Genomic DNA, 144,179 nt, shown 5'->3' on the forward strand with positions numbered 1-144,179 from the left:
TCAGCATTTACCAGACAAGTAGTTAAAAACACATATAAATTATATAGTTACATAGTCGGTGAGGTTGAAAAAAGACACAAGTCCAACCTATGAATTGTTTACTTGCTGAATGTATTTGTAATTCTATACAGCTAGTTTTGTTTCCCATGCTCCCAGATGACAGCCCTGTTAGAGCTTAACACTAAGGCCCCTTTCACACGGACGGACCGTCTATCCGTTTTTCTTCCATCCGTCGACGGACGACAATGCATTCCTATGGGCAAACGGATGGCCATGCGTTACCATCAGTTAACCTCCGCTTCCGTTTTTATCCGTTTTTTTTAACGTACAAAGCTACGTCCAGATCCGTCAAAACGGATATTAACTGACGTTAACTGACAATGTCCGTCAACGTCCGATCAGTTAAGATCCGTCTTGAAGAAATAATTCTATATATATATATATATATATATATATATATATATATATATATATATATATATATATATATATATATATATATATATATATATATATATATATATATATATATATATATATATATATAGGTACTGCCATGAAACTTCTCCTGATGGAGATAGAAAGTAGTCGGCAAATTGTTCACGCATGGCAATGTAGGATGGGTGGAGCAATGCTTTCTGGGTAATTTCCTTAAATGCAAAGAAACTGCTGTAAATAGATGAAAACGGATACGAAAACGGATGAAAAAACGGATGTAAACGTGTACATTAACGGATGAAAACGGAGATTAACGGAACGGATGAAGACGGATGAAGTAACGGATAAGAACTGATACGTTTTTAACGTGGCTAAACTGACGATGCCCGTGTGAAAGGGGCCTAAAGCACCAGCACAGTGTGGTCAAAAACACAACCAGAGGCTGCTGACTGAACAGTGAAGGAGCAGCCGTAAACTGATGAGGTTATCCCTCTGCTCTTTCAGAACATTAGGAATCAGGCTCTGGTGCCTGTGTAGCTTATGCTGGAGTCTCTCATTGCCCTGCTGCCAGAGGATAACAAAAAGCCGATGCCGAGACAAAATTTAACCGGTTCCCGACCGGCGCACGCCGATGTATGTCGGCAGAATGGCACGGTCGGGCAAATGGGCGTACCTGTACGTCCATTTGAATTGCCCGCCATGCCATTGCGTGCGCGCCGCCCGGGAGCTCTGTGAGTCGGGTCGCGGGTCCCGCAGACTCGATCGCCGCGGGGATACCCGCGATCGCCTCACGGAGAGGACGAACGGGGAGATGCCGTTGTAAACAGCATCTCTCCGTTCTGCCTAGTGACAAGTGTCACTCGATCTCTGCTCCCTGTCATCGGAGCAGAGATCAGTGTCGTCACACATACAGCCCATCCCCCTACAGTTAGTAATCACTCCCTAGGACACACTTAACCCCTCCCCGCCCCCTAGTGGTTAACCCCTTCACTGCCAGTGCCATTTACACAGTAATCAGTGCATTTTTAATTGCACTGATCGCTGTATAAATGACAATGGTCCCAAAAACGTGTCAAAAATGTCCGACATGTCCGCCATAACATCGCAGTCACAATAAAAATCGCTGATCGCCGCCATTACTAGTAAAAATGCCATAAAAAACTATCCCCTATTTAGTAAACGCTGTAACGTTTGCGCAAACCAATTATTAAACGCTTATTGCAATTTTTTTTTACCAAAAATATGTAGAAGAATACGATCGGCCTAAACTGAGGAAAAAAAATGTTTTTTTATATATTTTTGAGGAATATTTATTATAGCAAAATGTAAAAAATAATGCGTTTTTTCAAAATTGGCGCTCTTATTTTGTTTATAGCGCAAAAAATAAAAAAAAAAAAAAAATCGCAGAGGTGATTAAATACCATCAAAAGAAAGCTCTATTTGTGGGAAAAAAAGGACGTCAATTTTGTTTGGGAGCCACGTCGCAGGACCGCGCAATTGTCAGTTAAAGCGACGCAGTGCCGAATCGCAAAAAAATGCTCTGGTCAGGAAGGGGGTAAAATCTTCCAGGGCTGAAGTGGTTAAATACAGTTGTATGTTCATTGAAAAAGTATTACCTGGTTATTTTATTTTCTGCCTGGTAGTTCAACACTGTAGAGGTTGCCACTAATTCAGCAGATGGTGGACTGCATGTCGCCATGGACACGAGAGGAATGTATTCAAGAAACTAAGGTGCCCATTTTTTTTTTTTTGGATGCCGCTATCCACTCTGATCAGCATTGCTTTGTTTACTGCAGGCTGTGTCTACATTTTAGAAGTCATTCATAAAATGCAGGCCATGGTGTGACGGCTAGGGGGGTCTACAGAGTGTGCTCAGCTGAACACAACCTCCTTTTCGTGTCATCGAAAGCGTTCTGTAAATGTGCGTGTGCCTATAAATCGGGGGTAGTAGAGGAGTACAGAAGCTTTGCCATGTGCAATACCTGAAGAGCGGAGTGTATGGTAGACATATTCTACTGGACATATTGACCTAATAGAGACGTGCAGAGGGCGAGGGCAGTGTATGCAGCAAATGTGTGCAGACAGTATGATAGATCAGTGTGTCCTGGAGAGGAGTGTGCATAGTATGATGGATCAGTGTGTTCAGTAGAGGAGTGTTTGACAGACCAGTTTGTCCAGGAGAGGAGCGTAGTGTGTGCAAGAGCAGTTTAGAGGGAATAACAGGCAGTACGCAGCAGAAGAGTGTAGAAGGTATCAAAAGACGAGGGCATGCATGAAAGTAATACAGAAGGTACAATGGGGGCAGTATGTTCAAGAGAGATGTGCAGAGGATAGGAAGGGGCAGTATGTCCATCAGAGGAGTGCAGAGTGTATGGCAGGGGCATTACCTAGTATGAGGTGGCCAGGTTATGCAGAGAGGAGTGTGGACAGCATACACAGTGTGTTGGCAAAGTGTGGCAAGACAGGTTGGCATACTATACATTTTTATTGTATTTTATTGTGGTGACAGGTTCTCTTTAGGAGACATCAGATCTTTTTGAACCCAGATGCCACCTCTGTGTGGATCAGTTATAGATCAGGGACAAAAAGCCACAGATTTGCAATTGGGTGCCACTTGTACCTTACCAAGTTTATTGACGTGGAAGTGAATAACAAATACTGTGGGTTCTTTGCGTGCAGAGGAGATGGAGCAGGAACGTACTGATCTTCTCCCACACAGGTACCGACAACTTAGCTAATGACAGAGGCCTGCCCTGTATGGACTTCCTAGCACTTACTATGCATTGTACAGCCACTCTTCAGGTGCAGAGATGTTATTTTGCAAGCAATTCTGCTGTTTGCAAGCGGTTTTGTCACTGCTCCAGAAACAAGAATACCTCTGTGTTCACATTTTACATGTCTCATGCATGTACTGGGATGAGGGGGATTTGGGGTAGTGGATTATGTGAGAGGGAGTGTGTGTGGCCAAACTAGAGGTAGGTGCGGTGGCAGGGGACAGTGGTAGGAGGCATTTGTGGAATGCATGTGCAGCAGAGGGGTGAGCGCTAGTGAAGCGTAATGTTTTGCCAGCATAACTGTAGAATACAGGGGAAGAGGTGGGGTGTGCGTGATGACCTGAGAGTCAGAGGCAGATGGGGAGAACTAGCTACTGAAGGCAGAATCCTCTCAATAGCATAATAAAACTAATTTAGGCTTTATCCTAAATTGGAAAATTAAATTGTACTGTGAAAATGAAAAAATGTTATATTAAATCCAAAACAATGTGATATTTTGCAGTTTGCCAATCATTAGATATGGCAGCTGTATTAGAATATCATGCACACCTGTAAGCTAAAAACAAAAACCTAGTGTGCATGGACACATAGGCTAACATGTAAGATCGTTTACAGGCAGAGGGAAAAGACACCACTCTGGATTAATGAGAACAGGGTGCAGATTTGGACAGCAACGTTTTCAGTCTGGGAGAGGGGAAGTGTTATTAGTACTAGCAAATTTACTTACAGTATCAATTGAAGCTGAACTAACTCTTCATAATCAGTTACAGCAGGTTTTTTTTTCCCATTTTGGGATAAAGGTTTCATATACATAAAAGCTGATCATTTTAGGCACACCCAGCAGTGGTAAATGGTCTCATCTACGCAACTAAGATTTTTTTGTTGAAAAATAGACTTACTGGCTGGATCACCAGATGTATATAAATAAAAGCCTAAAAAGAAAAAAAAAATACAGCCATCACATTTAAAAACTGGTAAGCTGCAATATAATAAATGTTAAAGCAGAACTAAACCCAACAATTTAACAGTTAAAAAACAAAAAAATATATTCTCAAAAATGCCAGGAATGCTAACGGTCACATTTGCTTGCTCTCCCAACCAAATTGAGGGTTTAGTTGCGCTTTAACTCCTTTTATTCAAGTCTATGGTAATGCACTATAAACTCACTGGCATGTGTTTTCAGGGAGTTAGGCCTTGTGCACAGCAGCCAAGAGGAAAAAAAAAAAAAAAACCTAGGCATATGGGGTGTTTTTTTTTTTTTTTTTTTAACGCTCGTCACTCATGTCAAAAGCGCATAGGGCATTTGGGGAGCATTTTAAACTCGCCTTTAATGCACGTTAAACACAACGCAAAGTCCATGAAATCGCATTCATTCTAGCACACTGGGCATTTACCCGGAGGGGTCTTTAGGGTCTGGGAACCATAGGAATGTACTACATGCCTGGAGCTGTATAGCACGCAGCAGCCAAATACACTTGTGCCACTCAGTGCCAAGAAGATTCCCCCCAAGCAGGGTCCTAAGCAACATTACAGGCCGTTCCCACAGGTGTGGTCCAGGCACAGTTAGGGTACACCAAACTGGATGCACTGCTTCTATCGTCATCATAGAAGACAGAAAAGTTGAAAAAATAAATAAAGACAACTTTTCCATATGGGAGAAGAGGTCCACCACCCAAAGACACTAGGGAAAAAAAAAAATCAAGAACTCTCAGAGTAGGGTGGCATTATAGACACCAGATTGTAGCAGCCTATAACACAGGGTCTAAAAAAAAAAAAAAAATCCACCCTGTACTGTAAGATTACAATATTGGATTTTTTCTCACTCACCTAAAATCATTTTTCTCTGGAGTTTAGTCAAGCGACACAGGAGGCCTTAAACCTTTCGGTTATAGTACAACCTACAGGAGGATTGGACACTGGCAAAAGCTGTATCAAGAGCATATTCAGATGCATGCACCCATGTCCTTCAATGGACTACAAGACCAGGTTTTACAGCAAGTACACAAAACCTCTTTTCTTTCTGGTCCACTGACACATCTAAAAGCAGCACAAGTGTGGGTCAGGAAACGCAGCAAACAACTGCCAACAGTCTCAACAAACAAAAAAACTGGGAATGCAGCAGTTCCGGCCTTACAGATAGCATTACAAGCAGCTGAAACATCCACCTGGTAAAGCATGGAAAAATGTGTAAACTGAAGGCCAGGTGTCATCTTTGCAAACAGAAGCCTGATGCGAAGCCCCAAAAAAGCACTCCTAGTGCTGGGGGAGTGAGCCTTGACTGGAGGAGGGAAATCATTAAGTATTGGTGATACAAATACATTCCAGAACCACGTCCAGACAGTGAAGTGAAAGCTCCTTTCTGTGAACTGGAGCTGGGAACAAAGAGTGAAAGGCGATGTCCTGACTAAGATGAAATGCAGAGACCACTGAACCTGTGGAGACTACATATATCTACCTTTTCTTTTGCTCGTCTGTAACCATGATAATGCATGTGTAATGTCTTCGATATTGTTTGATACCACTCATGTAACCTCCTTCCCCATTTAATAAAAAATACTTTTCAAAGAAATGCAGAGACCATCTTGGGAAGGTATAGGCCTCAAAACCACCTTGACCCTACATAGGATAAGGCTGTCAGCTCTGATACCTGTATAGTCAAAGTGATAACCACAAGAAAACCACCTTGTGAGTCACAGCAGAGAGAGGAATGTGGCTGATGGGTTCAACTGGGGACTTCTGAAACACTTAAACAAAAATCAAAGCCCATACTGTTAGGGGGGATGTGACCAAATGGGAGACACCTTGCACAAGGGTCTTGATCAAGGAGGGGGCAGCCAATGGTCTCATGGCAAGAATAGGTCCAGCACAGTGGTGTAGTGGGTAGCACTTTACCTAGCAGCAAAAAGGGTTGCTGGTTCGAATCCCAACCACGACACCATCTGCCTGGAGTTTGCATGTTCTCCCTGTGCCTGCGTGGGTTTCCTCTGGGTACTCCGGTTTCCCCCCCACACTCCAAAAGACATGCTGGTAGGTAAATCGGATACTGTCTAAATTGGCCCTAGTATGTATGAATGTGAGTTGGGAACCTTAGGTTGTAAGCTCCTTGAGGGTAGGGACTGATGTGAAATGTACAATGTATATGTAAAGAGCTGCGTAAATTGACAGCGCTATACAAGTACCTGAAATAAATAAAAAGAACAGTGGTCCAGCCCTTGATGGTACTTGACCCAACTGCAGGAAAGGAAGGATCTTGTCCAATGGAGAAATTACTTTAAAATAAGACAAAGCAAGTACGCCTTTCCATGTTTACATGATGGACCTTGTGGGAAGTCGATTTTCTTACCTTAAAGATTGAAGGGAAAACAGATGCCCCTGGGCTTCAGAACCCGGGCTTCAACAGCCATGCAACCAATAAGCAGGGTGGTAAATGGACCCTGGGATAGAATATTCAGGCAGTTTGGAACAGCCCATAATGCATTTAAGAATTCTTACCAGGTCAGTGTATCATGCTCTCCTGGGCCAATCTGGCATTGCAGAACTGGATCCTATGATACAGCAATCAAAGACATTTCAGGGGAGGCATAGATCAGGATTTTTTGATTCCTCTACTGTAGTAGTCCATCCACTGCTTCTGCTAGCAAATCCCTGGACCTAGATACAAACCTATCCATTTTGTTGTTGAAATCTGGAATCCAAGGGGTCACATCCAGCATTCCTCATCTGTGACAAAGGTCCTGGAACACTACTGGCTGCATGCCAATTATCTGTTCTGGTTCCTCTCTTGCCACTTCCACCATCGTTTTGTCTGACTGAATCTGGAGCAACTGACTCAACAGGCAGATTCAACAGTGCTGAGACAGTCAAATCCTGTCCAAAGCTCCAGGATTTTTATCAGCACATAAGACACAAAAGATGAGACATGCTGGCAGTGGTGGTGGGTAGCCTACAGTTTGTCAGCCAGTGTTTAATACTTCTGTAGGCTGCAGTAGACCCAAAAGGTTTAATATTCTGTATCCCTCAGACGATGAGAAAGAAACAATGTGCTGGTTTTTTACATAGTTGGGAAGAAGATGCATGTGCCAACCTCCCTGGAAGTTGGTGTTTGGGCATGCAACATTATTAATACACAATACGAAAATACACCCGTTTCAATATTAACTCCTTACCATGTAATAATTTCTTACATCAAAGAAATGAAGTGGTCTTCCTGATTGCAAGTTATACAAGTTAGAGAACTCACACTGGAGAAATTAAGTCTGTAAACTGCAGATACCAAGTTGGCTCTACAGCTATCAAAGTAATGGGCTTAGAAAATGAAGCATCTTTGTTATTTGATAACTAGAGTATATAAAAGCCATTTAATATGTGGAATGGTAATTTCAGAAGTTCTTTGTGACCTTTTCTGCTGTGCCTAAAATGAGATTATATGCTCCACCTTCTGGAGGAGGGAGGAAGAGAAAGAAGAGGAAGAAGAGAGAAAATTCTTCATAAAAAGCAGCATAAAATATTTTCTGTATATACACACACACACACACACACACACACACACACACACACACTAAATATGATAAATTTTGTGCAATGCTCTGCAAAACCCAGTTTCTTTCATCAACTGTTACAAAGCCACTTGAACCCCCCCCTCCCCCCCAAAAAATAAAAAAATAATTAACTCTCAACTTAACATGTGCTACATGAGAAGATAGTTAGCACCAGACTCTTGGAAATTAGTCTCTAACATACAATCTCCAAGGAGAAATATGGTTCCAAACTCCAAGGGAACACTATGGAAAATAGGTAGGAAACTGCTAGTCATCTGTGTGATGGTGTCAAAATGGATATCTTAAGTACCTGGTACTGAGAACAAATAGACTGCCAAAAAAAAAAAATGAACAAGAAGAGTATCAGGACCTGCCACACAAATTGCTCTGCATAGCTCTTATTATATTAGGTTTGCTTGTAGCAAATTTGTAGCCCAAAATTAGCATCTGAACAGAAAGTTCTGACAAACTGGGCTAAAACACCATGCTATATACGCAAATAGAGAAACATTAAGACTAGGTAAAGACAGAAAAAAAAAAAAAAAAAAAGAAACACACACATAAATACCAATACTGTCAAATGGAACCGTAGCACTATACAGAGTAGTCTTTAAGGATTATGAGACATGAAACTGGAACCACAGATAGTCAAGTGCTGTGTGTCACTCAAGTCACAAGTATGGCACATTCTACACACACTTAATTCATCTCACTGAAGAAGACACATCCTCCAAGTATGGTGCAGTCACTGCTTACACTAGGAGCAGTATCATACATGTTTAATTTAGAGATTAAAAACTTCAAAGCATTAAAAAATAAAAATGATAAAAAGGAGTTACCGCACCTCTATATTTTAAAAAGAGGAAACCCAAACCCTTCACAGAAAAAAAAAAAAAAAAAAAAAAAACTCACACCCACTCAGTCTTTTCCATATTAGATGTCACTTTGGTTACCAGCTGCTCCCACTTGGTAAGGAGGAAGATAAATCCAGACTCGACCCCCAAAAGCCTTAAAAAGTCTGTTTTTCTTTTTTCTTCCCTTAGGAACCCCTGTGCTCTGTTCCTTTCGGCTCTGAATGCAGTGGTGACAAAAAGCAGCAGGCGAGAGGGCGGCAGGAGGTGCAGGTGCACGGCAACTGCTCCTCCACCCAATTTCAGCTGTTCAGGAATTGTTGGCAGAGTTATTTTCTTCGGTAGGGGAGGTGGACGATGAGGAAGAAGCAGAAGATGCAGAGAAATTCAGGTCTGAAAGTCCTGGGGGGTTGGTTGCAGTGTTCTGCCCACTCAGACTTTTCCTGCATACAGGACATGTATCATGCTGTAAAAAAAAAAAAAAAGGAAATTTCAGAACATAAGATTCTCTCAGCACATAGGCAAATTGCATGCAAAATTCTCTAGACGGAGGGTCATCACATTATAAGGGGAATAAAGGGACCACCAGGACTCCTAAGATTTTGTAGTATGGAATTTCCCATTTGAAATGGTCAGTTTTATAATTGGTCACAGTAAGTCAAAAATTAACTGTCTTTACAAGCTGTTAAAAGAAAAAAACAAAGCCAATGCAGTTTTTCTGCAGTAAAATTCCTTAACCACTTGCCTACCAGGCCAATGCTGACATTTCTCTCCTACATGTAAAAATCATCTTTTTAGCAGAGACCCTAGAAAATACAATGGCGGTCATTGCAACTTTTTATCTCACATGATATTTGTGCAGCAATTTTTCAAACGCTTTTTTTTTTTTTTTTTTTATAAAAAGGGTTCATGCATTAAAAAACAAACTTTTTTTGCATAATAGGTTCCCCACATGTCACGCTTCAAAATTGCAAACGCGGGGGCGTGGCCTGACCTGGCATGGAGAAAGACGTGTGATTCCGGAGCTCTGTCTGCCACGGGAGTAATCTTCAAAATTACAGAGGTATTTTCTCGGCACCTCACCCCTTAACTATGGGAACGGCTTCCCGAAACTCATCTGCCTCCCGCTCTCGCTCTCCCAGAGATTTAACGGGTTCACAAGCCCAGAACATACCGGAGATGTTCAGGGCCGGCAGAAGCAACATGGCGCCTTCCCGCCGCGGGCTCCCTCACTCTCCTCAGCTATCGACACCACCATCTGACCACAACACCTCACCACAACAGCCCCCACATCCCCATGGCGGGGAAGCAGGAATAGAGCTCCTACCCCCGCCGCCAATTAACCTGCAGGACCTTAGATCAGTTGCAGATGACATTAAGGAGACCCTGTATGCAGCCATTTCAGAACTCAGGCTGGACATGAGGGAGCTCAATGACAGGGTACATGCCGTTGAATGCTCCACAGAACGACAAGAAGAATCTCTTCATACGATCACTACCCGCATTGATTCGCACACCTTACAAATGCGTGACATGCAGCGACATCTGGAAGACCTCGACAATCGAGGTAGAAGGCATAACTTACGAATCAGAGGTCTTCCAGAGTCCTTTGAAGGAGAACAGGTCCCGCACTCTGTAGTGGCCATCTTCAACAATATACTACAACGTCCCCCTCACACTCCCATCGAAATGGAGAGACTACACAGAGCTCTGCGGCCAAAAGGCAGGGAGAACGAGACCCCAAGAGATGTCATCTGCTGCATTGTAGATTACAAATTAAAAGAAGACATAATCAAACGAGCCAGGGGTATGCAGCAGATTCTACACGAGGGCCACCCTATCCAAATCTATCAAGATCTCTCGGGTATTACACTACAGCACAGGCGCGATCTCAAACCCTTGCTAGATGCCCTTAGAGACAAAAATATTGTATACAAATGGAAGTTTCCATTCTGCCTCACAGCCTCCTCAAATGGCCGCACGGCTGCTCTTAAAGTCCCTGAAGATTTGCCACACTTCTGCTCCACACTCGGCCTGCCCCTGATATCAGTACCTCTCTGGTATGCAGCTTTTCGCCCCAGGCCTTTCCACCGAGACGGGCGTAGGGATGAACCTATGGAAACACAAAGCCCTGGACATCGCAGGCACCGTTCGCCTTCCATCTTGAGGAACCACGCCACACACCGCCCAGGATCACAAGAGGCTAACCCTGCTGTCTCACCGCGAGAACGGAGAGCTCGTAGAGGCCGTTAATGGCGAGATATGGCGACCCTACCTCCAGTCTCCGATTGCCCAGTTTGACCCTCAGCGGGTCGTTTACCCTTCCTTTTTTACATCAGTTATATACTAGGAACTTCTTTTTGTTTTTATTATTTTTATTTTTTATGCTGGGGGACTCTCACTGACAACAACTCAGCACCAACAGCAACACAGTTGCTCCTCCCGCCCGACATCTTGAGTGCTGCTTAGGCAGCACATATCAGCCGGCGACTTATCCCCTCGTCAACTCCTGCACATCTACTTCGGGATTTGTTTCACTTTGCTTCAGTAGCTGGCGCCACAAATACACGGATGGACTAAATGGATCCGAATGACGCAGAACTACACTCCCCATGATGCTCAGCGGATGTAAACCCCGCCTGAATATGACGTGCAGTCCCGCCCATACGAACGGCATACTTGCACGCTACATGACACTCCCAGGAATCCTCTCCGTACAGTCCTGCTGATCACTACAGCGCTTCAATGGGACTCAGCTTACCCTGCTTTTACATAGATACCTCCTCTTCAAACACAGCGAATCTTCACCAACATTGCCAATGGCACATCCAGCGAAGGCTCCTATAGCAACCACCGTGTTATGTGCAGGAACTGCTGTTGCCATTGGTCTAAACATTCTACTCTTCTCACATTGCAGGACTGTTCCGGTAACATGTCACTAACTTCCCTTTTTTTTTTTTTTTTTTTTTTTTTATTTCTCTCCTTTTCCTGTCTTGTTATGTAATCCTCCTTCTTGACCAGGCAGTTTATCTTGGTTAATGCCTGTACTGTTAATGTTTCACACGCATTTTCTGTTTATTTGTGATGGTTCACAGGGCCACGTAGATTTCCCGGAGTAGTCCTGGAGATTGGGGACTCCCCGGGAATCACATGTTATTAGATACGTTTACTCCACACACGATCGCTATTTTTGATGTTTGTGGCGACGTGTGTGGAAGATGTGGCGCATGTTCGCTGCCTTAACACACAACGTCATTTTGGACATTGGGCATTGCAGACCTAAGGAAGGTGGCATGGATTAGGGAATACCCCCTATTTCAGGCCACAACGAGGGAGGGCCCCATGATCCAACATACACTGTTGGGCTGACCTGAAACTGAAGGCCCTATTACTGATACAGCTGTTTGAACTATATACACATCCACATACGACACCAGAAGCTTACCTTGCCCCTCCCATAAAAACTCGTTGACAGCTTTATACCTCCTCCACTGCTACTTTCCATCCCGTGGCGACGGACCACACCCTATCACCTGTACCTTAGTCCTATACTATCTCCCTTTCTCCACCGCCTGGTTTTAGGTCAACCCCCACACAGGCACGTTCCGGGGTTCAGTAATCCTTATAGGACGCTGTGACTCGAGCGCGCTCTGTACCACACCGACCTCCCTCAATAGAGGCTCGTAGGAGTTTAACTCCACGCCTCTTCGGTTCCCCCCTGATTACATAAGCACCCCGCTAGTACACACACCCATTTAAAACAGAACACACCACTTACCTCTTATCCTCTATCCTATCCTCTACTCCTCCCTATGGCGGCTACTTCAGCCCCTCCCCCACACAACGAACTGCACCACTCTCAGCCACATACCCTCAAATTACTCTCTATTAACATTAGAGGTTTAAACACGCCTGAAAAAAGATCCCACCTCCTCCACTCACTTAAACAAGCTAAAATTCATATTGCTTTAATACAAGAAACGCACTTTCGAACAGACTCAACCCCCAAACTACACAATAGCCACTTCCCAATGACATTTCATGCCACCAATTCTGAGGCAAAATCGAAAGGGGTTTCCATCCTTTTCGCAAAACATTGCCCCTTCCAGGTGACGGACGTCCAAAGGGATCCGCTCGGCAGGTTTCTTTTCATAAAAGGGAACATCCACCAGAAAACCTTCACAATTGCCAATATATATGCACCCAATTCTGGCCAAGTCACTTTCTTTCATAGCACACTGCAACTACTTTCCAGCTTTTACTCGGGAACCCTCATAGTCGGAGGGGACTTAAATGTTCCTCTCACCCCATCCGTTGACACATCCAATGGGACATCCTCACTCACATACAGAGCCCTTCGATCCATCAAACAACAACTGAGCAACCTCCTGCTCCATGACACCTGGCGTACTCTACATCCTAAAGAAAAAGATTTCACTTTTTTTTCTCCCCCACACAACAAGTACTCTCGAATAGACCATTTCTTCCTATCCCAAAAAGACCTGACATTTCTTACCAAGGCGACCATTGAACCGTCTCTACTATCAGACCACAGTCCTATTACCATGACTTTACAATTCTCTACACTTCGTCCACGGACACGTATTTGGCGACTAGATAGCTCCTTACTGACTGACGAGGCCGACGTCCGTAGACTGTCTACATACCTTTCTGACTTCTTCTCCACAAATACCTCGACTGATGTCACTCCAGCAATCACATGGGCGGCCCATAAATGCGTCATCCGCGGGGAATTGATGTCCATAGCGGCTCAACGCAATAAACTCAGGTTTACACGAATTAATGATCTTACTACACGCATACGCAGACTTGAACAAACACATAAGGCTTCCCTAGCAGCTGCTACGCTAACTGAACTTATTCAGGCAAGAGAAGAGCTGTTAGAAACACTGAACGTGACACTGAAACGCAAATTTGCCCTTACGCAAAAGCTCTATTATGAATTCGGCAACAAGGCTGGGAAGTTCCTGGCTAGAGCTCTTCAAACGAGAAAAGCCTCAAACACTATACACAAAATTATCAGTCCTGCTGGGGAAGCTTTAGTGACTAATGAAGATATAGCAGAACAATTCACTCAATACTTCTCTAAATTGTACAACCTTCCTCCATCCACCTCCACCACGGATGCCCCGATGGACCGCCCATCAGCCATCAAAGAATTTCTAGCACAATATGGCCCAACCCCCTTATCTCCTGAAGACGCCCAATCCCTAGACCTTCCCCTCTCTGTGACCGAATTGCAAGCGGCACTAAAACAGATGAAGAAGAGCAAAAGCCCTGGGCCAGATGGTCTTTCAGCCTGTTACTACACATCCTTTGGGAACATACTCCTCCCACATCTAACCAAAGCCCTTAACAATCTTACCCCTGACTCTATAGCCAACAAAGACCTACTCGAAGCCCACATTACTCTCCTTCCCAAACCGGGTAAAGACCCCACCCTAGTAACCAATTATCGTCCCATCTCCCTTCTAAATGTAGACCTGAAACTGTATGCCAAAGCTTTGGCTAACCGCATTTTACCCTTCATCCCGAACCTGATCTCACTAGACCAAGTGGGTTTTGTCCCCGGCCGCGAGGCACGGGACAACACCACCAAAGCACTGAACATCCATCACTGGCTTCGCAGAACGTCCACGCCTGGCTTTTTTCTTTCATTGGATGCAGAGAAGGCGTTCGACAGAGTCGCATGGGACTATATGGAGGCCTCTTTGAGACGTATAGGTCTCCCGCCCCTCATGCTGCAAATGGTCCTGGCCCTGTATTCATTCCCGAAGGCCAGGATCAGGGTTAACGGGGAGCTGTCGGGCGCCTTCTCTGTATCCAATGGTACCAGACAGGACTGCCCCCTTTCGCCATTAATATTCATACTAACAATGGAACCTATGCTCCGCAGACTGAAGGACAATCCTGCCATTAAAGGGGTGGGCGTTCTGCATAATCAGTATAAATTAGCAGCCTATGCTGACGACATTTTACTTTTCTTGACAGACCCCATTACGACCATACCAAACTTATTAGCTGACTTTACACTCTTCAAAAACCTATCTAACCTTCAAATCAACTTTGAAAAGTCGAAGGCCCTTAATATCACCCTGCCAATCACTACAGTAGCCTTATGCAAACATAACTTCCCGTTTAGTTGGGAAAATTCAGACATCTCCTACCTAGGCATTAAACTTACCACAAACCTATCTGACCTCTATGCAAAAAATTTTTTACCTCTGATCCTGTCCATCCAATCGGACCTCCGGAAGTGGCACCTGGGCTCCTTTTCTTGGCTGGGCAGGATCGCTATACTAAAAATGAACATCCTGCCCAGAATACTCTACCTCCTCCAAGCTATACCGATTAACCTCCCGACGTCCTTTTTCCTTTCCTACAAACGTATTTGTAGGAACTTCATATGGGCAACCAAAGCCCCACGACTTAGCTGGGTCAGACTAACCCTCCCCAAACAACTTGGAGGCTTAGGCCTCCCGGACATTCAAAAGTATCATTGGGCATGCCATTTAACCAGGGTGGTTGATTGGCACATCCACCGCCCCTCTAAAGACTGGATAACGCTGGAAGACTCCCTGACCAGCATCCCAATTGCCAACTCTCCATGGATCACTCCCAGACTTATCCCTCGCGACTTCTCATCACACCCCCTCATTGGTGCCACATTATCCATTTTCAAATTGGCCTGCAAATTACTCAAAACCTCTCCCTCCCCTGGCCCCATGACGCCTCTAGACAATAACCCTGGTTTCCCCCCTGGCCTCACCTTGAAAGACAAGACGCTCACTACACATACCACGCAGGCTAGAGCAAACCAATTTTTCAGGAACGGATCACTCCTTTCCCAACCACTACTCGCTGCAAACCTACCCAACCATGAGATACCATTCTTCAAATACCTACAGCTCCGACATTTTTTACAAACCACACCACACATGTCCCATTGGCATAGAGATCACACACCGTTTGAACTCCTTTGTCTCAGCACTGAACCTCAGAACCACTTAATATCCACGCTTTACGCCCTACTTTTCTCAGGCCACCAAATTAAACAGGACAAGCTGGTACTCCAGTGGGAAAATGATCTATCTATAAATCTCTCACCCAATGAATGGGGTCAAATTTTCACCCTCATGCACAAAGGTTCCATTAACGTATCCACACAGGAAAATAGATACAAACTATTCTCCAAATGGTACAGGACGCCTGAAAAGATCCACCACTTCCACCCCACCATTCCACCAACCTGCTGGAGATGTGGTGCGGATAGAGGTACCCTGCTGCACATATGGTGGGACTGCAACCTGATCCGACCTTTTTGGCAAGAAATAAACCAGCTGATTACACAAATCACTACGTTCCAAATGGCTCCCTCACCTGCACTCTACCTGCTCCATCATACTCATGCCTCCCTCCGTTCATATAAAAAATCCCTCACTTTGCATCTCATCAACGCAGCCAACCTGTGCATCCCTGCCCTTTGGAGGAACACTACTCCCCCTACAGTCCAAGATTGGATCCGCAGGGTAGACCGAATAGCTGATATGGAAAATCTCATTTCACAATCCACAGATCATCCTACTAAATTCTATGTCACCTGGGCAAGTTGGTTACACTATAAACAAACCCAATCACGAACATCAACGTCTCAAATTCTTCCGGGATCCCTCTGACGTTCATCAGTTTACCTTCATTTATATCGCATACATTGTACCGCCGCCTCCCCTCACCCACCTTTCCCATTCGAATTCCTACAGACAGTGCTATCCCCACACTGTTTTCCATTTAGATAAACTTCATACTCCTAATAAGGGCATGTTCCTTTTCGTCTTTACCTTAGAGGTAAAGGTTCAGGCCTGTACTGCTATGTACACTCCAGATCACATTACAATCCCATTCTCCGGATTCCCTACCGGGACCTTACACAACCCTCAACCATACCACCGACTTTAGCTTTACCTACTAGCTTCTCGAATCTCCCGGTTCATTCACAGCGCAGTTCCCTTTGGGGGTGAATGACGCCGGGAGTGTCAATTGGTGATGTGTACACTACACTTCCCATAGCTTTATCCCGGTCTATGTGTTATTTACTGTATATCTCAGCAGAAAATTATGAAGATAATATATTGTATATCAATCGACACTGCAATTAGGCCTCTTTCCACTTCCAATAGGCTCTCTAATTACTACTGGTCGTCACACCTACATTGCACTTGCACCAGGTTTGTTGCATATTTCAATATTTAAATGCTCTTTTAGGTTACACCGCCTGATTTAAGGCGCTCATTGCTTCCATAGTGGGCTAAAAACATACATTGTTGTGCTATGTTACATTGCAATAGTATACTACTTATCTGTAACTGTATTATTGGAATATAAATTGTACTCTTACTGTTCACTCATAAAATTCAATAAAACCTTTTCTGACAAAATTGCAAACGCTCGTGGAATGGAGCCAAACTTCGGTACTTAAAAATCCCCATAGGCGAGGCTTTAATTTTTTTTTTTTTACAGGTTACATGTTTTGAGTTACAGAGGAATTCTATTGCTAGAATTATTGCTCTACCATTTGTGGCAATACCTCACATGTGGTTTGAACAGAAGAAAAAGAAAGAAAGAAAAAGAGCGAAAGAAAGAAGATCCTGGCTTCCCAGCCAAGGCGTCAGCATTTTTTCAAATGCAGAGGCTGGGCACGTGATCAGTCACGTGATCCCTGGAAAGTCCCCTTTTCTTTCTTCTATGGTTTATTCCTGCTGGAGCACTGGCCATTGGAGTTTTTCCTGGAATTAAGGATTTGCCCCTGAGTGTCTTCTGCTATTATTGGGAAGCTGACATTAAAGGTGACCAGAGGGACATCGGTTGCGGTTCCAATAGGATCTCAACATTGACCTGCTATGCCTGTTTAGACCCCCCTGAGTAAGGGCGGTCGCAGGCTTTCTGGTAAGCCTTCATTCTCTCCAGTGGTGGGCAGCACTATTGAGTGGTCTATGGGACATTTTTTTTGCACTTTATATTTTGGACTAATTCTTCATGTTCATATTTTTTCATATTTATCATTATTGCTTGGACTTTTTATAAGTTTTTGAGCACATAATTTTTTGCTGAAAGTTTATTCACTGGTGATTTGATTGTTAAAAATTAACAACTAAAAAAGTACTAGTTACTTACCGGTAACTGTCTTTCTGGGAAATCTTCCAGGACGGCACACCTGAGAGATGAGAGGCTCCTCCCCACAGGAAACACAATCAATCAACAGCTGTTTTAAGTCCACACCCTTCCCCCTGATCCTCACAGTTTGTAGAGAAGTAACTCCTGAACCTGGTTCACAAGGGAAATCATTCCTCATAGGCACTCACCTTCTAGTGTTCTAAAATTTTCCCTCCTCCAACGGGTGGGAAGTAGGCCTGCCGTCCTGGAAGATTTCCCAGAAAGACAGTTACCGGTAAGTAACTAGTACTTTTCTCAAGTCAAGTCATCTTCCAGGACGGCACACCTGAGAGGATAATCAAGTACCTCAGGCCTACCTTAGGGTGGGACCACTGCAAGACTCTTGGCGAACCTCGGTTCTGCAGTAAGCTTTACCTTTACTCCATATGCTTGATGAAGGTATCTTAGCTGGATCATGCGGCTGATCTGCCGGTCTACTCCACCGGTGTCCCTGCCTTCTCTGTTTCGGATGCAGGATCTAGGTGGAGTGGGCTCTTAAAGATGGAATCAGAAAACATGTTAAACTTGTAGGTTATCAATGTTGCCTGTCACACATCTACCAACAATGGCCTATTCTGCCTATAGGTGCTGTTTAGAACCACTAAAAAGATTAATCGGAGACCTGTGTTGTAAGACAAGGACACTACATTGATCCATAAGGGGGCCTGTCTTAACACAACCCTGTCCAGGGAAATAAAACTGCCAAAAAAGGGGGGCCCCTGACAGACAACCCCTTTTTGTTCATTTTTATCTTTATGTCAGCAAAGACTGAAGGGAAACCTACTTAAGGGAAATAGATTAACAAAAACTTAATCCCTGGGTTTAAGGCATGCCCAATCTATAGTTTTACTTACGCCTGAGAGCCTACTCAGGAGATTAACATCTATAGCAGGAGAAGAACACTCATATTGCTACATCTAGTTTTGCTAGAAGGGCAAAATGAAGGCCATGCACCGAGCTGTAACCTATTTGGTCGGGTATACATGTTTATACTTCATCTTCAGGCCATAAAAACTCCTCTGAACCGAACTTCCTAAGTTCTTATTAAACAGGGCGATTCATTATCGCCTTCCTCCAGTGACCCATAACTCTACTGGGCTTCAACCCTAGGAAATGGTTCTGGCATCCCTGAATGTAAGGGGTCGAGGCTTTCTGACATGTGACATCTGCACCAGAACTCCTGGCCCTTTCACGGAAGAGAAGGCTGAAATACAAAAAGGTGATACATGTATTAATATCACAAATAAAAAAAAAAAAATCATAGATTGTGGACATAGCACAATAGATTTAGACAGAAAGGACACAAGCATAGACATCAATGTTGTGTATCTGAGTGTGACTAGCTAAACCAAAATATCAAATATGGGAAGAGACCCAAATCTGAACCTCACAGTCTGGTTTTCTGATGTGCGGCCAATATGTAAGCATTAAGACACAAACACACCTTAAATGCTGCGCATTTCTGAAGTGCAGCTAGCTAGGTCATAACTGGTAAATACAGAAAGGACGGGAACCCCCTTTTACAGTGGTGTTTTACTGATGTACAGCAAAACAAGGCTATAAAGAGAAGACAGAAAGACCCAAACTTCTATGTTGCGTATTTATGACGAACCACCAAGTACAGTTATAAGACAATCCTTCCTGTTATGCAGTTCTGTAGTGCAGTTACATAGAACCAACAGAGAAAGAACACAAGCATCCTACAGCATTGTGTTTTTCTGAAGTGCCATAAGGTAAGGCAATACGAAACAGAAAGCACCAACAAGCTTCAATGTTGAGTACTTCTGCTGTGCAGCAACATAAAAACAAACAAACAACAGACAGCCTTTACAGCTGCGATCTTTCTGGTCTACTGCAAAATAAGGCAATAACTCCACAATGAGTATTCCTGCAGCATTGCAAAACCTGAACCAGAAGGGACAGATAAGCTTAGGGTTCCCACACCCGTGCGACCCAACCTGCCACTTGGGACTGCAAGACGCATGAGAAGTCATACTATGGCTTCCAAGGGGTATCATTCGTAACTGTGCGACTCCAGGTCGCAGCGTATCCAGCAGTCCCTGCTTACGGAACCACAGACCTCAAGATTACACAGGTCGCAGGAAAAGCAGTTTTCGGGTCGAACAAACAAGGGGTCCCCATGCTGTGGCTCCCTGGAGGAGTGCAGCCAACAACCCCCTACTGTGTATACCTAAGAAACAGCAAGGAAGATCAATGAGAAACACCACTTACTGCTGTGCCTTTCTGATATACGGACGATAAGTCAGTAAATATAGGACATACAGGACACAAACAATGTTCAATCTTTGTGTATGTCTGATGTGTAGCATATACCAATACTGAGCAGAGATGTCATTACCCTCAATGTGTCTCCCTGCTGAGCAGCAAAAACAAATCAGAAAAAGACAAACAACCTTCACTGTTGTGTCCTTTCTGATATGCAGCCAATAAGGCAGTAAACCTTCAAATTTGTATGTGTCTGATGTGCAACAACAATCTTGAATAGAGATAGCACATCCATATTCAAGTGATTTGGCATGTGACTCAACATGTCAAATCGCATGCCTAAAATTGGCAGCCATTGCCGTTAATAGCACTGTCTGAATTAGCCCGGGCCACTTTGTGGTGCTGCACTGATTACCAATGGCAGTATGTGTACTACCCCTGGCACAGGTTCAATTTTGTATTTTCCAACAAAATCAGGACCATCTGTCATCACTGCTGCCTTTCTGATAAGCAACCAATAAGGCAGTAATACAGGACCCACAGACAGACCTCAATCTTGTATATCTCTGATGTGCAATAATATAACAGTTCTGAATAGAGATAGCACATCCATATTGAAGTGATTTGGCATGCAACTCAACATGTCAAAATCGCATGCCTAAAATCGGCAGCCATTGCTGTTAATAGCGCTGTCTGAATCAGCACGTCACTTTGTGGTGCTGCACCGATTACCAATGGCAGTATGTGTACTACCCATGGCACAGGTTCAATTTGTATTTTCCAACAAAATCAGGACCATCCATCTTTACTGCTACCTTTCTGATAAGCAACCAATAAGGCAGTAATACAGGACCCACAGACAAACTTCAATCGTGTATATCTCTAATGTGCAACAATCTAACTATTCTGAATAGAGATAGCACATCCATATTGAAGCGATTTGGCATGCGACTCACATGTCAAATCGCATGCCTAAAATCGGCAGCTATTGCCGTTAATAGCACTGTCTGAATCAGCACGACGCCACCTTGTGGTGCTGTACCGATTACCAAAGGCAGTATATGTACTACGCCTGCCATCAATCTTTCCTGCTGCCTTTCTGACAAGCAACCAATAAGGCAGTAATACAGGACACAAAAACCCCACAGACAGACCCCAATCTTGTGTAGGTCTGATGTGCAGCAATATAACAATTATGAGCAGAAATGTCATCACCAGACTCAATGATGTGCGTTTCTGGCGTGCGGCACAAAACCAGAAAGTACAGACCACCTTCCCTCTTGTAATTTCTGATCTGTAGCCAAACAAAGCAGTACCTTTAGGATATAAAGGACACCCAACAAGCTTCAGCAGAGATGTCACAAATCTCAATGTGTACTTTAGTTGTGCCACCAAACACCCCAGCAAGGACAAACCTTCACTACTGAGGTCTACTGGTGAGCAGCCAAGAAGGAGTAATGGTGTATCCCTTTATGAAATAACCAAACAGGAGCAAATTATTTCATAGGCATAGCCTGGGCTGTAGATACTAATCCTTCACCACCAGTGAAGGAACCAATCCTAAAATGGTTGGACACCTTACTATAGTAGCTGTTGTCCTACCTTACCCTCCATAGATTGAGCAAACGCTAGCCAGCTCATACACGGGTGGGGCTGATCAGTAACTAAAGTCTCAGTGAGCCCAGCCCTAGAGACCAATATAAGACCTCTAAAAAGGGTGGTTACCAATTTAGCCTGGAGGTAAATAGCCACCTGCAGCCCTTAAAGAAGCAATCATATAGCCATCTAGCTCTTGCATATGTTTGCACAGAAAAATCCTTAATCAAAGGATATAGGAAAAACGATTTATGGTAAATCGCTTTTAGATCTGTCACTGAGTGGACTGTAGCCCAAACCAACAAAAAGGTTTTTCTTACCCCCTGCATTAAAATATAACCACAATGTAAGAGTGGAGTGGGAGGTTGGAGCTTATGAAAAGTTACCCATAGCAAGCAACCCCCAAAAGGAGGATCTGTCACAAGGGAACCCCTACTGTGCCACACAGAAGCTTGGTCCCTGCCACATTGTTGAAAGCTAGGTCAGCTTTTAAGTATCTTGGAGCAACTTTAAGCAGATTCCTAGCAGCTGGGCTAATAGGGCCAGATAACCTAGTGCACCTGCTGAGCAAGGGAGTTTACTCCTGAACCCTTCAACCATTGCACCATTAATAACTTGTTCAGTGGTATACCTGGCCAGTAAGGAACTCTTTGTTCTACCAGGTCACCCTCTTTGCTGTATTCACCCCTACTAATGTACCACAACCGGGTATGTAGGGAGAGGCTGGCAACCTACTGTTGTGATAACCACAGTGTCTCTGCTATAAGAGGAAGCTGTGGCTGGTGGTTTTTAGCAGTAGCTTCTGGGCTATTTTGTTATGGAGACCCCAGGTCCTGCACTGCACCACTCAGTAAATACAGGTGGAAGGGGAAAAAATGCCTTACCTACCTCTTTCCCATCTGAGGTGGTTTAGGCACACTCGCTCCTCTGCACCACTTGTCCACCATACAGCATCTCTGATGTAGGAGGGAGCTGTGGCTGGTGTCTTTAGCAAAAGCTTCTGGGCTATTTGAATCCAGACCCCAGGGGAGATGATCTCAAATGCCCAGAAGCCATCTGGCTGGGATTGGGGATTTTTGACTCACCGTTGTCGTCTTCCCCTTTTGCCACAGCCACCGGGCTTGCTTTTCCATCCTTATGGTCCACACGCAAGGAGGATAGCCGCCAAAGTGCCCCCCCCACAACTGCTGTCCCTTTTAGGGAGCTGCAAGGTTAGGTTGTGTCCTGCACTGTCCAGTCAGTATATACACATGGGGGGGCAATGCCGTACATTCCTCATTCCCATGAGGTGGTTTAGGCAGACATTCACCATAGTAAACTGGTATCTCCTCGAAAGGAGGATGTGGGCGCCTGCTCCTGCTGACTCTCAGCCTTTCCTTCTGGGTAAGAACGCGGGTCGTTCAGGCGGTGCCCTCCCTTGCAGCCCACGCGAGCTAACAGGGACCCAGGAGTCAGGGGATACGATCCCCCTGGAAAGAACCGACGGCCAGCACCCCCGTCTGAACGGACGTCCGGACAGGTAAGGGGGAGAGACAGGATAAAGGCCCCTGAAGTTCTGGGGACACCACTGTACCCAGGGGCCTTCAGCTCTCAGGGTGGCTTTCCTAGTTTCTGCTGCCCCCCCTGAGGAAAGGATAGGGGAACCCCCCGGGAAGGATAAATATATCCCGCCAGACCCAGAGGCTTCCCAGGCATTTGGTCCGGCTCCCAGGGGGAGACCACCAGCCCCAGGCTTCGGTCATTTGGAAAAAAAACAAACAGTTTCGCCGTGTAGGGAGAAACACAATCAAAAACTGAGGATCAGGGGGAAGGGTGTGGACTTAAAACAGCTGTTGATTGATTGTGTTTCCTGTGGGGAGGAGCCTCTCATCTCTCAGGTGTGCCGTCCTGGAAGATGACTTGAGAAATTATTATAATCATTATCACTATTGTCAGTTCATTCACCTAGATTCATGTCCAGCGCTACACTGATTTATCTATACAATTGTTGCCTTATATCGGGGTTATAGTGTTTAGCAGCAGGACTCATATCACGTTTTTCACTAATGATTTTTGTATTTTATCATTGTTTATTTACCTAGCGCAGTTCTTTATTTATTTTTAGTTTGTATTTTTTGATCTCCAGCAGAATGGATCAGTTTACAGGGATGGGACAAACCACTTAAGGTCCCTTTTTTCACACGAGCGGACTGATTTTTTAAAAAAATATTTAAGGCGTACCCGATCTGACCCTCCATTGCCCTCTATGGAGCAACGGATGTCAACGGACTCGACTCGGCCTCGATTCGTTCCTGTGCGCTAAAAATAGACAGATCTGTTCCCAGTCTGTCTGGTGGATTGGATGACATTTAGATGGAAATGGACAGGTGGTCCATTCAAAACAAAACAAAAAAAAACATGGTTGCGTTTTTGATGCCGTTATTTTTGAGTCATATGTTCAGTGAAAAATGCACCGCAAACAGTAAAGACGCAGTAAAATTGCAGCAAAAAAAGCATATGCTAATACATTAAACACTCTCCCCCCCCACCGACTGACAATGCTGTGAATCCTCTGCTTTAAAGCAGTAGGAGGCACAGCAATAGCAACTTTGATATACAAATGTTCTCCAGGCAAGCTTACTCTGGAAAAGAAAATGCAAATGCCTACCTCATCTGCCTCTGGGGCCACCAAGCACCGATCTGTTCCTGAAAAATTGTCCTATGAAGTCTGCTCAAAAAAATATAAAAAAACTCCCACGCCACCACAGAACTGTGGGGGACCATGGAGATCAATACTGCCAGGAAGTGTGGTTTTTCCAGCAGAATCTGCAAAGTGATTTCTCAGGAACTGAGCAGTGGTTACCAGCATGGGATGGCAAGTATTTTGACTCTCGTTTTACAGGGAAAGCTTTAGCATAATGACATGGTTTGCTTTTAGGAATGTTACAGTGATGATTGGCAGTGCATAATGTGTATTAGATGGGGAAAACACTTTTTCTATTTTTTCATTAAGATTTAGACCCCATTCACACAGGGGCAACACGACTTGCAGGTCGCCTCAGCGAGGCGACCTGCAAACGACTGCCCGGGCGACTTGCAAAACGACTTCTGTATAGAAGTCTATGCAAGTCGCCCCAAGTCGCCCCCGAAGTCGTGCAGGAACCTTTTTCTAAGTCGGAGCGACTTGCGTCGCTCCCCTTAGAACGGTTCCATAGCACAGAACGGGAGGCAACTTGTCAGGCGACTAGGTCGCCTGACAAGTCGTCCCTGTGTGAATGGGCTCTTATGCTAGCTTAACAAACAAAAAACATAACCACTGACTTGCATATAAAAACCTCCTGTCAGCAAGTAGTTATATCAGGATCATGATTGTAGCTGTAACTGTATTTTACTGCTGGCAATTGGCTGTCTTGTAAAAGTGATCTGGTTGCCTTTACAGCCGCTGGATCACTTTTACAGCACTGCAAGGGTCCCCTTCCCACTGCCGCCCGCAGTGGTTCAGCGGTAAACAGTCAGATGAACAGCGGTAAATGGTCAGCACAGCTTGCCACATAGGAGATGGACAAAACATCTGCTCCTCAGTCTCCTCTGTGACAAATGAACCCAGAAGCAATGCATATATAAACAGTGATTGCAACACGCGTGAGGTATCACTGCGAATGTTAAAGTGAGAGCAATACTTCTAGGGCCCTAAACTGATAACCTGTAACGACTTTTAAAAGTGCCACCTATGGACAATTTTAGGCACTGTAGTTGGTTGCTATTTCAAAGGCGTGCACAATTTTAAGTTTGATATGTTTGGTACCTTTTTACTCGAAGCAACATGATCTTTTAGATTTTACCAAAAAAAAAAAAAAAATAATATATGGGTTCTATATTTGTATGTGCCCCAAAATGAATTTAACCACTTCTCGACCGCCGCATTGCCGAAATACCTCGGCAGAATGGCGCAGGTGCGCAAAAGGGCGTAACCGTACGTCCCTTTGTAATCTCGGGATGGCGAGCGCGCGCACGCCGCCGGCGCGGGAGCGGCAGAACGGGGGAAATGTAAACAAGGTATTTCCCTGTTCTGCCTAATGACATGAGAGATCTTCTGTTCCCTGTCATCGGGAACAGTGAAATCTGTCATGTCAGTGCCAGCTCATCCCCCCTACAGTTAGAACACGCTGAGGGAACACACTTAACCCCTTGATTGCCCCCTAGTGTCAACCCCTTCCCTGCCAGTGACATTTATACAGTAATCAGTGGCTATTTTTAGCCACTGATTACTGTATGAATGTCAATGATCCCAAAATATAGTGTCAAAAGTGTCCGATCTATCCGCCGCAATGTTGCAGTCCCGATATATAATAAAAAAAAAAAAATCGCAGATTACCGCCATTACTAATAAAAAATAAAATAATAATAAATAATAATAATAAAAATGCCATAAATCTACCCCCTATTTTGTAGAAGCTATAACTTTTGCGCAAACCAATCAATATACACTTATTGTGATTTTTTTTTTACCAAAAATATGTAGAGGAATACATATCGGCCTAAACTGAGGAAGAAATTTAATATAATAGACAATATAGGGCGCATCAACAGTGCAATATATTAAATGTGAACCTGTTGATTTTTACATATAAGCTTCCAAATAAATGTGCAGGTACAGGATGAAAACCAGACTGGGCTACAGCTGAGGAGAAAAGCAGAGACTGAGCAGTACCTTGTGTTCTGTGTGTGCTTGAGTAGCGTCTCGCCATGCGTCCCAGCTGATCCAGAAACTGAGGACTCGTGTGTCTCAAGTTTACCTTTCAATATATTTCATGCTGTGCGCGCGCGTGAAATATATTCAAAGGGAAGCGTGAGACACACCCACGAGTCCTCCGTTCCTGGATCAGCTAGGACGCATGCCGAGACGCTACTCAAGCGTACACAGAACACAAGGTACCGCTCCGTCTCTGCTTTCCTCCTCAGCTGTAGCCCAGTCTGGTTTTCTTCCTGTTACCTGCACATGTTTGGAAGTTTAGTTTATTTGGAATAAAGACGTTTTTACACTATTCAAGCTTTGTGGCTTTCATAGGGAGCCACTTTTTGCAGATTTAGCTGATGCATTGATGCAACGAGGCTCAGATATAGAAGCTATATACAATTTCCTGCTGACTGGTCATTGAAATCCTTCTGCCAGAATATCTGGAAAAGTTACCTTTGAAGATATATAGTTTTTTTTCATGCCTGAGGGTCACTCTGTGGCCACTACTGTCTGGTGAGCGCTTTCAAATACCACTTCGGATGAAGCACGAATAAGAAAGCATGTGCACTTTATTATGTGGTGATTGGATCTACTAAGAAGAATTTTGTGTGTTTTTCTTCATAATTTGAGGACATTTGATTTGTTGCACTAAATTCACTTTACTGCAAACACATAATATGTATTGCTTATGCACTGGAGCACTTTAACATATATAAAAATCAACAGGTTCACATTTATTATATTGCACTATTGATGCACCCTATATTGTCTGTTATATTGTTTATTAGTAAATTACTAATTTAGGAGCAGCAACTGGTTGGTAGACTGCACGTATATAAAACATTTTTTGGCGCCGTGCCCATTAATTATCCATTTGAGGAAGAAATTTGTTTGTTTCTATTTTTGGGGGATATTTACTATAGCAAAAAAGTAAAAAAATTTTGCTTTTTTTCCCCCAAAATTGTCAGTCTATTTTATAGAACAAAAAATTAAAATTGCAGAGGTGATCAAATACCACCAAAAGAAAGCTCTTTTTGTGGGGGAAAAAAAATGTCAATTTTGTTTGAGTACAACGTCACACCACCGTGCAATTGTCAGTTAAAGCGATGCAGTGGCAAATATTGACTGACAAAAAAAAAAAAAAATTGTAACAACTAAGATGTTATTCTCTAGAGACACTGCTTTCAGAAAAAATATAATGTTTGGGAGTACCAATTAATTTTCTAAAGCAAAAAAAAAAAAAAAAGATTTTAACATGTGAGAATTTTTAAAAAATTGTCCCAGACAGTAGATAGAAAAATACAAACATTCCTGCAAATGCTTATGAAAAAATGCACACAATCCAGCTACATACACATATAGTCTGCTAATGCTCATCTAGGGGGGATAGAACATCTTTATCTGAGCACAGTTTGCCTCCTGATAAGCCACTGGTGTCTGCTACCTGCATTCCAACCCTACTTCACATGCCTAAACATATGATAGACCAAGAAATTTTTCCTGAGAGCAGTCAGATAGTTATTGCATACCCGACTGCTACCCTTTTTCCATCTGCACCTTTGGTGTGATTTCAGTTAAATAAAATGGGATTAGTTGATGGGTTTTATTGCACTTCACTTTAAGCAATGCAGAATGCAGTGATCACATGCAAATGTAGATGGGATACATTCATTTTTCAGCTATCATTTTCAAAACTTTCACAGCTGGTAGATCGGCTTTTGCTTTAATCCACAAAACATATCTTTGCCAATGATTTTATGAAAAAATGGCTTCTCATAAAGATCCTATTTCTAGTATATAAACCGGCAGCTCACTAAATCTCGATGTGAGGTCAGTTATTGTGCAAAATTTACCAGAAAGGAAAAGCGAGTGTTCCACATACAGACCTGCTCTAACCAGGGGATGATGCAATCATTGTGAAATAAGTGATTACAAGGCAGTTGTCGGACGTTTTCACCAACTGTATAGTCTTCTTTACACACTGGACACTCCAAGGCAGAACCTGGGGCCAGACACAATATGAATTGTTAGAATGACCAAACAAATGTGAGGAGAGAAAAAAAAACCCACATACCACACAAATCTATTTTTCAAACAAATTAAAACTATTTGCATCAATAGGTCCAATATTTGCTGATGATCAGAAAAGTGCTTTTGGAGATTTGGAGAATGGTTAAATTTACTTTTTATTTTAACAGCAAGTAAAAAAGTACCCAAGGAGACTAAAATGTGTTAGACGTGGCAAGAATGATTGCTGCCTAATCCCAAAGTCTGTGTACCAGCAGATAGACCAATATCCACAGCGGACTTGACACTTCACTCATATTTACACCACTGCTGGTGGTATTTTCTTCCATTCTACATGTCTCCCTCACATAACTATTAGAATCAGACAAGTTTAAAAGCTGAAGTTTAACTCTACAGTTTTAGTGACAATACTTACCAGTAATGACATAGGAGATTCAGATAACATGATTTTCTAACCCATTCAGAGACAGTGTTACATGCACAGGGTCCACCTGCCTGCATGTGAGACATACATTACAGGCAGGTAATAGCACTAAAGCGGTAGAGTATTTTAATCTTTAAACTTTAAAGTGTAAGTTCACCTTTACAGAAAAATCTGTAAGGTTACTAACCTTCCCCCGTGCCACTGACCTGCATGGCGGCAATCGCCCATTCTGAGCCCTGGTATAGCCGCCTCACGGCTTCGGGGCTTAGAGGAGGGGCTTCTGATTGGTCTGGGCCGCCCATCTGACGGCACAGACCAATTAGAATGCTCCTAAACATACCTCCTGACTGGGCTATGTTTAGGAGATTGGCTGTATCGGGGCTCAGAATGGGTGATTGCCGACATGCAGGTCAGCGGGACTGGGGGGGGGGGGGGGGGGGGGCACGAGGTGTGGGTCCTGTGTAAATTCACTTTACAGATTTTTCTGTAAAGGTGAACCTAACCTTTAAGCAAAACTTCAGCGTTAATTCATTTTGCAAATCAGTGTATTTAGTGCCTCAAACACTTTCAAGGAAAATTTCAAAAAGTGTAAAATTTGGAAATTCGGGTTATTTTTGCTTTTTACTATTGGGCCTGTACAAGCTGCCTGGTCTATCTGTGGTGTGTTAGCTGTTGCCCAGAAGTCCCTCTCTTTCACTTGGAATGTCTGGTCTTACATAATTACTGCGTTGTAACAGCGAAAACGAGTAACGTTGGTACCTGTATTGAAATTGCACAAAACTAAAATCTGCCAAAATTCCCACTATCTTAAACATACAGTACACGATTTGTATTCAAAGGACCATGGGACGTACTCAAACTGAAGGGCTGGGCAACAACGGGGCGACTTTAAACTGCCAACAGGCACCAAAAAGGGTTAAGGGCTTTTCTACCTGCACCTTGTGTTTTTCATCTACAGAACGTGCACTGATCATGTAGATTCATGGTGTACGCAGACTACATAGTACAGTAAATCACACTCCTGTGTCAGAAAATGTTTGTTTTAAACATGAGGCATAGCAATGCACAGGTTAAGGCATAACCTGTCTGTAGTCTAAGAACCAACCCTTCCCGTGAAGTACGTACACCTCCCACCCAGTGCAGGTGCATCTGACATCAAATTAACAGAGCCTACCGAGGTAGAAGAGATGTGTTTGTTTCATAAAATTAGCATGCATTTGTGACGCAGAAAAGATAAACAGCTAGTCATGCATGTGATCCAGAACAAAAAGTTGCTTGTCCAACTGGTGAATAGGAACAAGGTAGGTGGATTATTATAGAGATAGGGGAATCAATCAGCCATAAAACTACAAACTACAGCCAAAACATGTGAGCCCATTATTACAAGGTAAGAAACGAAAATGAATAATAGCTACACTAATGCCTAGTTAGAACAAAAACATTTGAAAGTGTACAATGCCTTTAACCACTTCAAGTCCGGACACTTACATCCCCTTCCTGCCCAGGCCAAATTTTCAACTTTCAGAGCACTAGCATTTTAAATGCCAGTTACTCAGTCATGCAGCACTGTACATTTTTTTTTTTTTTTTTTTTTTAAGACAGAGCTTTTTTTGGTAGTATTTTATCACCACTAGGTAATATTTGGAAAACAAAAAAGCATTTTTCTTAGTTTTGGTATAAAATTTTGCAAACAATCTTTCTTCGTAAATTTTGTATAAAATGTATTCTTACCTTTTTCGGTGAAAAAAAAATAACCCCAAAAAAGTGTATATTTATTCTTATAAAGATAGAGATATACACATAAACATATATACATACACATACATATACAGGATTTATATAGCGCCAACAGTTTGCGCAGCGCTTTACAATATGAGGGCAGACAGTACACTTACAATACAAATCAATACAGGAGGGATCAGAGGGCTCTGCTTGTTAGAGCTTACAATCTAGAAGGGAGGGTCAAGTGGAAACAAAAAAAAAGGTAAAAACTGTGTGGGATGAGCTGATGGAGAAAATGAAAATACAGTTGTTAGGTGTGGGTAGGGTAGGCTTCTCTGAAGAGAAGGGTTTTCAGGGATCGTCTAAAAGCTAATAAAGTAGGAGATAAGCGGACAAATTGGGGTAGGGCATTCCATTGGATTGGAGAGGCTTTGGAAAAGTCCTGGAGGCAAGCTGGTGATGAGGGAGCTAGAGAGCAGAAGGTCTTGAGAGGAACGAAGAGAACGAGTAGGTTGGTATTTAGAGACTAGGCTAGTGATGTAGCTGGGGGCAAAATTGTGGATGGCTTTGTACGTAGTTAGTATTTTGAATATAATGCTTTGGCTGAGCGGAAGCCAGTGGGATGGATTGACAGAGGAGTAGCAGACAGAGCGATTGGGTAAGGTGGATGAGTCTGGCAGCAGCATTCATGATGGATTGAAGAGGTGATAGACTATGTAGAGGTAAGCCAATGAGAAGGGAGTTGCAGTAGTCGAGGCAAGAGATGATCAGCGAGTGAATTGGGAGCTTTGTTGCGCCATTGGTTAGAAAGGGGCATATTTTGGAGGTGTTGCGGAGGTTGAGGCGGCAGGATTTGGACAGTGATTGGACGTGTTGCTTTAAGGACAGTTCAGAGTCCAGGACTACACCTAGAACCTTGGCATGTGGGGATGGGCTTATAGTTGTGCCATCGATTTTGACAGAGATCAGCGGAAGGGGCATATGGGGGAGGAAAAATAAGTTCGGTTTTGTATAGATTAAGTTTGAGGAAGTGGTGGGACATGCAGACTGATATATCGGCCAGTAAATTAGTGATGTGTGAGGAGACAGAGGGAGTGAGCTGAGGGGTAGAGAAATAGATCTGGGTGTCAGCATAGAGGTGGTATTGGAAGCCATGGCAGGCTATCAGTTGACCCAGGGAAGAGGTGTAGATTGAAAATAGGAAGGGACCAAGAACAGAACCTTGGGGGACCCCAACAGAGAAAGGAAGAGGAGGAAGTAGAGTTGTAAGAATCGCTAAAGGTGCGGTTGGATAAGTAGGAAGAAAACCAGCGAAGAGTACAGTCAGAGACCAAAGGCGTGGAGTTTTTTTTTGGAGGAGGGGGTGGTCAACCGTATCAAAGGCAGCAGAGAGGCCCAGGAGTAGGAGTACAGAATAGTGTCGATTGGTTTTGGCCGTTAGTAGATCGTTTGTTAGTTTTAGGAGAGCAGTTTCTGTGGAGTGTTGAGGAAGAAATCCAGACTGAGGGGGATCAAGAAGGCTATCAGCGAGTCGGTTGTAGACCAGACGTTTGAGGAGTTTGGATAAAAAGGGGAGCAAGGAGATGGGGCATAGGTTGTCAAGATTGGATGGGTCCAGTGAGGGCTTTTTAAGTATGGGTCTGACAAGGGCATGTTTTAGAGAGTTGGGGAAGATGCCAGAATAGAGGGAGAGACTGAAGATGTGGGTTAGAGAGTGTAGCATAGAGCCAGGAGGGTGAACGTAGCATTTGTGAGGGAACAGGATCCAGAAGGCAGGTGGTAAGGTAGACATTATCAAGTAGTTTAGCAACCTCATCTATAGTGGTGGGGTTGAAAGAGGGAAGTAATGGATTGTGCCTGTGGACATGAAGTGTAAAGCGTGGAGGGTATCGGAACAGTAGAGATCTCCTCACGAATTGTATCAATCTTCTGTTTGAAGTGATTGGCGATCTCCTGGGCAGTGAGTGAGTTGGCGGGTGGAGGACGAGGTAGAGAGTTGAAGGTAGAGAAGAGTTAAGTTGACGGGATGATAAGTTGCTAATGAGAGTGACATTAGACATTAATGGCTGTGTGTTGAGGTATTTTGAGGGGACAGTAAATTTACACTGTTATCCAAGCTGTACACTCACTACTTTACATTGTAGCAAAGTGTCATTTCATCAGTGTTGTCACATGAAAAGATAGAATAAAATATATTTACATAAATGGCAGTGGTGTACACACTTTTGTGAGATACTGTGTATATATTTATTAAGGAAAATTGTTATCCATACTTAACGTAATTTTCCTTTCCTGGATCCTCCCCATATCAGCCTATTATGGGTCAGTTCCGCCCTCTGACCCCTCCAGGACCACCTCTTTTTTAGCCCATAAAGGGCGGCTGTCTGCCCACACCAGTGTTCAAAAATACCCGCCTCGCGATGGATAAACCGGGTAGGAATCCCCGGCTGACATGGGGAGGATCCAGGAAAGGAAAATTACGGTAAGTAAGGATAACGATTTTCCTTATTCCTGGACCTCCCCATGTTAGCCTACTATGGGATGTACCAAGCAATATTAACCACTTGCCGACCGCCGCACGACTATATACGTCGGCAGAATGGCACGGGCAGGCAAAAGGACTTACAGGTACGTCCTTGCCTGCCCGCGGGTGGGGGGTCCGATCGGACCCCCCCCCCGGTGCCTGCGGCAGTCGGCAAATCTCCCCCGGCGATCGGTGGTGAGGGGGAGGCCATCCATTCGTGGCCCCCCCCTCGCGATCGCTCCCAGCCAATGGGATCATTTCCCTGCCTCTGTATTGTACACAGAGGCAGAGGAAACGATGTCATCTCTCCTCGGCTCGGTATTTTCCGTTCCGGGCCGAGGAGAGAAGACTGTAATGTGAGTGCACCAACACACTACACACACAGTAGAACATGCCAGGCACACAAAACACCCCGATCCCCCCCCCCCAGATCCCCCCCTAATCACAAACTGACACCAAGCAGGTTTTTTTTTTTTTCTGATTACTGTATTGGTGTCAGTTTGTGACAGTTACAGTGTTAGGGCAGTGAGTGTTAGGCCCTTTTAGGTCTAGGATACCCCCCTAATAAAGTTTTAACCCCTTGATCACCCCCCGTCACCAGTGTCGCTAAGCGATCATTTTTCTGATCGCTGTATTAGTGTCGCTGGTGACGCTAGTTAGGGACATAAATATTTAGGTTCGCCGTCAGCGTTTTATAGCGACAGGGACCCCCATATACTATCTAATAAATGTTTTAACCCCTTGATTGCCCCCTAGTTAACCCTTTCACCACTGATCACCGTATAACCGTTACGGGTGACGCTGGTTAGTTCATTTTTTATAGTGTCAGGGCACCCGCCGTTTATTACCGAATAAAGGTTTAGCCCCCTGATCGCCCGGCGGTGATATGCGTCGCCCCAGGCAGCGTCAGATTAGCGCCAGTACCGCTAACACCCACGCACGCAGCATACGCCTCCCTTAGTGGTATAGTATCTGATCGGATCAATATCTGATCCGTTCAGATCTATACTAGCGTCCCCAGCAGTTTAGGGTTCCCAAAAACGCAGTGTTAGCGGGATCAGCCCAGATACCTGCTAGCACCAGCGTTTTGCCCCTCCGCCCGGCCCAGCCCAGCCCACCCAAGTGCAGTATCGATCGATCACTGTCACTTACAAAACACTAAACGCATAACTGCAGCGTTCGCAGAGTCAGGCCTGATCCCTGCGATTGCTAACAGTTTTTTTGGTAGCGTTTTGGTGAACTGGCAAGCACCAGCCCCAGGCAGCTTCAGGTTAGTGCCAGTACCGCTAACACCCACGCACGCACCGTACACCTCCCTTAGTGGTATAGTATCTGAACTGATCAATATCTGATCTGATCCGATCAGATCTATACTGGCGTCCCCAGCAGTTTAGGGTTCCCAAAAACGCAGTGTTAGTGGGATCAGCCCAGATACCTGCTAGCACCTGCGTTTTGCCCCTCCGCCCGGCCTAGCCCAGCCCACCCAAGTGCAGTATCGATCGATCACTGTCACTTACAAAACACTAAACGCATAACTGCAGCATTCGCAGAAACAGGCCTGATCCCTGCGATCGTTAACAGTTTTTTTGGTAGCGTTTTGGTGAACTGGCAAGCGCCAGCGGCCTAGTACACCCCGGTCGTAGTCAAACCAGCACTGCAGTAACACTTGGTGACGTGGCGAGTCCCATAAGTGCAGTTCAAGCTGGTGAGGTGGCAAGCACAAATAGTGTCCCGCTGCCACCAAAAAGACAAACACAGGCCCGTTGTGCCCATAATGCCCTTCCTGCTGCATTCGCCAATCCTAATTGGGAACCCACCACTTCTGCAGCGCCCGTACTTCCCCCATTCACATCCCCAACCAAATGCAGTCGGCTGCATGAGAGGCATTTTTATGTCCTCCCGAGTACCCCTACCCAACGAACCCCCCCAAAAAAGATGTTGTGTCTGCAGCAAACGCGGATATAGGCGTGACACCCGCTATTATTGTCCCTCCTGTCAATCCTGGTCTTTGCATTGGTGAATGTTTTGAACGCTACCATTCACTAGTTGAGTATTAGCGTAGGGTACAGCATTGCACAGACTAGGACACACTTTCACAGGGTCTCCCAAGATGCCATCGCATTTTGAGAGACCCGAACCTGGAACCGGTTTCAGTTATAAAAGTTACAGTTACAAAAAAAGTGTAAAAAAAAAACAAACAAAAATATAAAATAAAAAATAATAGTTGTCGTTTTATTGTTCTCTCTCTATTCTCTCTATTGTTCTGCTCTTTTTTACTGTATTCTATTCTGCAATGTTTTATTTTTATTATGTTTTATCATGTTTGCTTTTCCAGGTATGCAATTTTTTATACTTTACCGTTTACTGTGCTTTATTGTTAACCATTTTTTTGTCTTCAGGTACACCATTCACGACTTTGAGTGGTTATACCAGAATGATGCTTGCAGGTTTAGGTATCATCTTGGTATCATTCTTTTCAGCCAGCGGTCGGCTTTCATGTAAAAGCAATCCTAGCGGCTAATTAGCCTCTAGACTGCTTTTACAAGCAGTGGGAGAGAATGCCCCCCCCCCCCCACCATCTTCCGTGTTTTTCTCTGGCTCTCCTGTCTCAACAGGGAACCTGAGAATGCAGCCAGTGATTCAGCCAGCTGACCATAGAGCTGATCAGAGACCAGAGTGGCTCCAAACATCTCTATGGCCTAAGAAACCGGAAGCTACGAGCATTTTATGACCTAGATTTCGCCGGATGTAAATAGCGCCATTGGGAAATTGGGGAAGCATTTTATCACACCGATCTTGGTGTGGTCAGATGCTTTGAGGGCAGAGGAGAAATCTAGGGTCTAATAGACCCCAATTTTTTCAAAAAAGAGTACCTGTCACTACCTATTGCTATCATAGGGGATATTTACATTCCCTGAGATAACAATAAAAATGATTAAAAAAAATGAAAGGAACAGTTTTAAAATAAGATAAAAAAGCAAAAAAAAAGGAAGAAAAAGCACCCCTGTCCCCCTGCTCTCGCGGTAAGGCGAACGCAAGCGTCGGTCTGGCGTCAATTGTAAACAGCAATTGCACCGTGCATGTGAGGTATCCCCGCGACGGTCAGATCGAGGGCAGTAATTTTAGCAGTAGACCTCCTCTGTAAATCTAAAGTGGTAACCTGTAAAGGCTTTTAAAAATGTATTTATTTTGTTGCCACTGCACGTTTGTGCGCAATTGTAAAGCATGTCATGTTTGGTATCCATGTACTCGGCCTAAGATCATCTTTTTTATTTCATCAAACATTTGGGCAATATAGTGTGTTTTAGTGCATTAAAATGTAAAAAAGTGTGTTTTTTCCCCAAAAAATGCGTTTGAAAAATCGCTGCGCAAATACTGTGTGAAAAAAAAAAAATTAAACCCCCACCATTTTAATCTGTAGGGCATTTGCTTTAAAAAAATATATAATGTGTGGGGGTTCAAAGTAATTTTCTTGCAAAAAAAATAATTTTTTCATGTAATCAAAAAGTGTCAGAAAGGGCTTTGTCTTCAAGTGGTTAGAAGAGTGGGTGATGTGTGACATAAGCTTCTAAATGTTGTGCATAAAATGCCAGGACAGTTCAAACCCCCCCCCCCAAATGACCCCATTTTGGAAAGTAGACACCCCAAGCTATTTGCTGAGAGGCATGTCGAGTCCATGGAATATTTTATATTGTGACACAAGTTGCGGGAAAGAGACACATTTTTTTTTTTTTTGCACAAAGTTGTCACTAAATGATATATTGCTCAAACATGCCATGGGAATATGTGAAATTACACCCCAAAATACATTCTGTTGCTTCTCCTGAGTACGGGGATACCACATGTGTGAGACTTTTTGGGAGCCTAGCCGCGTATGGGACCCTGAAAACCAAGCACCGCCTTCAGGCTTTCTAAGGGCGTAAATTTTTGATTTCACTCTTCACTGCCTATCACAGTCTCGGAGGCCATGGAATGCCCAGGTGGCACAAAACCCCCCCAAATGACCCCATTTTGGAAAGTAGACACCCAAAGCTATTTGCTGAGCGGTATAGTGAGTATTTTGCAGACCTCACTTTTTGTCACAAAGTTTTGAAAATTAAAAAAAGAAAAAAAAAATTTTTTTTTTTGTCTTTCTTCATTTTCAAAAACAAATGAGAGCTGCAAAATACTCACCATGCCTCTCAGCAAATAGCTTGGGGTGTCTACTTTCCAAAATGGGGTCATTTGGGGGGGGGGGTTTGTGCCACATGGGCATTCCATGACCTCCGAAACTGTGATAGGCAGTGAAGAGTGAAATCAAAAATATACACCCTTAGAAATCCTGAAGGCGGTGATTGGTTTTCGGGGTCCCGTACGCGGCTAGGCTCCTAAAAAGTCCCACACATGTGGTATCCCCGTACTCAAGAGAAGCAGCAGAATGTATTTTGGGGTGCAATTCCACATATACCCATGACCTGTGTGAGCAATACATCATTTAGTGACAACTTTGTGCAAAAAAATAAATAAATAGTCACTTTCCCGCAACTTGTGTCAAAATATAAAATATTCCATGGACTCAACATGCCTCTCAGCAAATAGCTTGGGGTGTCTACTTTCCAAAATGGGGTCATTTGGGGGGGGGGGGGGGGGGGGGGTTGGTTTGTGCCATCTGGGCATTTTATGGCCTTTAAAACTGTGATAGGTAGTGAGGAGTAAAATCAAAAATGTACGCCCTTAGAAATCCTGAAGGCAGTGATTGGTTTTCGGGGCCCCGTATGCGGCTAGGCTCCCACACATGTGGTATCCCCATACTCAGGAGAAGCAGCTAAATGTATTTTGGGGTGCAATTCCACATAGGCCTGTGTGAGCAATATATCATTTAGTGACAACTTTTTGTAATTTTTTTTTTTTTTTTTGTCATTATTCAATCACTTGGGACAAAAAAAATGAATATTCAATGGGCTCAACATGCCTCTCAGCAATTTCCTTGGGGTGTCTACTTTCCAAAATGGGGTCATTTGTGGGGGTTTTGTACTGCCCTGCCATTTTAGCACCTCAAGAAACGACATAGGCAGTCATAAATTAAAGGCTGTGTAAATTCCAGAAAATGTACCCTAGTTTGTAGGCGCTATAACTTTTGCGCAAACCAATAAATATACACTTATTGACATTTTTTTTACCAAAGACATGTGGCCAAAATGTATGACTAAAATTGAGTTTATTGGATTTTTTTTAGAACAAAAAGTAGAAAATATCATTTTTTTTCAAAATTTTCGGTCTTTTTCCGTGTATAGCGCAAAAAATAAAAAACGGCAGAGGTGATCAAATACCATCAAAAGAAAGCTCTATTTGTGGGAAGAAAAGGACGCAAATTTCGTTTGGTTACAGCATTGCATGACCGCGCAATTAGCAGTTAAAGCGACGCAGTGCCAAATTGTAAAAAGTGCTCTGGTCAGGAAGGGGGTAAATCCTTCCGGGGCTGAAGTGGTTAAGAAGGGAGGAAAGACAAAAAAAAAAAATATAAGCCAAACCCTCAATGATGCACTGCTACTCAAATTTTTAATTGGCAACAGCCGCAGTAATAATAATAACAACAAGCCACTTTAAGCCTGTAATGCCTAAATAAAAAGTGTTGGGCGTCCTCCAGCTTGCTGCACTGCAAACTACCTCAGGGGCGACCTTCGCGTATGCCATACCCCTCATCGAATGTGCTTTGATCGTTGGAGGAGGAAGGCCCAGCGTTCTGTATGCAATATGCCTGGTCTTGACAATCCAGGAAGACAACTCTAGATGTTGCTGGCATACCCTTTTAAGGCCCCATTGGGAAAACCTACAGTTGATCTTGTTTTCAAAAGCTTTTAATCCATTTCAGGTAGGTGGATACCGCAGAGACCAGGTCTAACCTACTCCACTCATCAGCTGTATCCACCAGAAAGGCTGGGAGAATGATCTCCCAGTTCATACGAAATTATGTGGCCACCTTAGGTAGAAAGCTTGGTAACGACCTAAGGACTATCTTGTCTGGGAGCACCAAACAATATGGTTCTTTAGATGAGAAGGCGCACAACTTGGAGACTCTTCTGGCCGAGGCAATGGCTAGCAAAAAACAAACAAAAAATCTGCTAAAAGAAATAATGAACAAGAGAAAGCTTGATCAAACATAGGAACCAGTAAGGTTCTCACGATTGGCGTTAAGTCCCATTTTGGAAAAAAACAATTTCAATGGAGGTCTGATTTCTATGGCTTCCCCTAAAAATCAGATCACCAACGGATGTAGAGCACATCTTGTACACGACATAGCCGACAAGGCGGGGATTTGACCTTTCAGGGAATTATAAGCTAACCCTTTATCAAGACCACTATGCAGAAACTACAAAATGCTTGATACTGAAGGAGATCCAAGGTCCCAACCCCTTTCTGTAGTATTCCAGATCCGGTGATAGGTTACATTCATGGACCTCTTACGAGCCTGTAATAATGACTCCACTACACGGCCCGAGAGATCCAAGCCAGTTAAAGCCCCCCTCTCACTTCCAAGTCATTAACCTCAACCTCCTGGGGTTTGGATGTCAGGCCCCACTCTGCAGAAGGAGATTCTGACAAGGAGGCAGTGGGATTGGCGAGCCCAACTTTATCCTCCAAGCCAGAGGGAACCACGGCTTCCTGAGCCAGTAAGGTAGGATGACTATTGCTGTGACCCTTTCTCACTGAATCTTCAGCTGGATTGAGAGCCAAATGGAAGCGGCGGGAACACATACACCAAGGGGAAGTTCCAAGGCCTGGACAGAGCACCCTGACCCAACGCCTGTTGATGCCAGGTTTGGGAGAAGAAGCAAGGAAGTTGACAATTCTCCTCCGATGCCATAAGATCTACCAAAGGCACCCCCCCAGGCCCTGAAGATCTTGCATAGGTACTTGGGATTGAGGCCCCATTCCCTGTGATCCCCAAAGCTTCGACTCAAGCGATCTGCTAAAACATTCCCGGGCCCTGGGAGAGAAGATACTGTAAGAGCAAAGATGATTCTTCTGCCCATAGGAAGATTTGACATGCCACTTGAAGGAAAGGGCGACTTCTTGTGCCCCCTCGATGAGACATAAGCCACCGTAGTTTTGCTGTCCGAAAGGATTTTGACAGCTCGACCTCGCAACATAGGTTGGAACGCTAAGAGAGCGCATCTGACAGCATCCAATCCCAGGAAAATTTGAGCTCTTCGCCCCACAAAGGTTCCAATGGCCTTGAACCTGCTGTCCCAGGCAGTGTGCCCCCCAGCCTGCCAGACTGGCAATGGTCGTCACAACTATTGGTTCGAGACCTTCAACAGAACTCCGCAGGAAAGATTGCGAGCTACTGACCACCAAACCAGGGACCAGATTATCGGAATTGGCAGGTAGATTTTCTGGAACAAGGAGTGACAATCCCACTGAAGAAAGTTGCATTGAAACTTCCTTCTGCGCTACCTGACCCACGGGACTACAGGAATTGTGGCTGATAGAACCGCCAGATACTGCATGCATTCCTTCACCATCATAGAAGGCCTGGACATCACTGCTTTTGTCTGAGACTGGATCTCCTGGACCTTCCTCTGAGTAAGAGAAACACGACCCCGATACGCGTCGAATTGTACTCCTAAATACTCAAACATTTGGGTCGGATGAATCTGGCTCTTCCGAAAGTTGATCAACCAACCAAAACGAGCTAGTGTTTTGCAGGTGAGATTCACATGAACTAGAAGGAGCTCTTTTGACGGACCCAGAAGTAGCAGGTCGTCTAGAGAATGGAATATTTGTACTCTTGACCCTGAGAGTCGTGACGATAACAGATAGTAGCTTTGAAAACGTTCTCAGAGCCGTGCAGAGACTGAATGGGAGACATTGAAATTGAAAATGAGAGCCTTCTACGGAAAACCTGAGAAAGCAATGGAGAGATGCGTCTATGGAAACATGAAGATACGCATCCGCCAGATCAATAGAAACCATCCAGTTTCCTGACTCCACAACCGAAATTATCGTTTCCAATGACTCCATTTTAAAATGGGGAAACCTTCATGTAAGAATTCCGGACTTTGAGGTCCAAAACTGGTCAAACCCCCTGAAGCCTCTGGGGCCAAAAACAGAACACTCTTTGATCCAATTCGTGCCTTGGAACCGGAAGGATGGTCCTTGCTGCCAACAGCTCCCCTATATATCCTTGCAAACATTGCCTCCTTTTCAAAACCGTAGGAAATAGAGTTTCTACGAACAAGGTCTGAGGGGGCCTTGTTCTGAACTCGAGATAACGTGATCGAATGACTACAAACCAGGCATCCTGTATTTTGTCGGCCCAAACCCCCCCCAATTGAGTTAGTCTTGCTCCTACTTGAGAGGGTTGAGCGGAGGACAGCTTCAGAAGGACTTATTTGAAGCCTTAGGACTTGGAAGGCTTCTGGAAAGTTGAACCGGCTCACTTCCACTGACTGAAAAAAAAATGGCCTACCAGGTCTGTAAGCACTGGCCTCTCTGAATCCTTTTTTGGATCTCTTGTTAAACCGAAAGGGCTGCTGTTTTTCTCTTCTGCGGGATTAGGGCAGATCTGCCGACGGAAACCCACTGAATTGCTGATTCTAAAAAGTCTTCCCGAAGAGCAGCTTCCATCAAATGGAACCAAACACAGACTGTGCTTAGGAGCCTTACCGGCCGACCAATGCTTCAACCATAAGGCTCTGCGGGTTGTGACGGAATAAGCCATTATCTTTGCTGTCATCTTGACCTGGTCGACCGCCACTTCAGATACAAACTCTACAGCAGTCTTGACAAACTGCAAAGGAGAAGAACTGCCACTTCCCAGACTTTCATCCGAACATCCATCCACCAGCTCAGCTACCCACACTCTAAGGGCTGCTGTCACAGATGTGAGTGCTACCGCCGGTCTGCAGGCTGCTCTGGCTAAACTTTACAACCTTTTTAGGTCTATTAGGTTTATTCTGTGATCCATAGGATCCCTAGGAGAGGCCGAATCCCCCAATGGAAGCGTAATGTGGCGGGCGAATCTCTAATTAAGCATCCACCTTAGGAGTAGTGTTCCAAGAGGTACAGCTTCGATACTCTATTATGAACATTGAGCTTCTTCTCAGGCCTCGCCCACTCATCAATTACTTCTTTAACCTAAGAAATGAATGGGAAGGAAGGTAAATGATTTCTTTAAATATGGGTAGTATCTCCGCTGTTTCTTTGGAGGCAACGATTCTTCCTGCCACTCCATTGCATCCTTAACAGCCTCCACCAAGGGGGGAACCAGAGCAAAAATCAAACGTATGCGATTCCGAGACCATTTCTGCCTCAGATGGATCCGAATCGCTATCCACTTCAGAGTTAAAATGCACTGAAAACACATGATCTGAATCTGCAGATGCTGAAGATACAGCAGGATTCCTTGAAACACTCTTTAACCCTTCCTTGACTGCGTGCTTAATGTAGGATTTAACCAGACATGCTTTCGCAGCATTGTCCTGAGCCACCTCCTTGAAGCATGATGCACATACCAGGTTTCCTGGGAGGACCTCAGCTGAGCAGGCCCAACAGGATCTTTCTTCTGCCTGGGCTGGCGATGAAGACGAGGATCTTCTTCTGTGTCTGCTCCCGGATTTGCTCTTTCTAGAGGCTTTCCGATGTCTTGACCTCTCTTGGCTCGGGTCCGAGCGACTAAAGTCAGGTAAGGGCGAGGGAGATCTAGAATGCCGCGACGACGAGCGTCTATCCAGCAGCATGCGACTCTGCGACTTGTCATGTCTAGTCCCTTTTTTACGCTATTGAGGCTGGAATGCCGATTTGGAACCTCTTTGCAGGAGTTTATCCTGCACTGGGCCCTTCTTTCTGTAAAACACAGAGGATGTGCTCTTTTTTTATTTCTTTAAAACAAAAAATAAAATAAATACAATTAAAATAAACTTCTCCATCCGAATCTTCAGTGCTAAGGCAACTAGGCAGGCAGGCAATATTCCCCAGACCTATAAGGCACAGGATAATATAAACACTCTGACAGACAACTAACACAACAGTAGGCAATGAGTGTACTGGAAGGAGGCTTTCCAGAGCAGCAGATTGATCAGCTGGAGGCTGTGATTAGAGCAGTGATGAGTCCTCCTGTACACAGAGGGTCTCAGAGAGTGCCCTGGCCCGCCCCTAGAGGCTAGAGCCTACTGCAAATCAGCAGTGAGCATTCTGGTGTTTGCTAGGCAACCCAAAGAGGAAGCCGCCTCCGACCTCACCTGCCCAACTCTGAGCTTCCTGAAAGGAATACATGTGGGGGCGGTGCACTACAAGTCCCAGCGAGCCAAACCACTGCCTGAAAACATGGAAGGAGAGAGTGCCAGCACCTGCCCAACGAAGGTATATACAGTAGAGCTGCACAATCAATAAAAGATCATGATCTCGATTCACCCCCTCTGATGATCTATGTTGCAGAGTGTCTCCATTCTTTCATGTAACAAGTATAGAGTTCTCTGCTTACTCTGGCAGTCTGTCAAACCTGGCATTCTGCCAAGATTTTAACATTGTAACTCTTCAGTCTTAGATCAAAGGGATAAAACTTCTGTGTGAATATTCAGGAAGTTTAACCACTTAGACCCCATTCACAGAGGGGCAACACGACTTGCAGGTCGCCTCAGCGAGAGGACCTGCAAACGACTGCCCGGGCAACTTGCAAAACGACTTCTGTATAGAAGTCTATGCAAGTCGCCCCAAAAGTCGTACAGGAACCTTTTTCTAAGTCGGAGCGACTTGCGTCGCTCCCCTTAGAACGGTTCCATAGCACAGAACGGGAGGCGACTTGTCAGGCGACTAGGTCGCCTGACAAGTCGTCCCTGTGTGAATGGGCTCTTAGTCTAAACCTTTTTCTGGACACTTGTTTTAGGGTTAAAATCAGATTTTTTTGCTAGAAAATTACTTGGAACCCCCAAACATTATATATATTTTTTTAGCAGAGACCCTAGAGAATAAAATGGGGATTGTTGCAATATTTTATGTCACACTGTATTTGCACAGTGGTCTTTCAAACGCAATTCTGTGGGAAAAATACACTTTACAAAAAAAAAAAAAAAAAAAGGTAAAAGTTAGCCCATTTATTTTGTTTAATGTGAAAGATGTTACATCGTATGAATCGTGAGAGATTCATGATCTATCTTCTAAGCAAAAAAAATAGCGATTCTCATTTTAGCCAGAATCGTGCAGCTCTAATATACAGTCATTTATACTGCCAGTGACCTTTGCCAGAAATACACAGTCATTTATACTGCACCTTATTATCACAGCACCATGGGAACCCACCTCCTCAGGAGATTTGCAGCCTATATGGGGGGGCGGGGGGTCTTCTGAAACGGGAGAGGCTGAACCCGAACAGGATGGATGGTGGATGGAGAAAAAAATTAAACAAAAATAATAATAGTCTTTAAAAGGTGTCCGGAGCAAGGACGAAAAAAGAACACTGGTGTGGGCAGACAGCCGCCCTTTATGGGCTAAGAAAGAGGTGGTCCTGGAGGGGTCAGAGAGGGCGGAGCTGACCCATAGTAGGCTGACATGGGGAGGTCCAGGAAATAATATATATATGCTGTGGGGGGAAAAGAGGGGTGAAGGATAGAAATAGCCCCAGAAATAGCCCCACTTTAAGAGCCCCAGTTGCAAATGCTTCCCCCAAAAGAAGCTTATATTTATACTGATGGGGTGGGATGTGGGTGGATTTCAATTAGAAATCAGGAGGTAATAAAGCTTGGCTGGTTAACAGGGCAAAATTCTTACTTCATTAACAGACTAGCAAGAAGGCACTAAAGTTAAACGGCCATAATTTTGGGTAAGACAAGGGAGATAATAAAGCATTGTAATGTGGACAGGTCTACAGACAGTAAAGCAAAAATAACATACCATAATAAAATTATTAAAGACACATAAGAAAATCAGATAGCAGTGTTTCAGTTTTTGGGTGGAGATTAGAGCTGCATGATTCTGGGAAAAATGAGAATCCCTTTTTTTTTTGCTTAGAGAAGATCACGATTCTCTCACGATTCTCAAAAACTTTTTATTTCAAAGATTTACAACCTCTGAGCAAACAAGATGGCAACAACATAAGCCATAATACTCTTCTCTTTAGTCAAATTGAAAGAAATGTAATGAAGAACAATGTAATGTGAAATAAAGAAATTACCATTACATTAAGAAAAACATTCAGGTATTATGTCAGAGAAACCGATTTAAAGATTCTTAGCTAGAAACACGAGCCTATCAACATTTTGTGGCTTCAGTGCAGAACGGCGACAAGAGACAATGTTGCCCCCTGTGCTAAAAACCCTTTCAGAAGGGGAACTGGTTGCAGGAATGCAAAGGTATTTTCTGGCCAATGCAGACAATCTTGGATACTGCTCCTTGTGAGTCTTCCACCAGACTAATCTATCTTCTTCACTGTCAGTGTTGCCTAAGAACAAGCAAGTCTTTAGCTCCAAGTCCAAGGTGATGGATTGTTGTTGCTGTGTGTATGAGGCTGGATCTGGTGGTGGCCCTTCATTTCTTTGTGCTGCTTTGAAAAAGCTACCCAAGGTCTTTTCAGTCTTCTTTGCAGGACTGCTACTAGTAGTAGCTGTTGTAGGTAGACTTTCCTTAACTGCTAGCTTCGACATTTCATCTTTTAGTCTGCTCCAGACAGCAGTTTGGTTATCCTCATTGAGGCAAGTCATCTTAAACCTGGGTTCAAGGGTTGTGGCTATGTCGAGGAGGTCTTGCGTTCTTTGGTCATTATATTTTTCCTCCAGATAACCCATGATCTTTGATTTCATTGTCCGAATAAGATCAGAGTCCTCTTCCTCAACAGCCAAAACAGAAGACTGAAATAGATAGCGAGCAGGTTTCACAGAAGAGACACTGACATACTGCTCTCCTGAAAGAGCATCTGTGAAGTCTGCCAGTGGGGTGAGAGTCTTGTCCACAGCCTCCAGGACCTCTAGGTCTTGCCATGTTGGCAAGAGGTGTCTAGCCTTGCGGTCAAAAGAGAGGACATGGGTGATGGCAGCTTGCTGCTCAAGTATCCTTCTCACCATAGCCTGCCTAGATCCCCGCCTTGCTGGACACTCTGTCTTGAGCTTGTGGTCTGGTAAACAGAGTTGCTTTTGTGCCAGAGAAAGCTCCCTCTTCCTCCTCCAACTGTAGCTGAAACACCCGACAAGCTTTTTTGCACAAACCCATAGCTTGCTCAATTCGTGGGTCCTTCATTGCATTCTCTATTGCGAGATGAAGCCTATGGCCAAAACACTGCAGTCGTGTCCAGTGATTTATGGATTTGGCCTTTACTATGTTGGTTCCATTGTCTGTAGTTATGCACACAAGATTTTTCTCCTCCAATTTCCAGTTTATGAGAGCATCCTTTAATCCCTGCAACTAAGCTTCACCAGTGTGGTCCTCAGGGAAAAACTCAGTTTGTAGGCACCGACTTTTCATCTCAAAATTATCAGTAATGAAATGGACCGTTAAGCTCATGTATGGTTCCATTGCTCTGCTGGACCGTAAATCTGAAGTTGCTGCAAAATTAAGTACACTGCGCAATTCTGTTTCAACATTTTCATGACATTTATTGTACAGAGCAGGGATTCCAATGTGTGAAAAATAATTACGAGAGGGCACGCAATAGCGCTTATCAAGGGTATGAATGAGTTTTTTAAATCAGTCTTTTTCAACAGTGGTTATGGGAGCCATATCTTTAGCCAGGTGAAATGTGATTGCGTCCGTTATTTCTTTGTACCTGGGAGAGGTTGTTGGGTACGGTGTTGCATTGAATATTGTTGATTTAATTGATGTTTGTTTTGTCTGGTTGCAGGTACTTTGTGATTGAACGCCGATTTTTTTTTTCTGTATCGCATCATACAGTTGTACATGGTTACGTTTCAGGTGATTAAACAGATTGGTGGTGTTAGCCTGTGTTGCAGAAACAATGGCTAAACATTGCTTGCAGAATATACTTTTCTGAGCATTATCATCTGGCTTGAAACCGAAATAAGCCCACACTTCAGAATAAGATCCTTTTTTCGGTACAAAAACAAGGTCCGTGTTTTTATCAGACCGACTTCCGCATTGCTCTGCCTCTGTGGCCTCTGCCTCACTCATTATTCTACTTTTCTAGCTCTCTCTCTTAGTATTCAACTGGGTGCGGTGGACACATGTACCTAAAAAGAAAACAAAACGAGAGCGCACACTGTCATTTAAAAGGCAATAAAACAGTGTGTTTTTATAAGTCAGCCAATAAACCTGGCGGCGTGATTTTTTTTTTTTTGTGGAAAAACATTTTTATGAATAAAAAAAAATCAAAAACACTAAAAAGTTAGCCCATTTTTGGTTGTATGATGTTATGCCGCTGCCGAGTAAATAAATACCTCACATGTTACACTTTAATATTGCGACAAACTTCGGTACTTCAAAACCTCCATAGGCAACGCTGTGACGTGACTGGCTAAATGTAATAAATATATATATATATATATATATAAAAAAAATCTCCCTCCCTGATTCTTAAAAAAAAAAAAAAAAAAAAAAGTAAAGCTGCTCACGTTTGTTCAGTGCTGCAGCATGCAGCCACGCTTGCTCCCGGGACTTCTGTGAAGATGATTACTTACCTGACCAATCACATTCTTCTGCTGAGTGACGTCAGCACGCTGGCTCCGACGGCTTCCCCTCCGCTCTAACACAGGGACAACATCGATCAGTGTGGCGGGTGCTTTTCAGTTCGATCGTCAGAAATCGCACAAATCCGGAGTTGCGATCGTGGCGGGCGGAGAATCGCGATAACGATTCCCCGCAATTAATCGTGCAGCACTAGTGGAGATGCACACATTTGTGTTAGATTATTTATTCCAAATTCATAATTGGCACTTAGGTGTTATGTTCATGGCAAGCTTGCAAAACATATTAGGTTTTATGATTAGTCATAATAAATAGTGCGTGTGAATGACCTTGATTTGATATCATTCTTCATCTAAAGCCGAGTATTGCTGGAAGTTTCTGGTGTATGAGAATGACATATAAAAGGTATCTTGGTATAGAATGTCAAGAGAAGGGGGCGTGGCCTGGACATGGCTGAGTGAGGCTGCTTTCTCTCTGAGCTCCCGCTCTCAAACTCCTAACCCCGGGATTTTATACCACTCCAATCGGTATGAAAACTTTTAAACGATACAGGACGAGAGCAGTATCCAAAGGGACCCCTTCCAGCCAGAAATCCGGAGAAATACACCGCTATTTCAGACAAGAAACTTCCCCTGGCACCGGGCCTACAGTGCCACGAGGCCTGCAACGGAAGCTCGCACACCAGGCCTCTACCAGAGACATCCAGATTCCCCTGGAGAACCTGTCTACACCACTCACTCTGGTGCCTGAGCTCCCAGAACACACCACAACGGGAGAAATGGCCTCCACATACCCTCCCGAACCAACACCAATGGACCCAGAGATCCGAGCGCTCCTGCAGGCACTCCCCACGAAGAATGATATTGAAGCAATGATCCTGCGGCTTGAAGAGACCCACCGCCGGGACATACAAGAAGTGAGGGGGGAAGTGTCCAGCCTGGCAGACAGAGTATCCTCGGGAGAGACGACGGTGTCCTCCTTGGCAGAAAGAGTATCAGCTCTGGAGCAAGCCAGAGACCTACACAGAGACACAGCCATCTCCCTCCAGTTACATTTGGAAGATATCGAGGACAGAAGTCGCCGAAACAACCTGCGACTGCGAGGCATCCCAGAAACAACTAGTCCAGAAAACCTAGCAGATGCAGTGAAAAATATCTTCCACACTGTTCTGGATGAAAACGATACGGACATAGAATTAGACAGAGTGCATAGAACATTGGGACCGAGGCCAACAGATCTATCTAACCCGCGTGACGTGGTGTGCAGACTACACCGCTACACGCAGAAAGAAGCCATCCTACGCCGCGCCTGGGAACATGGCGACACAGAATACAACGAATCTCGAGTCAGAATCCTGCCGGACCTATCGAGAGCCACCCTGAAGCGCCGAGCCATGTTGCGACCCCTCCTGGATCTAGCAAAACAAAAGGGATTTACGTACCGCTGGGGATACCCACTCTCGGTAACCTTCCGCAAAGACACAGCCACATTCACACTGCAAACAGCGGTGGACCTACCGGCACTCTTCCGATTCCTAGAGGCACCACCGATCTCGATCCCAGACTGGCTACAGATCCTCCCACGCCTGACAGGAAGATCGGGCCCCTCGGCGACACGGGGTCCTCTGCCGCTACATCAACGGGGAAGGAGGAGACGCCGCTCGACATCTGGAGGCCCTGCACGTGAGTAAAGATGTCCGGCGACCCCCGCTCACCCCTGACTTGCATCCCTCCTCATGCCATTGCTGCCTCCCGGAGGACACTCTCCTCGAATGCCCCCCCTCTGAAACATTCCAATACCTTATGTTTATCGCCCCGATTGAGGCCACCTGATGCAGATGGGAGAGGTGATGTTTCCGTCTACTGTCGGCCCCCCCCCTACACCCTTGTCTCGGGGATGTCGCCCCCGCAATAGGGTCTTAGCCTAATAAGTGACTTATATCCCCTGGGCCCACACCATTCCGACCAACCCCGAGAGGAACCGCTGGTTCAAGGCATAGACTGCCCACCAGGGCAGAAGTAGATCACTTCCTCACATACTGGTAGGAGACCCTGCGGTAGAATTGCATTTTATGGTGGTCGGAAATGGGACAGAGAAACCCCTATATGCGGAGCGGAGGAGGATGCCATCCTCCTTGCTGGACAGCTGTGGGGGAACTATCGGAACTTTGATACCCTTGCAGGCTTGGATGGCACGGCCTCTTGTCGCAGACTGAACCTTATTGCATAGATGGGGGTGGGAGGAGGAGGGGTGGACATTGTTCTAGTCTGCATGCTCTGGAAAGACAATTTAAAAACCTTCCATACACACTGTGAGACGTGCGGACTGGCTCTTTCCATATGGAAGAGGAGAGATGGTACTTCTGTGGATTAGATGCCCTCCGTGAGTACCCAGAAACAAGATTCAGAGGTCTGCAGAATATTACCTGATGCTTACTCGGGATTGAGTGGGGGATCCCTGTTTATATCTCTTAGTTTTTAGAGATTTTAGTTATTTGTTTTGAAATGTTAATTACACTACTGCTGAAGGATATCCTGATATTGAATGCTAATTCCTGTATTGATTTCTACGTATCAGACTACAACATTATACCGATTGAACTCACGACTTTACATTATGCCACGGGAGGAGTGAGACTCGAGGAGGCTCATCTCTTGACCGTATCCTCCCACAAACCCACCTAGGCTAGCGCCGTATAACCGGATTTTCTCCGGACAGCGCTTCAGCAAGTACTTTTTCTTGCACCCTTAGTATCCTCTCACGCTGCACAATCTAGTGACAGCTCTCTAGACTACTTACACTCTAGGGGCGTCTGCCCTGACACTATTCTCTCTATCTTCTCTACTATTTCTACTCTGTTCTATTCTCTGACTCTCTTCCCGACCCCTCTTTTCCTCACCTTCCCCCTCTCTCCCCCCCCTCCCTAAACTGCAAGCATGGACACCCTAAATATAATATCACTAAACACAAAAGGACTAAACACACCAGAGAAGAGACGGATGCTTCTTAATGACATGAAACGCATGAAGGCGGACGTAATCCTGCTTCAGGAAACGCACTTCAGAGACAATACTATACCAATTCTTAAAAACAGATATTACCCCACTGTTTACCACTCCACCAATACACAAGCAAAATCCAGAGGGGTCTCAATTTTAATTTCAGCCAAAGTTCCATGGACATGCCTAGAATCTAAAACAGACCCAGAAGGACGATATCTATACTTAAAAGGACTGATAGGGAACGCAAAAATGACTTTCGCTAACCTATACGCCCCCAATGAACACCAGGACACATTCCTTAAGAAACGACTAGACCAAATTACACAGTTCACCACAGGACAGCTGATAGTAGGGGGAGACCTCAACACGCCCCTAACCCCAACAGAAGACACATCCTCTGGTACATCCTCGACCTCAAACACCTCACGCAAAAAGATACAAATGGCCCTTCACTCGGCACAACTAATAGACGCCTGGCGCCTCTTCCACCCTGGGGAGAGGGACTATACGTTCTTCTCCCGGCCCCATCAATTATATTCCCGCATAGATTATTTTCTAATACCCCACAAAAACTTACAGGCCGTTCTACACACTAAGATAGAATCTATCACATGGTCCGACCACGCACCGATATCATTAAAATATGCAATTGCTGACCCGCACACGACTCAGCGCCCACCTTGGCGACTAAATGAAAGCTTACTGCAAGACCCGGAAGTCTGCGCAGACATAAAACAAGAAATTGAGCATTACTTTAAAACTAACAATACCCCTGACAGTGGCGCTGGTCTGGTGTGGGAGGCACATAAGACCGTGATCCGAGGCGTGCTTATTAAACATGGATCCAGACTAAAGCGTAAAAGAACAGAACAATTAGACACTCTGCTTAGGAAATTACAGACATTAGAAACAAGTCATAAACTAACACCCACAAGAGAATTAGGGACCGAATTAGACAACACCCGTACACAAGTCACAGACATTTTGCGCTTTAAAGCAAAAGCAGCGCTCCAAATATGCAGAAGAAAAGTCTATGAATCCGGCAATAAGTGTGGGAGAATGCTGGCCCGCTCCCTGCAACAACAAAAAATGGCGTCATATATACCCAAAATCACGAACACTTTCGGGAAGACAGTCTCCCTCCCCAAACAAATTACGGAAGAATTTAAAACGTACTACCATTCTTTATATAATTTACAGATGACACCACCCACACCGGACAATACATATGAATATATATCCTCATCACTAATGCCATCTCTACCGCTGGAAGCAAGGGAAACCCTAGAGGAACCCATCACACTCATAGAACTCCAGTCAGCTATAAAAACTACCAAACAGGGGAAAGCACCAGGACCCGATGGCCTAACTATTAACTATTACAAAACCTTCCTCCCCTCTTTAGGGCCCCACATGACGAAACTATTCAATGACCTTGGCCACGGCTCAAAACTACACCCCTCGACACTCCAGGCACAGATTTCAGTAATCCCAAAAGAAGGTAAAGACCCCACACAATGCGGCAGCTATCGCCCAATATCATTACTAAATACCGACCTAAAACTTTTTACCAAAATCATTGCCTCTAGGATACAGCAACATTTACCACAACTCATACATTTAGATCAGGTGGGCTTCGTGCCAACCAGAGAGGCCAGAGACAACGCCATCAAAGTTCTGAACCTACTCCACATAGTGAATAGAAATGAGACGCCAAGCATCTTTCTTAGCACAGATGCAGAAAAAGCGTTTGATCGCATACACTGGAAATTTCTGTTTGAAACATTGAAGCATATCGGGGCTGGAGAAAGGCTGTTTAATTGGATATCTGCAGCATATTCGAATCCATCAGCCAGGGTCAGGGCCAATGGTGTTGTCTCCGAGGCATTCCCAATATCAAATGGCACTAGGCAGGGGTGCCCACTGTCGCCCTTGCTATTCGCCATATCACTAGAACCCTTCCTTTGCCACGTGAGGCTAAACCCAGACATCAAAGGGATCACAGTACGGGACTCCCAACATAAAGTATCTGCATATGCAGATGATTTGATGTTCACCATCACTAGCCCTGCCATTTCCCTACCAAATTTAATGAAAGAGTTCGAGACCTACGGACATCTTTCCAACCTAAAAATAAACTTCAACAAATCCGAAGCTATGGGAATAGGGATTCCACAAACCCAACTCGCACACTTCCAGAATAACTTCCACTTTAAATGGACAGACAAAGCCCTGAAATATCTAGGCACTTATATCCCTCCTAGACTTTCACAGATTTTCAAGCTCAATTTCCCACCTTTATTAAAAAAAGTCCAAACACTACTACACAGCTGGAAAGATGGCCTACACTCATGGTTCGGACGCTGTAATATACTAAAAATGATGGTCCTTCCCAAATTTTTGTACTTATTACAAGCTTTACCTATTCACATACCCGCAAACTATTTCAGACAAGTACACTCACTATTTACTACCTTTTTATGGGCAGGGAAAAAACCACGCCTACCGAGAAAAACACTCATTACAAAAACACCACGGCGGAATGGCCATGCCAGAAATTAAAACATACTACCAAGCAGTGCATCTGAGTAGACTTATAGACTGGTGCAGACACCAGGAAACAAAGCTATGGCCCCAGATAGAACAATCACAATTTGATATCCCGCTAAATAGAGCTCCGTGGTGCGGATCCACACTCCCCGTACGAATACGATCTCACCCGCTAATTGGAACCACAACGAACATCTGTACACGCCTAATATCACAAGCATCTCTCTCTACTAAAAACTCACTACTAAGACCCATAATAGGCAATCCACAATTCACCCCAGGCATGACAGACCCTACATTCCGCACACTCAGAAACTCAGGAATATTCCAAGCTTCCCATTACAGCACTGGCGGACGGTGGGCAACTTTGACTGAACTATCAGATCCGACTGGTTTATACCGATTAGACTTTTTGAGGGCCAGTCAGCTCTCACACTTCCTTAACAGTCTGACTCCCCCGACTGTAACTGACCCCCCCTACACTACCTTTGAAGAAATCTGTCTAGAAAGCGGCGTATTACCGCACACGCTATCTCTGACCTATAACATGCTCATTACACCTCCTGGAGACTATCAACACCCCAGTTTTGACAAATGGGAAAAGGACTTGAATTGCCACTTCACTTCGCAAACAAGAACACACATACTTCACTTCATTCATAAGTCATCCATATGCACCAGATTTCAAGAAACCAATTACAAAATTTTTACGAGATGGTACAGAACACCTGCATTATTACAAAAAATTTTTCCCGAGACATCGAAACTATGCTGGAGATGTCAACAAAACACAGGCACGCTCATACATCTCTTCTGGTCATGTCCCCGGATAAGGCCTTTCTGGGGAAAGGTCCGTGAGATAATACAGAAATTCACTGATCGTACTGTACCTGACGAACCGGCCTACTTCCTACTACACGCCACTGATACACCTATCCGGGTATATAAAAAATCAATTGTTCGCCACCTATTAGATGCAGCCAAAATTTGCATTCCCCTCAAATGGAAATCCCCCGAACCACCCTCTATCGCCAACTGGCTTAGGAAGGTAGACGAAATTAGTACAATGGAAGATTTAATCCTCACGAGCCAGAACAGAAATGAGACATACTCCAAGACTTGGCAGCTATGGAATATATTTAAATACTCAGCAGAAGGACAGGCCCTTCAGAGAGAGCAAACAGATACCTAGCCCATACTTGAATTTGACAGATTGGAAAATTAATCTCATGTGACAATAAGGAGTCCCCCTTGCTCGCAGACCCCTCCCTACCCGCCTCTCCCCCTCTACCTGTCCCCTCCCCCTCTTTGCCCTTTCTCTTTCTACACTCTCTCTCCTATCTCGGCTCTACTAATCTATAGAAAATGAAAACGAGGAAGGGAACAGGATACACGAGGGAACAAACAATAGGCTCTACAATACTGATACTAACTGACGAACACACCATGACACTACTATAACCCGAAGATAATAAAGAACAACATCATCATCCACCACTCTAGAAATTCCTACACAGTTGTAATCCATGGAAAATGCTAATCTCACACTACGCCACGACACAAGAGATCTTTAAGACAAGCGAGAGACAATCTTCGATATAAGACTTAAGCAAATGATTGAGCTGTATTGTTGCAATGTTAAATACCGATGTATCGCTCCTTGTGGACCTGTTTTCTTTGATAAATAAAAAATTTTGAAAAAAAAAAGAATGTCAAGAGAAGATAAAAATAGACACGTATCTATGTAGCTAGAGGAATAATACATATTTGTTTATATCCTGTTAAGTTAATTTAATGTAGTCTCAGTCATATCAATAAGTATTAGTATGTAGTTAAAGTTGGTAATATGTGTTCATATTAGTAGATGTTTGGTTATATGACATTACATGATTAGCACATTACTTCACGTATAGAGTGTTACATGTGGGCTTGTCAACTCCAAATGACTCTCCAAGTTTGTATCTCCTTTTGTATAGCATATTTCTGAAGTTAGCAGAAATGAATGTGTGCCATACAAGGTTCTAAGTTTTTGTGAGGTTATGACGTTCACATGTAACATATAAAGCCAACACTTCCATATTTAAGGTCAGTCAGACACACACACACACACACACACACACACACACACACACACACACACACACACACACACACACTAGTAGAGATGACAGAGACATATTCACACAAAGACACTGACAAGTTGGAACAGCTGAATGCTCCCAGAAGTCTAAGAACGTCATTTCCTGCTTCTTTTTGGTTACACAAGACAGCATGGAGACAGAAGGCATCAACCATGAAGCACACGTGTTTTATAAGCCTATTACAGCTTTACAACTATTCTATTTCATATATTTTTACCTACACTGAACTATTATACTTTTTACATTGTATTTATGATGCCAATTGTATGACAATAAACTCATGCTTTGTTTTAAGTCAGTCTGACTATCAATGCTTTTCATCCAGAAACGCCTTTTGAGATAAAAGATTAGATATTATTTATACTATTCTTCAACTTGAAAATTAATCAGTCATGATGTACTGATGGCCGTCTTATTTCTTGAGGCCCTGTCTAATTTTTGGAAACTAGACAGTCCCAAGGTATTTATTAAGAGGCGTGGTGAGTTTTTTGAAGTTGTAAATACATTTTTTTTTTAAATTTATTTCCTTCTCGCCATGTTGTAATTTTAACACATTCCTTACACACAGCATAGGCATACTTCCAATTACACCCCAAACATTCTGCTTTGCCTTCTGAGTAGTATGGGGATACCACGTGAGACTTTCACAACCTAGATGCACACAAGCAGCAACTTTAGGCTTTCTAGGGGCAAACATTACACATCAGATTTCCTTTCTACCCATCAAATTCTTGGAGGCCCTGGAGCAGTGGAAATGCCCACAATATGACATCATTATGGAGAGTAAACACCAAGGTATTTAACCACTTAAACCCCCTTCGTAACCAGGCCACTTTTCAGCTTTCAGTGCGCTCACATTTTGAATGAAAATTACTCATGCAACACTGTACCCATATGACATTTTTGTCCTTTTTTCACACAAATAGAGCTTTCTTTTGGTGGTATTAAACCACCACTGGGGTTTTTATTTTTTGCGCTATGGATGAAAAAAGACGAAAAATTTTGTTTAAAAAGAAAAAAAAAAAAAAAAAACATTTTTCTTCATTTTGGTTATAAAAGTTTGCAAATTAGTAATTTTTCTACATAACTTTGGTCAAAAGTTATACTGCTACACATCTTTGGTAAAAATAACCCAAATAAGTGTATATTATTTGGTCTGTGTGAAAGTTAGTCTGGGTTCACACTGGTACGACACGACAGTCGTATGACTATGGATTTGACTTTACCCTGTGACTTGAAATCCGACTTTAATGAACGGATCCAACTTTGATCCTGACAATACCAGTCTGGCATGAATCTTGAGGGGAAACTCAACGCAAAAAAACAAAAAACAAAAAAAAAAACACACCCTGTAAGACAAAGGCATAACGAGCCAGTACACTAGCTCATCATTAAATACTTACCTTAGATAGAAGCTGTTGCAGCGGCCGTGCACACAGCTGTGACATGTTTCCTGGAGTAATTTCCAGGTTCCGCACTGTGATTGGCTGGAGCAGCCATGACGCATGTGCGCGAGAGCGGCTCTGGTTTCCTCACACACTCCAAAGACTTGCTGGTAGGTTAATTGGCTTCTGTCCAAAATTGGCCCTAGTATATGAGTTGGGGACCTTGGATTGTGGGCTATTTGAGGGTAGGAACCAATGTGAGTGTGCAATGTATGTGTGGAGTGCTGCATAAATTGACATTTATAAGAGATTTTTTAACACATAGCATGTACATAACAAAAATTAGACCCCAAAATATATTCTGCCACACCTCCCGAGTATAGCGATACCACATGTGAAACTTTGCCACATACAGAGGCCCAACATGCAAGTAGCACCTCCAGGATCCACTGATCGGGTGGCACTTATGAGCACCGAAAAAATAAATCTATTAGACTTACTGTGCTTCACTCAATCTCTCTCCTCTCACGCTGTATCGGTGTGAGGAGAGAGCTGAACCCCTGCGTGACCCAGATTGTTTACAATGTAATCGCCCCGTCATTGGACGAAGCGATTATGTGGTAAAGGGCCACTGGCATTGGCCCTTTACCCCGACCTGTGATGCATGGGGGCACGCAGGATGCGCGAGTTCGGGAGGACGTCCTCCCAGAACTAACCGACCACGCTATAGCCATCTTTCGCCTATGGCCTGGTCGGCAAGTGGTTAAGAGGCATGGTGAATCTTTGGAAGACTTTTTTTTTTTTTTTTAAGTTGACAATTTACTAAGCTATTTCTCACACACATACTTAGAATTACACCCAACAAATTCTACTACTATCACGCAAATCAACCAATTGTATCCAAACCAATGTAGTGTAATGGTTGCTTCCTACAAGTGGTCAGGAATATAGCTTAGCATCACCTAGAACAGCCCCAGTTCCTATAAGCCAAGCAAGCCCAGCCTACTGGTAGGTGGAAGTTCCCCAATCATCACCATGGTCTATGAAAAACGGAAGCGACAAGCATTTTGTCACATCTGGTTTTGATCTATTTACAAGCTGTTACCGGTTGTAAAAGCATCTGATTAAACCGATCTCGGTATGAGATGGTATCCAGTAGACCCCAGATCTCTCCATAAAGAGGACCTGTCCTGCTTATTGCATCATCCCTAGTAACAACAAAAGTTGATAAAAAGAAAGAAAATATTGATACAGTTTAATAGATAAATTAAATAATAATAATAAAAAAAATTAAGTGCCCCCACTCTTCTGTGCTCAATGCAAACGTTGGTCCCGCAGGCATATGTAAACGGTGATCACACATGTGAGGTATCGCTGAGAATGTCAGAACAAGAGCAAAAATTCTAGGTCAGAATGCAATGTACTTGGTTCTGCACTCTCCTATAATACTTGCATCACATCTCTTAGACAGCTGCATGATTGAGCAGCCAGAGGGACAGGCTGCCCGGCCATTCAGAATGCGCAGCCCGACTTGCGCATCGGGCTGTGAAGCCGCAAACTGTCACAGCCAGATGCCCACACCAGACAGGCGGGGGAGGGAACGGAGGCTTCGGGCGGTCACATCACTGGACAGTGGGACAGGCAAGTGTGTGTTTATTAAAAGTCAGCAGCTACACTTTTTGTAGCTGCTGACTTTTAATAAACATGGGTCCAGCTGGAACTCCGCTTTAAGGGCATATGCCCTAGAAAAGGACTTAGCTGGTCTACCTCGCAAAGGTGGAGCACATTGCAGGGTGTCCTCTATGGAGGGCCCACCTATAGGACAAAAAGTGACCTTACTTGCAAATAAAGGCATTAGCATTTAGGAAGATCCTGACAGCCCTGACCACATCTAGGCAATGTAGGGTAAATTCCCTGTAATGTTTTGGGGCAGGATAAAGAAAAGGGAGGACAATGTCCTCATTGGGTGAAAGGAGGCAAAAAAAAAAACTTTGTCCTTGTGGGAAAGAAATGGCTCTTTACAAGAAAAAAAAAAAGCTGCCAACTCATCTACGTGCCTAACAGACGGTTAGGCAAACATGCCCGACAACCAAGACAGCAACTTTTAAAGGCGAGGTTGAAGTGGGCGAATTATAGGAGCAAGTCCCTGTAGAAAAGTCAAGATAGACTATGAGGCAAGTGGTTTACTAGAAGAGGATGGATAAAAGGGATAGCCATCACTTGCGGGTACCCAGGGCCAGATGCTGGTCAAGACCAGACTGGAGAAAGGTCAGGCTAAGAGTGATATAGTATTCCTCAGGATTAAGCCTTGTGTCACACCATGCAAAGAATCCCTTCCATGCGTGATGGTAAATCTTAAGGGAGTTGGATTTCCTTACACTGAGCAAAGTGGGAATGACCAAGTTAGAGATAACCCTATTCTTTAGGACTTGGGTTTCAACAGCCATGCTGTTAATGTCAGTAACTGGGTAGCAGGATAGAACAGGGAGTCTTGGGCCAGCAAGTCTGGTCTGTTTGACTTTCCAACAGATGAGCATTGGTCTTTTTTCAGAGTATGTCTAGGTACCAAGTTCAGTGCAATAAGAATCACTGGGACACTTTCCTCCCATCTTGCACAGCAGTCAAAGGGGAAGAGGGAAGGTATAAACCAGTTGGATCTTGAGTCCAAGGAAGTACCACAGCATCTACTGCGAAGGCTAGCGGATCCCTGACCTAACTACAAACTTGCTCAGGTTTGTTGATGAACCTGGGGGTGGGGGCAGAACGTTCACATTTGGCCTTTACCCCCTTTGACAGGTTCTGAAAGAGGGTGCAGGGACCACTCCCGAGCCTAGGCATTGACAGATAACTTCTGCCAATTATCCATTCCTGGACTGTGGACCACCATTGTAGAGACAGTCTGATGGCTCTCAGTTCCAGTATCTTGATGGATAGTTGTGACTCCTGTGGGGACCATGCCCTTTGAATAGTCAAACACTGGGAATGTAAACTTTTTACCACGTTCAAAGTCTTGTAAAAAGGAAGGACTTTTCCATATCTAGGGCAAGACTGGAGATCCACCAAGTCAGGGAGATCTTCAATTGAAGATTCTGGTTTGGGGTTAAGTATCCTTCAGCTACAGGTCATCCAGTTAAACTATGACATGAATGCCCTGAGTTCAAAGAAGAGCCAGAAGCAGGGTAAGCACTTTGGGGAACACTCAGGGTGCAGGGGAAGGCCTATCGCAACATGCAAGAAGCACCGGTTTGAAAAAATAAATAAAATAAAAGGCAATATGGAGGTAGGAATCTTGATGTCTACTAACGCAACAAATCCCCCCGCCTGAGGAAAGCGATAACCAATCTTGTAGATTGCATCTGGAATTTGGTAAACAAAGAAAGTGGTTTAGAGATTTTAAGCCCAGTATTGGGAAGATGCCCCCATTTGGTTTTGGGACCATGAAGAGGTCTGAAGAAAAACCTTATCCCCAGTGACTTGATTCTGCACCCTGCCATGTTCCCACCATGGCATACTTATATGGTATCTTTATGCATGTTAGATAATTTCACACATTGTAATAGCTTTGCCCAGCCTTTAGGTATCTTTGGCAAGCAGGAGCGGCGGGAACCGGTCTTGCGTTTGGAGGATCTGCAAATTAGGCAAGTATATCTTCGCTCTGAAATCCTAGACAAAAACGAGCAGTTAACCCATGCAGTGCGGGCACAGCCCCATTGCATGGGAGAAGATTTTTTTTTTTGCCCGGAGTTCCTTTAATGTTACAGTAACGATATATGCAAACCATTTTTCCTCTGCATGCACTGCAATGTAGCGTAGTAAGAGGAACAAAGCTCTCAAAGTAAAATGCATGCATTAACTTTGAGCTTTACTATTCTGTTACGTTACCATAAATGTCTCACTAATGTGTTCTTTTCGGCAGCAGACTAACAGGGCTACTTCATATCCATCAAGATAGGGCTTTGCAGCAGCCTGCTAAGCTCTCCGACTCCAGTGTAACTTTGTTCATTAAACCATAAGCTTGAGACATAAGCTAATGGAGCCACCTAGAAATGGTAGGATTTGGAAGTTGTGTGACCCTTTCTTAGGCTTCAGGAAGCACAAAGAATCAGACTGACAAATCTCAGTCAACTTCAGGTAATACCCAACAGCATGATCCACATCCAAGGTGTAAAGAGCCTTCTCTCTCTCATCTAAGGCCAAGGACAGAAAGGCAGCAACACATTGTCCTGGTTGAGATGGCATGAAAAAACCACCTTTGGTAAAAAGGATTGGTAGAGGCCTTAGAACCTTCATTAGAAGTGAGAGCAGCCAATCCCAAAACTCTCCGAATTGAAGAAATGGCAACCAGAAATATAACTTGCTGTGTCAGAAAGACCAAGACCCCATACAACTTCTGGTGTTAGATTTCATTTAGATTTACCAAAAACATGTAGGGCAAGGGCCTGCCTGATTGCATACAAATTGAAACTCTTAAGGTTTGACCTCATATTATAATATGGTTTTGGCATACCTGAAGGAAAAAAAAAAAAAAAAAAAAAAAAAAAAAAAAAAAAAAAATGGAGCTATGTGCCAAAAAAATGCCAGCATAGTTGAAAGTCTAATGGCCTACAAGGAAAGGCTCAGCTGGGTACAATACATTGCATCAAAGAGCACAATTTGGCGTAAAATCCTACATGCTATGTGAATCCTCAACTGGCTACATTTGGAATTCAGTCATACACTGGAAAAGGGACAGAATTCAATCCAAAATACAGCAACTATGGAATGGCAACATCTTCCGTTCTTTCACTCATTGAGCCATTGCTAAACCAGGGCTATTGCGTAACACCTGACAACTTTTGTACATCTCCTGAAGTGGGGCTATTGCTATAAGTGGGAGCACTTCTGACTCTGCACTCATCTGAAGATTTATTCTGTCTCTTCACAGGTATGTTTGCAGCTGACTGCCATCCACCCAGAATTGAAAACTGAAAAGTGTTGGTTTTCCCTAGTCTAAATTGCTATGGTATGTGCTAACTGAAACATCTCCACCCAAAAACTGAAACACTATGTGCTTTGCTTATGTGTCTTTAATAATTGCTGGTATGTTATTTTTGCTTAACAGTCTGTAGACCTGTCCACATTACAATGCTTTATTATCTCCCTCGTCTTACAAAGAATTATGGCCCATTAACTTTAGTGCCCTCTTGCTGGTCTGTTTCTGAAGTAAGAATTTTGCCCTGTTAACCAGCCAACCTTTATTACCTCTTGATTACTAACTGAAATCCACCCACCCCTATCAGTATAAATATAAGCTTCTTTTGGGGGAAGCATCTGCAGGGGGCACATTTGCAACTGGGGCTCTCTCTTAAAGTGGGGCTATTTCTATAAGCGGGAGCACTTCTAACGCTGCACTTCATTCGCTTTGTGCATTCGCTGAACACAAGAAAATACTTTGAAAACACCAGACAGACATCAGGTGACCTTGTTTACCCCTTCAGCTCTTTCTCCTTGTAACATGCACTCTCTACCACTCCTTTTGACAGCTGTGTCCTCTATCCTTAAACTCTCTCTCCCTTTACCCTTCTTCTCCCCCCCCCCCCCCCAGTATATATATCCCTCACTTCTGTCCTCTCCTTATTACTGCACCCACCAACTCCTGCTAATTCTAAATCCACACACACTAAGAATCTCCAAGACCCTGGGCCATGTCCCTTCATATAAATCCCACTCCCATATTACCTCCCTCACACTCCTGCTTCTCTTAACCTCTGGAGATATATCCCCAAACCCTAGGCCTCCATCATTTAACTGTACCCCATGCACCCATCACCCTGCACCCTCTGGTAGCAGCCGCAATTAACACAATTTAGTTCCCATTTCTATTCTTCCCAAGACCAGACTCCCCTTCTCTTGTGCCCTTTGGAACTCCTGCTCTGTCTGCAACAAACTCATTTCTCTCCATGACCTCTTTATTGCCAACTCATTTAACCTACTCACCATTACCGAAATCTGGCTTCACGAATCCAACACTGTCTTCTGCTGCCCTATCCCATGGTGGTCTTATCTGGACTCACTTCACCAGATCTAGTGGACGTAAGGGAGGAGGTGTCGGAATCCTTCTAGCCCCACATAGCACCTTTCAGGTACTACACCCACCTCCCCCTCTGTCACCCTCCTCTTTCGAAGCACACTGCATTCGTCTTTTCACTCCAGTTTCTCAAAGGACAGCTGTGATCTACAGGCCCACTGGACCAGTATCAACCTTTCTTTAAGACTTCTCTGCCTGGCTACCCTACTTTCTTTCTTCTGAAATCCCCACAATCAATCACTCTCAGGGACTTTAACATCCCTATTAATACTAACACTCCTGCCACTTCCAAACTTCTCAGCCTAACATCCTCCTTTGACCTGAAGCAGTGGATACATGCTCCAACTCACTCCGAAGGCAATACCCTTGACCTCGTTTTCTCTCACCTTTGCACTCCATGCAACCTCTCTAACTATCCATTCCCTCTCTCTGACCACCACCTTATTGGTTTCACTCTCTCCCTCTCCTCCATCTCCTCTCTCTCTCCAACCACCTAAAAGTTACCCACAGAAACCTATGTCATCTCAACCCTTCTCTTCTCTGCTATCAACAACCTCTACGACAAAATCTCACCCCTATCCTGCGCCAACCTAGCCACTTCTGTCTACAATGCCTCACTTCTGGACTCACTGCCCCCCCCTCACTACACACAGAATCAGGCCCCGACCCCTTCAACCTTGGCAAATAGATACTAGAAGTCTGAAAAAACGTAGTCGTGCTCACGAGTAAGACTAATGCTGTGTACACACGAGCGGACTTTAAGGCAGACTTTGCCCAGCGGACGGGATTTCGTCGGACAATTCGATCGTGTGTGGGCTCCAGCGGACTTTGTTTTCTCAAAAGTTGGACGGACTTAGATTTGAAACATGTTTTAAATCAATCCGTCGAACTCAAGTCCGGTCGAAAAGTCCGCTCGTCTGTATGCTAGTTTGACGGACAAAAAGCCGCGCTAGGGCAGCTATTGGCTACTGGCTATAAACTTCCTTGTTTTAGTCCGGTCGTATGTCATCACGTACGAATTCGACGGACTTTGGTGGATTGTGTGTAGGCAAGTTCGTTCATTCAGAAAGTCCGTCGTAAAGTACGCCGAAAAGTCCGCCGGGCAAAGTCTGCCGTAAAGTCCGCTCGTGTGTACGTGGCATAAGCCTCAGAGAGATTTCAACCAATATAAATCTGCCCTCCTAAAATAAATTTCCAGCCTCCTCACTGCCAAGCAGACCTATTTTATCACTCTCATTAGCAACTTAACATCCCGTCCCCGTCAACTCTCTGCCTTCAAATCTCTACCTCGTCCTCCACCTTCCAACTCACTCACTGCCCAGGAGATCGCCAATCACTTCAAACAGAAGATTGATACAATTCATGAGGAGATCTCTACTGTTCCGATACCCTCCACGCTTTACACTTCATGTCCACAGGCACAATCATTACTTCCCTCTTTCAACCCCTCCACTATAGATGAGGTTGCTAAACTACTTGCTAATGTCCACCTTACCACCTGCCCTCTGGATCCTGTTCCCTCACAAATGCTACGTTCACCCTCTGGCTCTATGCTACACTCTCTAACCCACATCTTCAATCTCTCCCTCTCTTCCGGCATCTTCCCCAACTCTCTAAAACATGCCCTTGTCAGACCCATACTTAAAAAACCCTCACTGGACCCATTCAATCTTAACAACCTACGCCCCATCTCCTTGCTCCCCTTCTTATCCAAACTCCTCGAACGTCTGCTCTACAACCGACTAAGCATCCACCTTGCTGATAATAGCCTTCTTGATCCCCTTCAGTCTGGATTTCGTCAACAACACAGAAACTGCTCCTAAAACTAACACACGATCTACTAATGGCCAAAACCAAATCGACACTGTTCTGTACTCCTACTCCTGGACCTCTCTGCTGCCTTTGATATGATTGACCACCCCCTCCTCCTCAAAAAACTCCACGCCTTTGGTCTCTGTGACTGTACTCTTCGCTGGTTCTCTTCCTACTTATCCAACTACACCTTTAGCGTTTCCTACAACTCTACTTCCTCTTCCTTTCTCAGTTGGGGTCCCCCAAAGTTCTGTTCTTGGACCTCTCCTATTTTCAATCTACACCTCCTCCCTGGGTCAGCTGATCCTCCTATGGCTTCCAATACCACCTCTACGCTGACGACACCCAAATCTATTTCTCTACCCCTCAGCTCACACCCTCTGTCTCCTCATGTATCACTAAATTTACTATCAGTCTGGATGTCACACCACTTCCTCAAACTCAATCTATCCAAAACCGAACTTATACATTTTTCCTCCCCCATATGCCCCTTCCGCCGATCTCTCTATCAAAATCAATGGCACAACTATAAGCCCATCCCCACATGCCAAGGTTCTAGGTGTAGACCTGGACTCTGAACTCTCCTTCAAGAAACACATCAAATCACTGTCCAAACCCTGCCGCCTCAACCTCAGCAACATCTTCAAAATACGCCCCTTTCTATCCAATGACACAACAAAGCTCCTAATTCACTCGCTGATCATCTCTCGCCTCGACTATTGCAACTCCCTTCTCATTGGCTTACCTCTACATAGTCTATCACCTCTTCAATCCATCATGAATGCTGCTGCCAGACTCATCCACCTTACCAATCGCTGTCTCTGCTACCCCTCTGTCAATCCCTCCACTGGCTTCCGCTCGGCTAAAGAATTAAATTCAAAATACTAACAACTACATATACAAAGCCATCCACAATTTAGCCCCCAGCTACATCACTAGCCTAGTCTCTAAATACCAACCTACTCATTCTCTTCGTTCCTCTCAAGACCTTCTGCTCTCTAGCTCCCTCATCATGCTCGCCTCCAGGACTTTTCCAAAGCCTCTCCAATCCTATGGAATGCCCTACCCCAATCTGTCCGCTTATGTCCCACTCAGCTTTTAGACGATCTCTGAAAACCCTTCTCTTCAGAGAAGCCTTCCCCTACCCACAACTGACAACTGTTTTTTCATTTTCTCCATCAGCTCACCCCCCACAGTTATTACCTTTTGTTTCCACTTGACCTTCCTTTTAGATTGTAAGCTCTAACAAGCAGGGCCCTCTGATCCCTCCTGTATTGATTTGTATTATAAGTGTAATGTATGCCCTCATGTTGTAAAGCGCTGCGCAAACTGTTGGCGCTATATAAATCCTGAATAATAATCATTTTGGGTTTCAAACTTGATCATACCTGGGATGTCTACTAGACTCTTGTTTGGACATATTGAAAGTTATTCCTAAGAATTACAATTTTGCTACAATATACTACAATACAATACAATATACTACAATATAAGACAGCAATGTGCTGCTTTGACATTCAAAAATACTGACATGAGACCGCCAGGGAGGTGAAAGCACTCAAATAGAACTATAAAACAGAGCTGTAGTGAAAACCCCAATCTCCGAGACACAGTGACGCACTTCCGGCTTTGCGTGATCACATCACAATGTTTCTCCGCCCTACACATTTTGTCACAACCGATGTCATTCAGGGTGGCGCAGCTTCATCGTGCATTAAATAGAGCTTTTTGGTGGCATTTAATCACCACCTTTTTATTTTTTGCTATATAAAATGAAAAAAAAAAAAAAAAAAAAAAAAAAAGAAACCCCACCATTTTTTCTGCATTCACTATATCTGGTATCCCACAGTGCACAGATAATGTAAATGCAATTATTTTAGTAAATATACACATTTCTCATGAGCAGTCTTGTGATTTTTTTTTTATCATCAGTTCCTGATGAAGCTTGTACGAGGAGTTTTAATACTGCACTGAGCTGTCCTAATAGGCTGCAGGGCTCCAGACCCTTTGTCTGGACAGTGAAAAAGAAAGACAGAAAGACAGAAAGAAAAAGAAAAAGAAAGACAGAAAGAAAAAGAAAAAGAAAGACAGAAAGAAAAAGAAAGACAGAAAGACAGAAAGAAAAAGAAAAAGAAAGACAGAAAGAAAAAGAAAGACAGAAAGAAAAAGAAAGACAGAAAGAAAGAAAGAAAGAAAGAAAGAAAGACAGAAAGACAGAAAGAAAGAAAGAAAAATGCTTTACTGCACATACAGACTGATTTTACGGTTGTGGGTTTAGTAACACTTTAAGTGCACCCACAAGTGAATAAATCTCATAATTAAATACAAAAAAAGTCCAGATAAAATTCTGGAGACAATATAGGTTAGTGCTCTCTGTATAAAGTTATTTAACCACTTAGCAACCGGCCCATAACCGAATGATGGCTACAGGGCGGTTGCTTAACTCTAGGAGTGCGTACTATGACGTCCTCCCAGAATCCCTCTCTTGCGCGCCCCCGGGGAACATCTCTGGACCCGGCGCATCACGGTAAATGGCTGCTAACCGGGGCCGTTTACCATGTGATCGCTGCGTCATATGACGGAGTGATCACATGTAAAACAAACCAGCGTCATGTCATGAGACCGGTTCCTCCCTCCCCTCTGTGTACCGATTGGTACAGAGGGTTCGGATGGCAGCAGCACTGTGGGCTGGATGTGTAGTGCCCACAGCGCTGCTCTGTGACAAATGCAGTCACATCCAGTCATCCCTCCATGCTCAGCAATACCCAGCCACACCCTGGGTGTGGCAGGGTGTTGCAGCCACACCCAGTCATACCCGGTGATACCCAGCCATACTCTGCAATACTCGCAGCCCATAGAATATGAAAGAAAAAGCCTATATTGACCATAGAACCTTTGACAGGTGGGAGATGAAGGTTTGTCTATTTTATACAGAATAGATGGTGTATAGTTTACCCGGTGTAACCATTTCAGCTGAATTTGTCTAATCTCTAGATGATATCTAGATGATCTCGCTGCATAAATAATTGTTCTAGTTTGGAGGAGAGTCACTCCAATCTCAATTGAGCCCCTGCTGCATATCTAATCTATATCTATCTAATCTATTATGTATTTATTTTTTTGTTTTAAAGTCGTAGCAGGCAACTTTTGAACTGCATTTCTGTTATCAAAAGATTTCAAAAACACTTCTTTTATATAACAGATACAAATATTTAACACCGAATCTAGCGCAATAAGATCCTCCTGATAAAGAATTCTTAAAGTTGATTACACCATAGGGGAGTGTTTTCTGAGAATAATGGTTTCCCCCTTTGATAAAAGTTTATCAGCTATACCGATGATCCACAAGGACATGTGGATAATTTCTGTACCTGTTGTCACCATTAGTGTTTTTTTTAGTATAGGTTACACAGTTTCTCAAATGTGGGGAGAATGGCAGCCTCAACTGCCATTGTTGCATTACCGGCTTAATGTGAAAAAACACCAATGAGCATGTACTAGCTGGGACAGAGATTTGGGAGGGCAAATTAGTAACAGCTGCAATATATCTTTGGATATTCTAGCTGGATTGTCCCTTCATAGAGTTAAATTATAAAAAGTCAATAATGTTAAATTTACTTTCAGGAATATAAAATTGAACTGTTTTTTTTTTTTTTTTTTTTTTTTTTTTAAATATTAGTTACCCACCAAAAGACATTATTTCGACAACATTTTTTCACTTGCTTTACTTAATTATTGATGGATTAGAAGAATGGTCACAGTTTCAGGAGAATCACGATTTACTTAAAAGTATCTGACCTATGCAATGACTTCGCTCATCTTTAATCAATCTGTTTTGTATCTTTCAGTAGTTGTTCATGTCTGCACAATTAAATGCCCACAAATATCTGTATTTTACAGCAAATGGTCCTAAAAGTAACCATTTCAGATACTCACCCACATGCTCCTGTGTTATCTTAATTGTCGGAAGTGCTTGGATCTTCTCATTATCTGCAGGTGGAGGACCCGTGTTCTCAAACTGGTTAAGTAACTAAGGGGAAAGAGAAAATAGGACACCTTTGCAAGAATAATCACTAACTTTCCACATAACTTCACTACAAAGAATTAAGAAGTACCTGCGTGATTATGGTATCAAGGCCATTAGCCCCCCAAGCATAATCCATTGGATTGGAATGAAGGACTCCCCTATGTTAGGAAAAAAACATGCAATTAAAAAAAAAGCAATGTTGATGTAAGTGATTTAAAGTGGTTCTAAAAAGGCAGTTTTTTTTACCTTAATGTATATTATGCATTGTCTGCATTAAGGTTAAAAAAAAAAAAAAAAAAAAAAAAAAAAAAAAAAAAAAACGGCATGCACCCCTCCCCCCACATACTTACCTAAACCAAATCCAGCGTTGTGCACAAGAGCAGAGGCTTGCTACCTCCTCTTTGGCTCAGAGACAGCAGCAGGAGCCATTGGCTCCTGCTGCTGTCAATCACATCCAGTGAGGAGGGAGCAGGGCTCTGTGTGCCGATGGATTTATTTTATTTCTTTAAGCTTTGGACAGAGTACAGGTATTAAAATAGTAAATGGAGAAGAGTTAGAACTTATGCCAAGTGAATTTTGCTGTCTGTGTTCCATCCAGGAAGATTTCTCCATTTCCCCTGGTGACGGTTGTCAGACACAGAAAGAAAAAAAAAAAAAAAAAAAAAAAAGTCATGAGAAGTCGGGGGAAATCTTCCAATAGAGACACATAATCCTGTGATAAACTGGGAATTTTGAATAGATTTAACCTTACTTCCCATTGCATCGTTTGCATACAGGCCTGGGAGGGGTTCTAACCCTCTATAAACTCTTAACTGGCTATACATTACTTCAATATTATATCACATCACATAAGTCAGGTGGCCATTGAGCAAACAAATTTACATTTTGGACAATGATAATATGGCATATGAAGTAAACCTTAGCTAAATACATTTTGGTTCAATCAACTTACAGCAGTGTTTTCTTACAAACCTACAAAAATGTAAAATGGCATAATACACTGATGAAATACATAGAAGGGAGCAGTTTCACCTGTCAAACGATTTGTATTTCAATTCATTCCCTTTAAAGAACTACACAGCCCTGTCCCACAGCAGAACTTCGTCTTGCAGGGAGTTTTCTCTCGATGTTTTATTAAAGGGGTTTAACAACATTTATTGATGTGGTTGTCTGCAATTTTCTTACATCCTGCCTGCTAGCGTGTATGTATTGTTTCCTACACTCAAGTTATGCCTCTAGTGATAACAGTCACAGTTGCCAGCGATATTAGGTTAGCTCTAAGGCAATCTTTCATAAAATTGTTGGCGTCATAGCTGATGTACAGCTACGCATGTACACAACACCACTGCAACAGATTCAATAAAGGGGCAAGGAAGGCATTTACTTAATTATGCCCCTTTATTCCATCTCACCGTTTGGCAAGACCCTTAATGCGCTGTGGTGCGTGCTGCTTTTTTGCTACACATAGTAGTTTTGTATGGGATGAGGTTAAAAATATGACTGGCCTCAGGTGTGATACGCTAGGTACTTCACTGCTGTTAGCAGGTCAAGGAAGGAAGGAAGGAAGGAAGGAAGGAAGGAAGGAAGGAAGGAAGGAAGGAAGGAAGGAAGGAAGGGCCCTGGGCAGTTTAGGTCATAATGTGCTAGTGTGCACATTATGACAAACTTGCCTGAAAACAAAGCCCTCCAGCGGTGCGCTATTACTGCTGTAGGTGCTTCCAGCTTTACCTGGTCTTCCTTCCAGGTTCGCAGGCTTCTGCAGTATGAATGGCCAAGCCACACCGGAGTCACTGTTTATAGGACAGGTATGCCATTGCTTCAGAGCGCATGCACAGGTGAGGTTACTAGTTGCTTCTAAAAAGTAAATATCTGCTAAACTGTGCACGTTTAGGAGATATTTACTGTACCTATAGGTAAGCCTTATTAAAGGCTTACCTGTAGGTAAAAAAAAAAAAAAAAAAAAAAAAAAAAAAAAAATCAACCAAGGGAGTTTACTCCCACTTTAAAATGCATTTAAAGACGTAATAATGAATAAAAAGCTGCATTAATATGTGTCTCTTATCATGGAAACTCAGATTTGGCCTAATAAAGCATGTTAGTTTAGGAATTGTGCAGCTATTATACAATCTAATGGTATGCAAATATTGAAAGTTAAAATCCAGACATTAACAATTTAATTCAGTATCAACGTATTATTTACAATGGTCTTCTCATCAATTATGATTATGAGAAGGCCATATTAGACATGCAAAAGCACACAGACAGGACAACTACCAGACTCACCATGGTCCAAGTCCCAAGTTGGGCATTGCTGTGGGTGCAATAATCCCATTCACTAGCTGCTGAATGATCCTAACAATGAAAGAAAGACACAAATATCTAATGGAAGCTGCTTTTAAGTAGTAAAATTTTATATTACTCTTTAACAGTTGTGTAAAAAAAGAAATCATTCTGTTAAAAGTAAATAAATATACAAATCATTGTCCAGTGTCCCGTACCTATCGGATTATTTTATAAATAAAAATATACCCCTCTCAGGAGCACAGTATACACAATTAAGTGACCCTTTAAAAGTGGTTGTATACCCCTTTTAGCACATTTTTACCTGTACTGTTTAGGAGATATTCATAACCCTTGCATGCAGCTGCTGTAGTCAGCGGCGCATGCGCTCTGAAGGTCCGGCGGATGCTGCCAGAAAATTGGAGCTCCTTGCCTGAAATTAGACTCCCATGCGCATGAGGGACGTCATCACGGCTCTGGCTCTCGCAGAGGGGAAAATGTCAGCTCAGCGGTGACCGCTTTGTTTTAAGGCAAGTATTTCATAATAAGCTTGTATGCGGTGCATACTAGCTCATTATGCCTTACAGGGTTTTTTTTTTTGCAGGTATACAACCGTTTTAATTTTTTTTTTTTGTACTTCTTGTAAAATCCTTCCCTTGGAGTCCATTGAGGTACACAGCTATGTGAATACACATAGAAACTGAAGACCAGCACCTTAGAAGTGAATCTCTCCCATCTGGATTGTAAGCATGCAGTCTGTAGAGGAAGAGAGCATATGAGGGGTAAAATCTGTTCCTCAATGCAGATAGGCCCTGTTCAGTCTGGTATTAAAAGGAGGCATTTGAGATGTGTGTTTAAGGCTCCTTAAATGCCTGGTTAAGCAGTCTGCATCTAATATGGACAACACAAAGAGCTGTTCACAGTACCAAAACATGAAGCATCAACTACTTCCATTCAAGTCTATAGTAACGCACAATAAATGCGTTGGCAGGTGTTTGCGGCACTTTCGGACCTGTTTACCACTACAAAAAAAACAAACAAAAAAAAATTCTCCATCTATCTGGGGCATGTTTTCAATGCACCCTTAATGTATGTTAAATGCACTCAACAGCCTGTATTACCGCTATAGGCATCTCTGTTCAGCATCAGTATGTTGTGTAAGTGTGAACAAGGCCAAAAAGAATTTTACAGTGCATACCAAATTACTATTTTTTCTAAAATCCATTAGGAGACACACCTTTATATATGAGCAACCAAGGAATGCTCAAAAACTATAAACCGGGTGAACCAGCCCAACAAGAGAAAACGAGGACAATAGCTACATATACATCAACCATATAAAACAGGGATATGCAATTAGCACGCTGCTCTGGTGGAGTGGGCTTTTAATGGGAAAAAAGGAGACACCACCTCTCAACTCATAGGCCTGCTCATCAACCTTATGAACCCACTTCGGCTTTCAGTAGGGTTGCCCCGATACCACTTTAGGACAGAGTACAAGTACCAATACGTGTTTATTTTTCCCCAAGTACTCACCAATATGGATTCTTGTTTTTAATGTCATGCGACAGTGGCAGTGCTGATGACGCGTGGACTGTGTCTGTAGTTTATTTTTTTTGCAACTTTTTATGGGGGGGGGGTGTGTGTTATATATATATGATATATATTTATCAGCTCTGTTGGGGGGGGGCCTTTGGTGAGATATCAGGGGTCCCCTGACATTTCCCCTTTGGAGGCAGAGAAAGGGACTAAGGGCACAGATTCCTCAGTACCTTTCTTTGCAGCCTCAGCTGCACTGTAGATGAATGGAAAGGAGACAGAGGCTCTTCTTAATTCATATACTGAGTCATGGTAACATAGTTACTACCCTCAGTTATGAATGCACAGTCAGTTATCACTGACTGTTCATTCGGAAAAGGGCTCAGGAGCACCCCTGATTGCCCAAGTATCGGATTAGGCATCGGAGCATTTGGCCGAGTACAAGCACTCGGGCAAATGCTCAGCATCGGCACCGATACTAGTATCGGGACAATCCTAGCGAGAGATCCCTTTTGGGTAAAATAGAGCTGCATACAAAAAGGTTACACCATATCCTTAACGTGAAAAGCAGATACCACCTTGAGCAAAAAGGAGGTCCCTAGTCTCAAAGCAACCTTATCTTAGTGTAAAATCAAATTGGGCTTCTTAGAGGATGCAGGCAGTCCCCGAGTTACGAACACCCGAATTATGAACGACTCTTACTGACGAACGGACCTCGGCCACTTGTGCTCCACGCTAGTCCTGGATACCGCTGAGCAGCCATCTTGCAGTGCCGGACACATCCCACACTGCAGTATTGCATGGCCAGAAGATCCCCAGATAACATGACTGCATGCCCAGAAGCGTCCGGAACATCCCACATCCCTGCACAGGCTAAAGTTACACTTAAAAACGCACCATTCCAACTTACACACAAATTCCACTTAACAAACCCACAGTCCCTATTGTGTTTGTAACCGGGGAACGCCTGTAATGTTAACTCAGGGACCCATTTAGCCAAAATGATGGCAACAAGAAAGGCTACCACACAAGATAAGATTGAGGAAATGGCCGAAATAGGTTCAAAAACAGGGGTCTTTGTAGCACTGACAATACTAAATATAAATGCCACGATTGATGTGGGGATTGAACAGGAAGAGAAATGTTAGCAAGAGGATGTTAGATATAACAGAAATTGCTGGTGACCTTCAAAAGAAGTCTAAATAGGTCTCTTTTTTGTCTATGGATGTCCCCGAAATAAAGGGGGGTTTACCTGACCGAAGAGATAGCTTTGAGTTGTTTAGAGTTCTGTAGCCCCAGGCAGTGAAGCTCCGGGAACCTTACATAGTCAGGTTTAAAAAACTAAATAAAAAAAAAAAAAAAACCCAAGTCCATCTCGTTAAAAAATAAATAAAATGTCATAAAACCCCATATACACAATCCTTCACCCACAGTTGAACCAGAGGAAGGCAAACAACCCCAGCAAAGCATGCTCCAATTTGCTACAGGAGGGGAAAAAAATCCTTCCTTATCCAAGAGAGGCAATCGGATTTTCCCTGGATCAACTTTACCTATAAAAAGGTTAGTACCCAGTTATATTATGTACATTTAGGAAAGAATACAGGCCTTTTTTAAAGCAATCTACCGAGCTTGCCAGAACCACCTCAGGAGGGAATCTATTCCACATTTTCACAGCTCTTACTGTGAAGAAACCTTTCCGTATTTGAATCTTTTTTCCTCTAGACGTAAAGAGTGGCCCCTTGTCCTCTGTGATGACCTTAAAGTGAATAACTCAAACACCTTGTTCACTATATGGACCACTTATGTATTTGTACATGTTGGTCATATCCCCCTAATCTCTTAAGAGAATAAATTGAGTTCCTCTAATCTTTCCTCATAGCTGAGCTCCTCCATGCCTCTTATTAGTTTGGTTGCCCTGCTCTGCACTCTCCAGTTCAGATATCTTTTTTGAGACCTGGTGCCTAAAACCGAACTGCGTATTCCAGATAAGGTCTTACCAATGATTTGTACAGGGGTAAAATGATCTTGCTCTGGAGTCCATACCTCTCAGTTTGGAATTGCATGCCATTATTGAGCTTATGATCTACCAAAACTCCCAGATCCTTCTCCACTATGGATTCCCCCAGTTTTACTCCCTCCTAGTATGTATGATGCATGCATATCCCTAGCCCCCAAGTACATAACTTTACATTTATCAACTAGCAACCTCATTTGCAACTTGGTTGCCCAACTGAATTGAGGTCAGCTTGTAAATTGGAGACATCCTCTAAGGACGTTAATCCACTGCATAGCTTAGTGTCATCTGCAAAGACAGAAACAATACTTTTAATCCCAGACCCTATATCATTTATAAAGATGTAAAAAATTAAGTGTCCCAACACTGAACCTTGGGGTACACCACTGATAACCTTAGACCATTCAGAGTAAGAATCATTAACCACTACTCTCTGAATTCGTTTTTTTAACCAGTTTTCTATCCATTTACAAATTGATCATTCCAAGCCTGAAGACTTTACCTTACACATTATTATATTACAGGCTTTATATAGCTCCAACAGTTTGCACTGCCCTTTACAACATGAGGGCATACAGTACACCTACAATACAAATGAATACAGGAGGGAGCAGAGGGCCCTGCTCGTTAGAGCTTACAATCTAGAAGGGAGGGTCAAGTGGAAACAAAAAAGGTAATTACTGTGGGGGGTGAGCTGGAGAAAATGAAAATACAGTTGTTAGGTGTGGGTAGGGTAGGCTTCTCTGAAGAGAAGGGTTTTCAGGGATCATTTAAAAGCTAACAGAGTAGGAGATAAGCGGACAGATTGGGGTAAGGCATTCCATAGGATTGGAGAGGCTTTGGCAAAGTCTTGAGGTCTTGAGAGGAATGAAGAGAATGAGTAGGTTGGTATTTAGAGACTAGGCTAGTGATGTAGCTGGGGGCTAAATTGTGGATGGCTTTGTAAGTAGTTGTTAGTATTTCGAATGTAATTCTTTGGCCGAGCGGAAGCCAGTGGAGGGATTGACAGAGAGGGGTAGCGGACACAGAGCGATTGGTAAGGTGATGAGTCTGGCAGCAGCATTCATGATGGATTGAAGAGGTTATAGACTATGTAGAGTTAAGCCAATGAGAAGGGAGTTGCAGTAGTCGAGGCGAGAGATGACCAGCAAGTGAATTAAGAGCTTTGTTGTGTGATTGGTTAGAAAGGGGTGTATTTTGGAGATGTTGCAGAGGTTGAGGCAGCAGGATTTGGACAATGATTGGACTTGGTGCCTAAAGGAGAGTTCAGAGTCTAGGACTACACCTAGAACCTTGGCATGTGGGGATGGGCTTATACATTAGCCTGGTGTGGGCAACTGTGTCAAACGCTTTTGCAAAATCCAAGTATACCACGTCCACAGTCACCCCTCTGCCCAAGGTTTTACTTACCTCCCTCCTCAGAAAAAGAAATCAGGTGTGTGACAACTTGTGTCTTTCATGAATGAATGCCGTCTGCTGCTTAAAATATTTTTTTCCAGCAAGAACTTGTCTATGTGGTCTTTTATTAAACTCTCTAGTATCTTCTCGACTATAGAAGTTAAACTAACAGGTCTAAAGTTACTTGGTAAAAACTTTGATCCCTTTTTAAATATGGGCACCACATTGGCCCTACGCCAATCCAGTGGTACAATTCCAGTCATTAACGAGTCCCTAGAAATTAGAAACAATGGCTTTGAAATGACAGAGCTCAGTTCTTTTAGGATCTGTGGGTGGATGTAATCTGGTCCAGGTGCTTTATCCACCTTTGTTCTGTCTAAATATTTCTAGACCATATCACTTTTGAGCCATTGTAGATCATTTGGGGATGTGCCAATACCACCCCCATGCTCCTTTTGTATACACAGAGCTGAAGAAAGTATTTAATAAAATTAGCCCCCCTTTACTCTCTTAAAGTTAAGTGTTTTCAATCTTTCCCATATGTGTTTGTTGCTTACATTAAATGAAACCAGGGTGTGATCACTGCTACCCAGATGTTCTTTTATATGAATATTGGTAATAAGCTCTGCATGGTTTGAGATCACCAGGTCCAGCAGAGCATCATTCCTAGTCGAGGCCTCAATAAATGACCATAAAATGGTCTTGTAAAAGGTTCATACATTTTTGCCCATTAACTGTCCCAGCAGTGTCATTACTCCAGTCAATTTCTGGGTAGTTAAAATCCCCCATTATTATCATCACTCTCTAGGCCCTTGCAGCCTATTCCATCTGTGCAAGGAGACGAGTCTCCACCTTCTTATTAACATTGGGAGGCTACAACAAACTCCAATGATAACCTTTGTAGTACCCACACCAATGTACAGTTCCACCCATAATGCTTCAGACTCATCACACTCCATCAACTAGGTTCTCTTTCACACTCGCTTAGAGATCACTCCTCATATAGAGCAAGACACCACCACCCTTCCGTTTTACCCTTTCTTTCCAAAAGATAGCATAGCCAGGAATATTAATAGCCCAGTCATGAGAAGAATGAAGCCAAGATTCAGCAATATCTATTCAATCATGGTTCTCCTTGTGCACCAGAGCTTCCAACACACCTATTTTGCTTGGCAGACTTCTGGCATTGGTGAACAAACACTTTAATTCATTGTCACATTTTACAAACGTATGTTGCATATTTTTTAGTTTAGTAAAAAAAGTACCATTTTCAATGGTTGTTTGTAACATAGGAACCTTCATATCATCTGCCATAGCCCTCCCCCATCTTTCCCTATTCCACCCACCAATAGAGGCTGACCTCTGTCTGACCCATTATAATCTAAATCCCCCCCTCCCCCCACAATCCTAGTTTAAATACTCCTCCAGCCTTCCCATAAACCTGTCCCCCAGTACAGTAGACCCTCTTCCATTTAGATGCAAACCACGTGGCAAGAAGAAAACCATTGTTGAAAGAAAGCCATAGGATGTCCCATTTCAGGAAGCCATGTTGGGGGACACAGCAAACATGTGGAAGAAGGTGCTCTGGTCAGATGAGAACTTTTTGGCCTAAAAGCAAAATGATATGTGTGGCAGAAAACGAATACTGCACATCACCCTGAACACACCATCCCCACCATGAAACATGACGACAGCATCATGTTGTGGGGATACTTTTCTTCAGCAGCGAAAGGGAAGCTGGTCAGAGTTGATGGGAAGATGCATGGAGCCAAATACAGGGCAATCAATCTGTTTGAGTCTGCAAAAGACTTGAGACTGGGGCGGAGGTTCACCTTCCAGCAGAACAAGGACCATAAACATATAGCCAGAGCTACAATGGAATGTTTTACAGTAAAGCCTATTCATGTGTTAGAATGGCCCAGTCAAAGACCAGACCTAAATCCAATTTAGAATCTGTGGCAAGACTTGAAAATTGCTGTTCACAGACACTCTCCATTCAATCTAACAGAGCTTGAGCCGTTTTGCAAAGAAGAACGGGCAAAAATGTCACTCTAGATGTGCAAAGCTGGTAGAGACATCCCCAAAAAGACTTTGACTCTGGGGTATGTATACCACTGCACGCCACACATTTCACATATTTGTGAAAAATGTTGAAAACAATTTATCATTTTCTTTCCACTTCACAATTATGTGCCACTTTGTATTGTTTGATCACATAAAATCCCAATAAAATACATTCACGTTTTTGGTTGCAACATGACAAAACTGGAAAATTTCAAGGGGTATGAATACCTTTTCAAATCACTGTATATCTGAGGGTACAGGTCTACTTCCCGACTGTGGTTCAAACCACTGGGAGCATGGGTCTGCACCTCAAATATCAACCAGAACTCCTGCTTTAACAATTTCTTGTGCGTCTCCCACTTTGGTCCCATAAAAATTAAATGATCTCAATATCACCCCCATAAACCTCCCAAAAAGTGCCTGGAGGCATGTGATATATTGCATGCCTTAAGGTTGCCACTATCACAGAAATGTTCCCCTATGTGGGTACAGAGGGCTTGTGTGGTGCAACCAATGTATTTCAGTATGCATGTGGTACAATCAATAAGATAAACAACGTGAGAGGATCCACACTATGAATATGGCTTCAAAGAATATTCTTTTAGTGGCGGATGAAAAAAAAAAAAAAAAACAAACACTTACTGACCACATGCACCCTGCAGTACATGCATGTAGCTTGGCGATAAAAGAGCACAAAGTGGCTGGAAAACCTCACACCAGACTAGAGAATAGGTTAATTTTTTTTATCAACAATCTGTCTGTATTCAACAGAATAGGATGTGACCGTTGTCACCACCCCACTCTGCTTTCGAAACCGCTTGTTAAAGTCCAGATTCTTCACTATTTAACCACTTCAATACCACTTTCCACCCTTCCTGCCCAAGCCAATTTTCAGCTTTCAGCGCTGTTACTTTTTGAATGACAATTGTGCAGTCATGCAACACTGTACCCATATGACCATTTATCATTTTGTTCACACAAATAGAGCTTTCTTTTGGTGGTATTTGATCACCTCTGCAGTTTTTACTTTTTTGCTAAACAAATGTGCAAAGACAATGTGCAAAGACAGAAGTCACTAAGAGCCTCAGCCTCCTTCTGTGGGCTGTCACAGGGTTACCTCTAAAGCAGGGATCTGCAATTAGCGGACCTCCAGCTGTTGCAAAACTACAAGCCCCTTCATGCCTCTGCCTCTGAGTGTCATGCTTGTGGCTGTCAGTCTTGCTATGCCTCATGGGACTTTTGGTTCTACAACAGCTGGAGGTCCGCTAATTGCATATCCCTGCTCTAAAGGAATGTGCAGAAAACAGAAAACTGTGCACGTGCATGCACAGCATGGAAAGCTGAATAAAAAAAAATAAATAAAAAATCCCTGACTGGGATTGCATGATGGCAAGAAATTCAAATACGGTCTGAGCATACATTGCCCAGCTGCTAGAAGTAAACAGAGGCCAAGTATAAAGTAGAGGAATTCCCAAAATTTAAAGCAAAAAAAATTAAAAAATATCATCATCACCACCACCACAGAAGAACTATCCCCTGCATACACTGCTCAGCCAATAGCTACAGCCGTACCTGAGAAGGAAAAATCACTTAGGGTTCATTCACACCATGGCGTTCAGTCTTGCAGGCAAAATCGCGGGACACCCTTGTGATTGCCGTTACTTTGGCACCGAATCGCCGCGCAATCCTGCCGCGATTGTTGCCCGACGAATTGGGGTGAGATCGAGCAAACAGAATCACGGGACCCCCAACGCCAAAAAGAAGCACAAGAACTTATTTTGGGTGCCCTGCAATTCTGTTTGCGCAATTTTACGATTCGTCGGGTGACAATCATGGCAGAGTTGCGCCGTGATTTGGTGTCAAAGTAACAGGGATTGCAAGGGCGTCTTGCAATTTGCAGTGTTTACGAATCGCGTGCAGAATCGCGTCGATTGCGCCCGCAAAACGGAACGCCATAGTGTGAATGGAGCCTTAAAGACCTAACAGCCAACACCTGTATACCCTCAAAAATCAATCACATTACGTGAGTCTTCGAAGACAGAGTCAGGTAAAACTGCCACACTGCTGGTCCTGACACTTAGCAAGGAATCATCAGATAACTGGTCTGAGCTGAAAGCAGAGTCTTATGCTAATGAAAACAAGAGAACACCTGTGCTCGTTGGCAAGGAAGAGACTTCAGGATTTCCAATACCTGGGCTGAATCAGTAGCTATTAATAGTAGGAAAATCTTGCAGTTCAAGCAAAAAAAAAAAAAAAAACAAAGCAGAGAGGAAGACGACAGCCACTCCAGATGTGACCACTCCCCTCACAAATTCGCATTGAAATCTCACACAGCAAGCAGAAAATCCCAATGCAAATTTGCACCATGTACCGTTTGGAATTTGCACCGAATTTGCAGTGCATAAGTGTGAACCAGCACTAAAAGAAAGTTAAAATGAAAAGGTAATGCAAATATTTCATTCACCCACACAAAGCATGAGAGCTGCAGATTGGTGTGGGCACATTTTACCACAGCAATTCTCTGCAGCTGCTTCCTCCTGCCTTTCAATGTAAACAGGGCACAAACAAAATTGTTGTGCCCTTACACAGACCAACATTTTTCTAATGCAATCTCTGCACAAGCATGCAGCGCTAAGTGTAACTGAGCAAGTGTGAGAAGTTAGGGCTTCTAGAAGGTTTGGTCTTCAGTTTCTACATGCCTACAGTGTCAATTTCTGCTGTAGGCAGCAGTATAACCTTTGGAAGCTTATTATCCATAAAACCGAGTCCCTGAAGGCACAGTAGAAAAATATGACAGTACCTGTACATAGAGAATGTTGTAATAGCTTTGTCACAGCTCTCTAGAAATCCCTAGATACTAACAGAGAAAGCTTTGTGTGAAAAAAAAAAAAATCTACTTTACCTTCAGACGTATGTTTAGTCTGCCAGGATACAGTGTTATCTTTCCTCCTTTCCCAAATGGCTGAAATTATTATTTATTTTTATTTTTTTTTTATAAGCTGACAACCAACAAATAGTTCCAAGCAATGGACAAAGGTAGAATGAGGTAAAGATTTTTACAGTTTGGTTTTGTTTTTTTTTTACAGGTGTTATTTAGGAATTGCCAAGGACCTCTGCCATGAGAGGCAACAGTTTACAACTACCTTTGTGCACAGGATTTGGGTAGATATATACAGGAAAAGGAACAGACCAGATCTGTGTTCTGAACAAAGGCATATTATCATTTTTTTTTTTTTTTTTTTTTTTTGGAATGTCAGTTGCCTGGTTGCTTCTAGAACATCTGTTTAACAAGTGAAGTTAGTGGGAAATGAGAACTCTGGATCAGGTCAGTAAAGCAAGTTTTAAAGGAGAGTTAAGCAATGACAGCCCATTTTGCTTTGTCAGGAGTCACGTTAAGTCTAGAAAATCTAAAAGCAAATTATTTTTGTCTCGGGACCTGGGATTTTCTTTCTTTTTTTTTTTTTTAAATTCTCTATGGACCTCGGATATTTGAATGCATTATCTCAAAGATTCCTAAGAAAAGTTAGGTGCATATGCAGACATAATACCACCAAAAGCAAATCATGTATTAGAGGAAAAAAAAAAAAAAAAGAAAGATATAGGCCAAATGCTACTACCCCATCCCCATACCTAACTCTGCTCAGCTCCTCCTCACCCTTCTAAGGTAGGCACACCCTCATGCCTTCCCGCAGAGCGTCTTGTACTCAGTCTAGCACGCGGTTGTCTTGCGCTGTATCTTTGCCGTGATTGTTGTTCTCTTCTGTTTTCCGCTTCGCGACCCTCTTCACTTGCTCCAGTTGCTCCAAATATGGGGAACTCTAGGCCCTCATTGAATATCCCAAAAGTAACTTGGCCATAACCAGGAGGTAATGTGAACTGGGTGGACTCTAGGCTCTTTAGATAAAAATTGTATTAGTAGAAGAAAAAAAAACAAAAAAACAAAAAAACAAAAAACAAACAGTTGACTATTGCATGCATATTTACCTCAAAGGGATGTCTGTTTTGATCTGTCCCAGAAGTGGTGCTAATATTTTCTGTGTTCCTGTAAAAGCCAGATTTATCATTTTAGCATGAACAGATAAAAGAGCAACTTGCAAAAAATAGCTATATGTTCACACTCACAACAAGCCCTGTCTGCAAATGAGCTACCGTCTTAGCAGAACAGCACACTACTTACAGTGCAACCTCTTTTCTTCATTATCCAGTGAGCAGTAGGGGGTAGAGAAGCCACTTTTTTGCGCGTGCAAGTTCACTCTTTTGGAAAAAAGGTGAACACCCTAAAACCCACCTCCCCAACCTCCTTGCCTGCGGTCCTTACTTTCATGGGTGAGAAGCTGTCTGCCCACGCAACCAGTTTAGTGGTCTGGGGATTTTCCATCCCTGCATGTCTCCCCCTTTTTTTGTGCAGGACTTTTCTCCGTGCCGCCGCTAACCAATCAAATTTGCTCCAAAACAGGTGTAGTTTAAATGTAAATTGTGCCAATTAACATTTTTAAGCAGGGATGGGTCCATTTGTCCCTGTAGCTCACCACCCCAACACCGAATATCAATTGTATGCTTTGGGGCATTGGATAAAATGTAATATTAAAATGGAACAATTATGAAATGTACATGATAAAGATCACAGAAATACTGCAGGTTATATCATATACTTAGAATTTTTATATTAGAACTCCTGTAAGTACTAATACTGAGAAATGAGACCCATTGTAGGTGAATTATGGAAACTTCCAGTTAGTCTGATGCGGATTTGGACAAAACTATTATAATAAACCTGTCTTGAGAAAAATGTGTGGCTTGCCATTGCTGACGTTCTAAAAATGCATACTGCCCGTTTTCAATACCTACTTAGGCACTGACCAGCAAGTAAAGTTAGGACTCCTAAATTGTAGTACTCAAGCCACAGGATTAGCATTACAATCAAGCAATGGCAACCTGTGTATTTCAAACACTGGTTTTCTTTAAAAAAAAAAAAAAGGTCTGTATTTGAACAAAGCTGATTTTTTTTTTTTTTTAATTTACTCACCTTATTTCAGGAAGCTCTTCAATGAACCCTGATTCACACCTGGGGCAAGTATATTCCTACAGAGAAAATAGGATGCAAAAAAGCAAACCGCTTAAATTGTATGCTTAACAGCACAGTAAGCATAAAAACACCAAGTTAAAACAAGAAAACCATTAAAAAAAAAAAATAAATGTGTGCATTATTTTGGTTCCAAGAAGCCTGCAGAACATTGCACCCATGATCAGCAGATAGTGGGTGCAATCTCAGGTTCCTGCAGACGCCCAGCTGTCTGCCTGCAGGAAGAATCAATGAACTACTAGAGCGCTCACTAAGCACTCTCGTAGTTTATGGAGAACTACAAGCCATCAGCCGTCGGTACTTGTAGGCATTCATCCACAGGAAAATGAAAGAATGACATGGCTGTGTGGGTGGAGCTGCAGATTCTGGAATAGGTTACATGTTCCACCTCAGAAACCAGTGGAACATGTAACATGTTCGAAAAGGTGAAGTTCCACTTTAAAACAATTGTTAAACTAGCACTAAATTATACTGATGTGAATGTACAATGTATATGTAAAGCGCTTTGTAGATTGATGGCGCTATACAAGCACTACTACTACTAATAATAATAAGGCAGTATTCAGGTTTTATGCATGTTATTTGCTGCCTGACTGTGCCAAATAAGTGAAATGAAAAAAAGCAAAAGACCAAAAAAGGTAACTTTTATTGCAATCTGAACCTCTCTGTCATTAACATTATTAATATTCAATGTAAATTATACATTTGGTCAGATTTGCCCCCAAGTGAAAAAGACCTAAATACAGTGGGACCATAGTAAATGTATAAAAAACAGAACAGGCTGTGCAGCATTAAAAGTTATGTATAACGGAAATTTGTTTCAACTCCCAAATTTACCCATTGAACCTGCCAGCCCAGTTCACTGTGCCAGTGTATTAGTCTCTATTTTGAAAATTAGAGCTCTTCAACTTGTTCAGGAGTGAGAAAATCCTTTCTTGAAATCCAATTTTCTGTTGGTGGCTTGCTGTTTAGAAGGGGGCCAATTTTGCTTCGCAAAGTGCAAAAAAAAAAAAAAAAAAAAAAAAAAAAAAAAAAAAAAAAGCCCATTTTGAAACCAAACATGCCATGTCCATTGAAAAAGCACTAGTACTGTCAGCAGTCCTAGAGTTAACCAAACACAAAATACGGCTAAAATGTTGTTTCTTCCAACTACAACTAGCGATACTATGGTTTTAATTAAGGGCAAGGGTATGCAAGCTACTCTAACCAACATTAGAGATCCACCCAAAATTGGAACTTCCAGACCAGCTCACGTTGATATACGTCGGCACTTTGAAGAGGGATATATCATTATGGCAGCAGCTAGATACCATAACCCCGGTATCCTCTTCTTCAGTGAGCGGTCCGGTTTTAGATAAAATTGGTCTCTGCGCTGCTGAGAGATCACTTTTAGCGGCGGTGGGAAAGGGCCCCTCCTCCTGCTGCTCTCTGGTGCCCTCCGCCGCTTACCAGAGCGGTTGGTAATGGTGGAGGCGATTGGGTCCTCTCCCTGGCTTGGTATGGAGACGAGTGAGGGGAAGATGGCCCCCACCCATCTCCATACCATTGCAGGGCGGAAACTACATCAAAACGTCACTTCCGCCCGTCGCTCTTTAAATAAACAAATAAATTATATATATATATATATATATATATATATATATATATATATATATATATATATATATATATATATATATATATACATACATATACACACACACACATACATTCCTGGTAATAGGAATAAAAGTGACAATTTTTTTTTTTTTTTTTTAAAGAACAGTGTAAAAATAAAAAAGGTAAAAATTAATTTGAGGTACCGCCACTATTGGTAGAGCGAGAGCAATAATTCTAGCCCTAGACCTCCCCTAACTGAAGACATGCAACCTGTAGAATTTTTTTTAACCACTTCAGCCCCGGAAGGATTTACCCCCTTTCTGACCAGAGCACTTTTTGCGTTTCACTGCGTCGCTTTAACTGACAATTGCTCGGTCGTGCGACGTGGTTCCGAAACAAAATGGACGTCCCCCCCACAAATAGAGCTTTCTTTTGGTGGTATTTGATCACCTCTGCGATTTTTATTTTTTGCGCTATAAACAAAATAAGAGCGGCAATTTTGAAAAAAAAAAAAAAATTTTTTACTTTTTGCTATAATAAATATCCCCAAAAAATAATTAAAAAAAAAATTTTTTCCCTTAGTTTAGGCCGATACGTATTCTTCTACATATTTTTGGTACAAAAAAAAAAAAAAAAATATATAATCGCAATAAGCGATTATTGATTGGTTTGCGCAAAAGTTATTGCGTTTACAAAATAGGGGAAAGTTTTATGGTATTTTTATTAATTTTTTTTTTTTACTAGTAATGGCGGCGATCAGCGATTTTTATTGTGACTTACTTTGCGCAAACGTGCCATTCTGCCGACGTATATCTACAGGAGTCGGTTGGGAACCGGTTAAGTATGGTCTATGGAGATTTTTAAGGGTAAAAGTTTGTCGCCATTCCACAAGCGGGCGCATCTTTCACAATATTAAAAGAAAAAAAAAAAAAAAATGGGCTAACTTTACTGTTGTCTTTTTTCAAAAAAAAAAAAAAAGTGCACTTGTAAGACCACTGCGCAAATACGGTGTGACAAAGTATTGCAACCACCGCCATTTTATTCTCTAGGGTGTTATATTTTGCCTCCTCGAGTGGTTAAAGGGGTTGTAAACCCTTGTGTTTTTTCACCTTAATGCATCCTATGCATTAAGGTGAAAAAACACCTGGCAGTGACCGCCCCCCCAGCCCCCCCGTTTTACCTACCTGAGCCCTGGAACTTGACCCGGCAGGGATGCGCTGTCCCTCTGCCTGGGGTTCTCAGCTCTTGATTGGATAGATTGATAGCGACGCAGCCACCGGGGGGAGGGGCCGAGTCATACATTCGGCGGCTATGGACGCTGAATGATGGACTTAGGAGCATGCCCGCAAAGTAACCCCCCCCCCCCGGGAAAGCGCTTCTAAGGGGTTATCTGACGTGGGGAGGAGCCGAGAGAGCCGCTGAGGAACCCTAGAAGACGAGGTTCAGGGCCACTCTGTGCAAAATGAGCTGCACAGTGGAGATAAGTATGATGTGTTTTTTTTTTTTTTTTTTAAATAACAAAGACCCCTTACAATCACTTTAAGGACTCTTGACCTCCTGACATGCCACATTTGTCACAACACAGAAAGAAAAGGTCTAAGGAGAAGCCAAACGCACATAAAATTACCATTTATTGCAAAAATTAAAGCAATAATAACTCCCAAATCAAAAATGTAATATATTGCAGCTTACCAATCAGATGTGGTGGCTGCATTAGTTCTTTTTATAGGCTCCCCCCCTCCTCTGTTTCACCTGGTGATCTAGCCAGTATCACACTTCCTATATTAGAGTGCCCCCACTGTGGATGTAGGAGGACAGGGGCACCTTTGGACAGCTGCATTGTCAGTCTGAGGGGAAGGGGAGAGTTAGATGTACTAGCAAATTTAGATACACTAACAAATTAAAGCCAAACTCCAGCTGATATTTAAGCAGTTACAGCAACAGTTTTGCTTTATTTGGGGATAAAGGTTTTACATAAAAGCTGATCATTGTAGGCACATGTCAGTAGTAAATGGTTAGCCTCAACCCTCGAACTGCTACATTTGCCGGATAGCTTGTTCTGTTGTAAAACAGACTTACTGGCAGGATCACCATGTGAAAATAAAAGAGGAAAAAAAAAAAAATTAAAAAAGAAAACGAATGCAGCCAACCACAATCGAAGAATTGGTAAGCTGCAATATAATAAATTCTGACTTTTGGGTTTAAAGTGGTAGTAAACTCATCTGGACAACTTTGTGCCCTATAAAAGCAGTACAAAAATTTCTTGAAAGTTGCTGGCTTTAAAAGGATTTTAAGTTGTGCAGTTTTTAAGCTATCCCCTGCTTTTTCTGTCAATGACGTCAGGGGCGCATGTGCATTTTTTATCCAGATTTACAGCACACTGAGCTTGCTGTCAATCTATGCATCTACACACCATGTCTGTTTGCATTAAACCATGGCACTGCACTGAAGTTCTGCAAGATCACTGCCTAGTCACAATGCTGGGCCGCAGTCATCATGGTAACTTCACATGAAAACAAGGCTTGGTTCGCTTGTGATATACATGCGCATGTGATATACATGCGCAGTGAGTTTAGCTGTGGTAAATAACTTGATCTATCCGCAGCTAAAAGCTGAATTCTATCTGCGAGTGTGAAAGGGGCCTTAAAGTGGTTGTAACGGCACAAGGTTTTTTACCTTCTTGTATTCTATGCATGAGGGTAAAAAAAACCTGTGTGCAGCAGCTCCCCCTAAGAGCCCTTTCACACTGGGGCGGGGGCGGAGCCGGCGGTAAAACGCCACTATTATTAGCGGCGTTTTACCGTCGGTATTCGGCCGCTAGCGGGGCGGTTTTACCCCCCGCTAGCGGCCGAGAAAGGGTCAAATACCACCGCAAAGCACCTCTGCAGAGGCGCTTTGCCGGCGGTATAGCCACGCTGTCCCATTGATTTCAATGGGCAGGAGCGGTGAAGGAGCGGTATACACTCTGCTCCTTCACCGCTCCGAAGATGCTGCTAGCAGGACTTTTTTTACCGTCCTGCCAGCGCATCACTCCAGTGTGAAAGCCCTCGGGGCTTTCACACTGGAATGAAAGCAGCAGCACTTTTGGGTCGGTTTGCAGGCGCTATTATTAACGCAATAGCGCCTGCAAACCACCCCAGTGTGAAAGGGCTCTTAGACTTACCTGAGCCCCCTCTCAATCCAGCGCTCTCTGTGGGACTCACACTCCCGATTGGCTTTTGGCAGCAGCGGGAGCCATTGGCTGTTAATCACAGCCAGTAGGCCAATCAGGAGATAGAGGGGGCTGGGCCAAGCCACAACATGTGCGAAGCTTCTTGCTATGGGGGCACCCAGCAGGAGGAGGAGCCAGGAGGGCCAACGTGGGACCTGAGAAGGGGATCTGGGCTGCTCTCTGCAAAATCACTGCACAAAGCAGGCAAGCATAACAGGTTTGTTATTTTAGAGAAAAAAAAAAATGTACAATCCTTTACCCAGTGTTGATCCAGAGGGAAAAAACCCAGCAAAGCATGCTCCAATTTGCTACAGCAGGGGAAAAAAAAATTCCTTCCTGATCCCCCGAGATCAACATTACCTATAAAATGTTAGTATCCAGTTATATTATATACAATAACCACTTCCCACCCAGCCACTGTACATAAACAGCTGGGTGGTCCTTTCCTCGTTCTGAGTGGACGTTCAGGAACATCCTCAGAACGAGTGCTGCAGCTCGCTACTGTAATCGTTGTGATCACAGGATCCAGCCAAGCAGAGATCGGGATATGGGCGCTGTGATTGGCCCTCCCAATTACGTGATGGCTGTGTCCAATCACAGCCGTCACAATGTAAACAGACGCGTGTGTCTGTCTCTGTGGGGGTGGGGGGGGGAATCTGCAGCCCAGTGACAGCTCCCTGTGTAATGATGATTTTATACAGAGTGCTGTCACAGATCTCTCCACAAACTGTCACTCCTGTCCCCATACAAGTCAGTGCCCCATCACCGCCTATGGCCGATCAACATGTCATTGCTACCATAGCTTGTTGACTCTAACTTTCACACAGACCAAATAATATACACGGATTTGGGCTATTTTACCAAAGCAATGTAGCAGTATAATTGTTGGTCAAAATTTATGAAGAGAAATGACTTAATTGCTAAATTTTATATAGAAACTAAGAAAATTTTTTTTTTTTGAAAAATTTCGGTCTTTTATCATTTGTAGCGTAAAAAAAAAAAAAAAAAAACACCCCGGTGGTGATCAAATACCACCAAAAGAAAGCTTGATTTGTGTAAAAAAAAAAAAAAAAAAGATAAAAATTTCATTTGGGTAGAGTGTTGCATGACCACACAATTCTCAAAGTGTGACAGCGCTGAAAGCTGAAAATTGGTCTGGGAAGGAAGGGGGTTTAAGTGCCCTTTACTGAGGTAGTTAAGGAAAGAATCCAGGCCTTTTTTAAGGCAATCTATTGAGCTTGCCAGAACCACCTCTGGACAGAGTCTAGCAATGAACATTAGTATAACATCACAGCTGCAAATCCACAAACTTCTTCAATGAGAATGCATTTGGGGAATAAACTGAAGATGAACTTGGAACAAGCCACTATACAAAACTGCCTTTAAAAATGGAACTTTATTCGCATTTCGAACTATTTTTAATCCTTATGCTTCAGACATTAGTGAATTAATAGGAATGTATAATATATTTACAGGTCTTTTTTTTTTTTTTTTTTTTACATTTGTTCAGTTGCTTTCTGGGTTGCTAGGCCAAAATGATGTAAGAGGGGAGCATTCTCAGCTAAGCACACCCTCTACCCCCCTGCTTGCATGCCTGAGCTAAGGTCTAATGTATTCCAGGGAGTAAATGCTACACACTTCATCTGCCCTTACTCAAGAGAACTACAGCTGGAAATGCTAGGGGGCTTTTTCAAAGTGATTTCTCAACAAAATAAAGCATTGTGACACGATGGATTTGCTTCCAATATTAGAAATTATTTATATAACTGTGGCCATGGTGTTAGCACTACTGACAAACAATCCGCCAAATCACCCCACTACCAGACTTCATGCATCCTTTCCAGAAACAATGAACAGTCTTTTGCAAGCTTTGTTTTATGGGGGGGGGGTACAACTTGGATAGGGATATGGGATGCCCATAGAATTAATCATTGCCATCATATTTAACTGCTTATTGCCCGCCCACCGTGTAGCTCTTGTTCTGGGATGACGTCATATGACAACGTCCCAGAACGGCCGCGCCATGTTGCTAGGACAGGGCGCGACCCCAATCTGTGTAAAGAGCCACGTCCACGGCTCTTTAACCATGTGATCGGCTGTGTCCAATCACAGCCGGTCACATGTAAACACGGAGATGCCGGTAATCGGCTCTCCTCGCCTCACACTGAGAGTGTGAGGCGAGGAGAGCCGATCAGCGGCATCTCCTCACAGGGGGACATGTAGGAATGTAATCGGGGCACTGATCATCAGTGTGAACACCCATGCGACCAGATTTGAGCGTAGGGGGAAAAAAAAGGTTCCAACAGCATTTTCGTGCGAATGCAATGCAAGTTCAGCCATACAACCTGTATGGCTGAATTTGCATCACACAGACATCGCATATGATCTCTCTGCACAGCAATGCAGTGCGAATCACATGCGATGTTTATGTTCGCAATAGTGTTAAACCAGGCTCAGTGTAAGGTTATCATGGACACAGCTGCTTTGTGTCATGTTACGGACTTGTACTGGACAAGGATTTTCACTTTACAAACAATTCTATTTCTGCTTTCCTGGGTATGCGCTTTGTGACAAGAGGCTGTGACAACATAGTTGAAAGGATATATGGCATCACATGACAATCTGTTGTGACAATATGAATGAAAGAATGCAAAATCACATGTCACAAAGTTATTTCAGATGTTCTATACATTAGGATTAGCCTTCTGCATTGTTCATTGTTAGCAGCTGTCAAATGTAAACCACCTATGTAACAGGTTGGTAGGGGCAACTGATCCATTTTTCACCCTGTCTCATAAACCCATGGGCTGCAAACCAGTTCTAGCACCAGTACAGCAGAGGAGGATTAAAACCTCTTTCGGGTTTGTATTGCAATCTCTGCCTGTGCTAGATCAATGAACCCTCTTATTTGCCCTGGGGACCATTCTTAGGCCTAATGTACACAGGACGCTGAGGCAACCCCTTCTGAACTATATTTTTGACAGATTGAAACTGGCGTTTAAAAACGCCCGTTTAGCCGCGTTTGCATGCCGCGTTCGCGTCTAGCAGCTGAGAGAGCAGCACTGTACTTGTATCTACCTCAATTTCTGTGCTTTTACTATGGATCCCATAATGAGCATATGTGAGTAAATTAAAAAAAAAGCTAGATATTACATTTCATGCAACTATGTTTGATCAAGCTCAATGGTGGGGTCAGCAGGTTAAAATCTAACATATAGGTCAAATTTCAATTCTACTTCGGCCAAAAGCAATGCTAGTAGTGTATTGGATTGGATCATGGGCTCATTAGGGGTATATAAATGGTCTATGAAGCATTGCAAGCAATTACAAGTTTTTTAAATATTTTTTTTTTAGTGGTTTTTCATTATTTGCTATAAAATTTTTAAGTTTTTTTTTTGTTACAAAAATCGGGCACCTTTAAAAACGTTTCTAAACGAAAACGCGACTAAAATGCTGGTGCCGCGTTTGGCATCTGAACTCATTTTTTTGCCTTCAAAGAAAAACCTCTAAAAACGCAACTGCCTAAAAAAAAAACAAAAAAAAAAAAAAAAAAAAAAAAAAAAACCAACAACAACAACAACAACAAGACGAACATGTGTTCATGTACACATATGATAACATTGGAGTTGTTCAGGGGCAGCTGAAAAAAGCATCCAACTGCCTCTGAACGTCCGTTTACCAGCAGCGGTGTACATGAGGTCTTACAGACACAAAAAGTAATGGGACAGTCAATATATTAGGCTTCATGCACACGAGACGCCGGTGCAAACTCTGCTGAACACATGTTTTTAAAAGCTGAAACCGGCGTTTAGAAACGCCCGTCATGCCGCGTTTAAATCTAGAAGCATTTAGTTAAGATAACAAAGACAGAAAAAAAAAAAAAAAATGGCATTTTCTGCTGCAGAAAAGTGCTTGACATTTTGCGACCCGACTTTGGGGCCCCGTATCTCGGGGCCACTTGGTGCTAGGAACCCCAAAATGTCATTCTCTGCTGCAGTTTACCATCATATTTCTGTGTTTTCTGGTCCAAAAAAAATAGGGTTCCTTTAAAACACTTATAAACACTTGGCGTCTAAAACGTGGAAAACTTTTGCATCTGAACAAATTTTTTTGCTTCTGGAAAAACAAGGTTAAAAACGCAACTGCCTAAAAACGCCAAAAAATGAGACTATGTACATGGACACATAGGATAACATTGAATGAGTTCAGGGGCAGTTGAAAAAAAGTGTCCAACTGCCTCTAAACGCGCGTTTAACAGCGTCTCGTGTGCATGAGGCCTTACTGTTGTCACCAGAAGAAGCAAGGAGGGTAAAATTTTGAGCGTACAGCTGTTCTGAGGACACCAAGATGGGGTTTCCCATACTTTGCAGAGAATTCCTCTTACTTTCTGTTGGAGCTACTCAGTGGAGACACTATTACTGCAGTGGCATGGCAATTGTGTTCTACACTCCTGGACTGGTGTGGGTGGTACCCATAGAGCTGAGATTATTCCAAGAAATGATTATTCCTGAAATTGTCCCAGAGCACCACCTTAACCACTTGCTGCCTGCCGTTAGGGATGAGCCGAACACCCCCCTGTTTGGTTCGCACTAGAACATGCGAACAGGAAAAAAGTTTGTTCGAACACGCGAACACCGTTAAAGTCTATGGGACACGAACATGAATAATCAAAAATGCTAATTTTAAAGGCTTATATGCAAGTTATTGTCATAAAAAGTGTTTGGGGACCTGGGTCCTGCCCCAGGGGACATGGATCAATGCAAAAAAAAAAGTTTTAAAAATGGCCGCTTTTTCAGGAGCAGTGATTTTAATAATGCTTAAAGTCAAACAAAAGTGTAATATCCCTTTAAATTTCGTACCTGGGGGGTGTCTATAAATATGCCTGTAAAGGGGTGCATGTTTCCCATGTTTAGAACATTCTGACAGCAAAATGACATTTCAAAAGGAAAAAAGCCATTTAAAACTACTCGCGGCTATTGCAAGGCTGTGGGGGTCCCCCTAAATTCCATACCAGACCCTCATCCGAGCACGCAACATGGCAGGCCGCAGGAAAAGGGGGGGGGGGATGAGAGAGCGCCCCCCCTCCTGAACCGTACGTACCAGGCTACATGCCCTCAACATTGGGAGGGTGCTTTGGGGTAGCCCCCCAAAACACCTTGTCCCCATGTTGATGAGGACAAGGGCCTCATCCCCACAACCCTGGCCGGTGGTTGTGGGGGTCTGCGGGCAGGGGGTTTATCGGAATCTGGAAGCCCCCTTTAACAAGGGGACCCCCAGATCCCGGCCCCCCCCCCTGTGTGAAATGGTAAGGGGGTACAAAAGTACCCCTACCATTTCACTAAAAAACTGTCAAAAATTTTAAAAATGACAAGAGACAGTTTTTGACAATTCCTTTATTTAAATGCTTCTTCTTTCTTTCATCTTCTTCTTCTGGTTCTTCCTCCGGTGTTCTTGTCCAGCATCTCCTCCGCGGCGTCTTCTATCTTCTTCTTCTCGGGCCACTCCGCACCCATGGCATGGGGGGAGGCTCCTGCTCTCCTTCTCATCTCCTTCTCATGCCGCTCAGCATCCATGCTGGCATGGAGGGAGGCTCCTGCTGTGTGACGGCGTCTCCTCGTCTGACGCACGGTGACTTGACGGGACTTCCCTGTGACATCATGGGGAATGCCACAGGGAAGTCCCGTGCGTCAGGGGTGGGCGGGGTCACCGGGAGGCCCCACCCCCCGTTATTTAAGAACCGTCAGACGAGGAGACGCCGTCACACAGCGGGAGCCTCCCTCCATGCCAGCATGGATGCGGAGCGGCCCGGAGAGGAAGATGAAGAAGAGAAGAAAAGAAGAAAAGAAGAAGAGAAGAAGATGAAGAGAAGAGCGGGAGCCTCCCCCCATGCAATGGGTGCGGAGCGGCCTGAGGAGAAGAAGATAGAAGACGCTGCGGAGGAGATGCTGGACGAGAACGCCGGAGGAAGAACCAGAAGAGCCAGAAGAACCAGAAGAAGAATATGAAGGAAGATAGAAGAAGAAGCATTTAAATAAAGGAATTGTCAAAAACTGTCTTGTCATTTTTAACATTTTTGACAGTTTTTAGTGAAATGGTAGGGGTAAGTACCCCCTTACCATTTAACACGGGGGGGCGGGATCTGGGGGTCCCCTTGTTAAAGGGGGCTTCCAGATTCCGATAAGCCCCCCGCCGACCCCCACAACCACCGGCCAGGGTTGTGGGGATGAGGCCCTTGTCCTCATCAACATGGGGACAAGGTGTTTTGGGGGGGCTACCCCAAAGCACCCTCCCAATGTTGAGGGCATGTGGCCTGGTACGGTTCAGGAGGGGGGGGGGGGCGCTCTCGTCCCCCCCCTCTTTTCCTGCGGCCTGCCAGGTTGCTTGCTCGGATAAGGGTCTGGTATGGATTTTTGGGGGGACCCCACGCCATTTTTTTCTTTTTAATTTTGGCTGGGGTTCCCCTTAATATCCATACCAGACCTGAAGGGCCTGGTATGGAATTGAGGGGGACCCCCACGTCTTTTTTTTAAAATTTTGGTTCGGGGTTCCCCTGTGGAGAATTCCCATGCTGTTTTTATCAATGAACTTCTATGTGTATTGTCGGACCGGCAATGCAATAGCCGCGAGTAGTTTTAAATGGCTTTTTTCCTTTTGAAATGTCATTTTGCTGTCAGACTGTTCTAAACACGGGAAACATGCGCCCCTTTACAGGCATACTATAGATATCCCCCAGGTACGAAATTTAAAGGGATATTACACTTTTATTGTTTGACTTTAAGCATTATTAAAATCACTGCTCCTGAAAAAACGGCCGTTTTTAAAACTTTTTTTTGCATTGAACCATGTCCCCTGGGGCAGGACCCAGGTCCCCAAACACTTTTGACAATAACTTGCATATAAGCCTTTAAAATTAGCACTTTTGATTTCTCCCATAGACTTTTAAAGGGTGTTCCGCGGCATTCCAATTTGCCACGAACACCCCAAATTGTTCGCTGTTCGGCGAACTTGTGAACAGCCAATGTTCGAGTCCAACATGAGTTGAACTCGAAGCTCATCCCTACCCGCCGTATAGTAAAATGACGGCGGCGGGGTGGCAATCTCATTCTGGGACAATGTCATATGTCGGTAAAGTCGAGATCGGGTCACATGTAAACAAGGAAGTGCCATTTAATCGGCTCTCTGGCTCACACTGACAGTGTGTGGCGAGGAAAGCGGATCAGCAGCATCTCCTCGCAGGAGAGACCTCTACAGGTAATCAGGGCACTAATCAGTCCCCTGATAACAATACAGCCCCAGCAGTGCCCATCAGTGCAGCATATTAGTGCCTCCTCATTAGTGCTGCCTCAGCAGTGAAGGAGAAAAATTACTTATTTACAAAATTTAATGACAGATTTTTTTTTTTTTCTTTAGTTTTCTGCCGGTCTTTCTCATTTTTTTAGCAAAAAATAAAAAACCCAGCAGTGATTAAAAACAACCAAAAGAAAACCCTATTTGTGTGAAAAAAAAAGTCATTTGGGTACAGTGTTGCATGACTGCAATTATCATTCAAAGTGTGAGGGCGCTGAAAATTGGCCTGGGCAGGAAGTGCCGGTAAAAGCCCAACTCTAGGTTGACGTAAATCCCTCCTCACAGTTAATAGTTTGAGATATACATACACTGGACGTTTTAAAAATGCCAGTAGCGTTAGCTGTACCATGAGTTTTGCAGTAGTTTTTCAGCGATTTTTTGTTTGTTTTGTTTAGACCCCTGATGTCTCTCCAAAGGCCACCCCCCAATTAAAAAAAATAAAAATAAATAAAAAAAAAAAAAAAAAAAATCATAGCAAGGCACCTTTCACACAGGCACCTCCATGGGATGAAATCTGCTTGTTCACCAGAGGATCCCCCACAAATGACAGGTCCGCTGTGCAGAGCGGAGACAGACAGTCCCGCTCTCCTCTATGGGGAGATCAGGTGAAAATGGACAGCTTGTCCATTTTCATCAGATCATATCCAATCCGTCAGACAGATGGAAAATAGGACCTCCATCCGTCTGTTGATTAAAGGCAGGATAGGATAGCGGCGAAAGTCAATGGACTTGTCACCGCTGACATCCACCGCTCCATAGGAGAGACTGGAGGGTCCGATCAAGTCCGCCTGAAAAACTGGACAGGTGGACCTGATCGGACAGCTTGTGTGAAAGGGCCCCAAAGATAAATTTAGACATGTGTCTAAATCGCCCTTGCCTCTTTTGATGGTATTGCGAGTACCTGTGTATTGTCTTGAGTATTAGTGCCAGGAAGCTAGCTGTTAGGCAATTTGAACAGGGTAAAATCCTCACTAAATTTAATAGGTATGATGCCCGGCGGGTGTGGAGAGGTGACTCTGTACATCTTGCTGCATGTATGCGTTCCTTGATCATCCGATCGAGGGCGAATACTGCTGTGCAAAATGTAAGCACATTGTTTCCCTGGAAGCCCAGGTTCTGAATCTGGGGAAGCAACTGTCAGCACTGAGAAGTCCCTCCATACTAAAGGAGAGCCAGGAACGTACATGACAGGTGCCGGCAGGGGCCAGCACAGAGGCAGGTGGAGACAAAGAGGTACAGGTACTAGCAAAGAGTAGATGGGTGACAGTCAGGAAGGGTAGAGGGGGAAGTGCCAGGGAGGCCGATCCAGGACTGGAGCATCCCAATAAGTACGCTCCATGGAGTGACATTGGTGAAACCGGTCAGGGACCAGCACTGCTGGAGCTGAGGGACTCTCCTAGCTGCCGGGGGAAGAACTCCTCCAGTGAGAGTGGGGGGACAGTGAAGGGAAAGGAAAGACAGATTCTGGTGGTAGGGGACTCAATTCTTAGAAGGACAGAGAGGGCAATCTGTAACCAAGACCTGAAGCGCCGAACAATATGTTGTCTTCCGGGCGCTCGGGTTTGGCACATCACGGATCTTGTGGACAGATTACTGGGAGGGGCTGGGGAAGACCCGGCTGTCATGGTGCACGTTGGCACCAATGACAAAGTCAGAGGCAGATGGAGTGTCCTAAAGAACCATTTTAGGGACTTAGGAGCTAAATTGAGGAAAAGCACCTCCAAGGTAGTATTCTCAGGAATACTACCGGTACATCAAGCCACCCCAGAAAGGCAGAGGGAGATTAGGGAAGTAAACAAGTGGCTGAAGAGCTGGTGTAGTAAGGAGGGGTTTGGGTTCCTGGAGGACTGGGCCGACTTCTCAGTCGATAACCGGTACTATAGAAGGGACGGACTGCACCTAAATGAGGAGGGTGCAGATCTGCTGGGAATGAAGATGGGCAAAAAGTTAGAGGGGTTTTTAAACTAGGCAATAGGGGGGTCCAGAGGTAGAGATAGCCAGCGCGGAAGATATTTCAGAGGGTAGTATTGGGGGCATTAGTGATAGGTTAACCAAAGCACAAAAACACAAGGCAAGTATAGTAGCAAGTCCTAGTTGCAATCTCGAAACACCCAATACGAGGACAATATGTGACCAGTCTAAACTATGTGGCATGTTCACCAATGCCAGGAGCATGGAGGACAAGATGGGTGAACTAGAGATACTGTTGTACAAGGAGGATTTGGATTTTGTGGGAATTTCAGAGACCTGGTTCAACAGCTCCCATGATTGGCTGGCAAACACTCAAGGGTATACCCTTTATCGCAAGGATAGAGGGTAAAAAAGGGGGAGGGGTATGCCTATATATAAAAAGAATAATGTACAAGTAAATGTGAGAGATGACAACGCTGAGGGAGCTAGGGAGGAGGTGGAATCCTTATGGATAGAGCTCCAAAGGGATGAAGCTAAGGGGAAAATACTGGGAGTATGCTATAGGCCCCCTAACCTGAGGGAGGAAGTGGAGACAGATCTCCTATCACAATTTGGATTAGCAGCAAGGATGGGAAGTGTTATCATAATGGGGGATTTTAATTATCCAGACATAGACTGGGCGGAGCGAACCGCGCATTCTTTTAAGGCTCGCCAGTTCCTTAATATCTTGCAAGACAATTTTATGGGTCAGATGGTAGACGCACCAACTAGAAATAAAACATTACTGGATCTACTGATTACGGATGTGGAAATACGGGGCAATTTAGGTAACAGCGATCACAGGTCAATTAGTTTCAGTATAAATCACACAAATAGGAAAAATAAAGGGAATACAAAGACACTGAATTTCAAAAGAGCCAACTTCCCTAAACTACAAACCTTGCTAAAAGGCATAAATTGGGACAAAATATTAGGAACAAAGAATACGGAGGAGAGATGGGTTTGCTTTAAGAGCATATTAAATAAGGGCATTAGCCAATGTATCCCATTGGGTAATAAATTTAAAAGAGCGAACAAAAATCCTGGATGGCTTAACTCCAATGTAAAAATGCATATAAAAGCAAAGGAGAAGGCCTTCAAAAAATACAAGGTTGAGGGATCATCCTGAGCATTCAGACTTTATAAAGAATGCAACAAGAAATGTAAGAGTGCAATTAGGATGGCTAAGATCGAACATGAAAGACACATAGCGGAGGAGAGCAAAAAAAATCCCAAGAAATTCTTTAAGTATGTACACAGTAAATAAGGGAGGACAGACCATATTGGCCCCATAAAGAATGAGGAAGGACATCTGATTACAAAGGATGGTGAGATGGCGAAGGTATTGAATTTATTCTTCTCCTCAGTCTTCACGAGTGAATCAGGGGGCTTCAGTAACCAAAACTGCAGTGTTTATCCTCATGACACAACACAGGAAGCACCTCCATGGTTAACAGAGGACAGAATTAAAATTAGACTTGAGAAACTTAACATTAATAAATCACTGGGACACTTGCATCCGAGGGTACTTAGGGAACTCAGTCAAGCGATTGCCAGACCATTGTTCCTAATTTTTACAGACAGTCTACTGACTGGAATGGTACCAGCTGATTGGAGAAAAGCCAATGTAGCACCAATATTTACAAAGGGCACAAGATACATCCCTGGGAATTACAGACCAGTTAGCCTAACATCAATAGTATGCAAACTCTTGGAGGGGATGATAAGGGACTATATACAAGATTTTAGTAATAAGAACGGTATCATTAGCAGTAATCAGCATGGATTCATGAAGAATCGTTCTTGCCAAACCAATCTATTAACCTTCTATGAGGAGGTCAGTTGCCATCTAGATAAAAGGAAGGCCCGTAGACGTGGTGTATCTGGATTTTGCAAAAGCATTTGACACAGTTCCCCCCATTAACGTTTACTGTACAAAATAAGGTCTGTTGGCATGGACCATAGGGTGAGTACATGGATTGAAAACAAGGGCGAGTTCAGAGAGTGGTGATAAATGAGGAGTACTCGGAATGTTCAGGGGTGGGTAGTGGGGTTCCCCAGGGTTCTGTGCTGGGACCAATTCTATTTAATTTGTTCATAAACGACCTGGAGGATGGGATAAACAGTTCAATCTCTGTATTTGCAGACGATACTAAGCTAAGCAGGGCAATAACTTCTCCGCAGGACGTGGAAACCTTGCAAAAAGATCTGAACAAATTAATGGGGTGGGCAACTACATGGCAAATGAGGTTCAATGTAGAAAAATGTAAAATAATGCATTTGGGTGGCAAAAATATGAATGCAATCTATACACTAGGGGGAGAACCTCTGGGAGAATCTAGGATGGAAAAGGACCTGGGGGTCCTAGTAGATGATAGGCTCAGCAATGGCATGCAATGACAAGCTGCTGTTAACAAAGCAAACAGAATATTGGCATGCATTAAAAAGGGGATCAACTCCAGAGATAAAACGATAATTCTCCCACTCTACAAGACTCTGGTCCGGCCGCACCTGGGAGTATGCTGTCCAGTTCTGGACACCAGTCCTCAGGAAGGATGTACTGGAAATGGAGCGAGTACAAAGAAGGGCAACAAAGCTAATAAAGGGTCTGGAGGATCTTAATTATGAGGAAAGGTTGCGAGCACTGAACTTATTCTCTCTGGAGAAGAGACGCTTGAGAGGGGATATGATTTCAATATACAAATACCATACTGGTGACCCTACAATAGAAATAAAACTTTTCGTAGAAGAGAGTTTAACAAGACTCGCGGCCACTCATTAAAATTAGAAGAAAAGAGGTTTAACCTTAAACTACATAGAGGGTTCTTTACTGTAAGAGCGGCAAGGATGTGGAATTCCCTTCCACAGGCGGTGGTCTCAGCGGGGAGCATTGATAGCTTCAAGAAACTATTAGATAAGCACCTGAATGACCGCAACATACAAGGATATATAATGTAATACTGACACATAATCACACACATAGGTTGGACTTGATGGACTTGTGTCTTTTTTCAAACCTCACCTACTATGTAACTATATGTAACTATATGTAACTATGTCCTGAATTTCCTTTTTCCAGACTTCTGAAAATTGCAGAAGTCTTCCCCCCAACTTGGTGAGGGGGGTTGCCTCTTCATGATGAGGCTTTAGGATTCTGATTTGCAGATTTCCTACCCCAGGGCTTCTTTTGAGCCTGGGTCTGACCCCGAGTCCTTCCTCTAGAGTCTGGTGGCGGAGGCCGTCGCCACTGCCTAGAGGCAGAAGCCCCTGGCGCAGGGGAAAGAGTCCGTTTAAATGCAGGGCATTTATATTTTCATTTGACTGGTAAAAAGGTACTTTTCCCAGCAGAAATTGTCTGGATACATTTATCAAAGTCTTCTCCAAATAGTCGCTCCCCCTGAAAGGGGAACCCAGTTAGGAGGTTTTTACATGGTGTTTCACCAATTTTTCAACCACAGGATTCTGCGCATATGTACAAGCATAAGCGTGAGGTGGGATGCCTGGTGAATAGAGTCTTTGATGGCATCTATGGCAAAACATAATGCCTTAGGTAGTTCAGCCAAATCTTGAGCTTGCTGTGTAGGAAGCACTCTAAGGGCCTGTTTGAATTGGTCCTTTAGGGATTGGCAGAAGCCTATCGCGGCAACTGCGGGCTGGGTGACGGCACCTGCTATGGAAAAAGCAGACTTTAGCAAGGATTCCAACTTATCTGTTGGATCTTTAAGCATCTGTGCATGGTCTACAGGACAAGTTAAGTTATTATTCACATTGGAAATCGCAGTGTCCATTGCTGGTACTTTCCATTTTTTGGAGAATTTCTCCTCCAGAGGATAGAGAATTGAGAACCTCTTAGGAGGGAGAAAATATTTATCCAGTTTATCCCATTCCAAAAAAATAAGCTGTTCAAGTAATGCGTGCACACGAAACGCATGAAAAGGATGGAGCCCACGTTTTCATGAGACTCTGTTAGAGGCAGCATGAAAGAGGAACGAACCATCTCTGTAAGAGTTTGTATCAGCAAATTTTCAGATTGAGACGCTGAAAAAAGTTCATCCAACGGTGTTTCCTAAGTAGAAGAATCATCGGTAAGCTCTTCTTGATTGATTGAGGGTAGAACCTCATCGTGTGCCCACCGTTCCCCTTGTAAAGCTGAAGCTGGGGAGGGGGACCTAGTAAGTTTCCTATCCATTTAAATGGAGGATGTGATTAAAGCCACTAGTCCTTCTTCCAGACCCTGGAGTGAGGAGGAAAGGGTTTCTTCAGTCACGTATGCAGGTGCTGAGATGTGAGAGGCAGCTGCACCAACAATTTGCTCTAATGGCTCACCCCGAGTTGCCGTGATTGGTAATTCAGGCGAGGAAGACAGCGTGGAAATACAGCTTGAAATCCCAATGCCTGGGGTGAAACCTTTACTCTTTTGGCAGGCATAGTCCCAAGTACAAAAACAGAGGCGCTATACACATTGCACCAAATCGCTGAAAATAGTCAAAACTTTTAAAAATTGCTATACAGTTCAGCTTAGGCCCTGCCGCCTATCCAGATCCAACATTGGGGGGGGGGGGATGGGCGGCAGAGCCTCGTGCAATGAGGCACAGACCTGTGTAAAAAAATACAGCCACAGTAACAAATTTTCAGCGGTATAATAGCAGGACCCTCCGTCTCCCCCACGGCGGGGGGTAATTTGTAATTTAAGGGAGGGGGGGGGGGGAGTACAGCACTGCTGTCCCCCTAACCCTCTGGTCCCATCAGGGGAAGAAAAAAAGACTTTTTGCAGATTTTCCTACCCTGCAAAAATCTGCTTCCACACGCTGCACAGCCAGGCACGGAACTGAGTAAACAGTGAGACAACAGAGTAAGGCATGTGCATAGACTCCATCTAGTGGAGATTTTAGGGCATGACATTTTTCCTTCAATGAAAGAAATGTATAGATGTTTTTAATATCCAAGTCTCTCTTTCCTTACCTTGTCCTCGCTGCAAGATTTTGCTGATGTAACAGAAAATCCAGCTTTCACCCATCACGGCGGGTTATGTTTAACAAACCTTCAAGGACAGGGTCCATTAAAAACGGGGTCCAACTGCCTTGGGCCTTGTATAGCACCCCACATCAGCAAGCTTGAGGTAATGTAACAAGACCTAAGCCCTGGGTTCCTGGGGTCCAGCTCTAAGAGAGGCATTACAGGCAAAACCTCGTGCTTCGGATACGAGGTCCCAGGTATCATCCATTTTAGGCCTTAGTGGCACGTGGATGGATCTGGTTTCTTTTTGTGGAGGAATTTAAATCCAGCATGGATCCCTCCTGGAGCTCCTCAGAGCACCTCTTCACTCGTGACCAAACACATTAGACACTGGCGAAAAAACTGATGTGCTCCTGGAAGGAGGAGGGGTTATATAGGGGAGTAAAGTGAAGTGCAGCGCAGCGCCCAGCTGTCTCCCAGGGGCGCATTTTCATACTTTATCCTCCATGCACAGCTTGCTAGTTCAGGCTTTATTAGCCATGAGCATGGCTGAATCCCAATAAGGGTCTGTTTCCTCTTTATATGTTGACCTTATAGTATTGCTCTGCTGGCCCCATACATGTTTGGAGTGAAGGCTTTTACCTGCCCCTGTTCAAATATTTGAAATTCACTTACTTCAGAATTTTGAAAACTCATCGCCCACCTAGGCAGTGGGTATATATAATAGGGGTGCTGAAATTAATCGTTGCATCGCGATTCGGGTGTCCCCGATGCGGCATTGATGCATGAGGACTGGAAAAGCGATGTCGGGTGACATCATTACGACTAGCCCCGGCCCTCCCGGGAAAGCGCTCCGAGCGTATTTTTAAAATGACTTTATTTGAATAGATGTTGTGTTACTATAGATGCTGTGCCCCCGCTGTATTTGCTTTTTAAAAAACGATGTCACTTCACAGCGAATTTCGCCGTAGTACGGTCCGATTCCGCTCATGTGACTCCCGGCCCGTCCCTCTCCGCTCTCCTGAGTCCTGACATCAGTGGGGAATTCTCAGTCCCCCCCTCCTCTCTTCTGATACGATAACTATAGTCAGCAGGCGGGACTGAGAATTCCCCGCTGAAGTCAGGACTCAGGAGACACATGAGCGGAGAGGGGCGAGACGAGCCGGGAGTCACATGAGCGGGATCGTACTATGGCGAAATTCGGTATGAAGTGACATCATTTTTAATCATGGACATAAGGACAGAGGTGGACTAAAAAGGCATGCCAGGTATGTCTGTTGAAGTGGGAGATTTTAGAAGCGGCATATTGCCATCACAGCATGAATTTAAGCCCTTGCTAACTTTATAAGCACAGATATGTGATGTAGAGCAGGGGTGGTTGGAGATGCTGGTAAGAATTCCATACTCTGTTCTGTAGTCAGGAAAGGTGAAAGAATAATTTGTGTAAATTGCTCACTGTCACAGACCTAGCCGGGACAGAGGCTGTTGGAGAGGACTGTATGCAAGCCTGTTGCCTTTTGATTATGGGCCCTGGATTTTCAATGGATTCATTCTGTTGGGACACATCCTGTGAGGAGATGCTGGTGTCATCAACCTGTGTTTATGTTAATTGAATGAGCTAATGACATTGTCCTCTATACAATGTAGGAGACGGGACGACTGCTATTGTGTTAATTAACTGTATGAAGCTCGGTGACCACAAGTCTGGGCGAAAGGTCATGTCTCAGTCACCTAGGCTGTATAAAGGATTAGATAATTAGCTCATGTTAATTAAGTTACAGTTGTATTGTTAGAGGAGGTTCCAACGGCATATAAAGTCTTGTAACTTTGATTCATAATAAACAGTCCACGTTAGCAGTGAAGCAAGTGTCGCCTTGTTTTCTGCTCAGAGAGGTTGGAATATCTGATATCTGTATACAGACTGGGAGGAAGTGGTATATGACGGAAGCACTCAAGCGGAGTGTGGGACGTTCCGTGACATTGGTGGCAAGCAGCGGGAAAGCTTCCTGCAGTCTGGGACATCCAAACTTCCATCTGGATCCAAGGTCCAGATAGCAGGAGAGGAGAGGTACAGATACCAGCCGCCATGGATGAGGAATTCAGAAGGAGGTTGCGAGAGATGCAGATACAGCACAGAGGACCAGTATCGGAGCAGGTCCTGCTGGGATGGTGCGATTCTGTTCGCTGCAAACTCTGGAAGGAAGCGCTAGCCCGTGAGCAGCGACACCAGAGAAAAGTTCTCCCCTCCATCGAGGAAAGGTACTGGTCGCAGTACGGACTGCGGGTGCGGTTTTTGGGAGAAAAACCACACAAGAAGCAGACAGCTGAATTAAGCAGGCTGGTCTGGGCAGAGATAAAGCTGGATGAGAGCTACAGAGCCCTCCGGTGGCATGTATCCCAAGCATGTCCCTGGATAGCGGATGACAGCCCAACGGAAGGCTTAAGCTACGGCGGCTTGGGACTGTTTGTGAAGCTGACAGGGGACCCTAACTTTGGGAGTGATTTGGAGCGGCGGGTGGACGAAATCATGGATTTCAGAGAAGGGCTACTGAACATTTCGGAAGTGCACTGGGCACAGGAAGATTTGGAGTTTCTGGCCGTTCAGGAATGGGAGCTAGAGATCGCCTACAGACGGCTGCTAGACATTGCTCAGTGCCAGGGCTGGGCTCCTTTTGCCTGGGACTATCAGGAAATACCAGCTGACAACCCTGAAATCCTGGCTGAAGAGTCGGCAATGTGGCAGAGAAATAGTGTGCTTTGCCAACCTGCCCCCACAGCTATGGAGGCGGAGGTCTTATGGCAGATGCAGCAAGTGCTGACTGACCTTGATGATCCTGTTTCTGCATGGGATGATCTTGGATGGAGGAATGTGCCTGTCCAGCAGCATGCCAGAGAATCTGCAGTGGAAAATCTGGAGATTGCCATCCCCAAAGCTGAAGTGCTGACAACAGGACAGAGCTCTGCTAACCTCTGCCCAGCACTGATAACATCTTCTGGGTTCCATGGACAGGAGATGGTGAACCTCCATCCCCAGACACCAGTTGCAGAGACAGGGGATTTGATAGACTTTTCTGCTGAGGAAGAACAACCTGATGAGCCTCCAGCAGAAGAGCTGCTATCAGGGCCAAAGTTCACTGTGTTCTGCCCAGCACCAACAGTGGCTTCAGCCTTCTTGAGAGAAGAGGTAGTCGGCCTTTCTTCTACAACACTGACAGGGACATGTGATTTTCTGCCAGCAGCATCTATGGAGTTAAAACAAACTTCTCCAGCTGAAGATCTGGTAACTGAACAGAGGGTCCAAGACCTCTGTCCCACACTTTTACCAATTCCAGAGACTGGGGATTTAATAGACGTTTCTGTAGAGGAGGAACCACCTGGCAAACCCCCAGCAGAAGTGCTGGCAACCGGACAGAGGGTCCAAGACCTCTGCCCCACACCTGCAGCAATTGTGGAGGCTCAGGCTGAGAAGATGGCAATCACTTCCCAGCAGCAGATACAGGGGGAGAAGGGAGAGGAGGTGTGTGTTGTCCCTCCCCAACAGTTGGCCAGGGTGGAGGAAGTGGGCTTTCCTCCCCAGCAAAGATCCGTGTACCTGGGAGACAGTACCATCGACATGTCGGCCCAGCAGCCAGATGAGGGAATGGAAAAGGAAGCAGCCGGCTCACCTCCCCAATGGCAGCTACACAGTTTGGGAGTGGAGGAAGCCAGCCTCCTGCCCCAACAGTTAGCCGGAGCAGAGGATGCGGAGTCCCCAGCAGAAGTGCTGGCAACAGGGCAGAGTGCTACCAACCTCTGCCCAGCACCGGCAACAACTACAGAGTTCCAGGGAGGCGGGGCAGTCGGCCTCCCTCTCCAACAGTTAGCCGGAACAGATGGTGTGGGGTTTCCAGCAGAAGGGCTGGCAACAGGGCCGAGGACTGCTGGACTCTGCCCTCAACTAACAGAGGATGGATTTCCTGTGAAGGGGGATGGGACTTCAGTCTCCACCTGTATACCCCAGGGATGCTGGGCAGTGGGCCCCGATCCCCAACAGCATGACAGAGTGAGCCCAGACACCCTGTCTCCTCTCCAGCGGCAGAAAGGATTCCAGGGAGAAGAGCCAGTCCAGGCCTCTCCCCAGAGACAGATATGTTCTCAGAGAGGCAGATGTTGGCTGGGTGAGTAATACTCTGTTTGGAACAATTTGTTTGGGGTACTGTGTGGGTACAGGCAGTAGAGGACTGGAACTATGGACTAACTTCGGAGTCAACCCGTCTGGGGTCTCCTCCTGTGTTAGTCTCCTGCCGAAAGGGGAGAAATGTCACAGACCTAGCCGGGACAGAGGCTGTTGGAGAGGACTGTATGCAAGCCTGTTGCCTTTTGATTATGGGCCCTGGATTTTCAATGGATTCATTCTGTTGGGACACATCCTGTGAGGAGATGCTGGTGTCATCAACCTGTGTTTATGTTAATTGAATGAGCTAATGACATTGTCCTCTATACAATGTAGGAGACGGGACGACTGCTATTGTGTTAATTAACTGTATGAAGCTCGGTGACCACAAGTCTGGGCGAAAGGTCATGTCTCAGTCACCTAGGCTGTATAAAGGATTAGATAATTAGCTCATGTTAATTAAGTTACAGTTGTATTGTTAGAGGAGGTTCCAACGGCATATAAAGTCTTGTAACTTTGATTCATAATAAACAGTCCATGTTAGCAGTGAAGCAAGTGTCGCCTTGTTTTCTGCTCAGAGAGGTTGGAATATCTGATATCTGTATACAGACTGGGAGGAAGTGGTATATGACGGAAGCACTCAAGCGGAGTGTGGGACGTTCCGTGACACTCACCTTGTGGTTTGGTTAAGGCTTCTGGTAACAGGTAGTATGGTTTATAGGCTATGGTTTTCGAAATCTGGTCAGGAGAAATTTGTAAATATTTTCGAAGCAATCTTTTAAGTTCGTAGTTTTTTTACTAAGCCAAACTTAATTGCCCCTATCAAAATAGGCATCATTCAAATAAAGAAACTTCACTGATATGTCTTCTGCAAAAATCCAATTCAAGACGCAAAGATCCAAGAATTGCTATGTCTGGAAGTGAGGGGATGAGGGGGATGATGTTTGGGCTTTGAACTATTGCCAGCAGGCTTAGAAGGGACAATATGGAGGGCTTTTGGGCATTAGGGTCAGTTAGAAAACTGTACTTAGATTCTGATTGCTAGCTCTTTGGCTAATTAACACCTTTGCTATTTTTATTTTATTCTTATTATTTTGTTTTTAATTGTATTTTCTGGGATATTATTTACTGCAAAACTTCCCTTTAAAAAAAGGGCTTTTTTTTTTTTTTTTTTTTTTTTTTAAGTAATGGGGCTTTTTTACTTTGGGGAGCTTAAAGGGTAGCATTAAATTTTTACTGGTTATCTGTTCTTGGAGCTGCATTGTTTGAAAGAAAAAAAAAAAAAAATCAAATAAGTGTCCACTTAAACCACTTCACATTTTATCACTCAAATTCACCCCCCATATCCTCACAAATAAAATAAAAAAGTTAGAGATACAGCAGTTAAAGCAATTATACCTGATTAAAACTATTATGCCGCTGGACAATTTTATACTACTCTACTACTCTGACATCAGGACTCCGGAGACACGTGAGAGGAGAGCGGAGAGAGGAGAGCGGAGAGAGGAGAGCGGAGAGAGGAGAGCGGAGAGAGGAGAGCGGAGAGAGGAGAGCGGAGAGAGGAGAGAGGAGAGCGGAGAGAGGAGAGCGGAGAGAGGAGAGCGGAGAGAGGAGAGCGGTGGGACGAGCCGGGAGTCACATGAGCGGGATTGTACTATGGCGAAATTTGGTATGAAGTGACATCGTTTTTCAAAAAGCACATACAGCGGAGTATTTGAAGTCAGCAGCTACAAAAAAAGTGTATCTTCTGACTTTTAATAAATAAACAAACACTCACCTGTCCCACAATCCAGCAACGTGGCCACCCACACCCTCCCTTCTCTCCCCTGCCTGTCCACGGCGCTGGCAATACTACTGTGGGCATCCGGCTGTGACAGCTTGCCGATTCACAGCCGGGTACGCATGTCTCACTGCGCTTACCTGCATAGCCGGGCAATCTTTTGGGAACTGTGATGTCTCCCAGAACATTGCAGGGTGGAAGGGCCGCCTAGGCGGCCCAAGCGGAAGCTTGTCAGTAATCGTGATGCATCGTGGAATCGAATCGAATCGTGAGACCAGTGAAGATGCGCACCCCTAATATATAAAGCGTATTCCAACTTAGGATAGAGAGATTCCTTCTCTTATCTGTTACGTCTTTGAACCTTGGTCGTGTCCGGAAGAAGCCTAACGGCGAAACATGCAGACGTACAAGGGCTCACTGTACAAATTGCATAGATGCATATGTATGTTTTCTATTCTCTTTGAAAATTATGTCTATATTTTGTATTTATTTTAATAAATGCAATTATTTATATTGTTTTTTTTTCTCCATTGTTTCCTGGCCTATAAAGTCTGATTTCTGGTAGTACCTCCAGTAGTACCCCCTTTTTTCCCCCAAATATTACGGACGTGGCAATTGAGTGCCCTCTCTTTCTAATTATAGGGGAAGTAAACTTCCTTAATTAGGGTTTACCAGTATCAACACCTGACGGTAGGCTATAACCCATTAAGTAATTAAGGCTCTGTGTCCCATGATGTACGATAAAGAAATATGGTTTTGGGGGGTCTTTCACAAATTCTGAAAACTGTAAGGGAAAAATTAAACCTTCAGATTTTTTGAGAAATTTGGATATACAAATGTTTGTTATTTATTAACTTAATACAGGTTAAGTTTTATATTTAGTAGGAATTTAGTAAAACGTGCCGTGTGCTGTAAGAGAAATATAAAGCAATGGGGGGGAAAAAAAAAAAAAAAATCACAAAAATGGCCTGGCCACCTGAGGTGTAAAAATGTAGCACAGGGCCAGGGTTAAGCTTTTATCAGAGTTAGGCCTCATATATACTGCTTCTGGTAAATGGACATTTTTTTCAGCTGCCCATGAACTCTCCTCTATGTTATCTTATCAGTACATGTACACAGGGTCCTTTATAGTTGTTTCTAGGCAGTTGAGTTTAGAAGCTTTTTTTGGAATGCAAAATAAAAAAATGGAGCTCAGACGCTGAGTTTAGAGTTTATGAAACGCCAAATGCCTGTAACAGCTTGTAAACGCTGCTAAACGCAGTAACTCGTGTTTAGCAGTGTTTCGTTTACAGACGTTTTTCATTTAAAAAAAAAAAAAAAAAAAAAAAAAAAAAAAAAAAAGCAAATGCAGCATGTAAACGCTTCTAAACGGCCGTTTCTAGACGCCTGTTTCTAGCTGTCAAGTTAAATCGTTCAGGAGAGGTTGAACGTCCCGTGTACATGAAGCCTAATGCTCCTAAAAGTTGGCACAAAAATGAAAGCGTATGTATAGCCAAATCTTTGTTAGGTTTGGATATAGTAGGAGTGGTGTTAAAACCTATAGGTTTATTTTTTGCTGGGGAGACTTTTCATTCAGCTTGGAAAAAAAAAAAAAAACGCCAGTCCAGGAGTGTAGAACACAAACGGCCATGCCACTGCAGAAATAGTGTCTGGCTATGACGTGTAACAGCTTTCACATTGGGAAGGAGAACAGCCTTCTCCCAGTCAGATGATTGAATGCTCCTTTTCTTCAGGTTGTGAAAGAGGTCAGTGCAGAAATAGCCTGATTGCTGTGTGCATGTTCCCAGCAGCAGTGGCTCTCACATTAGCGCAGGTTGTCAGTGCGGTTTAGAAATAGCAGCCGACTTGGGTGTGTGAGCTCCCACATTCTGCTTCAATGGTAGGCTGAGTGACACTCTCAGAGCAGGGGACAGGAGAAACTGCAGCTAGGGCTCTGTGCAGCCAGGATTCTGGTGCTTCCTGAAGTGTTGGATCCTAATAAAGGAGACCTTTGGTTATTGTTATAACCAAAACACACATACTCACCTCCATGCTGAGTGATGCTGTAGCTGTCCCCTGCCAGCTCAAAGTCCAAGAACTGAACAATCATACAATCACTGATCGCTCAGTTCTTGGTCAGCTCTAAGACCCCTTTCACATTGAGGCGCTTTACAGGCGCTAAAAATAGCGCCTGTAAAGAGCCGCTCCTGTCTCTCCAGTGGAGCGGTGCGCTTGCAGGATGTTAAGAAAACTCCTGCAAGCAGCATCTTTGGAGCGGTGCCCATTGAAATCAATGGGGCAGCGCGGCTATACCGCCGACACACTCACCTCCCCGCTAAGCCCCCTTTGCAGCTGAGAACAGAGATTATATATATATATATACATACACACTGTTTTGCAAGGTGAGGGTTCATATATACTTCAAGATTTGGTGACAAGGTCTCATTAAACTAATGCTTACTCTGGGGAGGAAAGGATTAGATGATGCTGGAGGTCACCCAGCCTGAAAATCAGGGGGAGGGGGGGATCTAATTGATTTGCTGCAGCTTTGTAAGAAGCTCACAGTGTGCAATGAGAGTGACAGTACAGGCAGGGAACATGTACCGCTGCACATAACCGAAGGCAAGGCTGGAGTTCAGCTTTAAACACTGCAATAACATTGATTAACAGATGCAAACAACATCTGTCATGACTGTGGCTGCTACTTACAGTAAAAGGATTGTTTAGCATATAAGCACTTGTATTACTCAATGACAGTTTAGTCTGGGTTCACACAGGGGCGACCTAGCCGCCTGACATGTCATGCTCCATGCAGTGCAATGGAACTGTTCTAATAGGAGCGACTCAAGTCGCTCCGACTTAGCAAAAAGGTTCTTGTACTACTTTGGGGCAACATCAGAGCGGCTTGCATGGACTTCTATTAACTACCACACACCGCAGAGGGGATATGATTTCAATATACAAATACCATACTGGTGACCCCACAATAGAAATAAAACACTTCTGCAGAAAGGATTTTAACAAGACTCGTGGCCACTCAACTACGTAGAGGGTTCTTCACTTTAAGAGTGGCAAGGATGTGGAATTCCCTTCCACAAGCAGTGGTATCAGCGGGGAGCATCAATAGCTTAACCGCTTGCCGACTGCCACACAGATGTACAACGGCAGAATGCCGCAGGCAGGCAAATGGGCGTACCTGTACCATACCACTGACGTCAGCGGCGCATGCTCTCGGAAGGTCCGCCAGATGCCGACGGAAAAGCAAAGCTCCTTGCTGGGAAAAAGGACTCCCGCGCGCATGTGTGGGAGTGATGTCATTGCGGCTCTAGCCACTCACAGCGCCGAAGCCGCTAACCCGGAAGAAACGCAGAGGGAACATGTCAGCTCCCTCACCGGTGACACCGGTGCTTCGTTCTAAGGTATTTCATGATGAGCTAGTGCCTTTGGCTTACAGGTTTTTTTTTTGTTTTTTTTTACAATGCAACCGCTTTAAATATAAAAAAAAAAAAAAAAAAACAAGGCATTATTAACCTGGACACACCAAGACATTGCAAGGCTATGTCCAGTTTTACTAACACATGCCAAACTAGGCTCAGGTGTGAAAGTAGTAGTAAACTGCCAGAAAAAACAAACAAACAATGGGCCACCCTGAAGGTTTAAGTCATAACGTACTAGTATGCACTGCATACTAGCACATTATGACAGACTTACCTGTACACTGTCACGGCTCCTCGGTGCTGCCACCTTCGCTTCCTTTCAGGTTTGCATGCTCCGGGTGTATGAATGGCTGGGGCTGCAATGAAGTCACTACTGTTCATGCGCGTGGGTGCCCTTGGTTCCGGCACGGTATGCCGTCCCTTCAGAGTGCATGCGCCGTGACGTCATCGGCTGCATGTTGTGTTAACTCCTAAAAAGTGCAAGTTTAGGAGATATTCACTGTACCTACAGGTAAGCCTTATTATAGGCTTAACTGTAGGTACAAGTTCAAAAGTGGAGTTTAATACCACTTTAAAATGGCGGATTGACGTCCGGGAAGTGGTTCTGTTATCCTGACTGGACGTCATATGACGTCCAGCAGGATAACATGCCGCAGCGCGCCCCCGGGGGCGCGCATCGCGGCGATCGGTGGGCGGTGTGTCAGTCTGACACACCGCTCCACCGATCTTGGTAAAGAGCCTCCGGCGGAGGCTCTTTACCACGTGATCAGCCGTGTCCAATCACGGCTGATCACGCTGTCAATAGGAATAGCCGTTGATCGGCTCTTCCTCACTCGCGTCTGACAGACGCGAGTAGAGGAGAGCCGATCGGCGGCTCTCCTGGCAGGGGGGGTCTGCGCTGATTGTTTATCAGCGCTGCCCCCCCACAGATCACCAGGGATCGCCACTAGGACCACCAGGGAAGGGGCAACATGTGGATGGCCAGGTATGTACCCCATGGCCATCCACATGTGCCCAGTGTGCCAAATCTGTGCCAATCAGTGCCCACAAATGGGCACTGATTGGCACCATTATGCTGCAGTGATGCCCAGCAATGCCACCCTTAGGGGCATCACTGCAAACAAGCAGTGCCATCAGTGCCACCCATCAGTGTCCATTCATGCCACCTGTCAGTGCCCATCAGTGCCCATCTATCAGTGCCCATTATCAGTGCCACCCATAAGTAACCAATGCCACCGAGTGCCCATCAGTGCCACCTACGAGTGCCACCTATCAGTGCCACCTCATCGGTGCCCATCAGTGCCCGTCAGGGCAGCCATATCAGTGCCTGTCATTGAAGAAGAAAACATACTTATTTACAAAAAGTTTTAACAGAAACAAAGAAAAACTTGTTTTTTTTTTCAAAATGTTCGGTCTTTTTTTATTTGTTGCGCAAAAAATAAAAACCGCAGAGCTCTATTTGTGGGAACAAAATGATAAAAAAAACTTGTTTGGGTACAGTGTAGCATGACCGCGCAATTGTCATTCAAATTGCGACAGCGCTGAAAGCTGAAAATTGGCCTGGGCGGGAAGGTGTCCAAGTGCCTGGTATTGAAGTGGTTAATGTGTGTATATAAAAGGTCAATGAGTTTTTGGACTACTGACAGACCCTTGCATTTTTCATCCAGTGCTGCACTGACGTTTCTAGTTTCTGAGTCATGGGGAAAGCAAAAGAATCGTCAAAGGATCTGCGGGAAAAGGTAGTTGAACTGTATAAAACAGGAAAGGGATATAAAAAAAAATATCCAAGGAATTGAGAATGCCAATCAGCAGTGTTCAAACTCTAATCAAGAAGTGGAAAATGAGGGGTTCTGTTGAAATCAAACCACGGTCAGGTACACCAACTAGAATGTCAGCCACAACTGCCAGGAAAATTGTTCGGGATGCAAAGAAAAACCCACAAATAACTTCAGGTGAAATACAGGACTCTAGAAAAACATGTGGTGTGGCTGTTTCAAGATGCACAATAAGGAGGCACTTGAAGAAAGATGGGCTGCATGGTCGAGTCGCCAGAAGACATCTATTACTACGCAAATGCCACAAAGTATCCCGGTTACAATACGCCAAACAGCACAGAGACAAGTCTCAAACCTTCTGGCACAAAGTCATTTGGAGTGATGAGACCAAAATTGAGCTTTTTGGCCACAACCATTAACGCTACATTTGGAGAGGAGAGGAGTCAACAAGACCTATGATAAAAAGGTACACCATTCCTACTGTGAAACACGGAGGTGGATCGCTGATGTTTTGGGCTACAAAAGGCACAGGAAATTTGGTCAAAATTGATGGCAAGATGAATGCGGTATGTTATCAAAAAATACTGGAGGAACATTCATCAGCCAGGAAGCTGCGCATGGGACGTACTTGGACATTCCAACATGACAATGATCCAAAACACAAGGCCAAGTCGACTTGTCATTGGCTACAGCAGAATAAAGTGAAGGTTCTGGAGTGGTCATCTCAGTCTCTTGACCTCAAAATCATTGAGCCACTCTGGGGAGATCCAAGAATTTACAGGAACTGGAGGCTTTTTGCCAAGAGGAATGAGCAGCTTTACCATCTGAGAAGATAAAGAGCCTCATCCACAAATACCACAAAAGACTTCAAGCTGTCATTGATGTTAAAGTGGGCAATACACGGTATTAAGAACAGGGGTATGTAAACCTTTGATCAGATCATAAAAAAAGAGTAAACACAGTTGATTGATAATAAATGGCTTCAGCCAAACACTAACCATGAGTGAAAGAAAAGTTTTTGTGTTATCATTCAAATTCTCTGAAAAATGGCCAAGAAATCAAATTCTGCCAGGGTATGTAAACTTATGAGCACAACTTTATGTATCCTTGTCATAACATTTAGATGTTGTATCAATAAGGAGTTCTGTAGGATAGCAACCAGGTATAGTCACTTATAGGGACCGACATATTGCCACTTATGCCTCGTTTCCACTGAGCGGATCGGTACGGTACGCTATTTTGGGTGTTTCCATTATGAAAGCGGCCCATACAACCAAACCGTACCGCTCCATTCAGGATCCTGCTTCAGATGTGGGGCCATAGAAAATGGAACGTTTCGGTTAGGGCGAAGCTACGATACATTCCACTGATTGGCTGACAGAAAACCCTCTGCTGTGCTATGCTGAGGCATTTTTTCTAAACCCTGTATGGCCCCTTATGGTCCCACTTGCAGTGGAAATGCTCACCAGAATAGACCGGACCATTCTAGGCCATTCAAACTGTACTGACCCGAACCGATCCGCACAGTGGAAACGAGGCATTAGATAGTCAAGGTGGAGCAGGCACTATCTACCACATATTTAATCCAGGCAGGCAATGCTGCATTTGTGATTTGAACTGACGACCCTAGTGCTGCTAAGCAGAAGTGCTAACCACTTAGCCACTGCGTACAGAGGTAAAATCCCAAACACAGACAGACACATAGCCAGCCAGTCATTCATTATGACAGATGGACTTTTACTTTTGGATCAGTAAAGAAATGCCGCTCTAGGTGAGTGACTGATTCTCACATGATCTGTGAACTGCAACCCAGGGTGCTACATAGGTCGTCTGAGATTCAGTAACATGCAAAATCCAGAAAAAAAATTTCATCAGCAGTATATGACAGTCTTATGACTTCTATCAGTGCCAAATTGGCCCAATGTGAACGTAGGCTTATCCGGACATGTTCTGGAGTCAGTGGAAGAAGAGGAGGATCTGTGCATACAGGATCAAACAGCCCTTTTCACACAATGCAGAGGATTAACCCCTTAGGTTCCACTGAGCATAACAAGCACGCTTTACTGCATATACCGACTTATTTTACTGTTGTGGGTTTAGTAACACTTTAGCATCTCAACCACATGCTGAGAACACGGCACAGCAAACCTGAAAAGATTTAACAATTTTTGTGCTGCAGAACATACTTTTACATATCTTTTGATTTTAAATTGAATGTGAAGGATGTGACTGCTTTCGAAAGCAAATTAGATTGAAGCGATTGTAATCTTCCTTGTACTTTCCCTTGCTTTTCATTTAAGGCTGTGTTCACATGGAGCGGATCCGTTTTGACGGACTCCGCTAGCTCAGCGGGGGATTGCTCCGTTGATCTCTGCTAAGCAGGTAGATCTTTCTCCGCTCACTGTGCAGGGACAGACCTTGTCAGAGCCCCACTATTCTCTTTGGGAAGATCGGATGAAAACGGACAGCATGTCTGTATTCAACTGATCCCATCTGCTGGTGAATGTATTGCCATCCGTCTGTTTTGAGCGGATCTTGTAGGATCGGACGGCAGCGGACACATCACCGCTGACATCCGCCTGCCCATACAAGTCAATGGGTGGCCCGATTGGATCTGCCTGAAAATCGCGTGAAAGGGGCCGAACAGTTTATCTTACAGAGTTCCAGACTTGATTAATTCTCCATGGCTAAACAATGAACAAACGTTATTTATAAGCATCAAAGTTGGAATGGACCAGTCACTATTATAATATAATTAGAGTGATCGAGTTCTCCCGAAATCTCGCATTACGAAAGGAACCAATAAATGACAGACTAGCAGATATTGCGTTTTTATAGCTGTTACTTTAACTTTTGCGACATTGATTTACCATTTCAATATTTCAAGGTTTTAAAATGCTATTTTTCAAAACTCCCACGGCACATCTGCAAATCTCACGCGGAACACCGTTTGAGAATCACTGCTTTAGGTAAATAAAGCCCACAGTATAGGAGATGTGTGGATTTCTGCCATAACTCCCTGCCCAAGTCCTTTCACTTTCAGTGGGTGGCTCACCCTCCTGTCCTTACAATCAGTCTGGTTACAGACGAAGCCTCCCTTGTATAAACAGGCAAGCCATCCTGCCTCGTATAACAGTATGCCTGGGTCTTGTACCAATCGTCTGCTTCCTCTCCACGGTGATATGGGAGCTCTAGAATGTTCTCGGACACCATGAAGAGGACACTTCCCAATGCAGCTTAGGTAGAAGTACGTCGTGCTCCTAGCAGCAGCAGACATGGCGGCATCCTACTGCCATACATGGTGCCCATGCAGAGTCCGCCCTATGCGCCTCTGGTTCCACATGTCAGAGCGGACACTATAGACGAGCGAAGCGCGGATTCATCACCGCCCACCTGCTGCCATTCCCCTTGACAACCGGTATTCCTCCACTACCTCTCTGCACGCACAGCATGGCACATGGCTCCCTCTCTTCCCCACCAACTCCCATCCCTCTCACCGGCAGACGAGGGCTTATCTCAGCGGAACAGTTATGACAGAAGTACCGCCCGGCCTCCGGTAGAGCCTCCGCCATTTTCCGCTGCCTTGGAGATGACGCACGGGGACGTCAACACGCTGCGACCGGCTGACGGCGAGAGGAAGGGACCAAATGTGTGATGTATTTGTGTAGTGAGGGGGTCAGATCCGGGACAGGGAGACAGCGGGAGGGATTTCCGGCTGATTGAGGTGTCTGGGAGGGAAAGGTCAAGTGCTTGGCTTCTGTTTTCCATTGTGCCGGTGTTCTCCCGAGAAAGTTCCGCTCGGCTGATAAGTTCCCCCCTCTACTGCGCAGGCGCTGCGCCTGCGCACTAGGATCCGGCGGAAATAGCCGAAGCTGAATAGCTGAAAATCAGCTGTACACGGCGCCTGTAAGAGGGCCCCTCGCGGGTTCGCTTCGCTCGCCACGCTTCGGGCACGGCCTCGCTTCGCTCGGCTCTTTTAGATTCCCCCTCTAGGTCCACTTGGATGGTAGGGAAGGAACCTGGACCCAGAGCGCAGGCGCCGTGTACAGCTGATTGTCGATCTTGAGCTTCGGCTATCTCCGGCGGCTGTTAGTAGTTCGTAGCGCCTGCGCAGTACAGGGGGGAACTTATCCGCCGAAGGAACTTATTCGGCAAGACACCGGCTGAAGAGTGATGGAGGCGGTATACTAGACCATACCAGAATACTAGACCATATGCTAGAACTAGACCATACTAGATAATAACCCTTTCATGACTAAGCCTATTTCTGACATTTGGTGTTTACAAGTTAAAATCCGTATTTTTTGCTGGAAAATTACTTAGAACCCCCAAACATTATACATATATATTTTTTTTTTAAGCAGAGAATCTAGAGAATAAAATGGCGATTGTTGCAATATTTTGGTCACACGGTATTTGTGCAGCGGTGTTTTAAACGCAACTTTTTGGGGAAAAAGACACTTTCATGAATTAAAAAAAAGCGAAAAAGTAAAGTTAGCCCAATTTTTTTGTATAATGTGAAAGATGATGTTACGCCAAGTAAATAGGTCCCAAACGTGTCATGCTTTATAATTGCACACCCTCGTGGAATGGCGACAAACTACGGTACCTAAAAATCTCCATAGGCGATGCTTTAAATTTTTTTTTTATGGTTACCAGGTTAGAGTTACAGAGGAGGTCTAGTGCTAGAATTATTGTTCTCGCTCTGATGATCGCAGCGATACCTCACGTGTGTGATTTGAACACCGTTTACATATGCGGGCACGACTTCCGTATGTGTTTTCCGTATGCTGCGCGAGCTCGCAGGGGCACTTTAAAAAAAAAAAAATTCTTATTTATTTTAATTATTTTTACATTATTAAAAAGTGATCACTTTTGTTGCTGTCACAAGGAATGTAAACATCCCTTGTGACAGTAATAGGTGGTGACAGGTACTCTTTATAGAGGGATCGGGGGTCTAAAAGACCTTTACACTTCAAAGTATTCAGATCGCCGTTTTCGGCGATTCTGAATACTGTATATTTTTTTTAAACCGGCGCCATTGGCACCCGAGTAAACAGGAAGTGACGTTGTGACGTGTTTACATTCAGGAGACTGGAACAAAGCCGTTTCCGGCTTTGTTCCAGTCTGTCACTAGGACGGGAGGCCCTCTCAGAGTGGATGTCCCCTCCCGCTCCTCCGGGATAACAGCCGAGCGGCTTTTAGCCGCATCGGTTGTTATACCTGGAAAGTCGATTGCCCGCTCTAAAAAACGGCACCGGGATGATGCCTGCAGCTGCAAGCATCATCCCGGTATAGCCCCCGAAAGCCAAGGCCGCACATCTGTGTACGCTCGGCGGGAAGGGGATAATATACTAGCCCATACCAGATATACTAGAACTAGACCATACCAGATATACTAGAACTAGACCATACCAGATATACTAGAACTAGACCATACCAGATATACCAGAACTAGACCATACCAGATATACTAGAACTAGACCATACCAGTTATACCAGAACTAGACTATACCAGAAATACTAGCACTAGACCATACCAGATATACCAGAACTAGACCATACCAGATATACCAGAAATAGACTATACCAGAAATACTAGCGCTAGACCATACCAGATATACCAGAACTAGACCATACCAGATATACCAGAACTAGACAATACTAGATATGCTACCATACTAGATAATAATCATATATTAGACCATACCAGATATACTAGAACTAGACCATACTAGCTATACTAGAACTAGACCATACCAGATATACTAGAACTAGACCATACTAGATATACTACCATACTAGATAATAATCATATAATAGACCATACCAGATATACTAGAACTAGACCATACCAGATATACTAGAACTAGACCATACCAGATATACTAGAACTAGACCATACCAGATATACCAGAACTAGACCATACCAGATATACTAGAACTAGACCATACCAGTTATACCAGAACTAGACTATACCAGAAATACTAGCACTAGACCATACCAGATATACCAGAACTAGACCATACCAGATATACCAGAAATAGACTATACCAGAAATACTAGCGCTAGACCATACCAGATATACCAGAACTAGACCATACCAGATATACCAGAACTAGACAATACTAGATATGCTACCATACTAGATAATAATCATATATTAGACCATACCAGATATACTAGAACTAGACCATACTAGCTATACTAGAACTAGACCATACCAGATATACTAGAACTAGACCATACTAGATATACTACCATACTAGATAATAATCATATAATAGACCATACCAGATATACTAGAACTAGACCATACTAGATATACTACCATACTAGATAATAATCATATACTAGACCATACCAGATATACTAGAACTAGACCATACCAGATATACTAGAACTGGACCATACTAGATATGCTACCATACTAGATAATAATCATTTACTAGATCATACCAGATATACTAGAACTAGACCATACCAGATATACTAGAACTGGACCATACTAGATATGTTACCATACTAGATACTAATCATATACTAGACCATTCCAGATATACTAGAACTAGACCATACTAGATATACTACCATACTAGATAATAATCATATACTAGACCATACCAGATATACTAGAACTGGACCATACTAGATATGCTACCATACTAGATAATAATCATTTACTAGATCATACCAGATATACTAGAACTAGACCATACTAGATATACTACCATACTAGATAATAATCATATACTAGACCATACCAGATATACTAGAACTAGACCATACCAGATATACTAGAACTAGACCATACCAGATATACTAGAACTGGACCATACTAGATATGTTACCATACTAGATACTAATCATATACTAGACCATTCCAGATATACTAGAACTAGACCATACTAGATATACTACCATACTAGATAATAATCATATACTAGACCATACCAGATATACTAGAACTAGACCATACTAGATATACTACCACACTAGATAATAATCATATACTAGACCATACCAGATATACTAGAACTAGACCATACCAGATATATTAGAACTGGACCATAATAGATATGCTACCATACTAGATAATAATCATATACTAGACCATACCAGATATACTAGAACTAGATCATACCAGAGATGTAATAGAACTAGACCATACTAGATATACTACCATACTAGATAATCATATACTAGACCATACCAGATATACTAGAACTAGACCATACTAGATATACTACCATACTAGATATACATATACTAGACTATACCAGATATACTAGACCGTACTAGATAATCATATTCTAGACCATACCAGATATACTAGAACTAGACCATACTAGATAATAATCATATGCTAGACCATACCAGATATACTAGAACTAGACCATACTAGATAATAATCATATGCTAGACCATACCAGATATACTAGAGATAGATTTACTAGACCATACCAGATATACTAGAACTAGACCATACAAGATGTACTACCATACTAGATAATCATATACTAGACCATACCAAATATAATACAACTAGACCATACTAGATATACTACCATGCTATATAATCATATACTAGACCATACCAGATTATCTAGACCATACCAGATATACTAGAACTAGACCATACTAGATAATAATCATATACTAGACCATACTAGATATACTACCATATTAGATAATAATCCTATACTAGACCATACCAGATATACTAGTACTAGACCATACTAGATTTACTACCATAATAGACCATACCAGATATACTAGAACTAGACCATACTAGATGTACTACCATACTAGATAATTATATACTAGACCATACCAGATATACTAGAACTAGACCATGCTAGATATACTGCCATACTAGATAATCATATACTAGACCATACCAGATATACTCGAGTCTAGACCATACCAGATATACTAGACCATACCACATATACTAGAACTAGATATACTAGACCATACTAGATAATCATATACTAGACCATACCAGATATACTAGAACTATAAACTATGGGAAAGATTTATGTCATTTTTATTATAATTTTTTTTTTTTTTTTACTAGTAATGGCGATGATCTGCGATCAGACACTTTTGACACTTTTTTGGGACCATTGACTATTATACAGCGATCAGTGCTATAAAAATGCACTGATTACTGTGTAAATGTCACTGGCAGGGAAGGGGTTAACACTAGGGTGCGATCAGGGGGTTAACTGTGTGTTCCCTCAGTGTTTTCTAACTGCGTGCGGATGGGGGTGACTAGGAGAGGAGACATATAGTTTTTCCCATTAGTCATTGGAGTCTATTAGAAAAGAGTATCTGTTACTTGCCCAATGCTATCACATGTGGGTTTATTAACTCCTTGTGATAGCAATCACAATAGATATAAAAGAATCACGTTTTAATAAAGAAAATTATAAAATATATATATATTTTTTTTACAAAAATTGCCGTAACCCCTGTTGCCCCACACACACGTGCAAAAGCACGCCCAGGGTGCGCACGCGTATGTAAACTACATTCGTACCACGCATGTCACATATCGCCGCGAACATCAGAGTGAGAGCAATAATTCTAGCACAAGAGCTCCTGGTTATCTCTACACTGATGTTCTGTAAAAGCATTCAAAGTGTCACCAATGGTGATTTTTAGGCACTGTAGTTTTTTGTGATATCACAGGCGCATGCAAATTTTAAGACTTGGCATGTTGGGTGCTCTGCCTCAAACAGGATATTCATTAAAGTCGCCATGGCAAACTGATCCATGCGGTGTATCTCCTGTTTACTCGGCGGCCTCTTTAATACAAAGTCCCGCCTCCTATGATAGACAGAACAGCCGTCCAATGGCAGCCCAGGATACAGGACTTCCTATTACAGAGGCCGCTAAGTAAACAGGAGATTCTCCTGTATGTAATCTGACGGCGCTCGTCCCGCCCCCTTCACTGTCCCCTCCGAGGCTGCCAGAATGATAAATACTGTATATATCTTTTGTGGCCCCCCCCAACGTATCCCCAAGCGCTGCTTCGGGATTCGTTGGGGGCCACAAAAGATATATATATCCAAATTACCAGTGGGACTGCATTAAACCGGAACGCGGACTGGACTTTGGACCTGCCTGATATACATAGTCTATTATTAGGTTGCCACCAAAATTCTATATGGTATTTTTGCTGTGTATATGAGATCCTATTACTATTAAACCAGAAATTGGACTATATAGACCAGATCATTTTATTTTGTTGTATAAAGAAATGTTCTATCTTTATATAAAAATTACTACTTGCTGGAATTTAATTGCTGCAACAAAGTCCCATGGGATATACTTCTTTGTTCATGATATTAAGGGACAGAACAGCTGCTTAACCCATGGCACACTCACCACTGTTGTTTTGATTCATTAACGTGATTGCAAACGATCACCTTGTAAAACAACCCATTCAGTTTAAAATAGAAATGAAAGGCAAAACATTTGTGTATAGATATTAAAAACATTATAAATACTTTTTTCCCCTTTTTTATAAGTGATCACATTTTCTCTGTTCTCAGCTGCATAAGAGCTGAGGAGAGGAGACGCAGCAGTGTACTGATCTTCCCAGTGAATGGCTGTGCAGCAAGGGGGTGTCAAGTCAAGTCTGATCATTGGAGGAGAGCATACTGAGTTTCCCAGCATAGTTAGAGAACTGACCACTGTATGCTCTCCTGCTTAGTGTGGTCATAGTTTAATAGGAAAGCAAGGGGACTAGCAGCAACACCAAGGATTTCACATAAAGGAACCAATACAAAGAGAACAGGATACTTTCTCATGCAAGAACATGGTACAGTAGGCACATATCAGGAATATGAAGTGTTGGGGTAACAAGCGCAACTTAAAGTGGTGTTCCGGCCAAAATTATACTTTTAAATAAAAATACCCCTATAATACACAAGCTTAATGTATTCTAGTAAAGTTAGTCTGTAAACTAAGGTCTGTTTTGTTCGTTTATAGCAGTAGTTTGTTATTTTATAAACTTACAGCAGGCCGTGGCCATCTTAAGTGTGGGCATCTGAAGCCAGACTGTATTTCTTCCTGGATCTCATCCTTGCAGATCTCGCACATGCTCAGTGCAGCACAAGCAGTGTAATAGGTTTCAGGTCAGGTTTCCATAGCAATGGCAGTGTCAGAGGAAGTTGCTGCCCCTTCCCAGAAGGCATTGCAAACAGGAAATGATGCGATGAGCCACGGCTAGGGAGGAGGAAGTGAAAATTGAATACAGCAGATATACAGTAGGTGCTGAGAAAAAAAATTTAAAAATATCCAATTCGTTTGCAGTGCACAGTTTAGTGAGGGATGCTGAAGAGTTGTAAAAGTGGGTGGAACTCCACTTTAAAAAGTTGTTCTGCCTGCAATATTACATATGGCCACTAGATGGAGCCCAGAATAATTTTACTGTTTTGCAGAAACTAGAAACTGTTTTTCTTTAATAAAAGTTCCCATCATCCTTCAGGCTAAGAAAAGGAAACAGTGCTTCCTGGGAACTCAGACTCCATCTTAGAGACTGGAAAAAAGGAGCCAGCTATCAGAGCACATGTTGGACTGGAACTTGCATTTCTTTGCATTCCCTGAAGGCAGCATTGCTGGTAGGCTTGCCATTATAGCCTAACTCTTCATTATGTTTTCTGTATGTTCTTTCAGTGATTATATGTACTTCTTATCTGTTTTTTCTTAATAGTTTCACCTACCCTGTTTTGTTAATAAAGCTTCAAAATGACATCAAGTCTGGCTTATTGCAGAATAGAGGGTTTAGCTGCATGTCGAGTTACACACAGGGAAACGTGTAGTGAGTACAGAATATTGGGTATTTATTTACTTGGTGCAACCTCATCTTTTATATTTAACCAAAAAAATAGGTAATAAGTGTGTTTGCACTAAAATTCGTTTTATTATACGTTTTCCAGAAAATTTGCATTTAATAAACAGCTTTGCGAATACCATGTGACATGCATTTGCAACTATCATCTTTTTTTTCTACAGGGACTGTGCTTTCAGAAATTATACAGTGTTTTGGGGTTTAAGTAATTATATTTCCAATAGTTGAGATTTGTACATGTGCTAAAAAATTTTAAAAAATTGCTCTCGAGCTGAACTGGTTAAAAGTCAGCAGCTACAATATACAGTATGTAGCTGATGACTTGCTGACTTTTATTTTTTTCTCTCTAGGATGAAGATCCTTTTTAATACTATTATTTCTTAGGAAACCTGTTGTAAATCTCACAAAGTATTCCTTGCATATTTATGATGCTGTTGCAGTGTTTTGGAATCTATCTATCTATCTATCTATCTATCTATCTATCTATCTATCTATCTATCTATCTATCTATCTACTTTCTTGGGATAGATCATTTCATCTCTTTTCTTATTGAACAATTTAGGGATTGCTGCTCTTTCTTTCCTTCTTGGACAATGCAACCTGATGCTTGAAAGCAAGGAACATGTATGTATGTTTTCATGTTTGCCTACCCGTAACATACACACCAATAAAATTAAAGTTGAACTTAACCTATAAAACTTGATAAAACATAATGTTCTTTAGCAAGGAACATACATTCCACATTAATAATTATGCTACCAAAATGAGTGTGTGCTGTAAATTGCCTCCAGCATTCCTGTTTGTTCTTGCCAGATGCTGCCATTTGCTGAAGCCCAGAGCCCCTGCAAGAAGGAAAGTGGGCGCTCGCGGTTTCCCACAGACTCTATGTCTGCCAGCAACTCACGATCGCAGGAAGGAGAGGCAGAACGAGGCATTTCCCCATTCTGCCTAGTGACATGACAGAGATCTACTGTTCCCAGTGATCGGGAACAGTGATCTCTGTCATGTCCCTGGCAGCCGATCCCCCCTACAGTTAGAACACACACGGGGAACACACTTAACCCCTTGATCGCCCCCCTAGTGTTAACCCCTTCCCTGCCAGTGTCATTTTTACATTGATCAGTGCATTTTTATACCACTGATCAATGTAATAATGTCACTGGTCCCCAAAAAGTGTCATTTGGGGTCAGATTGCCGCCGCAATGTCGCAGTCCTGCTAAAAAATCACAGATCGCCGCCATTACCAGTAAAAACAATAAAATAAAAGTCCCTAAATCTATCCCATGGTTTGTAGATGCGATAAATTTTGCGCTAGCCAATCAATATACACCTATTGCAATTTTTTTTTTACCAAAAATATGTAGAAGAATATATATCGACCTAAACTAATAATTAAATTAGCTTTATTTTATATATATATATATATATATATATATATATATATATATATATATATATATATATATATTTTGCATATGTATTATAGCAGAAAGTAAAAAAAATTGTTTTGCTTTATTTTTGGGTAAAAAAGGACATAAATTTTGTTTGGGTACAGCGCCGCGAGACTGCGCAACTGTCAGTTAAAGCAACGCAGTGCCATATCGCAAAAAATGGCATGGTCATTAAGAGGGCAAATTCTTCCTGGCTGAAGTGGTTAATAATTGCTAAGAATATTTTATGCAGCACTTCTGGAATTTAATGCCCTGCTACATAGTTACATAGTTAAAGGTTTAGTTCACCTTTCTAATAAAATGTACTATGCAGTCCTAGGGCCCCAGTTGTACTAAGATAGAACTTTTTTTTAATCCTGTAAGGATTATTTTCGCCATCTGTGTCCCATTGCAGAGATGTACCTTCACTTCCTGACCCATAGCCAAAAAGAATGTCATAGGAAATCCCTGTAAATTAAAAGACTCCCTTGTGTCCCCATTGGAAGATTTCCCCTCTGTCACTTTTCTGGGGACAACCCAAAAGTTGGGAAATTTTTTTAACTTTCACTTTCAATGATAATGATAAACATGACATATAGAGTGGGTGAATCTCCTTAACAGGGGCACAGACAGTAATAAAAAGTTAAGTGTTCTAATCCCTCTCCACTCTATCCAAAAGTAAAAAAAAAAAAAAAAGCTCAGAAAAGTCTTGCTTCCCCACAGCCTGACCTAAAAAACTACCATTATGAGCGATTATGCGTGTCCTGTTATGGTGTGGGATGCACTGTTCATTAAGTGTCCCCCCCAATATCACCAGCACACACACAGGAATGACTGATGCAGTAGTCCTGAGCTCAGGACACTCTAATGACAGGGGAAGGATTAGTGCACTATGCATGTGCTGCATAGGGGTGCGCATCTTCACTGGTCTCACGATTCGATTTAATTAAGATTACCTGGTCAATGATTCAATTCGATCACGATGCATCACGATTACTGACGCGCTCCCACTTCCGCTTGGGCCGCCTAGGCGGCCCTTCCTCCCTGCAATCTTCTGGGACACATCACAGTTCCCAGAAAATTGCCCGGCTGTGCAGGACAGCGCAGTGAGACAGGCGCACCCGGCTGTAAAGCTGCAAGCTGTCACAGCCGGATGCCCACAGTAGTATTGCCAGCGCCGTGGACAGGCAGGGGAGAGAATGGAGGGTTTGGGTGGCCACGCCGCTGAATTGTGGGACAGGTGAGTGTTTATTAAAAGTCAGAAGATACACTTTTTTTGTAGCTGCTGACTTCTAATACTCCGCTGTATGTGCTTTTTGAAAAACTATGTCACTTCATACCGAATTTCGCCATAGTACAATCCCGCTCATGTGACTCCCGGCTCGTCCCACCGCTCTCCGCTCTCCGCTATTAAAAGTCAGAAGATACACTTTTTTGTAGCTGCTGACTTTTAATAAACAAAAAAATTACTAGGCGGCCCCTCCCTGCCAGCGATCTTCTGGGTCCCAGAAGATTGGCTGGCCAATGGCAGATCGCAGTGAGGCTCGTGCAGTCTGCGCCCGGCTGTGAAGCCATAAGCTGTCACGGGCGGGTGTCACTGCTCACAGCAGATATGACGGTGCCGAGGAGAGGAGGGGGAGAGGAGCGAGGCTCTGTGCGACCACGTTGATGGACCGTGGGACAGGTGAATGTCTGATTATTAAAAGTCAGCAGCTACACTTTTTGTAGCTGCTGACTTTCAATAAACTAAAAAACAGGTGGAACTCCACTTTAAAAAGTGCACTAATCCAGTGCACTACAGGGTACAGGACTTCACACACACGGCTGCTGGAAGGTCAGGAAGGATTAGAATCCACAACTGACAAATGGCCCTGTGATGTTCCCTGTACCGTCTTTGTGATGACATTTCTCTGGGCTCCCCCTTTGCAACTTCCAGCACACTAGGAGATAACACAGTGGAATGTGCAAACTGGGGGGCGGCAGAGAAATAATGTCAACACAGAGCACCTGTAGGAGCCAGTTTATGTAGAGTACAAACACATTTGTACTCTACATACTGCTGTTAAAATACCTGTATGGTAAAAAATGCAGTTATAATCCATTAAGTGCCCACCGCTGTATGTGCATTTTAAAATATATGCATCTCATTTCTTAGTCTGTGTATAACTGTGTTTTTGTCAAAATGGCTTTTGTTAATAAATGCAATTGTAATCCATTAAGTGGTGACCACTGTATGTGTGTTTTTTTTTTAAATATATGCATCTTCATACCTCGTTTTTTTAGTCTGTGTATATAACTGTATAAGCCGGTCATGTGACTGCTCAGTCCGGCCCACCTCTCTCCTCTCAGTCTCATGTCTCTCTGTCTCTTCTGACGTCGGTGGGAGTTCTCAGCCCCACCCACAAACTGTAGCTATCAGATCAGAAGAGAGGTGGGCGGGGCTGACGTCAGGAGATATGTGAGGAGAGAGGCGGGCCGGACCGAGCAGTCACATGAGCGGCTCATACAGTTATATACACAGACTAAAAAACGAGGTATGAAGATGCATATGTTTAAAAAAAACACATACAGCGGTCACCACTTAATGGATTACAATTGCATTTATTAACAAAAGCCATTTTGACAAAAACGCTCGGAGCACTCTCCCAGGAGGGGCGGGGCAAGTCGGAATGACGTCACCCGACATCGATTTTTCGGGTCGCTTGCATCGATGCCGCATCGGGGACCCCCGAATCGTGATGCAGCAATTAAATTCCACACCCCTAGTGCTGCATGTCTTGAAAATGGGAAAGCGAGTGTTCCTGTGTGTATTGGATTTGGGAACAGGTACAGTATATCTTATTTCTAATTAATCTAAAAGGTGCACAAAACCAATATCTCTTTAGTGAGCAATACAAATATGTGTGTGTGAAAAAATAAAGTTAACTCTTATTAAACCTTAAAGGGGTTGTTTTTTAAAAATAACAAACATGCCTATACTTACCTCCTCTGTGCAATCGTTTTGCACACACAGCCCCCGATCCTCCTCCTCTAGGGTGCCCTGCCAGCGCTCCAGGCCCCTCCTCTTTTTCGGGTGCCCCCACGGAAAGCCGCTTTCCATGGGGGGCACCTGTTAAGGTGTAAATCCTTGAGGCTTTTCAACGACTTTAATGAACAATGTGTATCAAATAAATGGTGAAATAGAAGTCCAATAACATATCGTTCACTTTTGTATAAAAAACTTCAAAGCAAAATATATAAAAATCCAAATGTGAAATCTTAAAATTGATGAAGGTCCACATTTAAAGGATGAGTTCAGATTTTTTACGGTGGAAGATTTAACATGTTCCCGTTCCTGCAGTGGCTCAGTGATCTGAGCCCTCTGTGTGAAAGCAGTAAGGTAGAAGTTCCCTGTACCAGTTGTCACTTTTTTAAAAGAGCGTGGCCATGCAGGGCTCTGCCCACACGGCTGTGTCATTCATTCACAGAGTTCTGTAAATGAATGAACTACAAGTACCAACTTTCAGGGATCAATAGTAGGGATGTTAAAAATAATCAGTGCATCGCGATGCAACCTTAAACGCAATGCAGCTGGTCTCCGCATTGTTGCAGAATCGATTACATGTTGACGTCATTCTGCGTCCTCAATAGCGTCCTCAGAGTGCCGTTGGGCTCGGGGCCCCTTACCTCTCGGGGCACGGGCTGGCTGTCCTCTCTGGGGCACCATGCGGTGGGTAGGGTACATGCTGAATAAACATCCTGCCAGCAGCAGACGCAATCTCGCAGGAGCACGACTGATGACTGGGCCCAGAGTGCTCTCTCATTACCCTGGGGCTGGCCTGGCTCTGCCAGGGGAGCAGCAGCAGCAGGAGGAGGAGGACGGCGGTATCAGGAACCATGAATCAGACCGAGACAGAAGTATAGTTAAATCACACTTGTTTAATAATAATAATAAAAAGGTAAACAGAGTAAGTGTGGTCAAAACAAGCCAGAGTTCAGTAACCGGATCGGGTAGTCAGCCTAGCCAATGTCAGAGAGCCAGAGATGAACGTAGTAGTACAGCAAGCAGGATCAGGAGCCAGAAGGGACGTCAGCTGAGCAAGTCTTCAAGAGGAATGCAGGAGAAAGTCTCTGTGATGTTGACAAGGGCGAAGGCAGAGATCAAGTGAGCTGGATGGCAGGACTGACAAGCAGAATCAACAACAGCTGGATAACTGTGGATAGAGATGGGAGTTGGCAATTAGCCAACAGCTGAGCGGCCAGCTCAGAGAAGGAAGGGCTGAGCCCAGCCCTGACAGTACCCCCCTCCTCAATGATCCCTCCCCCACAGAGGACCACCGGGCTTGAGGGGAAAATGTCTATGGAAATCACGGAGGAGGACAGGGGCATGTACGTCCGACGATGAGACCCAAGAGCGTTCCTCCGGACCGTACCCCTTCCAATGCCCCAGATACTGTATGCGCCCAAGGAACCTACAGGAGTCAACAATGGATTGTACTTCATACTCCTCATGGTTCTCAACCTGTATAGGGTGAGGACGTGGCACCGAGGTGGTAAAGCGGTTGCAGACCAAAGGTTTCAATAAGGAGACATGAAACACATACTAGGAGGAAGGTCCAAGGCGTAAGCCACTGGGTTAATCCTGCGAAGGATATGGAAAGGCCCAATAAACTGAGGTGCGAACTTCAAAGAAGGAACACGAACTCGGAGGTTGCGAGACAACAGCCAGACTCTGTCCCGAACCGGATAGAAAGGAGCAGGCAGGCGTCTGCGGTCCGCATGGAGTCTGTACCCATCTTTAACATGTTGCAAAGCCTACTGACCTTGTGCCCAAGTGGAGCGAATACCACGGAGATGCTCTAACGCAGGAATACTCTGCGGAACAAACGAGTCAGGCAACATGGAAGGTTGGAAACCATAATTCGCCATAAACGGGGACAATCGGGAAGCAGAATTCAAGGCACTGTTGTGAGCAAACTCTGCCCACAGTAATAGGTCTGACCAGTTGTTATGATGGTCAGAAATATAGCAACGTAGGAATTGCTCCAAGGACTGATTGGCTCGTTCTGCGGCCCCATTAGACTACGGGTGATACGCAGAGGAGAAAACAAGCTGAATTCTCAACTGTGCACAAAAGGCTCACCAGAACCTGGAGACAAACTGACTACCCCTGTCCGAGACAATCACCTTGGGTAGCCCATGTAAGCGAAAGATCTCCCAAGCAAAAATGGAAGCCAGTTCCTTAGAAGTGGGCAACATCTTAAGTGGAATACAATGACACATCTTTGAGAACCGGTCAACCACCATAAGGATAACAGTTTTGCCCTGGGAGTTGGGTAACTCCACAATCAAATCCATAGACAGGTGGGTCCAGGGCCTCTCTCCATTGGGTATGGGTTGTAGGAGGCCCACTGGAAGGTGTCATGGAGTCTTACTCTGAGCACACACAGAACAGGCAGTTACATCAGCCCGTAGACTGGGCCACCAGAATTGTTGGGAAATGGCCCAAACGAGTTGATTCTTCCCAGGGTGGCCAGCTGCCTTGGGAGAATGGTAAGTCTGGAGCACGGCAGTACAGAGACTCTCTGGGATAAAGCAGCGGTGACAAGGTTTCTCAGGAGGAGCATGGACCTGAGCAGTAAGAATTTTGTCACCCAAAGGAGAAGTAAGACTGGTGCGAACCGTAGCCAGAATACGATCAGGAGGAATCACAGGAACCGGAACCGACTCCAACTCCAACTTGGAAGTGGAGGAAAATTGACGTGACAAGGCATCAGCCCTTACATTCTTAGTACCGGGTAAGAATGAGACAATGTAATTAAAACTCGACAAGAAAAGAGCCCATCACGCCCTTCTGGGAGAGAGGCGCTTGGCCTCAGACAATAATGTGAGATTCTTATGGTCAGTAAGAATGAGAACCAGCACAGTGGTACCTTCAAGGATATGTCTCCATTCTTTCAGGGCTAAAATGATCGCCAACAGCTCTCTGTCACCAATCTCGTAATTGCACTCTGCAGGTGACAATTTCTTGGAAAAGTAGCCACACGGATGCATAGCGCTCTCAGAGTTAGGACGTTGAGACAGAAGGGCGCCAACTCTAGTCTCAGAAGCATCAACTTCTAGGATGAAAGGCAACATAGGATCAGTATGTGCCAACACAGGAGCAGAAACAAAGGCAGCCTTGACTCTCAAAGGCCTTAAAGGACTTCAGAGACCAACTCTGTGGGTTACCGTCCCTTTTCTGGTCATATCAGTTAGGGGCTTGACCAGAGATGAGAAGTTACGAATAAACTTCCGATAATAATTGGCAAAGCCCAGGGAACGCTGCAGAGGACGTAAACCCACGGCTCGGGGCCACTGTAGGACTGCCGAAAGAGGAAAAATCACATGACCCAGGAATTTAACCTGTTAACAATGGAACTCGCACTTCTCCAGTTTACAATAGAGATTGTTTTCTCTTAGTTTCTGAAGCACATGACAGACATCTGTGTGGTGGCTCTCCAGGGACTTGGAAAATATGAGGATATCATCGAGATAAACCACCACGCATAACTGCAACAAATCTCGGAGGACATCATTAATACATTTCTGGAAAACTGCCGGGGCATTACAAAGGCCAAAAGGCATTACGAGGTGCTCATAATGGCCTGTTCTGGTATTAAACGCAGTTTTCCACTCATCGCCCTCCTTAATCCGCACGAGATTGTATGCCCCTCTCAAATCAAGCTTTGTGAAAACCGTTGCTCCATTGAGGCGGTCAAATAACTCTGTAATCAATGGAATCGGATAGGCATTCTTAATCGTGAAATGATTGAGACGCCTATAATCAATAAAAGGTCTCAGTTCACCGCTCTTCTTCTTCACAAAGAAGAAACCAGCAGTTGACGAGGATTTGCGGATAAAACCTCGAGAAAGTGCGTCTGCAACATACTCCTCCATAGCCTTATCCTCCAAGACCGACAAGGGGTAAACCCGGCCACGAGGGAGTATGGCACCAGGTTGGAGGTCAATGCATAATCATAAGGCCGGTGTGGAGGCAAACTACCGGCTTGACCTTGACCAAAGACAGCGCTAAAATCGCGGTACTCCTCCGGCAGGGAGGAGAGTGAAGAGGTGCACAGGACCTTGTCTACTTTCTGGAAGCATGTCTCATTGCATTGTGGTGACCAGGAGAGAACCTCAGCACGGAGCCAATCAAAAGAGGGGTTGTGCCTCTGTAACCAAGGATAACCAATAACCAGCGGAAACCTAGGTGAGGAAATAACTTGGAAATGGATTATCTCATGGTGAAGAGCCCCTACGGCCATTGGCAAAGGAACCGTCTCATGAGTCACATGGGCAGGCTGTAGATGTCTCCCGTCAAGAGCCTCAGTGGCAAGTGGAGTGTCACACAGCTGCAGCGGAATCGAGTGCTGCGAGACAAAGGCAGCATCAATGAACAGGCCTGCAGCCCTAGAGTCGATTAGAGCCAGTATCTCGATGGACGACTCAGCCCAAGAAAGGGTGACCTAAACCAGGGGCTTATGCTTCTGGATAACTGGGGACGAAACAAAGCCACCTAAGGTCTATCCATGACAGGACCTCAAGGTTCGGGTGTTCCCTGGACGGGTAGGACAAGACTTCAAAAAGTGACCTGCCCGGCCACAATAAAGGCACAATCTCTCCCTCCTCCTAAAGGCTCTCTCATCCAAAGAGAGACGCGTGAAGCCCAAGTGCATGGGTTCATCTTCACTGCGCATGGCATCCGGTATGAGTCCGAGGTCCAAACGCCTGACATCATGAGGCTCATCACCCGGGAGTCGGGACCTGTCTGAGCCCTACTACTGCTACACTACATCTGGGGGGACTACAGGTCCCAGCATCCCCCCTCTATTACCTCATCAGGGACTGCTATACTATACAAGGCTCAGCCTTCCCTATGTTCTAATCAGGTCCTGCCACACTACAACTGGGGAGACTACAAGGCTCATCATCCCTCTGTTCTCACCAGGTCCTGCCACACTACAAAAGGGGGGGACTACAAGGCCCAGCATCCCTCTCTGTTCTCACAGGTCCTGCCACACTACAACTGGGGGGACTACAAGGCCCAGCATCCCTCTCTGTTCTCACCAGGTCCTGCCACATTACAACTGGGGGGACTACAAGGCCCATCATCCCTCTGTTCTCACCAGGTCCTGCCACACTACAAAAGGGGGGGACTACAAGGCCCAGCATCCCTCTCTGTTCTCACAGGTCCTGCCACACTACAACTGGGGGGACTACAAGGCCCAGCATCCCTCTCTGTTCTCACCAGGTCCTGCCACATTACAACTGGGGGGACTACAAGGCCCAGCATTCCTTTTTTGTCCTTACCGGGGCCTACTACACTGCAAAAGGGAGGACTATGGGTCCCAGCATTCCTCTTTTGTCTATACTAGGGCCTACTACACTGCAACTGGGGGACTACAAGGCCCAGCATCCCTCTCTGTTCTCACAGGTCCTGCCACACTACAACTGGGGGGACTACAAGGCCCAGCATCCCTCTCTGTTCTCACCAGGTCCTGCCACATTACAACTGGGGGGACTACAAGGCCCAGCATTCCTTTTTTGTCCTTACCGGGGCCTACTACACTGCAAAAGGGAGGACTATGGGTCCCAGCATTCCTCTTTTGTCTATACTAGGGCCTACTACACTGCAACTGGGGGACTAAAAGGCCCAGCATTCCGTTTCTGTCCTTACCAGGGCCTACTACACTGCAACTGGGGGACTACAGGTCCCAGCACCCCCTCTCCTCTGTCCAAGGCCCTCTACACTGCAACGGGGGGAAACTACAGGTCCCAGCATTCCTCTTCTGTCCTTACTAGGGCCTACTACACTGCACCTGGGGGGGACTACAAGGCCCAGCATTCCTCTTCTGTCCTTACTAGGGCCCACTACACTACAACTGGGTGGACTACAGGTCCCAGTAATCCCCCTCTCAGGATCAGGGCCTACTACACTGCAACTGAGGGGATTACAAGGCTCAGCTTTTTTCATCTGTGTCCTAAACAGGACCTGATAATGCCATACTACAACTGAGGAGACCACAAGGCCCAACATTTTTCCTCTGTTCTGACTAAGGCCTAACAAACTGCAACGGTGGGGACTACAAGGTTCTGCATTCCCTCTGTCCAAGCAGGGCCTGCTACACCACAGCTGAGGATTTGGAGGCGGGGGGGGGGGGGGGGGGGGCAGTCTTGAACAATTTTTTTTTTGATGAAAACAATGGGCAGTAATCATGGTGCATCACGGAATCAAATTGAATAGTTGACCGGATAATCGTAAACTAATCGAATCGTGAGAGCAGTGAAGATGCGCACCTCTAATCAACAGTGTGTTATGGTTATGCAATAGAGTTTTGTCTATCAGCTTACCTGTCTCAATGTGTTCATCTCTAAAGACCAGCTGACTCTCACCTGACTGCTTTTATTAACTCTCCTCTAGCATGGCTTCACCCCAGCTCCTATCAGAGAACTCTGTATTAACCTCTGCACTGCAGGCCAGCCCTGCTGATTAACCTTTGTGTGTTTGGCTTCCTGTTCCTGCCTGCCGTGTGCTCTTCGTTTGTTTCTGTTACCGACCTTGGCGTGTTCTCAACTATTCCAGTCTGCTCGTGACCCTGACCTTTGGCATGTCCCTGACTATCCCTGTTTGCCTGTGACCCTGAACCTTGGCGTGAACTCTATTGTCCTTGTCTGCTTGTGGCCCTGACCTTGGCTTATTCCTTTACTATCCTCCTGTTGCCTACTGGGGGTGTGAGCTGGGGGACCCTGGGGGTCACGACCTGGAGCCAGTTGCAGCCCAGTCCATCCTCACCACTAGAGGCTCTGGTGAACACCTGCTGGCTCTTAGACTCTGCGCCCCAGGGAATTCTACGCTCTAACCTCGGTGGGATCCATGTTGGTGTTCCAGCGGCCCTGCCTTTCTTACCACCCGGACTCCAATCCGCAGCTGTCAGCCATAGGGTTCACTGCCTTGCGGTGCACTCCTGATCCCAACGGTGTGCGTCTGTCACCTAACCTCAAGGTGACCTGACAGTTTGATCAGCCATGGACCTGGCTGACGTGCCGCTTCCTGCAGCCGATCCATTGCAGGGCATAATTCGCAGACTCGAGACCCAAGAATCTAATCAGACTCGGGTGATGCAATTCCTTAATGATCTGGCTTCCTGCTTCGAGCAGCTCCAGGCCTCCTTGGCAAACCCGAACCTGCAGCCTCAAGTACAATCAGCAGCTGCACCTATCGAACCAGTCGCAGCCACACATTCACATTTACTGCCAGCTCCGTCCCGTTTCTCTGGGGACTCCAAGGCCTGCAGGGGCTTTCTCAGCCAATGCACCATTCATTTTGAGCTCCAGCCTCAAAACTTTCTGTCTGATCGGGCTAAGGTAGCCTATATCATTTCCCTCCTCTCTGGTGAAGCTTTAGCTTGGGCTGCCCCCCTGTGGGAGAAGAATGGCCTGGTGGTTTCCAGCCTGTCCGACTTCTTGAAGCTTTTTCGTAATATCTTCGAGGAGCCAGCTCGGGTTTCTTCAGCGGCTAGTGCCCTTTTACGCCTTCGCCAAGAATCTTGTTCAGTGGGACAATATGCGCTTCAGTTCCGTATCCTCACAGCTGAATTGAGCTGGAACAATGAGGCCCTGGTCGCAACCTTTTTATATGGCCTCTCTGACCGAGTGAAGGACGAATTAGCAGGAAGAGCCATCCCCGCCGGTCTGGACGATGTAATTTCCTTGTGCAATCAGATTGACATTCGTTTCCAGGAGAGGTCCCTAGAAAAAAGACGCCAGCACCCCCTAGGTCCTAGTCAGCCAGAACTCTTCTCCCATCGCCCTGTGGAGCATCCTCTGCCTGCTGAGGAACCTATGCAGCTGGGCCGGACCAGACTAACCTCTGAAGAACATACTAGACGCAGAACACTGGGCTTGTGTCTTTATTGTGGGGGCAAGGGTAATTTTCGTGACTCCTGCTCGCTTCGTCCGGAAAACGCTCAGGTCTAATACATTTGTAAGGTGGAGTGTTGGACCCAGAAACATCACCTTCTCATCTTCTTCTTCCGGTGTTCCTCCATGTAGGCCCTTCTCCCTAATCGGTCCTAGCATATCTGGACTCCGGGGCTGCCGGCAATTTTATGGACTGGAGAACTGCTTCTTCTATGAAGCTTATCCTTTCTCCCCTCGCTACATCACTGGTAGTCTCGGCAATTGATGGCACTGTGCTCCCAGGGGGCCCTATCCGTTTCCAGACGCTACCTATTAGGATGTCGGTAGGGATACTCCACCAGGAGTGGATTTCCTTCCTCATTCTACCCAAGGCCTCTACCCCCATTGTATTGGGCCTTTCTTGGCTACAGCTCCACTCTCCACATGTGGACTGGGTCTCTGGGCAGAACCTGGCTTGGGGTCCTTCGTGTTTCTCGTCCTATCTTCTCAAGGTGGTCCCCAAGGAGAGACCTCCCATTGCTACCACATCCGTATCTTCTGATCTTCCGCGGCATACAGCGATTACCGGGATGTGTTCTGTAAGAAGTCTGCTGAGGTGCTTTCTCCCCACAGATCTTTTGACTGTGCCATTGACCTTGTCCCTGGAGCAACTCTACCCAGGGGTCGTACCTGACCTCTGTCCATTCCAGACACCCAAGCCATGTCTGAGTATGTCGCCGAGAATCTGGAGAGAGGTTTCATCCGGAAATCCTCGTCCCCTGCAGGGGCAGGGTTCTTTTTCGTTGCTGAAAAGGATGGTACCCTCAGACCCTGCATCGACTATCGAGGGTTAAATGCAGTGACTAACAAAAACCGATACCCCTTACCTCTAATATCTGAGCTATTTGACAGGTTGAAGGGGGCTTCCATTTTCACCAAGTTGGATCTCAGAGGTGCATATGATCTCATTAGAATACGGGAAGGTGATGAATGGAAGACTGCGTTTAACACTAGGGACGGGCATTACGAATACCTGGTTATGCCTTTTGGTTTGTGTAATGCTCCAGCTGTGTTCCAGAACTTTGTCAATGAAATCTTCAGGGATCTACTATACCAGTTTGTTGTCATCTATCTGGATGACATTCTTATCTTTTCTGAAAATCTGCTTGCTCACAGGAATCATGTCCGCACCGTACTTCAGCGCCTTAGAGAGAATAATCTCTATGCCAAGCTGGAGAAATGTTCCTTTGAATGTCCTGAGGTCCTGTTTCTGGGATGTTTTGTTTCTAGTTTGGGTCTTCACATGGATCCCAGAAAAGTCTTGGCTATTACCAACTGGCCCCTTCCTGCTAGCCTCAAGGCCACACAGCGCTTTCTTGGCTTCACAAATTATTATAGGCAGTTCATAAGGAATTACTCTTCCATTGCCACGCCTATTATCGCTTTAACCAAGAAGGGTGCGAATGCCAAAGACTGGCCTCCCAAGGCTGTCTCTGCGTTTCACAATCTGAAACAGGCCTTTGTTTCTGGACCTCACTTGAGGAGACCAAATCCTGAAGACCCATTTTTTATTGGAGTAGACGCTTCTTCGATGAGGGTAGGAGCTGTGCTTCGTTCTTTGAGAAGAGACGTCAACCATGTGCGTTCTTCTCCAAAAAATTTTCTCAGGCAGAGAGAAATTATGCCATTGGTGATCAGGAACTTCTCGCAATTAAATTGGCGTTGGAAGAGTGGCGTCATCTCTTGGAGGGTTCCCCTCACTCCATTACGATCTTTAATGATCACAAGAATCTACAATACCTACAGAATGCTAAACGCCTGAACCCCAGACAGGCCGGGTGGAGTCTCTTCTTTTCTTGTTTTAAATTCACAATTACGTACAAACCTGGTTCCTGCAACGGTCGGGCTGATGCGCTCTCTAGGTCATTTGACACTTTGGATGAGGAGTCCACCCCTGATCCTGAGCCGATCATTCCGACCTCATGCATTGTTGCCCATTCTACCACCCTGGAATCAAAAATTCCTCCTGGCAAGACCTTTGTTCCCACGGAGCTAAGATCCTTCGTTGGGGACTTGATTCCAAGGTGGCAGGTCATGCTGGGTTCCTCCGATCCTTCCTGCTCATCAGTCGTCTCTACTGGTGGCCTAACCTCCGCTCGGATGTTAAAGATTACGTTAAGGCTTGTCATGTCTGTGCTTAGTCTAAATCTTCCACACAAACCCCTGCTGGTCTTCTCATGCCCTTGCCCATTCCTAAGGAGCCCTGGTCTCACATCGCCATGGATTTTATCACTGATCTTCCACTGTTGGAGAATAATACAGCCATTTGGGTGGTAATAGATCGGTTCTCAAAGATGGCTCATTTTGTTCCTCTTCAAGGTCTCCCTTCTGCCTCTGCCTTGGTTCCAATTTTTGTACGAGAGATTTTCCACCTTCATGGTGTTCCTTCCCATGTTGTTTCGGACAGGGGTGTTCAGTTTACGTCCCGTTTTTGGAGAGCCTTTTACAAATCCTTCAACATTACCTTGGATTTTACCTCTTCTTACCATCCCCAATTCAATGGCCAGACTGAGAGGGTTAATCAGGAGTTGGAGGTCTTTCTCCGTACCTTGGTCTCGGCTCATCATGATGATTGGGCATCACTACTCCCGTGGGCAGAGTTCTCCCACAATAATCATGTCAAAGTCAGTTCTCAGAAAACACCCATTATCACTGTTTATGGAAAACATCCTCAACTCCCTCTTCCTATGACCTGTTCTTCCGACATTCCAGCCTTGGCTACTGTTCAGGAATCATTCAATTCAATTTGGGCTGACGTTCATGATTCCCTCCAGAAAGCTGCCAACAAATTCAAGAATTTTGTTGACCGTCGCAGGCGTAAGCCGCCTTCTCTTCAGCCAGGAGACAAACTCTGGCTCTCCACCAGGAACATCAAACTCCGGGTTCCTTCTCTCAAATTTGCCCCAAGATTCATTGGTCCGTACACCATAACTTCTGAACTGAATCTGGTTTGTTTCAAGCTCCAGATTCCCAAAAGCCTCAAAATCTCTAACTCCTTCCATGTTGCCCTTCTGAAGCCTTTAGTCCTCAATAAGTTCTCTCGTCCTCTCTCTACCGCAGCGCCGGTCTCTGAGGATAATCAGGAGTACGAGGTTAGCCAAATTTTGGATTCCCGACTCTGTAGAGGCATTCTCCAGTACCTCGTGCATTGGAAGGGGTTTGGTCCTGAGGAGAGGTCGTGGATCAAGGCTTCTGAGGTCTTTGCACCTCGTCTGTTGAGGAAGTTTTATTTGGAGTTCCCCTCTAAACCTGGTCCCAGGCGGGGAAGGGGGAGGCCTTGTAAGAGGGGGGGTACTGTCATGGTTATGCAATAGAGTTTTGTCTCTCTCCATGTGTTCATCTCTAAAGACCAGCTGACTCTCACCTGACTGCTTTTATTAACTCTCCTCTAGCATGGCTCCACCCCAGCTCCTATCAGAGAACTCTATATTAACCTCTGCACTGCAGGCCAGCCCTGCTGATCAACCTTTGTGTGTTTGGCTTCCTGTTCCTGCCTGCCGTGTGCTCTTCGTTTGTTTCTGTTACCGACCTTGGTGTGTTCTCAACTATTCCTGTCTGCTCGTGACCTTGACCTTTGGCATGTCCCCGACTATCCCTGTTTGCCTGTGACCCTGAACCTTGGCGTGAACTCTATTGTCCTTGTCTGTTTGTGGCCCTGACCTTGGCTTATTCCTTTACTATCCCTATCCTCCTGTTGCCTACTGGGGGTGTGAGCTGGGGGACCCTGTGGGTCACGACCTGGAGCCAGTTGCAGCCCAGTCCATCCTCACCACTAGAGGCTCTGGTGAACACCTGCTGGCTCTTAGACTCTGCGCCCCAGGGAATCCTACGCTCTAACTTCGGTGGGATCCGTGTTGGTGTTCCAGCGGCCCTGCTTTTCTTACCACCCGGACTCCCGTCTGCAGCAGTCAGCCGTAGGGTCCACTGCCTTGCTGTGCACTCCTGATCCCAACTGTGTGCGTCTGTCACCTAACCTCAAGGTGACCTGACAGTTTGATCAGCCATGGACCCAGCTGACGTGCTGCTTCCTGCAGCTGATCCATTGCAGGGCATAGTTCGCAGACTCGAGGCCCAGGAATCTAATCAGACTCAGGTGATGCGATTCCTTAAGGATCTGGCTTCCCGCTTCGAGCAGCTCCAGGCCTTATTGGGAAACCCGAACCTGCAGCCTCAAGTACAATCAGCAGCTGCACCTATCGCACCAGTCGCAGCCACACATTCACATTTACTGCCAGCTCCGTCCCGTTTCTCTGGGGACTCCAAGGCCTGCAGGGGCTTCCTCAGCCAATGCACCATTCATTTTGAGCTCCAGCCTCAAAACTTTCTGTCTGATCGGGCTAAGGTAGCCTACATCATTTCCCTCCTCTCTGGTGAAGCTTTAGCTTGGGCTGCCGCCCTGTGGGAGAAGAATGACTAGGTGGTTTCCAGCCTGTCCGACTTCTTGAAGCTTTTTCGTAATATCTTCGAGGAGCCAGCTTGGGTTTCTTCAGCGGCTAGTGCCCTTTTATGCCTTAGCCAAGAATCTTGTTCTGTGGGACAATATGCGCTTGAGTTCCGTATCCTCACAGCTGAATTGAGCTGGAACAATGAGGCCCTGGTCGCAACCTTTTTATATGGCCTCTCTGACCGAGTGAAGGACGAATTAGCAGGAAGAGCCATCCCCGCCGGTCTGGACGATGTAATTTCCTTGTGCAATCAAATTGACATTCGTTTCCAGGAGAGGTCCCTAGAAAAAAGACGCCAGCACCCCCTAGGTCCTAGTCAGCCAGAACTCTTCTCCTGTTGCCCTGTAGAGCATCCTCTGCCTGCTGAGGAACCTATGCAGCTGGGCCGGACCAGACTAACCTCCGAAGAACATACTAGACGCAGAACTCTGGGCTTGTGTCTTTATTGTGGGGGCAAGGGTCATTTTCGTGACTCCTGCTCGCTTCGTCCAGGAAACGCTCGCGTCTAATACATTTTAGAGGTGGAGTATTGAACCCAGAAACATCACCTTCTCATGTTCCTCCATGTAGGCCCTTCTCCCTAATCGGTCCTAGCATATCTGGACTCCGGGGCTGCCGGCAATTTTATGGACTGGAGAACTGCTTCTTCTATGAAGCTTATCCTTTCTCCCCTCGCTACACCACTTGTAGTCTTGGCAATTGATGACACTGTGCTCCCAGGGGGCCCTATCCGTTTCCAGACGCTACCTATTAGGATGTCGGTAGGGATACTCCACCAGGAGTGGATTTCCTTCCTCATTCTACCCAAGGCCTCTACCCCCATTGTATTGGGCCTTTCTTGGCTACAGCTCCACTCTCCACATGTGGACTGGGTCTCTGGGCAGATCCTGGCTTGGGGTCCTTCGTGTTTCTTGTCCTGTCTTCTCAAGGTGGTCCCCAAGGAGAGACTTCCCATTGCTACCACATCCGTATCTTCTGATCTTCCCGTGGCATACAGCGATTACCGGGATGTGTTCTGTAAGAAGTCTGTTGAGGTGCTTCCTCCCCACAGATCTTTTGACTGTGCCATTGACCTTGTCCCTGGAGCAACTCTACCCAGGGGTCGTACCTACCCTATGTCCATTCCAGAGACCCAGGCCATGTCTGAGTATGTCGCCGAGAATCTGGAGAGAGGTTTCATCCGGAAATCCTCATCGCCTGCAGGGGCAGGGTTCTTTTTCGTTGCTAAAAAGGATGGTACCCTCAGACCCTGCATCATCTATCGAGCGTTAAATGCAGTGACTAACAAAAACCGATACCCCTTACCTCTAATATCTGAGCTATTTGACAGGTTGAAGGGGGCTTCCATTTTCACCAAGTTGGATCTCAGAGGTGCATATAATCTCATTAGAATACGGGAAGGTGACGAATGGAAGACTGCGTTTAACACTAGGGACGGGCATTACGAATACCTGGTTATGCCTTTTGGTTTGTGTAATACTCCAGTTGTGTTCCAGAACTTTGTCAATGAAATCTTCAGGGATCTACTATACCAGTTTGTTGTCATCTATCTGGATGACATTCTCATCTTTTCTGAAAATCACTTTGCACTCAACTTCTTTTGTCGACCATGGGGAGGCCTGTTCTGAGTGGAACCTGTCCTGTTAAACCGCTGTATGGTCTTGGCCACCGTGCTGTAGCTCAGTTTCAGGGTCTTGGCAATCTTCTTATAGCCTAGGCCATCTTTGTTTTTTTTTCAGATCCACAGAGAGTTCTTTACCATGAGGTGCCATGTTGAACTTCCAGTGACCAGTATGAGAGAGTGAGAGTGATAACAACAAATTTAACACACCTGCTGCCCATTAACACCTGAGACCTTGTAACACTAACGAGTCACATGACACCGGGGAGGGAAAATGGCTAATGGGGCTCAATCTGGACATTTTCACTTAAGGGTGTACTCACTTTTGTTGCCAGCGGTTTAGACATTAATGGCTTTGTGTTGAGTTATTTTGAGGGGACAGCAAATTTACACTGTTATACAAACTGTACACTCACTACTTTATATTGTAGCAAAGTGTCATTTCTTCAGTGTTGTCACATAAAAAGATATAATAAAATATTTACAAAAATGTAAGGGTGTACTCTTTTTTGTGAGATACTGTATATCTCAGGTGGAGATCCGGAGATCACTTATGCTTACGTCATACTGTCAAAATGTTTATACTGAAATATTAAACATTTTTATATTCATGAATATAAGCAAAATCTATGGTTAAGGAGATTTCCACTTGTTTCCACAAATCAACAAATAACTCAAATTCGTTTTTCACGCTAATTTGAATTTATTTACCAAAAATCATTGCAAAATAATATCAAAATATAACTGGTGATAAACACAGAATATGGATAAACATTTCAATATTATGGATAATATCAATGAATGGGAATATAACCACAAGCTCTTGTTACAAAAATACCCATGTATCAACACTTTTAACTGTTTTTTAAATAGCTTCTCAGTGGTTCAACAGACTGTGAAAATAGCAAGGTGTTGATTTGAACACGTGACCTCTCTCTCAGATAACAGACCTTGCAAGCTTAGATTATTCTTTAAAACACATGGACAAAATGTTATACCATTTATGTCTACTTGGTAATTTAACAAAGACTATATTTAAAGTAAAGACAAATTTCTAATGAATTTTATGTTTAAGAATACCTCATAACTAAGCCATTTATTAAACTCTGAAATTAGCTTTTAGAGATTTTATATACGTATATATGTATATATTTTTCTCTTTGATTTAAAAAGGACACATACTGCAGTTAGAATCATATTTCAATTCAAATCTATAAGCTACAAGGATGAATTGGTTCCGTTATATGTATGTTCAAACATTTTATTTCTTACAGTTAAATAGAAGTGATACTTTACCAGAAATATCAAAATCTTTTTGTCTGAGATATGCCAGCTGTGTTCCAATGGATACCTTTCCCTTTCTTGATCTTTCCGCTCACCTCTCGTTCTCCTTTCCTCCCGTCTTTCTTTCACTGCCATGTATATACAACCTTTATTCCCCCCCCCCCCCAGAAAGTGGGTGTGTATTTGCTTTTCACGTAATTAATGACGTCAAATCACGTGTTGTTTACTATGTAACCATGGCACTACTGTCTAGGGGGCCATAGTGGACTTTTGACCTAGTTACCAAAAGGGGGCAGTGTTGTATTAAAAAATGATTTTGGAAACCT

At 44.1% G+C, this 144,179-nt stretch overlaps 1 protein-coding gene across 1 annotated transcript; it reads right to left on the minus strand.

Moving 5' to 3' along the window:
- Positions 1-8,490: 8,490 nt before the first annotated feature.
- On the minus strand, positions 8,491-116,890 carry RNF126 (ring finger protein 126). Its single transcript, XM_073594042.1, has 9 exons — positions 116,726-116,890; positions 82,985-83,040; positions 81,943-82,000; positions 81,614-81,852; positions 70,947-71,015; positions 68,752-68,821; positions 68,573-68,666; positions 28,258-28,373; positions 8,491-9,067 (listed from the first exon to the last, which is right to left on the minus strand). The coding sequence occupies exons 1-9, from the start codon at positions 116,798-116,800 to the stop codon at positions 8,912-8,914; spliced, it is 933 nt and encodes a 310-aa protein (XP_073450143.1). The 5' UTR covers positions 116,801-116,890; the 3' UTR covers positions 8,491-8,911.
- Positions 116,891-144,179: the final 27,289 nt, after the last annotated feature.

This window comes from Aquarana catesbeiana, linkage group LG01 (assembly GCF_042186555.1).
Source record: "Aquarana catesbeiana isolate 2022-GZ linkage group LG01, ASM4218655v1, whole genome shotgun sequence".
In the NCBI taxonomy this organism is placed as follows: domain Eukaryota; kingdom Metazoa; phylum Chordata; class Amphibia; order Anura; family Ranidae; genus Aquarana; species Aquarana catesbeiana.

Coding starts and splice junctions, on each gene's coding strand:
- RNF126 (XM_073594042.1), bottom strand. CDS start 116,800: ATGGCGGAGGCTCTACCGGAGGCCGGGCGGTACTTCTGTCATAACTGT. Junction 68,667..68,751: donor TTGATACCATAATCACGCAG/GTACTTCTTAAT, acceptor CTTTCCCCTTAG/TTACTTAACCAGTTTGAGAA. Junction 28,374..68,572: donor GATAACACAGGAGCATGTGG/GTGAGTATCTGA, acceptor GTCTGGCCCCAG/GTTCTGCCTTGGAGTGTCCA.